The 110,388-nt window shown below is 48.1% G+C and overlaps 6 protein-coding genes across 9 annotated transcripts; 5 read left to right on the top strand and 1 right to left on the bottom strand.

Annotated features, from left to right (window-relative positions):
* The first annotated feature begins 6,600 nt into the window (after window positions 1–6,600).
* aoc2 (amine oxidase copper containing 2) lies at window positions 6,601–11,901 on the top strand. 2 transcript variants are annotated; one of them, XM_030090168.1, is made up of 5 exons: window positions 6,601–8,244; window positions 9,847–9,965; window positions 10,252–10,415; window positions 10,557–10,692; window positions 10,762–11,901. In XM_030090168.1, the coding sequence occupies exons 1-5, from the start codon at window positions 6,669–6,671 to the stop codon at window positions 11,050–11,052; spliced, it is 2,286 nt and encodes a 761-aa protein (XP_029946028.1). In that variant the 5' UTR covers window positions 6,601–6,668; the 3' UTR covers window positions 11,053–11,901. The 2 variants fall into 2 exon arrangements, with proteins under 2 accessions (XP_029946028.1, XP_029946027.1); XM_030090167.1 differs by having other exon boundaries at window positions 10,252–10,418; window positions 10,560–10,692.
* Window positions 11,902–28,907: 17,006 nt separating this feature from the next.
* LOC115387119 (TANK-binding kinase 1-binding protein 1-like) lies at window positions 28,908–34,540 on the top strand. The gene is made up of 12 exons (XM_030089692.1): window positions 28,908–29,147; window positions 29,379–29,510; window positions 30,356–30,460; window positions 30,823–30,973; window positions 31,090–31,283; window positions 31,566–31,633; window positions 31,712–31,818; window positions 32,456–32,646; window positions 32,731–33,015; window positions 33,634–33,714; window positions 33,795–34,022; window positions 34,395–34,540. Exons 1-12 carry the CDS (start codon window positions 28,908–28,910, stop codon window positions 34,521–34,523), a joined length of 1,911 nt encoding a protein of 636 aa, XP_029945552.1. The 3' UTR covers window positions 34,524–34,540.
* A 5,414-nt stretch (window positions 34,541–39,954) lies between these two features.
* Window positions 39,955–52,427, bottom strand: LOC115387118 (oxysterol-binding protein-related protein 7-like). Of its 2 annotated transcripts, XM_030089690.1 has the most exons (23): window positions 52,278–52,427; window positions 50,175–50,403; window positions 49,641–49,784; window positions 49,496–49,549; window positions 49,306–49,419; window positions 49,058–49,225; window positions 48,655–48,796; window positions 48,458–48,576; window positions 48,256–48,345; window positions 47,495–47,648; window positions 46,697–46,830; window positions 45,451–45,543; window positions 43,043–43,223; window positions 42,890–42,964; window positions 42,557–42,771; window positions 42,346–42,483; window positions 42,211–42,274; window positions 42,057–42,135; window positions 41,783–41,927; window positions 41,536–41,686; window positions 41,329–41,455; window positions 41,131–41,253; window positions 39,955–40,984 (listed from the first exon to the last, which is right to left on the bottom strand). In XM_030089690.1, exons 2-23 carry the CDS (start codon window positions 50,343–50,345, stop codon window positions 40,876–40,878), a joined length of 2,790 nt encoding a protein of 929 aa, XP_029945550.1. In that variant the 5' UTR covers window positions 50,346–50,403; window positions 52,278–52,427; the 3' UTR covers window positions 39,955–40,875. The 2 variants fall into 2 exon arrangements, with proteins under 2 accessions (XP_029945550.1, XP_029945551.1); XM_030089691.1 differs by lacking the exon at window positions 45,451–45,543.
* A 9,553-nt stretch (window positions 52,428–61,980) lies between these two features.
* Window positions 61,981–72,975, top strand: nbr1b (NBR1 autophagy cargo receptor b). Its single transcript, XM_030089777.1, is given in 24 exon segments — window positions 61,981–62,113; window positions 63,774–63,836; window positions 64,148–64,166; window positions 64,258–64,280; window positions 64,572–64,760; window positions 64,853–64,930; window positions 65,010–65,138; window positions 65,140–65,264; window positions 66,160–66,285; window positions 66,376–66,582; window positions 66,665–66,824; window positions 69,160–69,243; window positions 69,325–69,510; window positions 69,619–69,735; window positions 70,037–70,112; window positions 70,186–70,296; window positions 70,377–70,547; window positions 70,630–70,911; window positions 70,978–71,161; window positions 71,266–71,481; window positions 71,657–71,727; window positions 71,806–71,884; window positions 72,008–72,101; window positions 72,337–72,975. Coding segments are annotated over 24 exon segments (3,066 nt in total). The 5' UTR covers window positions 61,981–62,011; the 3' UTR covers window positions 72,511–72,975.
* A 2,550-nt stretch (window positions 72,976–75,525) lies between these two features.
* On the top strand, window positions 75,526–81,079 carry LOC115387173 (transmembrane protein 106B-like). 2 transcript variants are annotated; one of them, XM_030089779.1, is made up of 9 exons: window positions 75,526–75,707; window positions 76,384–76,478; window positions 76,784–76,933; window positions 77,028–77,091; window positions 77,163–77,316; window positions 77,386–77,526; window positions 78,569–78,612; window positions 78,989–79,042; window positions 79,901–81,079. In XM_030089779.1, exons 3-9 carry the CDS (start codon window positions 76,786–76,788, stop codon window positions 80,019–80,021), a joined length of 726 nt encoding a protein of 241 aa, XP_029945639.1. In that variant the 5' UTR covers window positions 75,526–75,707; window positions 76,384–76,478; window positions 76,784–76,785; the 3' UTR covers window positions 80,022–81,079. The 2 variants fall into 2 exon arrangements, with proteins under 2 accessions (XP_029945639.1, XP_029945638.1); XM_030089778.1 differs by lacking the exon at window positions 76,384–76,478 and having other exon boundaries at window positions 79,901–81,075.
* A 6,146-nt stretch (window positions 81,080–87,225) lies between these two features.
* arl4d (ADP-ribosylation factor-like 4D) lies at window positions 87,226–93,140 on the top strand. The gene is made up of 3 exons (XM_030090360.1): window positions 87,226–87,360; window positions 89,050–89,643; window positions 92,436–93,140. Exons 2-3 carry the CDS (start codon window positions 89,200–89,202, stop codon window positions 92,598–92,600), a joined length of 609 nt encoding a protein of 202 aa, XP_029946220.1. The 5' UTR covers window positions 87,226–87,360; window positions 89,050–89,199; the 3' UTR covers window positions 92,601–93,140.
* Window positions 93,141–110,388: the final 17,248 nt, after the last annotated feature.

Below are 110,388 nucleotides of genomic sequence, written 5' to 3'. Positions count from 1 at the left end.
AGTTAAGCTCTGGATCGTTAACACGGTAAATGTTTCGGTGTTTGCATCCCTCCCAGCTGCTCTCAGGACCTGCATTAAAGGGCAGATTGCTTCCAGAACGGCTCAGACGACCTGCAGACCCCCTGAGGGGGCGCCACTCCGATACAGGCCCATCTTGATCCCATTTGGAAAGAAAAAAAAGTGAAAGCTGTGAAAGCAATCTGAGAGTTCCCGTTGCGTAATGAGCTTCTGGAGGAAGCGGACGTCCAGGAGTTCTTCGTCAAGGGCTGCAGGAGAAACGGGAAACAACAAAGACCCATGTTTTTATGATATACGTGAAGGAAACAGAAACTTCTGCTGGTCTGAAACGAGCAGGCGAGAAAGAAGCAAGCTGGCAGTGAGAACTCAGACAAAGCGGTGACACCCGAAGCTCTTCTGCTGCCTTCAGTGTAACCGAAGCCGCAGACAGTCCGACCGGTTCAGTGTGAAGAGTGTAAATCACTGCGGTAACCCGCTGTCAACACCTGAACGGACAGGAAATCTCTCTCACCAGTAATTCAAAACTACAAGTAGTGACTGAACAGAAGAGAAGATCAAGCAAATGAGTGTTTGTTGAGTGAATGAAATACGGTTTGTACACGACCATCGTATCACTCTGACTTTATGGCTTCCTCTTTGTAAACCACACATATTCAGCTCATAGCTTCTGATGACTGCATAAAAATGTTTATGGTGCGTTTCTATTTTGGCTTGATGGCTCAGAATAACTTGAAGAGTAATTATTTTTAAGAGAAATTATTTTGCTTCTGTGTGCAAATAAAACTAGGAAATGTGGAAAAGCTGTGATAAAAAAAAATTAACTGATCTGTTTAACAGCACTTGGGAATTTTGGGGGTAAAAAAACCTAAAACTTTTTAGGGGTCTAATAATTTTAACCTCAACCATATTTAAAAAATACATCTTATTACAGCAGATCTCTGGGTGCATGGGTTCAAGCAGTTTCTCACAATTTTTTAAATTATTTTTCACATAAACAGATCAGTCAGGTGCAGATAATAAGTAAAAAGCATCAACAACAACAACTGACAAACAAAGTAGTGTCTCTGTTATAGGATTAGAACAAGCAGGACGACAAAAAACACCAGAATCTCAATTTTCTTCTTTATTTTCATGTTACTTAGAAGAAAAAAAACCAAAGGACTCTGAATGCAGCGTCTCCGGCTGTGTTCAGGACCTCCCTCCTGCTTTATTGTCACAGTTCGCAAAAGGTTCCACATGTAAACAGAAACTAACTCTGCATCTTCACAGCACGAGTCTGGTTTGTACCACCTGTTGTTCACAAACATTGTCAGAAAGTCATCGCAGCAACGCAAGAAGACGAGAGAGGAGCTGATTATTTCCAGAACCGCTCTGTCTGTCGCTGCTCTGCCACTTCACATCCTTATTTGTAGCCTTCTGGGGATTTAACATTTAGAGCGAGTGGAAACACCGGCATCATGGCCGAGAGCCACACCAACAATGTTCAAATAGTTCACAAATCACTGTGAGTCTCATCGGTTATAATGACCAGCATGAACTCTGGCGGGAAAATGGAGGAACGGGCACAGAAACAGTGGCTTTCCTGCTGAGGCGGTGTGAGTGCTGCTTCCAGCCTGACTCACATCAGGTCCTGCCAAGCAGCCGTTCACGGCCAATCAGGACGCCACTGCCGACAGAACGGCAGCAAGTGTGGGAGATGCAGCGTAGCCTCCCTGGGAGAACACAGCAGAGCAGCAGTTTGGTTATAAAGTCCAGGGAGAAACATGCAGCCCCACGACCCAGCATGCTGTGCTGTGAGGCTGCCTGTGGTACTGGAGCAGTGTGTAGCACCAGAAAATTTAGTTTAAGGTGGAAGTTTTGGGTCTGTGAGGAGCACAATGACTCATTTTAACATCAGTGATGAATGAACCAACTGACCACTGCCCAACCAACGATTCAACCAACCAGTCAATGGATGAACCAACCAACCAACCAACCAACCAACGAACCAGCCAACTGACCGACCAACTGGCCAACCAATGATTCACCCAACCAACCAACCAACCAACCGACCGACCAACCAACCAACCAACCGACCAACCATAAAACAAACAAATTAACCAACCAATGAACCAACTGACCAACCATTCAACCAATGATTCAACCAACCAATCAAAGGATGAATCAACCAACTAACTAACCAACCAACCATCCAACCAACCAACCAACCAACCAACCAACCGACCGACCAACCAACCAACCAACCAACCAACCAATTAACAAACTACCCAATAAAATAATTAACCAACCAACCACCCAACCAACCAACCACCCAACCCGCCAACTGACCAACTAATGATTGACCAACCAATTAATCAACCAACCAACCGATCGACCAACTGGTCAAACAGTGATTCACCCAACCAACCAACAAACAAATTAACCAACCAACCAACCAAACAACCGGCCAACCAAAAATTCATCATACCAACCGACTGACTGACCAACCACTTTGCCAACTAATGATTCACCCAACCAACCAACCAATTAATCAATTAACCAACTAACCCACCAACCCACTGACCGACCAACCGACCAACATCTTTTTCACATCCAGCAGTGCAAAGGAAAAGATTGAACGTTTCAAAGTGTTCAACACCTGTGACACCAAATCAACCACAGATCTTTGAAGAAATTCAACTTTTAAGACCTTGAATATATCACGCTGGAAAAGTTTACAGTAAACCTGTGACCCTAACTGGTAAATGTTATTTTAGAATGAGCATCATTTTGATTTGGAAACATTTCATTGTGTATCTTGTTAAATACAATCATCTGTCCCTGGAAGTTGTGATTCTGTGTTTGTAAATCAAGAGGCATCTGACGACATGCAGATCTCATCAACTTTTCTTTTGGATTTCTAAATAAAACAAACTATATATTAAACATTTGAGCAGAGATTCGACCATTTATATGAGCAATTATTTGGATTTAATTGCAGCAACAAATCTCAAAACACATTTTAATTTACATTTACCACTGCGTCCCATCTTTTGGAAATGGGGATTGTAGATGGATAGACGAAGATAGATGGACTCCTTGTTGATCCCTCATGGAAACTGGAGCAGCTACAGCAGGTGAAACACAGGAAGAGGTAAATGGCACCAAATTCGACATAAAGAATTCCAACAAAGTGTGAAAGAAACGGCATTTTGAAAATATCTACAACATGGAAACATAAGTTGTTCTGCTTGAGGGGAATGTCAAAGGAGTTTTGTTTGAGAAAGTGCAAAAAGCCAGAAACTAATGAAACATCAGGATCATGAAGGCAGAAGGCAGGAAGGTCGATGAAGATCTCAGTTAATTCTCTGCAGCATCAAACGTAGAACCGTGTAAATCCTGCTGCTGCTGCCTTAAGTTAACCCGTCGGAGGAAATCCCCAAACTTCTGCGGCCAAAACACACAACACACAACTTTAGAGAGTGTGCCTATCCCTGGAGAGAGGAAAACAAATTCCTAGGCAGCGACGGGAAGCCATCGGGTCCAAAGCTGGATAATTGAAGCAAACATCCTCTTCTGAGTGACCTGAGAAAACCTGGAACAAACAGGCGGGAGCCCTCCCACTGCCGCCCCGCACGTCCAGCCTCTGATAACAAAAGAGTAACTCAAGGTCCACATGATAACGGCCACACCACAACATGCTGCTCAAAATATCCACACGATAACGCAGAGCATGTTTGGAGGATGCAAAGAAAAAAACAGAAGCGCGTGTGTCAGAGTTCAGCACCCGATCGATCACACTCCGTTCTGGGAAGAGACCCGGGCCGATCGCTGAGTTTACAGGCTGAAACTTGTGTTTGATACCTTGAGTTAATCTCCTCGAGTGTGTATGACTGCCAGGCTCCTGCAGCGTGTGTGTTGTTGCTGGACGGACGCCAGTCTCAGACCAGCCAGGCAAACAGCTCCCTGTGTGTTATTTGTGTGTGTGTGTGTGTGTGTGTGTGTGTGTGTGTGTGTGTGTGTGTGTGTGTGTCCCTGGACTCCGCTGAAGGAGCTGCTGAAGCCATCAGGACCAAACATTCCAGTTGTTTCAGTCTTTATTCCGGTGGTTTCACTCATTTCAAGTTTTTTCAGTTTTCTTTCAGGGACAATGAGAATACGTACAGATCCGTTTAACATAAACCAAATACCTTTGGTCCTGGTAGAAACTATTTTGTCCATCCAAATTGTCCCACAGCTGCTCAGCCGTGGTTCTCTTTGTGACCCTGGATCCTCGTCTGAGTCTCAGCTTCATTTAAACGCCGTGAGGGCGGAGTCTGGTCACGTCGCCGCTCCTTCACTCACCTGCAGGCGTCTGCAGTCTCTAATTAACCAAACAGCAAGACTCCAGCTGACCGGTGGAGGCCAGCCGGCCCAGAGCACCACTGTCGGTCTCACAGGCTGCACGCCACGGTCAGCCCAGCCCGACGCAGACCCTGTTGAACCACATAGTTTTGAGTGAAGACGCCTTTTCCCAGGAGAACATGACCTGGCAGCCATGACACCCTGGAAGCCACCATGAATGGAATCGCTGAGACGGAGCCCAGACCTTTCCAGAAAGTGTCGTTTTGCTCCGTTCACACGAGGACAGAGTCAGAGCTCACACGGACTGAGGAAGAAAATTCAAAATCCTGTCCAGGCGCTCAGTGCTGCCCTCTACAGGGAGGTAGATGCACTGGCAGCTTCACTTCCTGTCAGGTCACACACACTTTAAGAATCACAGAATCTGGAGTCAAACATCTGATTTCAAAGTTTAAACTGGCCTCCATCAGCATTTTGTCATTTCAGAACAAGGGTTAATTTGATGGAAAGAAAGACTATTCTGTGTCCATAAAATAGTGTTTTGAGGTCATTTAATGGTAATAGTACTGGATGTTTTTTGTTTTTTTTCTGGGGGGGATACAAGACAGGACAGCTCTTCTCCGCACTGATGTAATGTACGGTCTCTTTGTGATCTTTAAAGGTGCATTAAGGAGTTTTACAACCTTAAAAATACATATTTTCCACCATAAATATGTTCCACATTTTTAATGATGTGTACAATGTGCCCTGAAATATTCATTACCAGTACCTCTAACAGCGCTAAATTGTCACTTGAAAGTTGCAGTGCCGGTCCGGCACCAGCATTTTTTTGGGGAGAATTTGAAAGGAATGACGTAATGCGCGCTCCGGCTGGTTAGGTTTCAGGTTTTGTCCGCCATTACTCGGCCAGATGCTTAGTGAGCAACAACTGAGCAGGATCTTCCAGAAAGTCAGAACAGACTGGCTTCTAGCACTGCCACAGCTCCACACAGACTCCACCAGGGAGAAGAAACTTAAATCTTACTTGAGCGCTTCTAAACGAGCGAAGACGGAGTTCCCCTCTTCCGTGCACGCGAGCCACAGGCACGAGTTTTTCACTAAGCTGCATTACGCCCAAGGCCTGCAGGGGGCGCTGTTTTGCATAAAACGTGCAAACTCCTTAATGCACCTTTTATTTTTAAAGAAAATTTTAATTACTTTCAGCATTCTTTTAAATGTGTAATCTTAAAGGTGCTGCAGGCAGGATTTTGCTAGTCAATGCTAATTTTTCTGTGTTTTCTTTGGATTAAATGTTAAAGTATCCATTGATAATCCTTTAGGAGTGTAGCATAACTGCACTACCAAGAGGGCGCAGCGTTTCCATCTGTCTCTGTTCTGAGCTGAAAAGGAATCTCGACAGCTCCAGGTATCTTTGACCAATCAGAAGAGCCCATGAGACTCTAACCGTGATTGGTTGAGGGGCGTTTGTCACACGTTCTTGTGGGAGGGGCTTAACTTGCGTAAGGGCGTGATGTCAGAGAAAACAGGAAAGGATTGGCTGTGCTGGGTTTCAAATCCTGCCTACAGCACCTTTAAGTTTATACTGTGTCTAGTTTATCATTGTTAATGTTTTTATTGATATTTTTAAGAATTTCAGATCACAAAATAGTCATTTGAGGTCACAATATACACAAAGTTTAATGTCGGGAGCGCCGTAATTATTAATATAAAGTGGGGATTCATACGAACAACCTCTTCAAACATTATTTTGATGATTTTGAGAAAACAAGATTCAAAGCAACCTGAGGTGAGGTTCTGTTTTCCACTGTCACAACTGGTGGGAATTGTGGAATTTATGGCACCTGTTTCATTTTATCTCCCATGTTGCTGCTGTTGGTTCTTTCCTGCTTGTGTTTTATCTGCTCTTTTCTCTCTATATGGAGTTTTATGTGTTCTTTTCAGGTTTACGCCCACATATATATAAAAAAGTAGCACATGAAAGTCAGGAAAGCGCTGCAGGTTTCATCCTATGAGTAACAGCATGCCCACTTTTCTCTTGAAAGTGTTTAACTGGTGTATTTATAAGGAAAATTACCCTTTGCTTTCGTGCGTAAAATACCAAAAACAACGTGCGTAAACTCGTCTGAGTGGTCAGTCAAGCTGAACCGAGGCACACCGAAACTCTTGTTCTCATTCCAAATGGGAGGAGGAGCAGGAGGGCTTTGTGAGAGCCGCGCGGAGAGGGAGGGGTGGGAAAGGGGAGACCGTAAAGTGCGCCTCTCCGCCCTACAGTGCCGCGCGGCCGCTCCCTCCTGCAGACCGTCTCCGTCCTCCCGCCGAGCCTGTGCGTAATGGTCGAGAAGAGGATGAACTCTCTGCTAAAATGGGCGCTGATCCTGTTTGTCCTTTTCTCCATCATCCTGAACTTCGTCCTGATCGGCCTGTACCACGGCAGAGCGTCCAAATGCTCCTCTCATCAGCGCAAGCACCCGTTGCGCGCCAAACACGACGAGCGCAGCCTGGTGTTCGCGGACCTGACGGCAGATGAGTACCTGCAGGTCCAGAAGTACGTGCTGAAGCAGAAAGACCTCCAGATCTCCACCAACCAGATCACCAAGCCGTCGGAGAACTTCCTGATGCTGATAGATTTATCTGTCCCGAAAAAAGCGGAGGTTTTGGCGTATTTGGATGGGAAAGGAAAGAAACCGACGAGAGAGGCGAGCGTGGTGGTCCACTTCGGCACCAAGGGCTACATCAGGGAGTATGTAGTGGGGCCACTGCCCAATCCTACATCCATGACAGATGTCACAGTGGAGAAGTACAAAGGGACTCTGCCCATCAAGTCGCGCCTGGTCACCATCGGGGAATACGCTCTGCTCTTCACCTTTCTGGAGCAGCAGGTCTTCTCCAAGCTGCCCAAGCTGATGAAGGAGAGTTTCGGAGTGGAGCCGGGCAAGACCCTGAACGCCTTCGAGCAGATGCCCCGCGGCGTGCGGGCCGGGGACAGGAAGACCTGGGTGGGGTTCTTCCGGGACATGAGCGGTATGTACATCCACCCGGTGGGCTTCGAGGTGCTGCTCAACCACGAGAGCCTGAACGCGTCCCAGTGGAGGGTGGAGAAAGTGTTCTACAACGGGGAGTACTTAAACAGCGTGGCCGAGCTGGAGAAAGCCTACAATAGCGGGAAGGTCAAAAAGATCGTGTACGAGGAGCCTCAGGATTACGGGTCCCTGAAGCCCCGGACCCGGCCGCTGCAGCTGGGCCCGCAGCAGTTTTACGCAGAGGGGAAGCGCTTCAGCGTGCAGGGGAACCACGTGCTGTACCTGGACTGGAGCTTCGCCTTCGGCCTCAGCTCGCTCACCGGCATGCGCGTGTTCGACGTGCGCTTCAAGGGGGAGAGGATCGTGTACGAGCTGAGCGTGCAGGAGGCCATGTCGGTGTACGGATCCGTCACTCCGGGCATGATGCTCACCAAGTTCCTGGACTCCAGCATCGGGATCGGGCGCTTTGCGCACGAGCTGGCGCGCGGCGTGGACTGCCCCTACGAGGCCACCTACATCGACTCGTACCGGTACATCGACGCGCCCGGTCCGGTCCGGTTCAGGAACTCCATCTGCGTCTTCGAGCACAACATGGGCCAGCCGCTGCGGAGGCACTTCTCCGACTTCTTCCACAACTCGTACGGCGGCATGGTGAACAGCGCGCTGGTGTTCCGCACCATCACGGCCATCGGGAACTACGACTACATGTGGGACTTCATCTTCTACCAGAGCGGCACGGTGGAGGCCAAAGTGCACGCGACCGGCTACATCTCCTCCTCCTACCTGGTGGACGGAAACCTCCGGCACGGACACCAGGTGGCGCGCAACGTGCTGGGCAACATGCACACGCACTTCGTCAACTTCAAGGTGGACCTGGACGTGGTGGGTGAGTATCAGCAGGGGCGGGTCTAGAGCGTCCTGGGCCCCCAGGGACGACATCTCCCAAGGGGGCCCCTCTGAGGAATCTAACGCATTCATAAACAATCTGATCGAAACTGAAATTTAAAATACATATTATTACTAAATAACTTGCAAAATGTCCTTCAAACGTGTGTTTCAGTGGTTATTTTAGGTCACAGCGTGTCAGCAGTATTTGAACACTGATCCTACAAACATTGCTCTGCTGCCTTGACTCGCGCAAATGGACCTGTGTCCTGCAGATGTAAAACCCTCATTAAGTGGTCAGTAGCTCTACTTCACACTGACTCTGTCACGTGTTAACTTTGTTAAAGTTGATGGAGTACAGCCCGCTCTCAGCTGGATGGGGCCTCTGCTGTCCGTGGTGCTGAACTGTGATGGCACGTCACACTTCATGACTGTCTGATTGATTTCAAAATGACGAGGCCGCTCTCCGTGGTGCTGAACGCTTCTGTCAAACGGTTTGAGCGGTGTGTCAAAAAGTTGTAGGCTAGTAATGCTAGCATCGAGGCTCAAACCTTTCAGAACAGCTTTTTCCTTTAATACGTTTGGTCCAGTTTCTTGTTGAACCTCATTAGCGTTATTGGGTTTAAACGTACCAAACATTACGGCAGAGTGAATTCACAGTTTGCCTAAAATCGGTGGTTATTTATTTATTTATTTATTTATTTATTCATTCATTCATTCATAATGAAAATGTGTGGTGGGCCCTGTCGGCCTCTGTTTGCCAGCTGCCACTCGTCTTTCTTCTCTTCCTCTTCATCCTGGTTATTCAACCAGGCCTGAAACAAAAATCCCTTCAAGCATGTTTCATTTTTAACAATCAGGATCAGGCTTAGAGTAACTTTTACTTAAATTACATCCATTACCAAAAAAGACTTCAGTTTCAAGGTTTGGTTGAAGCTCTGTCCTCACAGTGAGAAGGTCACGGGTTCAAATACCAGCCGGGACTTTACTGTGTGGAGTTTGTGGCAGTTTCATTGGCAGTATATTCTCACATCATGCTGATATCTCACCATGAAGTCATAAAAGTTGCGTTTTGCAGTTTTGAAAACCAGATAATTTGACAGTTTTGATCAGAAATGGGGCTGATTGAGCTTTTATATCAGATTATTGAAAACGGACTTCTTTATTTATTTTTGTTGTTGTCTTGAATAGTCACGTACCTGCACTTTTCTGTCATTTCTTCTTCTTTTTCCTTTCTTTTCATTTTAACCAGACAGCGATCGTCTGTCAGGGGCCCCATGAGGAGGATTTACAATGTGTCAATGCAAACTTAGGAGGATTTCAAGTTTCTTGTTGATTTTATTAATTGAAACCAAAGTTTTCTTGGAACCACCACACAGGTTGGAGTTTAAAAACGGGCTCCATGTTACTGTCATTCATACAGATATTTACAATTTAATTTAATTAACAATAAAAATGGTAAAAGTCTGTTTCCAGGATGGTTTCAGCATATTTTTCCAGCTCGTTGACCCCGCTGTGGACAGACATGATGGAGAAGTAAACGCAGTGTGGTCGGCAGCAGCAGCTCTGCAGACGGCAGTCTTTAATGCTGGTCTCCCTGCAGGCGTGCGGAATTTCTTCCAGACCAAAGACATGGAGTTCGTCGACACGCCGCTGCCGTGGATGCCCGACCACAAGGCCATGATCCCTCAGCTGGTGGAGAAGCAGCTCAAAACAGAGCAGGTGTGTTTTCCTCTCCACTCACTTTCTCTTCTTCTTCAGATCCAAACTCAAAAAGCTCCACGGGGTTTTTCAGCTCCACCTCTGATCTTCACCATGTTGGGCTGGAGATCGAATCTCTGATGATCGGATTGTTCATTTACATAGTGTGGAGCGAGCGGCAGCAATTTCTAAATGATTAGATCGATAAGACCTTTATTTTCCTACGTACAGTTAGCTAAAGGTTAGCAGTCCTTGTCGGTATGGGTTGACCCGCTCATGACCAACGGCCGCCGTGCTGCTTTCACAGGAGGCGGCGCTGCGTTACGGCACCAAGATGCCGCGCTACCTCCACATCGCCAGCAATCAGACCAACCGCTGGGGCCACCAGCGCTCCTACAGGCTGCAGGTCTTCAGCTTCACCGGGGACCACCTCCCCGAGAGCCAGGCCGAGGAGAGGTCCATGTCCTGGGCTCGGTACGTCCCACTGTCTGGAGCCACGCTTCGAGAAGCCACATATGATGGAGACTTCCGAGACTTTGATGGACTTGTGGGAGCTCAGACTCTTCTGGTTCTCACGTCTGACGCTCAGCCTGTCTGCCCTCTGACTGTCTGCAGGTACAAAGTGGCCATCACCAAGCACAAGGACTCGGAGCAGACCAGCAGCAGCCTCTACAACCAGAACGGGATCTGGACTCCGGCTGTGGACTTCAGCCAGTTCATCCAAGACAACGAGAGCATCGAGGACCAGGTGGGTCACGGCGGAAGCCGCACGTCCGGCTGATCGTCTCAGGCTCACTCAGCCACGCTGCGTCTGCAGGACCTGGTTGCCTGGGTGACCGCCGGCTTCCTCCACATCCCTCACGCCGAGGACATCCCCAACACCGTAACCGTGGGCAACGGGGGCGGGGTCCTGCTGCGGCCTCACAACTACTTCGACGAGGACCCGTCCATCCACTCGGCGGACAGCGTGTACATCGCCCCGGGCCGGGAGGTCAGCTGCGAGGACAACCGGATGGCCTGCCTGACCCGGGACGCCTGCAGCCCCGTCCTCCAGCCCTTCACCTACAACGGCTTCGAGGGCGTCATGAAGTTTGTGGACTCTGCCTGATCCAGCCGAGGCCGAAGACAAAAAGCCTGGAAAGATGAATGTTGGAGCAGTTTAGGCCTTTCCCAGTGGTTCACACCTTTTGGGAACCGCTGGGATATGCTACACCTGCTTTTATGCAATGAATTCTGGGAAATGTTTTGCTTTCTACTGAAGAAATGTGCTACCTGTCCTATTTTTGTATTTTAAGTTCAACTGAAATTCCCTCTGATCTATTTTTATATGTCTGTTTATGGGATTTTTCTACAAGCTGAGATGTTTTTTGCTAGCTGCTGATTGAAGTCCGTGTTCTTCCTACCTGAGCCGACTTTACTCTTTCAGCACAAACACGAGGGCTCCGGCTGCCGCTTCACTCCCTCACACCACACGTGCCTTTACTCACGCCACTTAAATGAACTCCCACTGGGGTCACGTTAATAACCTATACACTTATACACAAGGCAAATTATTCTGGGAATATTAAGATGTCCTCCCAGTTCTTTCCCACTCTCCTGCTCGTGTCCATGGCGTTGGTAACTCGCTCTCGAACCTTCGGGGTGAGTTATCTTTGTTGGTAGTTCTGTCTTGTCTGTTCTGAGTGAAGTTCTAACTTTTTTAAGACAGTTAAACGTGGAAGAAGACGTTTGTATTTGTTACCTTGATAATGTGAGTCGTCCAAGTGATTCTGGTGAAACTGATTGGGATTTTCTCGAGCTTTAAAGGTGTGCGTACCAAGCGGTTTCTGTGAACTGTGAAACAGGTTAATCCACCCTTCATGAATGTATGTGGCGGCATCTGTAAAGTTTGTTGTATTTTCATTTGAATGTTATGCAATTGTGAAAACTAAAGTTTGAAACACAATTCTTACATCGACTTGATGATTCTGGGTTGTGTTGTCTTGAATTTTCAGCATCAGATCCTCTGATTTCATGTTGGTACCTACAAGTCGTGGGACCCCTGAGGGACCCCTGAGGGACCCCAGACCGGACCACGGTGGCCCTGTTGCTGTGGATCAGCGGACGGACGGCCCAGCGCATTGATTTGCCCCGATCCTTATTTGGAGCTCTTGTGTTTTAGGCAGCAGGCAGACGCATGTGGTGTGGGGGCTAAATATAAACCCTACTCTGTGTGTGTGTGTGTGTGTGTGTGTGTGTGTGTGGGAGATGCTTCTGGGAAATTTTTTGTGCTCCGGCCCTTCGATAAGCGACTGCTGGGAAAATGATCAGCAGGGTCGGTGGAGGTTTTGTTTTCCAGAGAAGGATCCAGGAAGTTTTCCTTCAGGCACACATGATGCAGTTACGAAGTTTTACCTTTGAAAAGGTTTAGATTTCAATACAGTTTGAACTTTTTAAAATCATTTCTTATCTTTTGTAGTGATTTAATTTGTTTTTCCCAATGAAATGATTTTTAATATCTAAATAAATCTCTTCTCTAGCATCTAACTAGCTATTTAATCCTAGAAGTTTAATATAGATTTACTACTTTTTTAGATGAACCAATATCAATGCACAGATTTGAGTTTGTTGGAATTTTTACCTCCGCCAGGAGGTTATGTAATCATGTCCGTCTGTTGGTTGGTTGGTTTGTTAGCAACATTACGGAAAAAGTAATGGACGGATTGCAATGAAACTTTGTGTAAAGGTGGATCTTGGGCTAACTTAGAATCCATTCAATTTTGGTGATGATCCTGGATCACTGTCTGGATCCAGGATTTTTTTAAAGGATTCTTCATCATTGAGAGATAGGGAGTCTTTCACATAAGACCGCCGACAGGGGGGGACAAACGCCTGGTTCACAGGACGCGCCGCGCACCGACTGTCAGATCGGCGCCCCTGTTAACCTCTCTGACGGTTCATACAGGAGGCGTAGCGGCTCGCGCCGTGGACCGCGGCCGCTCCGCTCCTCTCTATTTTCTCCGCGAGCTGCTCGCCGCGCACCGCCAGGTGTAAAGCTGGACAGAGCGGATCGCACCACACAGGAAGTCGGGAACGGAAAATACGCGAGAATCCGGTCAATGCATTGAGGAGTTTGCACATTTTATGCGAAACAGCGCCCCCTTCAGGCCTTGGGCATAACGCAGCTTAGTGAAAAACTCGTCCCTGTGGCTGGCGTGCACGGAAGAGGGGAACTCCTTCCTCACTCGTTTAGTAGCGCTCAAGTAAGATGTAAGTTTCTTCTCCCTGGTGGAGTCTGTGTGGAGCTGTGGCAGTGCTAGAAGCCAGTCTGTTCTTACTTTCTGGAAGATCCTGCTCAGTTGTTGCTCACTAAGCATCTGGCAAGTTTAAGCGAAACTTATCCAGCCGGAGCGCGCATTACGTCATTCCTTTCAAATTCTCCCCAAAAAAACTCTGGAGCCGGACCGGCACTGTGACTTTCAGGTGACAATTTAGCGCTGTTAGCGGTACTTGTAATGAATATGTCAGGGCACATTGTACACATCATTAAAAATGTGTAACATATTTATGGTGGAAAATAAGTATTTTTAAGGTTGTAAAACTCCTTAAAGCTCGGGTTGGCGATTTGAATGAGATACATTTTTTTAATTACTGGTTAAAATGATCTTTATGACCCGATGGGAAGCAATTCATAGCGTGTTTTTAAAGTAGTTTGGAAAATATCCGCTACCTACAGCAGGAGTAAAACGGGAAAAACAGCAACCAATCGTCTTGACGGGACACCTTTTTTTAAACCAATCAAATCCCTTCGCCGTTCGATCTGCCCCCTGCGCGTACATGTACGCGCGCACCACTGACCCTGGTTCAGTGCGCGCGTAGAAGGACGGAGCGTCGTTGCAGAACAGCGGAGACGAATGTTTGGGGGTTCACTCACCGTTGAGTGCGCCATAACTTGGCGTTGTGCAAATAAAGAAAAACGAAGAAACGAAGCGCTGAGGACAGGTTACGCCAGGAACGCACTGGACGCGGAAGTGCCGCGCGCACCGCACGCGCCGCGAACGTCTCCGCGTCTCCGCTCCCAACGGGAGCTCCCCCAATGGGGTGGGAGCTGGGCGGAGCTAGCTAGGCGGAGCCTTGGGGAGATGCTACATGCTAACGCTAGTTTTCCAAGATCGCCAACCCTAGCTTTAATGCACCTTTAAATGGGCTGTAAGTAAAATGTTGCCTTTTTGCCTTTAATTACATTTCGCCCTTAATTGCATTTTGACAGCTATTTTTCCTGTTAATCAGTTGGTATCATCAGCAGCTGAAGCTTCCCACCAATCAGTCAAAGTGGTCGTTGGTTCGATGCTGGAGTTTCATCGTGACTCCAGCATGACTGAGCCTCCTGTTGTAGGAGTGAAGACAGACTTCAGGGCCATTTATTGTTAACAGAAATGTCGACATTATTGAAAAAGAGGCTGTGACGGCTGTCCGTCGGTACTGACGCCGTTATTCTGGATGCAGAATGGAGGCCGGAGTGAAGTCGGTGAACCCAGAGGACTGTCGCTCTCGCTCCTCTCTGACCTGCAGTCTGCGCTTCGGAGTCCTGGAAGTCCTTTCTCATGCAGCCCTGCAGTTTTTCTGGAGGGAGGAAATGAAAGCCAGACGAGCCCAGCTTGGAGGCGACCCTCCCCCACCCTGCGGCCTCATGGGAAAAGGCGAGTGCATGTGAGGTGAGGCGATTGTGTGAGTTGTTTTCCTCTGGCGGGGCGAGGTGTTTGTTGCGGCGTTTACTCCGCCGTGCGACTGGACGGCGTTTCAGCGACAGGAAGTGAGCAACAAAGAGGAGCAGGGCTCCTTCTGGGGATCGGGGGAAACGCCCGGCCGATAACGCAGGAGGGTGTTTGGCACGGGCGCAGCGGCACGCTCAGCTCTGCAGCTCATCCCACAAATGCATGTTTCTGCGACCCTCCAGCAGCGAGTGTGTCGCTGGCGGTCGAACCAGGCTCCTCTGCCGGGCGTTCCTTTGGAGCAGCCTCTGATTGACCCGGCTCCGCTGCTCGCGCTCCTCGTGTCAGGCGCTGCTTTTCACATATTTACACATCCACAGCGGCGCTGAAGCCGACGGAACATCTGGAAGCTGTCAGGGACGACTGAGCCGAGCCGGGGGAGGTTTTCCTCTCAGGGCTGCGTCTGCAGATGGTTACGGCATCACACAGCCGCGAGAATCTATCGTCATCATGAGTGAAACTCTGTTAGTGCTGAAGACGAAGAGAGGAACACATGGACACACTTTCTGAAACCTTCATCGGCTGAGCGAGCTTCTTGTGATGAAGAGTCTGTCTGAGGACGACTTGACTGATGTCCCAGGAGGACTTGGCTGACCCGGGTGTGTGAGACCCTGTGGAGCTGCCAGCACGGCTCCCAGCCTCGAATCCAGCCACACTTCCTAGTTTTCAGGACGGCTTCCTGCTAGATAATAGAGGACAAAGGTTCAGACCAGAAGGTCGACTCAAAAAACAAAACTCAACAGACGATTCTGCTCGACTTTAAAACTACTTTGGGGGGTCCAGGGTCTCTGGGATCAGGTTCCTTCAGAAAGGTTAAAGTCCAGACCCTGACTCAAGGACCTCCAGGACCTCCAGGACCTCCAGGACCTCCACAACATGTGCAATGAGTGTTTTGTTAAGGTCTGTTTGCCCCCCACCCCGCCGTAGACCTCAGTTTGGTAGGGACCCTCTCCTTAGTGACGCTGCAGGCCCGTTCCCCTTTGGAATGCTGGTCTGAAGAGCTCATCTGAGAACTTGGCTCAAGGTTTTCAATGGGAGGTGAAACGCAATCCGTACTTGGCGGGCGGGCGCTCTCCTCTCAGAACCGGCTGCTGAATATCATTAAGGTGATCCTGAAGTGATTATTGGACCAGATAAAGAGAGGGCCTTCAGCAGGGTGGAGGGAAGCCTCTCTTCAGGGAACGTGGTTCCAGCTCTGAGTTTAGATCAGGGATCAGTGTGGTTTATGGGTGTTACTCAGACTTTTTACTGTGTTTTGTATCAGTTTTTTAGCCTTTAAAAACTTTTTTTTGACTTTAAAAACGATCCATCCACATGTCTCCTGTGTTCCTTTGTCTAATTCAGGGTCTCGTCGTCGCGTCCATCAGGCTGGTCGCTGCTCATCTTTCTTGGAGCTTATCTCAGCCACATTCCTGCCTGACGTCAGGAAGGCAGCGTCTCTGTGTTTTTATCTCTGCTGGCCTTGGAGCTTCTCCTGTTGGGTTGTTGTGTCCGTTCGATCTTCCTGTCGGACCACAGGATGTATTTTTCACGTCCATTATCAGCGTCGGTGTCCACGGAGCCGTCGTCCCTCCAGGTCAGTCAAACTGCACACAGACGTCTGGTAGAGCGCCGTCTGAGCCGGAGAAGAGGAAGAACAACACGTTTACAGTGAACAAGTGAAAACTTCATTTGAGAGTCTCTGGCTGGAGACAGGATCTGAGGGGTTTCTGCTGATGGACATCCAAAACACAATCCAACGTCTGTCTTTTAATTTGGATCATTGTGTCATCAGGTCAGGGTCAGGTCAGGGACTGGGTTCCCGTCCAGAGCGTCCATCGGAGGCGTCCATCGGAGGCGTCCTCCGGCGCCGGGCCCTGGTCCGGCCACAGTCCAGAGTCTGGATGTGGATCTGCACCTGAACCCAAACAGGATGCGGCTGGCGGCGGCTGACATGGGAGAGCGTGCTGTGATGAGTCGGTGGTTTGAAAAGGAGCGGGAGGAGGATCCTCACGGTCTTGATGATGTTTGCTTCAGAGCACTTCAGCAGCAGCCTGACTTGACGCCGGTTATAAACAGTGAATGAGACGGTTTGCTGCTTTCTGGAGTCTCCACTCCTGTTTGTTTGATCTGAATGTTTGATTTGGCACAAGTCTGACCTCAGATGGTTCTAGTCCAGCGGTTTGGGGTTAAAGGTCACCACAGACTCCAGAATCTCTAAGTTCACTGAAGTTTTTTTGAACGTTGACGAGATTATGGAATCCGTCCAATTAATCTTAATGTTTACGTTCCATCCTACAGCTTTGAGAGGATACAGTTTACTCTCAGATACACACACACACACACACACACCGTGGCCTCCACACATTCCCGTTGTACACTGAGTCCTGCTCTCACGTCATCTTGAGCTGAGGAATGCTCGTCTGGGACGCTCCATCCTCTGGTGCATTTATTTATTTATACAGGCTCCGTTTAGATCTGCTTCAGCTCAACCTGCCACTGAAATCTCTTCTAATATACGAGCCAAGGCCCGAGACGGGCTTCCAGATGCTGAGGCTGAGGATCTGCAGTGAAACATCTCGGTGTTTTTGTGTGTGTGTGTGTGTGTGTTGGTGTCACGGTGTGTGTGATCCCTCCCTGCTGTTAGCTGCTGAGACTCGTGGATTTATGTTCGAATACAGTCAGCTGAGCAGAAAACATGTTGAAATGTTTCTGAACTGGAGATTCAGACACTAATCTCTGCTCTGCACTTTACATTTTGACACAAATCAAGAGAAATCTTTAAATTCCTGGATATATTGTAAAATTCTACATTTTATTAGAAGAAATTAAAAACATTCACTCAAACTTGCTAGTAGCACGAGCTCTATGTTGTTTAATATTCAAAGTTTTGGAAGAAACAGGAATTAGAATCACAATTGTCCAGCTGACAACTGCAGAATCAGGTAAATATTCAAAGGACCAGTGTGATACTGTGTACCGCAACGCAACGCAACGCAACGCAACGCAACGCAACGCAACGCAACGCAACGCAACGCAACGCAACCCGGTACTTTGTATCCAATGCATTTTATTCTTGAACTGAAAAATCTTTTCTTTTTTTTTTTTTTTAATCAAACCAACTAATTGCTTTATTGTAGATTTTAATTTGTTGAGGAACTGTGGTTTGGCTGAACACGATTCCTACATGTTATCCATAATGAATTAAATACAGTGAAATGAAAAAGAAGGAAAGTAAATGTATTTTCCATTCTTAATGTGGTACTCAATGAAATCCATGAAAACTAGCGTTTCCTCATTAAGGTGTGATAAAACCTCTTTCAATCTAATTTTGAGGGAATATTATAGAGCAGAGAAGACATGGCAAAGGCCTTTATTTGGTTGGTTGGAATGTTTTCAGATTCTCTCTTGGTTTCTCCCTCAATACATAAAAACACACCAGTGACCAAATGATCTGTTTCCAAGATAGTATTGATGAATGTCCTGGAGTGTGAAACACTGCTCCTCTGCTCATCACTCATCCTCCCTCAGCTTATCTCTGCAGCCCTCCCTGAAGCTTCTCCACACGCTTTACACAGAGTTCACACCCGCTCACGCCCTGGAACATGTGTCGGACGGAGATAGTAATGACCTGAGGAAAGGCTCTGAAATGATAATGATTTTGTATCAGGGCTGCTCCACGCTCCCTCCATCCATCCCTCCATCCATCCCTCCATCCATCCCTCCATCCCTCCATCCATCCATCTAATCTCAGAGTTTCCTTCCCTCTCTGACCGTCTCAGTCTGAGTCTCCAGTCAGGCCTTATATAGAGGCTGCAGCTTCTGCTCTTCCTCCACTAGACTCCATCATCCTCATCCTCACTCCGCTCCCTCTGCGAACACTTTTCAGCCGTTTACATTTCAGCCTCAGCGCTCGGCCATGTTGGGACAAGTGACTCGGAGGAGCAGCGGTTCGAATACTCATTTTCATTTCTATCCCTGAATTTTAAACCACAGTCTGGATCTACACTCTGATCAAGCATCGTTTTCCAACAATCTAACTTTAAAAATTCATAATGCAAACAGACACCAGACAAACACAGAAGAAAATTAAATGCATTTAGGCTTCAGAAAGAAGAAAATGAGTACATCTGTCAACTATTAAGAGGTTTTCTTTTAAAGATGACTGTAATGATTAATCACTTTTACATATTTTTAAAATTCAAGCAGCATTTTAAAAAGCGAAAGCCAATCGTTACATTTATGGAAATACTTAGAGAATTAAAAAAACATTGTAAACAACTGGAAGATAAAAGAAAAGCTGTGGGAACAATAAATTGGGAGAAACTCGTAACGATTCTACTTCACTAACATTTAAAACTAACTGCTCTGAAACAACAGAATGATCAGTGAAGTTCAGAAGGAAATGTCATCAAACATGCAGGATTCCTTCCCGTCTCGAACTTGCTGGTTTCATGTCATTCAGACTGATATTCACACAGCTGTGTATCCAAACAAGAGTAAATGTGCCAGAAATGATGATGAAACTTCACAGATTTCTCCAGAAATGTGATGTTATCTGGTCTGACTCACGGATATCGACGGAGACGAAGTGTTTTGAACCTGACACCACTCAAGCTGCTCAGATGAATCCTGTGAATCCTGGATTTAACAGCTTTTCAGTGTGTTTGGCCTGAATGATCTGAAGCATGTTGCTATGGCAGCTGCTCAGAATGAGGGTTTTGAACCTCGACAGCTGGATTCAGGTCTCTGGGGGTCTCTGGAGGTCACTGGGGGTCTCTGGAGGTCACTGGGGTCACTGCGTCGACCTGTGCTGCAGCAGCAGCGACCTGTTCGCCTCCCACACAGCTGGAGTTGAAGCTGAGGAGGAACTCCCCTCATCCTGCTCTCACAGCTGTCCTGAAACCAGCCCAGAGCCTTATTTGGCTTTCGGAGTGCAGGATGCAGGCAGGCGGCGAGGGCAGCTATGCTGGGAATGTATCCCACGGTTTACTGCAGGGGTCCTCGCCCCGCCGGCGCGCAGCACATGTGAACCAATAGGTTACCTCTGATGGCTCATGTGGGTCAAACCCTGAAGAAACCCTGGACTTTGCTGCTTATTGTCTGTACATTGTTCAGAGTGTCATTCAGACTAGAAAGAAAAAGGTCCTGACCTCTCAGGAGAAAAGGTCAGACCATGCAGTGTGTTGAAAGACCACCAGAGGGCGGCAGAGGCCCGCTGTACAGCAGCTCTGAGTCTGCTGCTGTACTGAGGAACATTGTGAGGATCAGGAGCCTGAAGCCAAGATCAGCTTCTCCTTCTTTTTCCAGGAGGTTCTTTAAACTGTCACTCACTTCCAAATGATAGAGCATCTTCCTCCTAACATCAGATTATAGAGCATCTTCCTCCTCTGACATCAGATTATAGAGCATCTTCCTCCTCTGACATCAGATAATAGAGCATCTTCCTCCTCTGACATCAGATTATAGAGCATCTTCCTCCTCTAACATCAGATTATAGAGCATCTTCCTCCTAACATCAGATTATAGAGCATCTTCCTCCTAACATGAGATTATAGAGCATCTTCCTCCTCTAACATCAGATTATAGAGCAGCTTCCTCCTAACATCAGATTATAGAGCATCTTCCTCCTCTAACATCAGATTATAGAGCATCTTCCTCCTCTGACATCAGATTATAGAGCATCTTCCTCCTCTAACATCAGATTATAGAGCATCTTCCTCCTAACATCAGATTATAGAGCATCTTCCTCCTAACATCAGATTATAGAGCATCTTCCTCCTCTAACATCAGATTATAGAGCATCTTCCTCCTCTGACATCAGATTATAGAGCAACTTCCTCCTCTAACATCAGATTATTGAGCATCTTCCTCCTAACATCAGATTATAGAGCATCTTCCTCCTCTAACATCAGATTATAGAGCATCTTCCTCCTCTGACATCAGATTATAGAGCAACTTCCTCCTAACATCAGATTATAGAGCATCTTCCTCCTCTAACATCAGATTATAGAGCAACTTCCTCCTCTAACATCAGATTATAGAGCATCTTCCTCCTAACATCAGATTAGAGAGCATCTTCCTCCTCTGACATCAGATTATAGAGCAACTTCCTCCTCTAACATCAGATTATAGAGCATCTTCCTCCTCTAACATCAGATTACAGAGCAACTTCTCCTAACATCAGATTATAGAGCATCTTCCTCCTCTAGCATCAGATTATAGAGCATCTTTGTCCACTAGCATCCAGACTATAGAGCATCTTCCTCCTCTAACATCAGATTATAGAGCATCTTCCTCCACTAACATCCAGATTATAGAGCATCTTCCTCCTAAAACCTGGCAGTACAGCCATGTAAACATTAATAACACATCCTGAGTCAGAGTTGATTTAAAACAAACAGTAAGCAAAATATCTTTCATTTTTGTTTGTCATTATTCAAGTTGTGATCAACAGATGGACCTGGTGTGATGTTGGACCTGGTGTGATGTTGGACCTGGTCTCGTGTTGGACCTGGTCTCGTGTTGGACCTGGTCTCCTGGTCTAATCCTGGACTCGGTCTCATGCCCTGCCCGCCCTGCCCGCCTTGCCTCCTCAGTTCTTCTCTCCCAGTCAGCTCTCTGGGCTCGTCCCTCTGGGTGGGTCTGGGTGGGTCTGGGTGGGTCTGGGTGGATGTGGGCCAGTCCCAGTGACTCATGGACCGAGCTGACGCACATCTCAGCAGACAGGCCGACAGATGCCCAGTTGCAAAACCTCAGAGGCAGAAACCCAACCCAACGCACCCGAACCCACCTGAACCCACCTGAACCCAACAGACCCGAGCTCACCTGAACCCCACACAACCCAACCCAACGGACCCGAACCCAAAGGACCTGAACCCACCCGAACCCACCCGAACTGAGCCCTGGACCTCTCCCACTGCCAGAAGCTCTTTCTCCAGAAGCCACACTGAGCTTCTCTGCGTCACTTCAGTTTGATAAAAATCAGCTGTTCTGCAGTTGTGTCTCTGATTTATGGAAGAGATGTTTCCACTTCCAGTTTATCTTAGATTAATAAAGCTGGATTGACTGAACTTGATTTATAAACCTAAAAGTTCACAGGAAAATGTGAAACATCGCTGGAGGAGCCGATCGGAGTAGCATCTGGAGGAACTCTGTGGTCCTCCATTGTTGTGGTGCTGGTTGTCATGGTTACCGCATTTCCGCGGCTCTACAGACACACCAGAACACTAGGTGGAGCTCCAACAAAGCTAATCCCAATAAAATGCAAATAAAACAAAACAGCAAGAGAGCCACTTCCACTGCCTTTAAAGATGACAGGATTTTTTTTGAGAAGGTGTCAACATTTTACATTTTCTTATATGAAGGACAACCAGAGAAGACATGAGAGAAAGTGGAGCTACGACATGTCTGGAGCCTCCACGAGACTATAGGTCATCGCTCTGCACCGCCCCCTACAGTGAGGCTGTGGTATCACAGCATTTCCACTGTGACAAGTCAGATCAGAAGCATGAAGAACTTATTCTGAAATTAAGAAAACATCCACATGAATAACATCTTGAAAGTGTAAAATAAAGGTTGTTTAAAGGGATACTTCAACATTTTGGCCCATTTAGCGCAATTCCTTAGTCATTTTGAACAGCAGACTTACTTTTTTTGTGAGGGCGAGCTGTTGTTTATTCCGCACATTCACTACGCTGTGGAACACCAACAAATAATATTGTAGCATTACGACACTGAAGCAAATACTGGGAACTACTTTTTCTTTTGAAATCACTACGCCCAGACGCCATGTTTAGTAAGTAGTTCCGTCTTAGCAATCTTCACATAAACAACTCAATCTGGTAATTTTGCATTAATATTTCACAGCGTAGTGAATGTGCGGATTATAACGTGTCCACCAAAGTGTTTTGGGGTTGTTGGATTGTGTATTTGATGAGTTTGACGAGGGGGAACAAAAATACCATCCACTTCCATTGTGTCCGTCCCGCAAACCTTCCCCGACTCACCTCTGGATAAACAACAGCTCGCCCTCACAAAAACAGTAAGTATGCTGTTCAAATGACTAAAGAATTGCGCTAAATGGGCCAATTTGCCAAAATGTTGAAGTATCGCTTTAAGGTTTTATTGCTCGCTCATGGCTCCATCAGTAAAACAACTGAAACGAATGAAAACAGATTCAGAGAAACAGTGACAGTTTTTATGGGACTGTGTAGGAAACACTCAGTTTAGGAGAAAAGTCTTGAGGATATAATTCAAGGTTTAAGATTTCAGAATTTTGTTTTTTCTACAGTGATTAATAGAAAGAAATGAGAGTATGTTTTATTTTTTTAGCCAAAATGTCAAAAAATTTAAAGAAATGTCATATTGTAAGAGCAGCCTGACAGAAAGGTTTATTTATAGGGTGAGTGGAGCAGAAACAGGAAATAGAAGGTGAAAGTCACGTGGTCCGCTGTTGTTGCTCTTCCTCACTCCTTCCTCCTCCTCTTCTTCGGGGGGAGCAGCATCCTCTCTGCCGCTGCTGCTGCTGATGCTGCTGCCTCCAGCAGCCATGTCGACCCTCCGCAGCGCCGCGCGCGCCTTCATCCTCCCGGCTCCTCTTCAGCATCACGCGCGTAAGTACACGCGTCCCGCGCGCTCTTTTGCGCAACTTGTGAGCCGCCATCGGACGGCTGCCGCTGCTGCTGGTGGAGGTGGTGGAGGTGGGGGGGGGGGGGGGGGGGGGGGGGGGGGGGGAACAGCTGACGGCTGCGGCTCTGCGGTGAGTGTCACCGGGCTGCGTTCACCTCACCTGCAGAGCCGGGGAGCGCGCGCCGAAGGACGGAGCCGCGCGGTGGGAATAATCCCCGCGCCGTGCGTGCTCCATTCGCCGCGTGCACGCTGCAGATCGGCGTGCGTGAGCCGCTCGCCGCGCGCCGGGAACATGTTGTAACAACCGGAGACGGTTCATCAGCCCCGGCCGTGCTGCGTTCACGTGGAGTGGGATTTCTGGGGCTCGGCGCCAGGGACCGGGTCAGAGCTGAAGTGGAGGACACTCATTTAGCTCCGGGAGGATACATTGAAACACGCTGTGGGAGGAAATTATGCTTGTCTCGACACCAAATTTTAAAAAAGGAAAAGAACAGGGAGAATGGGTCGATTTGAAATATCTTCTAAAATACTAAATATGTCTGGGGCTCCTCCTGAAATGCCACTTTTCTCTTCTTCCACCCAGTTTGAGGAATAAAATAGAAAACATGACCCTGGAAATAAATAATCAACCAGTCTCCAGCTGTCTGGGTGGAGAAAAGTTCTGTCTTCTCCTCAGTTTGTCATATTTTATAACACTGTCAGCCTTGAATGTCTCATTCTGACCTGTTACACAAGTTGATAGGTTGAAACAAATACATGTTGATTTATTATAATATTATGATAATATATTCAGTGATGAATGGATCAGAAAGGTCAACAGGAAAAGATATATTGTTTAATGATTATGAATTATTGCCATTACATGATCAATTTAGACGTACAATATATCAAAAATGTACCAATGCCACTGTATAAACAGGAAATGTGCGACGAATTAATGGATGGTTTTTATCCACAGAGACTGATTTGTTTCATATCTGGTGGCCACAGGGGATAAAACTGAAAATAAATGACCAAAAACAGTTATCTTAAAAAAAACAAAAAAACAAAAAAACATTATTGACTTCAGTGTTCTTGCTTAGAAAAAAATCATATAATTATCACAATATTCAACTACTGTACTGCAGATTTAAATTGTGTTTCCAATATAACTCAGTAATTATTCAATTAAAGACCATTTCTGTTACATTTCTTTTTGCTTTCTTTAGTTTATGAGAAGAATTTCCATAAAACATGTTATTAGTAATGAACACTTTCTAACTGCAAATAGTCACATTAAAACACAGATTTCTATCACAGAATTGGTTGTAGATGTTATACAGATTAATCAGAATCATAAAGTACGCTTAAAAATAATTTTAAAGACAACAGATATTTCAAAATAAACGCCTCTAATTACCATTAGAAAAGTTCTACCTTTATTGACTATGGCTCTCAACAGCCTTTAGTTACAGCGTATATCTCGTGTATGTGTGTGTGTGTGTGTGGGTGTGTGTGTGTGTGTGAATATTGATATGTCCAGGCCACAAACTCTGTGTTGTCCACTTCCTGGTCATAATGTTATGGCTGTTGGTGATGTTATGATCCTGAATGTTATCAGCAGCTCATCGCATGTTTAGCTTTCTGACCCCAGGTCAGCTGTCTGCGGTCCCAGAGGCGGCTCAGCAGCTCCTCAGCATGATGGTTCCTCCGCCGTGCCTCACACTCGTTTCTCTCTGGGTTTGTTTTTCACTTTGATATCTGGGAAACTGGAGAACAAACGATTAAAAGGTGGATTTCTGCCTCTTTCTGCGACGGTCCTCTGATCTGCTGGCCGTTCCTGCGTCGCCGCTCAGCTCCGGCCTGCTGCTGGCGTCCACGTGGGGAGCCCAGAGCAGGTGGAGGTGGGTGGTGGGCTCATTGATTCTGCTCACGGTGCAGCGGCTGGACGAATTCCAACAGGAGCCGGAGCAGCGGGGAGCTTTGAGTTAGCTTCACAAGGCGGCGAGAGAGAAAGCAGGGCTTCCAGAGAGCAGTTTGTGTTCCTGTTTGTGCGTCCATGTGTGGGAAGAGAGTCCGGGACATGGTCTGCTCGACTGCAGCGTTACAAAAACCCAAGAAGACAATCGAACAAACACTATGAGTGTTATTTTACTCCCGTTCCAATAAAGGAGAATCAGAACTTTTATCTAATTTGAGGAGTATGCTGGAAACCGTCTGCAGCTGCTTCGTTCTGCATGTCTCTGTCTCCTCTGAGGACAGACTGAGGCTGGAGGGACGGCAGGGACACGGAGTTCATGTGTTCAAACATGCATTTCCCTTCGTCAGAGAGACATTAAGCTCAGGACTGTGTGGTGACACGGCGGCGCTACGGCAGGGTCTGAAGACTCCGAGACGCCGACGCTTCAGACCGAACAACAAGGCGGCGTCTCCTCAGAGCCAGGCCACATGACCAGCCTGCCAGGGGGGGGCTCTCTGACCTCCTTTCTATTCCCGCACATCACCCCCTTCTCTGGTGTCCTCATCCCTCCTCCTCCTCCTCCTCCTCCTCCTCCCCCCTCCTCCTCCTCCTCCTCCTCCTCCTCCTCCTCCTCCACCCCTCCTCCTCCCTTTCTCTGTTTGTGGCAGTCTGTCATCCACAGTTAGAGTGACTTCATGTCTCATCCTCCTCTGTGTGTCTGTCACTCACACACACACACACACACACACACACACACACACACACACACACACACTGAATGGGCCCTCAGCTGTGCTTACAGATAAGGTGCCATGTCCTGGAAGACCCTCCCTCTCCTCTTTTTTCCTGCTCAGCGTGCTCTCTCTCTCTCCTTCTCTCTCTCTCTCTCTCTCTCTCTCTCTCTCTCTCTCTCTCTCTCTCTCTCTCTCGCCCCCCTCTCTCTCTTTCAGTGCAGAACAATCTGTTTCTCTTTACGTCTCCAAGGTCACACCTCCTGTCGGCTGCTGACTGAGTTGTTGTCAGAAAACAGAGCGACTCGTGTTAGTGCTGCTTTTCAAGCCGTGATGGATGGACCAGCGTCTACACACACTCACACACACTCACACACAGGTCACACTGCTGTCACCTGTGTTGTTGAATTATAAAGTCACGTGACTGGAGCAGTGGAGCAGTGGAGCAGTGGCTGGAGGTACCTGGTTGGAGCCTCATGGGGCCTCTCTGCTGGGAGTTTGCATGTTCCTCCTGTGTGTGGTTTCTGGAGGTGACCCGGCTTCTCTCCACAGTCCGGCCTTGTTCTGGTGATTACTGAAGCCATGAGGAAGACTCACTCTGGACACCAGAGCATCAGTCAGAGCGGACTCTGTGAGGTTCAGCCCGGAGTTTGGTGGAAGCAGCATCGCAGGACGAACTGATGAAGCGCGGCTCATCTCCAGGGTCTCGTGTTCCCCGCTGCTGAGAACCGTGCCGTCAGTGCTGGGATTCTGAAGCCCGGAGCCTGGACCACCGAACTCCACTCTTCTGTTTCCATCTTTAGACTCTCGCCGACTCCAGGCAGTGGTTTCATTACCACGTGTTAGCAAACCCCGGGACGGTGTGATCTCTGGCAGTGCTGCGGAGCGGCTGAGCTCCCTGGGAAACCCGGTGACGCCTCTCTAAACCCGGTCGTCTGAAAGGGTCTAGCTGATCCAGATCAGGCCCTGCACGCAGATCTGGGTCCTCACGGCTGACTGCAGGGGCTTGTGACGAACGCAGGCCGTTATAATAAATTTAAACATACCATGTGAGTAGACATATGGGCCCTTGGCTGACACTGTGTGTGTGTGTGTGTGTGTGTGTGTGTGTGTGTGTGTGTGTGTGTGTGCATTTCAGTTGTAGAGGCCAGGAGCTGTTTTCTCACATGTTTGAACTTCAGCCTTGTGGGAACAAAATGTCTATTTTCAGATTGAGCTACAGCGTCTACTTTACCCTTTAAGAGTTGAGATGTGGTTTTATGGCCAAGTCCTTAGTGGGTCCAGGTTTAGGTACGACCCCGTTTACACCGCAGCGTTTCAAGTGAAAACATCGTTTCTGCGTTTTTTGTCTCAGAAAAGCTTCGCCGTCATACGGCTTCTACCCGGCGGCAGCGTTTCCAAACATTTCCAGAAAGCTGCTCTTGAAATGTGACCGAGACATTAGTTGTGACAAGTGAGAGGGTGAATCAAGTCGCACAAACATGCTGGTGTGACACTTTGTGGAAACAAGGAAGATACTGAAGATGTGATGCTGAAGATTAGCGTTTAGAAGCTACTACGTCAGTATTTGCGGGTGTGTGAGAGTGTGGGTGTGTGTGGGCGTTTGTGCATGTGTGTTCATTTATCCGTTGGTCCTATTCTGTGTGTCTTTTGTTCATTCGTTTGCTCACGTGTTGGTTCACGTTTCACGCGCACGCACGTGCAAGTGTGCACTCAAAAACGCTCGATAAAGAGCGTCGAGTTGACTGAGTGGAACTGGGAAATGAGCTGGGATGTAGAGTAAGAACCGGATAGGTGGGCGAGCTGTGTGTGTGTGTGTGTGTGTGTGTGTGTGTGTGTGTGTGTGTGTGTGTGTGTGTATGTGTGTGTGTGTCTGGTGTGTGGGCTGACTGTGTGTGAGAGACACACCGTGGGCTGTGATGGTGGGAGTTATCTGTAGAGAGAAGCTTTGACCTCTCAGAGTGTGGAGTAATGGTGCACTGAGGTGGATGGATGGATGGATGGATGGATGGATGGATGGATGGATGGATGAAGGGATGGATGGATGGATGGATGGATGGATGGTGTTCACATGGGAAAATGAAGGGATAAATCTTCTGTAACTCTGGGGTGTGTGAAGCGTTCTGATTGGACGTGATGTAGTGACGTCTACCGGAAGTGAACGAACGGCGGTCCCGGTGGCGGCGTTCTTTCGTTCTCCATTAACCGCCGTCTCCCGGACTCCAGCAGCCTCATCGGAGCGTCACTGCCGCGCCCCGTCTGCAGAGCTCAGGTTATTTGAGAGCAGAGGTTCAACGGGGTGGAACATTTCCGGTTGATATCCAGAGGAAGTTAAACTGTGTAGTGTTGGAAATATGTGTCATGTGTAGAAATAACTGAATCGATGGATCAGGTCCAGGACTGGAATCATCAGGACTTGTGATGGAGGTGGAGGCATGGAACCAGGTTGTTTTAGTCTGGATTATTGTAAAAGTTCTTTAACAGGAGTCAAACTGTCTGTAAATTCCTGCTTCATTCATTCCCATAAATTCACATGAATCCCCATGGAAAGCTTCCAACTCTGAAAATTCCTGGAATCCTGCTGATGGGATGATGAGAGAAACGTTACCCCAGCTGATCAGTAAAGCTTTGATTCCCGATGAGTCTCATCAGAAATGGTCTGTCTTCAGTGTCCATGTGAGGCCGGAGAGGCGTGTGCAGGCGGGGAGCGCCGGACGTGGAGCCGGCGTGCTCCGCGGCGTCCTGGCCCGGTCTGGAGGCAGGCTTCCAGACGCTCTGTCTGGCTCGCGGCCGCCGGCTGCCAGGACGTGGCGGGCTTGGCGGCTCTCACTGGCGCCGGTGTGAGGCGGAGGGTGTGAAGTGGCCGTCCTCCCGTCTGTCCCGGCTGAAACTCTGGTCTCTGGATGTCTCTTCTCCCTCCAGCGCTCTGCTGATGGACCTGTTTGGCCGAGGAGAGCTGGGGCTGCTGGGAGGCGGGGGAGGCGGAGGAGGAGACGGGCTGAGAGACGACGTTCCCGGGATCAGCTGGTCGTCCCCCCGGCTGCCGGAGGACATGTACCCGGCGTCGGGTCTGGCCCTGGCTGCGGCCTACCACGACATCAAGACCCGGCTGGCCAGCCTGGAGCGGGAGAACAGCAGCATCAAGAGGAAGCTCAAGCACTACGAGGTCAAGGTGGAGCGACGGCCTGTCTCCATGACGACACAGCACCACGCAGGGACGAGGGGGACGAGGGGGACGAGGGGGACTGCACTGACCACTGAGACTACAGGGATTAAAGAGACTACAGGGACTTGTTTTCCCTGATAAAACCCTAAACTCGTATTGTTTTTCAATGTGTTCTCAGTGAGTGTTTCTCTGAGTGAATGCAGGGTTCCAGACTGCGTATGTTCTGCTCTGTTCCAGTTTCCTATGATCAGTGAGTTCGGTGAGGAGAGGATCCTGTGCTGCTCCTGTGAGCCCATCGTCAAGGACGCCAGCGTGATCCAGTCAGAAACCACCAACCTCCAGCAGAGGATCAACTCCCTCAGCCAGGAGGTACATGGCGGCACCGGCACCGAGGGTTCAGTGGAGGTACCAAGGCTCATGGAGACTGACTCCACCGAAGTCTGGACTGGAACCAGCCGGTTCGGGTGTCTTCTTCATGGGTTTTCAGGATGTGGTCACCCCAAAGACCAGTCTGCTGGTCTCAAACGACACACGAGGCCTCACAAGCTCTTCCAGTTAAGCCCTTCTGGTTTGAGTTGAGCGCCTGACTTCCTCCCCCTGACATTTCGACCTGCAGCGAAGCTGATCAGCTGACTCCTTCAGCTGTAAACGGGTCTGAATGCCAGCACGGAGAGCCCGGCGTCCGCCTCCCAAACCGGGAGGGGCTGCCGGGTCGACGCAGATGGGGAGACAGATGGGTTGCAAATGTAAAGTGGCAGGACGAAGGACGCGAACCATGAACTGTCCTTGTTTTCTGCATCAGCGGATCGCTTCGGAAATGTGATCTGACCTTCATGTGAGCCGCAGGAGTAGACAAACGCAGCGTGGTCGTATTACATCTGCCTACTGAACACAAACAGGAAGTCTGAACGAATCGAACCTTCAGTTCAAAACTTTAACCAACCATGGATATTGATCCATCATGCTAAGACAAACTCTCCACTCCTCTGTGTTTCCGGTGATGACACTGACAGTAAATATCTTCTCAAAGTCAGTTTCTACAGGATATGGTCCTCCTAAACACTTTGACAGCAGATAGTTTGAAGCACGACCTTCATTTTCTCTTCCTGTTAATTGACTTCCGCTCACGTCCGGGTCAGCTGAAAGGACCGATGAATGGAACCCCGGGCTTTGAAAGAAACGCTAACAAAGGCGCGTCTTCTTGTGTTTGTCAGCTGCAGAAAAGCAAAGAGAGAGAAGAGAGGCTGGAGGAAGTCATCCAGGCTTATGAAAAGATTCACCTGGAGAAAAGCAACGTGCAGAGAGACCTTGACAAGATGGTGAGTGTGGACATAAAACGTCTGACAACGTCATGATTTTAGACGGAGCCTATACAGCTCCGGCTTTATTCCACAGCCCAGCAGAACAAACCCTCTAACCTTGAACTGATTATAGATTATATAACTAAATGCAAAACTATTTCACTTGAGCACATTTGAACAGTTCTGAGATGTTTGAAGACTTGGTGAAAGGCGGCCAGTTGTTTGGTAAATGGGATGAAGAGGCTGGAGATGCTGCTTCCTGCTGTGCAGAGTAGAGTCCATCAGCGAACTAGTCCTGCGTCATGAAAGACGCGGGGTTGTCAGCCGTGGTGTGCGCTGACGTGTTTGCACCAGTGTTTGAAGCGGAGTGTGTTTGTCAGACAACGCTGGCGGAGCAGCACTTGGAGAGGATCCGCGGTTTGGAGTCGGCTCTCAGGCAGAGAGACAGCTCGCTCCAGAAACTCAGCCTGCAGATGAGGAGCAAAGACTCTCTCCAGTCTCAGCTCCACGCCAGCCTGGATGTTCCCAGAGGTGAGATCGGCCGGGATCAGCGTCAAGCTCACCCCGGGTGACGCAGAAACTCCACCCGCCTTTCAGTTCGGGGAGACATTCACACTCAGAGACAGCAATCCTTGTCGTTCCCTCAGAGGGCCGCGGGCCGACGCTGCAGAGCTCCCGCAGCCTGGACGCCCTGTCGGACCTGAAGCTGCAGCGGCTGGAGGCGGAGCTGGAGGGCGCCCGGCAGCAGGCGGAGGGCGCCTGCCAGAGGGAGAAGGAGCTGCGGGTGGAGCTGCAGAGGCTGCAGCGGGAGCTGGCCGAGCTGCAGGACGTGCACAGACAGGTAGGCGTGAGGAGGCCGGGCCGCTCAGGGTGACGCTCCCGATGCACTGATGCACTGCGTCTGAAGGTCGAGTGCAGGATCTTAGTAAATGAAGTCTAGAGAGACCAGTCTGTGGACTGCTGGAAGTGTTGCTGACCTGTAGAGGTGTAACTTCAGCTCCATCAGTAGATGGTGACTGAGGTTGGGAATGAGAGCATTTCTCCATAACGACATACAGAAAGCTTTCACGGTCAGAAACGAGGTGATGGAGTAACGTCCACTGTCTGTCTGTCCTCCTGTCAGTCGCAGGACATGTCTCCTCACTGCGAGCACTGCGACGTGGAGTGGATAAAGAAAGCTGGAGACGAACAGTAAGTCCGGCTCCTCGGGGGAAACGCCGGTGACGGTGGATTGCAGTGTTTGTCAGCCGTGGTGTTCGTGTGCCGCAGGGTGAATCTGGCGCTGGCCTACACCGAGCTCACGGAGGAGCTGGGTCGGGTTCGAGGGCTGGCCGGGAAGCAGAGCGACCTTCTGCGGCACATTTCACAGGAACCCGGTACGTCTGAACTCCTCCACGCTGTGAGCACACAGGAACATCTCCTTCAATTCACACATCTGAAACACTCATTTTGTGAAAGTGGAGTGCTGGAACCCATCCCAGGGAGCACTGAATGAAGGGCTTTGTTCCTCTTGGACAGACTGCAGGTCAAACACAGTGGAGTGATCATTTCACGTCAGCAGACAGATGTTTTTGGATTGTAGGAAGGAACCAAACTCACAAACATGCACAGGGGGAATATTCAAACTCCATCCAGAAAGACCTGGCCGGGACATGTGAGGAAATGAGATATTAAATGGGGTCATTTGCTGCAGGAAGTTCTGTAAAGGAACATTGCTATTTCCTCTTAACTTCAACAGTGAAGAGTCCTCTTCACAAACAGATGCACATCATCAGCATAAGAGCAGATCTTCCCTGTCATTTACATATTGTTTAATGACAAGGAGTAATGAAAATCAACGACACATAACAAGACATTCATTTTTTTTTCATAGTTGAAACAAAATAAGACTTCCTGTCATACAAATAGTGAAGGTGTTTTTCAGAATAGTGCCTCGATGATCCCTTTTCTGTGTCAGGAAAAATGAAAGGAGTGAAGAAGGTGAAGTTTGTCCCCTCTTTCTTCTGTTGGCAGTTCCCCGTTCTCCTACAACCCCTCAGCGTCTGTCCCCCACCTCCCCCCAGCACCCGTCGCTCTCGCCCGACAGGCTCCTCCCCTCTCCATCGCCTCCCCTCTCCCCGAACAACGGCCCCGCCTCTTACTCCCATCAGCCAACCAGCAGCCGTCTTCGAGCTAAATTCCAGGGTCGCCGCAGTTACTCCGAGGTCAGTGAAACACATTTCACGTTTGTACGGCTTTCTTCAGAAACAGACTCGATCACACCTCCTCCACCTCCTCCTTCCCCTCAGGTTTCTGACCCATCAGCCTTCCAGAGGCCCCCAAACTGCCTGATCAGGGACCCGGTGTCCACCCTCCCCAAACCCAGGTCCCTTCTGGGAGGAACTCCAGGCTACAGCCAAACCAAAGCCCAGCTCCGAACCTCGTTGGCGGGTCTGACCAGACCGGCGTCGGCCCACGGAGGGGTGGGGGATAGAGGGGGAGGCGGAGGTGGCGGAGAGAGGGGCGGAGGCAGCAGTCTGAGCAGCAGTCCTCACCACTGTGCTCTGGACCTTGGCTTCCCTTTGGCTGCAGAGGTGAGTCACTTCTGTGAGTCCTTACTCCTGAAACTCCGAACGAAACACAGGATAATGCTCCATGAATGAAGTGATAGCATTAACTACGCTTAATAAAGTGTATTTCCTTTAAAAGGCCGTAGTTTTCAGCACAATTGGGCAAAAGGACAGATGATCAGGGATGTAGCAGGTTCTAGTGATTCAAGTCGTTTGCTGTTACTCCAGGGTTTTTCTCTTCTGCACTGACCTTCAGTACAGCTTCACTGGGCGACCACTTCTGCTCAGAGTACTGAATCATCTCCTTCTGCACAATATTTGATTAATGCTGAATAACTGTGAAGATCTGAAGTCTTTGAAATGACCCAAGTATTCTCAACCAAAAATCTTTAAAAGTTCTACATCAGCAGGCGTTTCTTTTAAACACATAAATTCAAAATGGGTGTTTTTCAAGCCCAAGTTCAAGAGTTTCTCCACATTCTTTGTTTTATTCTAGGACTGTCGACTCCCAGCTTCAGTGAGGGTTTTCTTAATAACAGCTGGTCCACTTCCAGAACGTTGTACATATTGGGACTGACACACAGGAGCGGTTCTCCTCTCCAACAGTTGGTATTGCTGTGCTTGACTTCCCATTTGATGCAGGTCCATCACTTCTGCCGCCTTGACGACCCTCCGGAGCCCACCCCGCTGGTGACGCCGCCGCAGTCCTCCGATGATGAAGAGGTGATCTCGGTGTCGCTGACCTCCGTGGCCGCTTCCTGCCGTTTTTTCCTGCTAACATTGAGCGTTTCCTTCTTGTACAGGACGGATGCCCGTATCTGTCGCCGGCTGCCAGCCCACCTCGGACTCTGGGCGCCATCGGGATCAGCCCGCCGTCGCAGAGGGAACAGCCCCACCACCCCTCCTTCCCATCTCCTAGGAAACAGCCCCGGCATCCCTCCTTCTCGGCCCCCGAGGGCCCGGCCGCCCTCTCCTGCCATCTGCCTCCCTACATGAACACCGAGCATGCTCAGTCATGGCCGTCTATTAATGTGAGCACCGAACACTGAGTGGAGTCAGCGGACCGACAGTTCAAAGCAAACCGTCACACACCGTCACACAGCATCACACACCGTCACACAGCATCACACACCGTCACACAGCATCACACACCGTCACACAGCATCCCACAGCATAACACTACACACAAACATCCTGAAATATTTGATCATTTTACCTTTTTGATGCACCAGGGGACACAGTTTGGTTAAAATACAGACAAAGGTTTGAGGAGGTTGTATTCAGAGACTCTCTCTTCTGGAGAAGTATCTGTTCCAGTCTTCTTCCAGTAATTTATAATATTCCTGGAAGTATTTGTCTGGTAGATGTTGAGCATTTCTGTTGGTTTTGCCCTCTGTCTGTAGCTGTGGATGGAGTCGGAGGAGAACGCGTCCCGGAGCTGTCCTCTCTGCCAGCTGACCTTCCCCACTGGCTACCCAGATGATGCCCTCATCAAACACATCGACTCCCACCTGGAGAACAGCAAGATCTGACTCTTTCCCTCTTTTTTTACACAATATTTTTACATTCATTCCACCTGAGAGGGGCTCCGGGCCTGTTCTGACTCGGCTCGGTTCCCCAGGATGCGTGGACGAGCCTGCATGCGTCTTTCAGCGCTGCCTTCCTTTCTGCCTCATTGTCTTCTACACAGGGTCACATGTCTCCAAACACATCCACTGAATGACACTAAACATGGCGTAACATCTCCCACAATGCATTTGACCTCTCTCAGCGGGAAACACGGCTGACGGTCCCGATCTGACACATCCAACACCCGAGACACTGGACTGTTTTCAACAGTGGTTCTCGTGTTGAGGATAAAAAAAGAAAATGTGGAAAACATTTGTAAACTTGAGAACACTTAATTATTCCAAATGAAATGTGATTAAAAATCCTGATTGGGTGTGATGATATTAATAATAACATTAATGTATTGTAACTGTTGCTACATATGTGATATAAATATTCCACCAGGACAGAGAAGAAGAAATAGGTCAAGACAACAGTGGCAGAACATAAGACTTAACTGAAGAAATGTGAGATTTTGAAATGTGATAGAGATGGAAAAACAGTGTCGAACCTGATATCACAGAAATTATTCCAGTATGTCATGTCTGTATTGAACACAACCACATTCACAGTGCTGCCGGAAAAACATGAACCCCAGTTTAAAGAACAGCTTCAGGAGCCTCATCCAGCCTTGGTCCATCAGTCGGTTGGTCGATCAGTTGGTTGGTCGAACAGTCGGTTGGAGATGGGTCGTTTGTTCAGGTGGTCAGTTGGTTTGTTGGTTTGAAAGCTGTACAGATGGGTCTAGTTGGCTACTTAGTTGATTAGTTGATCACTAGGGTGGGTTGGTAGATGTGCACCTCAGTTGTTTGGTCAGTTAGTTGATTGGCTGATCTTGTGGGTTAGAAGGTGGGAGCGTCTGGTTGTCCAGCTCGTCGATTGGTTACTTGGTGGGTGCGTCAGTTGATTTGCCAGTTTAGGAACTGGGTGGGTGGGTTTAGTTAGTTCATTGGATGACAGTCAGATGAGTGGGTGGGCGGTTGGATGCCTTGATTGGTTGGTTGGTTGGTTGGTTGGCTAAGTGAGTAAGTGGTTGGGGGCCTTGGTTTTTTTGGTGGTTAGCTTTGGTCGCTCAGTTGGTTGATGGATGGTTCTCTTGGTTGTTATATTTTTCAGTCTGATAGATGGCAGGGTAGGTTTGTTTGGTTGGTTGGTTGTTGGTTGTAGAATTTGGTTTCTGGATGTCCTTAAGTGAAATGAGCATTGTTGATTTGCCACTAGAAATTTGGTACACAGAATTTACAAAAATGAAAGACTTCTGTGGAACATTTTTTGTTTGGTAGATTCGTGAACAGAGACGTTAACCTGTTGCAGTAGTTCTTCTGTGGACGGCTTGTTCTACAGTGTTTTGGTAGATTCCTAAAATCTCTAAACTCTTCTTGATGGAAGCTCTTCACAGCAGATGCTTCTCCTGAATATCAAACTCTCAAAGGTTTTCTGACTTCTTTTGGCGTCACTGGTTTCACCCCAGGTTCTCTAACCCATACAGCAGGCTGTACTCTGAATCCATTCACCTGAAGGTTCATTTCCTGTGTCACTGTGAATTATTGAAGTATGTGTTCAGAAACGTCACGAACTGTAAGAACAATTTGTGTGATATTAGCCGACATCCATTGTTCTGATCTGTAAATGTGACTGAAACGTAGATCAGGTCACATTTCCGACCAATTCATGGAAATCCATCTTCTTGTGTGGTCATTAAAGTGCCTTCCTCAAACCACGTCATCGATATAAAAAACATAGTTATCGATAGACTTGTATTTGTTCTACTAAAAAACTGTATTTTATTGAGGATTAAATATTTAGCATCTCATAACTATAAGCACATTGTGAATAATTAAAGGAAATGAAATTAACTAATTCCAACCATTTTTGAAATCATCCATATTTCATTATTTGCTTTCTTTTATAATTTCATTACGAGGAATTAGATCTTTGGTTATTCTATGATGAATTGTGTGATAACCTCTTAAGATGTATCTTGGAGGCACCTTTACTTACAGTTATGAGTTCGTATGTCACTATTTAATTTGCTCTTGTACAGTACAGCGTCGTTCTTTCTTATCCACAGGACTTTTCATTCTTGACTCTCAGATGAATCTTTCACCTAAAATATGAGTTATTGAAGCAACTCTCAATCAGTTCATCAGTTAATGGATCCTTCTGCTCCTCTGAGAGAGAAAACGAGAAACGTCTCACGGTTTTCAGGTGAAATGTGTCAGAATGTGACGATGGGAGAAGTTCTGTCTTCTGTAGAGTAAAAGATGTTCCATAGCTTTGTTACCACGACAGTGAAATCACAGTTTTCAACAATAATCTTAATGTGATAAAATATTCCAGCTCAGACTGTTCTGCACTAACAGGGTTAGTTGATTTATTTTGAATTAAGATTTTGAATTAGAAAGAAAAGCATTCATTTTCTTTCAGCTGGGTCATTTAGCATGAACTTAACTAGTTGGCAAGCTAGTTGTGATTTGTAATGGCATGGTGAGTTTGAAAGCAGTAGGAACACCTTTAATTGTAGCTGCTATGAAATATTTCTTTGATGTTACCTGGTTATTTATCGAGTTACCTCAGATTTCTAGTCTAATCAGGTGTTATTAACGGCTACTAATGAGATCAAAAGCCTGAGAAAAACTTAACTTTTGGTTGCTTTAGATTTACCTAGTCAGCATTTAGTTAGCTACTTCGCTAGTTTGTTACTAAAGAACTTCTAATTTGTAATTGAATTCAGGCGGTGTTGATGGCTAAACGTGGCTAATGGCGTCTTGGTGCTAGCAAGGCTAACCTTTGTTAGTGTTTGTTTGTTGCTAGCTAAAACCTCCCTGTCGAAGCGTACGGTTAAAATGACCACTTGGGATCAGATCAGGTTTTATATTTAATCCTTGTTGGTGCATCACAGCCTCAGTGTTTTAAATTAGAATCTATACTGGCATGCCAAGTTGTAACTCTTTGTGTCTTTTATGAGATTAACCTTTCAGTCAGACTGGGAAATGAATAATTGGAAAGTTTATGAAATGTTGTTTTTCCCAAGAATGTGTTTTTACGACATGGACCGAGAGTGTCAGCGTGTTGAAATAAGACACCTGGCAGTCACCTGGAGACACATCTGTCCTCATGTCAGCATGTCAGCCTCGTCCCAAACGTCTCCACCGCGTCGGAGCTTCAGCGCTGAAAAGACGGACTCCTGCTGAAGAGCGACTTCAGCTCGGAGCTGTTACACTGTTTTACGGATAAAAGCCAAACTTCTCAAGCAAAAAAAAAAAAAAAAGAAAAGAAAGGCAGACTGGAGATGGACAGCAGTGGACGGTTTGCTGCCTTGCTCATGGGCCGGCGTGTCTGTGGCTGGACGCACGCCGACTGACCGTTTGGTTGCAGTGCTTCAGGAACACTGTGGAGAGCCAAGCTACCATCAGATCCACCCACCCGTGTCCGTCGACGATGTAGTCTGTGAAGTTACACCTGTGGTTAGATAATAACTAGCTTAGCATGAACTGGGACACACACACACACACACACACACACACACACACACACACACACACTGTTTTCAGGTTGTTCTACGGCTTCCAACCATTTCTCTTGGTGTTTCAGTCAATTCAGCAGAGTGACGACGACTTTGTGACCACATGCAGACGAGCTAGTTAGTTTTAATTTAGTCTTTCATTTTGAATTTTTGTAATTAAACCACAATTTCTGGGGGAAACCTTTATTTTGAAAGAGGTCTGTGTATTGCCATGTGGCACAAGGAAGATAATTAAGTTTTTTGCATTTCGTTTTTCTTTTATTGAGCCAACTGGACAAGGTGGAGATATCTGGTTATTCAGAGGAAATCTGCATCGGTTGTGATTTCAGCTATGACCTTCAGAATAAAAGTGTGGGTGTCTTAGATAGAATGAGGTATTGTCTTCTGTTAATGCTATAATTTTAAAGTAAAGTCAGTGTTTTAAAAACTGAAAAAATAAGGAGGAACATCTTTAGCGAATTGATGCTAACCATGTTAGCATGAAGATAAACTACTATAAACTACGTCTTCGGTCCTTTTCTGTCCAGAGTCCAGAGGGCGAGTGTGATCTCTTCCAGCTTCTTGGTGTGTGTTTGGATTCTGGATCAGCTCAAGCACTTTAAAGTGGTTTTATTCTTGCAGTTTTAATATTATGGGAGGATCATTCACCATCTGCAGCTGTACAACGAAACACATTCTCAAAAAGTGTTGTGGGCGGAGGATTGTAACAGAAAACTGACATTTCTCCAAGGTCCCTTTTTAATTCCTATTTATACGTGGACTCTTATGCATCAAACCCATAAAGACCAGAACTGTTCAGGATGATCAGAAGTTTTTAGCACTTCCATCTTTGAGATGATCAACATTTACCTGAGGAAGACCTGACATTTTAAAGCTAAATTTGACACGTTAAAGGAACTGTCCTTGCAGGTTTGGGGACAGACTGAATCTTTTCCAGCTGTTATGCTGTTATTCCTGGTCCAGGAACCATCCTGGTAAATAGTCTCCACCTGGTGGAGGGATGAGGAACAGGAAACCTCTTCAAGAAGGACCTGCTCCATGACCTCTTCAGTTTGGTAATTCATAGGTCAATGTAGTCCACTGAACCTGCATGTTAAATGTTGTTAATGATAAAATACCTTGTTTAAAGCAGATGAGATTAAAACTGCTAAATTGCTGGAAAAAAAGATTTAAAAAAATTACGTAATTCTACAGCAACAACTTTAAAAAATGTCAAAAAAAGAGTAATTCATTAAAACAACAAAAATCAACAAAGCAAAGTGGTAAAATGGCTGGAATAGCTGAAAACAGATATTTAATATCGGTAAAACTGCCGAGATATATATTAATGGCAAAATGACAATGGGGGAAAAAAATGCAGTTTAAAACAGTTAAATTTGCTGAAAATTGATCAAAATAGGAAAAATGAATTTAACATTAATAGAAAAAAAAAATACAAAAATGGCTAAAATGCTACAAACTGTTGAAAAACAATTGCTGAAAGATGTAAAATGTCAAAAATCGGTCTGAAAAGATTAAAACTGTTGGAACGATAAAATACCTAAAACTACTTAAAATTGCTGAGAAAACAATTTAAAATGTTTAAAACCAGTTAAAGTCAAAATGATGGACATGAAAACAGCTAAAAACAGTGGAAGACACCTAAAGGGCAAAATAGTTCCAACATTTGAGTTAAAGTGAGCCTGAAATACCAAAACAAGCGTAAATTTGTACTAATCTCAATTGAAAATCCAGAACTGATGCTAAGTTCAAAAGCGACGTTTCCCTCATACTGGGACTTTCATAACACCTTGTGGATTTGTGTTTGCAAAAAATGTTGGAGCAGAGAATGCTGATTAAGGGACCTTTTTATTTGAAACTAAACCACAAAGAAAAAAAAAAACAAATCTCACAGGGATTCAACAGAAGTCTCTTTTCCACATTAAAATCCATTGTTGAAACATCAATTTAAAAAAGTATTTCATCGTATCAACAGAGCGTAAACGCCCGAGATGCAGTCTTCCTCCGTCAGCTCATGTTTGACCAATCACACAGCGAGGAAGAAATGAGGGGAGGAGTAATCCTGCAGACACCCACTGTACCAAACCGGAGGGAATCGAACCAGAAGACCCGCTGAGGAAGAGAGCAGGACAACACCCGTTCACCCGTAATACACCCAGCAGACCTCAGATCACCGTTTCCTCCGTTTCTCAGTTCATCTCAGCCGTCAGGAGATGAAAACACTCACACTGATGTGTTACAGCAACAAAAGAAAGACGTCACATGACATTTATCCCACAGTTCAGATTTCAGACACTTTACATATCAACACAGGCGTCAGAGAGAACATTAAACCTGATTAACACCCAACATTTTCTAAAGAACCACAGAAAAGAAGAAAGGCAGGCTTCAAAAAGTGGAATTCAAGTAGAATACAGTTTCGTATGCAGAGGTAGGCGAGTAACGGGAGAGACGCCATCAGTCTTCATGAGTTCCACGGAGGCACGTCACCCCCACATGGCACCAGGAAGCACCAGAAGAGGTTCATGTGTGCTTCCAGAGTCCTCGCTGCTCCACGCCTCCGTGGCTACCGCGGCATGCTAATGTCCGAGTAACCCATCAACCATCCACCGTCCGGTACGAGAGGCGGGTGAGTCCTCAGGACCTGCTGGTTGGAGACTGCCGACGGTCCATCAAAGGTCTACCAGAGATCCGGACGGCCTGCCCCAAATGGCCGACTGGACGGACGACCAGCTGGACGGACGGACGTCCTACCACAGGTCCAGGTTTTCCAGCTTGGAGAAGCCGGGGTCTTTGCGGAGCTTCCAGTACGTTCCGTTGTAGAGCCACACCTCTCTTCCAGCATTGTCCACAGATTTTCTGTCAAACCAATCAGATGATCAGTGACCTGCAGTCGTCTCAATGAACACCAACACCTCTGTAGATTGATGTTCATCCAGAAAACAACGGACCATTTCCATAATATTGATCTGGACTCAGGCTGAATGAAAGCTTTAAGGTCTCACCTGAAGAACCTGGGTACGTGCTCCTCCCCTCTCTTTGCCATCTCCTTCCTCCTCTCTCTCTGCTTCTCCTCCACCTCGTCCTTCCTCTTATCGGCCTCGAGGACTTTGCCCTCCTCCAGGAGCCTGACGGGGGGCGGAGGCACGGTGAGCAGGTGTTTGAATTCAGACCATCGGGCGGAGACAGGAAGGCGTTCGTACCTCTGATCTGGTCTGAAGCGAGTGTCTGTGGGAGGCAGGACGGCCTTCAGGTCTGGCGTCAGCTCGTTCAGTTCCCGGGCGTAGCGGGAGAAACCGTAGAAGTCGAAGTGGTCATCCGGCTGCACGTCTAGAAGGACAGCGACATGTTCCAGTTAAAGATCTGGATAAGATTCTACAGACTCTTCAGTGTGGTGACTCGTGACTCACTGGGCTTCCAGATGCACTTCGGCGTTGGCAGGGTGTCACAGAAGATGCCTTCGTGCCACAGGCCTCCGAAGCGGTGGACCACCTGTCCGGCCCGGTCCAGAACGACGCCCTGCACCTCGTTCTTACTGCTGTCTGAGCTCCAGTAGCGGGACTGATGAGGGAATGAGGGAGGGGGACAGTGGTGGTGGTTAAACCGAGGACACGGACAAGCTAGTCTCCTGACGGACACTCGAGAGTCTGTTCTGACCTTGACGAAGGTGATCTTGCAGGTGCAGACGTCGCTGTTCTTGTTGGTGATGAGCACCTCGCCGTAGTGCTCCAGCCAGCGCTGCTGACTCAGCACGTTGTGGATGCACGTCACGGCCTTGTTCCACTCGTAGTGATCTCCATACCTGCACCACCAAGCTCCATTACTCCCACGGAACTTTACTTTTCTTAAAAACCTTTGGACTAATAATGTCCCACCTGAGTCATAATGTTACGACTGATCTGTGGCGGTACGATCCACAGCCCAGACTCACCTGGGGAGGGAAACGTTGACCTGCCCGCTGGAGATGATCTCCACCGACTTCCCCCAGAACTTGTTCTTCCATCTCTGATCTGAGAAGAGAGCGAAGCGGTGCTTGACTCCACCCAGAGTGCCGCTGGACTCGGCTCTGCTCAGTCAACTCTTACCTTGCCAGAAGGTGAAGTTTTCGGATTCTGCATGGCAGGCGGAGATGGGTGGGTGGTGGCTGACCTGAAAGGGCACGCCGCAGGGTCACGGTGTGTTTGGAGCTGGACGTCGACGGCGGGTTGACATGAGCTTACCTGCTCACTGACGTAGTGGAAACCTCGGTCGTCCCTGTGACTCTCGTACGTCTCTCCCAGCACGGGGTTGAAGGGTTTGTAGCGATACCTCCAGGTCGCCCAGGCATAGCCGGAGATGGAGAACGCAGCCACGTAAACCTGAAGACAGACGTGCGGTCAGACGTGCACACTGCTCAGACCTCGGGATCGTCCGGCTGGAACTGAAGCCCACCATCCTCTCGAAGGGGTTGTCGATGTGGTTGGCGGTGTCCAGCAGCTCCGTGTACTCCAGCTCCTCGCTGAGCCTCTGCAGCAGACACACCGGCTCGTTGAGGGCCACCGGCATGGACACTCTGGACAGGTCTTTACCGATGTTGTTGTACAGGATGGTCATGATGCCGATGTGGCTGTTGTCCGTTGAGTGAGCCGGAAGGACGGTGCGACGACCTGAAACACGAGGTTTACGTATAGTTTCACTGGTTTCACTGTTTGTGGGTTATTCCTGTAAGGGGTCCATTAATGTTTGCACAAGCCTTGACGGTGATATGGAGACCCGTGGCATTACCTGTATCGGTGGGCACCGGGCTGGGTTTACCGGGCTCGTTGCTGAGACTGGCTCTGTAGTTCAGGGTGGCGGTGGCTGAGGACGGAGGGAAGCGGTCAGTACTGCTGCTGTTGGAGGCGCTGCCGTGTCGGCGGGATGACGGTGAAAACTCACAGTGGCCCTCCTCAGGCTCCGAGTTGCTGGTGGTGGTGATGTCGCTCAGGCCCGACTCGTCCGACGCCTCGGCCTCCGACGAAGTCTCGCACACGATCACCTCGCTGGCGTCAAAGTACTCCGCCATGGAGTCGGCCACCGAGGGCGCGCGGTGGCTGTGACGGCTCAAGGACGGCGTCCGCTGTGAGGGAGGTGAAACAGTTAGGACCCCGCTTTCCACTGCAATGCAGTGAAATTTCCACCTGCAGAAAGCTCAGACCATCAGCCGCAGGTTAACTGGAGTGACACGAAACCCATGAGAGAAAACTGGCACCAGAAACCACCCACACAGACATTAGTTACCACAAAACAACACGTTCCTGTTAGATTCATGGCTGAGTGTGAACCAACAGTAAGGAAACAAATTGTTTGGTCTAAAACGTGCCTGATGTGACTTTTTTTTTTTTTTTTTTAAATATACAGTGACAAAAACGTGTGGACTCATTGATGGTTTAAACTTCCAAGTCTGACATTAAACATTCACAGTGCTGCTGGATTCAAGGATTCAACTTTCAGGTGGCTGACTACAAAATGAGATTGACTGATCAATTCAAATTTAGAGCTGCTTTGACTTATGAAATAACTGAGTGACAGTTTTCAAACTCTGGTTCAGCATGAGCTGATGGGAACCACGCCTCAAAGCAAAAGATCTCTGAAGTGCTTCCATTAAAACTAGTAGAGTGTCATCAGCATAGAGGGGTTTTCACAGTCATCTAATGGCTCATTCACACCGTCAGTGTGACGTTGCTAAATCCAGATTTTTTGTGGTGTTGTGATTCACAGATCAGATCTGATTTTTTCAGTGGAAACAGAAGAAAGACAAGCATTTTCAAACAGGATACAGGCCTCATTCATATGTGGAAATAAATCTGATCTATACTGGATATGTGCCAATGCCACCACTGTGGAACCAGACTGATCAGATTTCCTTAACATCATGGCTCTAGAGTCATCAAATCTGAGAACATCAGTCACTTAGTGAACACACAGATTGAACGATAGGCATGGAGGTATTTCTGTTATCGTTTGATCACCATTATTATTCTGCTCAGTACAGCTTATAAGTGTGTAACACCCTGACAAAAAAAAAAAAATCCATATTCTTGGTTTCTATATGAAAGCTCAGTGATACAATATGAACAAAATGTAATTATGTTCCTTTTCCTCCTCCTCTACCTAAAAATCCGGGTAAACATTCCGCGAACATTAGCACCATCATCCACAGCTTCACAGTTCAGTAGCCTGAGGTTTGTAAACATAAGAACATGTGCGCAGTGTTCCTGACATTCTCAGCAAGCGTAATCGTGACAATCAGATGTAGGTCACTTGATAAAATGCATGGTGTAAAAAAAAAAAAAAAAAAAAAAAAAACCATCAAATTTAGGCAGCAAATCAGATCTCAGCATGAAGATGGTTCAATATCCACGTCTATGGAGAGTGGACGAGGAGCAGAGTTCAACAGGTGTGTTTCCATGGTGCTTTCTAAACATTACTGGACAGGGAAATGCCGGGGTGTGTGTTCACCAGCAGGAGCTGAACGTGGAAGTAAATCTGCTGCAGAAAACATACGATGAAATTCTCCTGGATGACTAATTTGTTCTTTTCTACATGGAAAATGAAAATGAAGCACTGGCATCTCCATCAACCTGACGACAGCTGTGCTGGCACGTAGTGGATCGTTCACACATTTCTTGGAAATGTCAAAAACAAGTCTGAAAATACAGAAGCATGGAGACTGAACAACGTTTCTGTGTGTATTTAATTATCTCTCGGTTGGCACATTAAAATGTTGATTTCTTAATAAAGATTTAAACAGAAAAAAATAGATTAAAACAAAAAAATCCACTTTTTGGAGTGACTCAAGAGTCCAGACCTGAATCCACCGGAGATGGTATGAAATCATCTGAGACATCCAAAATGAACATCCTGCCCCTTCAGCCCCTACCTGAAAATGGCTTTGAATCGCTCCACTCAATCTGTCTGTCAGTTCTTTTCTCTCTCTGTTCCTGAACCTCAACCAGAACCCAGAAAGTCCCAGTAAGAAATAAACCTGAGTTAAGTCTCGATGTGAAACAGCTTCACACAGAAAAGACCTGAAACGATGTGCAGCTTCAGCTCAAGCCACCAATAAATCCCTTTTCCCAGCAGCACTGTGACCTTTCACCCTCAGCGTTCATCAAAGACCTGAAATACTGGAACAGTTTGTGTTTGATCAGAATAAAGTCATCACACTTCATGGCTCAGACACTTCCATCCCACTGGATTTCTCCGAGAGATGAGATTGATTTTGGAAGCATTACCATGAATAAACACCACGAGAAAACACACACACTCCCCAAAACTCACAGGCTTGCAGAAGCAGTACACACCTGGTCCGGCCGGACGGTGCAGAAGGATTCCTCAGTAGAGTCAGAGGACAGGGAAAGCGAGTGGACTTTGGTCAGATGGGACTGTATGTCAAGCTACACACACACAGCCATGCAGGAGAGAGGCGGGAAACAGAGAAGGGTCAGACATGAGAAGAAGACCACAGGCAGACTCCAAAACACACTTCTGAATGCAAACGCAAGCCAGACGGCAGCAGGGACGAGGCAAGAGCAGCGAGCTGGAAAGACTCAAAGGCCAGATTTCATATCTGACACTTCTAGTCTGGAATTTAAATGATCTTTTGAGTTTTCAAACATTAGAAATGAGCAATCAGGGGTCAAATCATTGGGGGAAACCAAAAGTTCTTCTGCTCTGATGTAGAAATGTTGGTTTATCTCTGGAACAGAACCTGGAAATGACTCTGCTGCATTTGGTTCTAGAGAAACACAGCTGGTTTTGTTTTCTACTTTGAAGTCACGTCCGCTCCAGAATTCAGCTCTCAGGCTGTCAGAGTCTGTTTCTTCACATGACGGATGATTCTGCAGATCCCGGCATGTTTCAACTGAATCGCCATCAGATCGCTGCAGCAGGAACAAACTGCACCGACGGCTTTAAACTGCGCCGCGGTTTCTGGTTCCCCGGGATGCAGAACAGAGCCGCTGAAGGACTGAACTCAATCAGAGCGCTTGGGGGCGGGGTTAAAAGAGCTCGCTAAACAGGTAACTTATTCTGCTTTAAGAGATGAAACTTTAAAGCTCTGACTGATACAAGTTGGATTTATTTTCTAAAAATCCTCAGAAAGAGGAATGATTTCATAATATTCAGTTAAATATAACAAATTAACCGAGCAATTGTTGATTATATTTCAAAATAAAATACTTTTCAACTCAGAGTTTAGTACCAATGTCTCGGGTGTGGCCTGAACCTTCACATCGCACCACTTTCCCTTCTGGTCTGACAGCAGCGACAGTTTGTTTCCAGGCGAAGCCAAAAGCCGGGACATGAAGCGACAGGCGGGACGAAGCGAGCGGCTCGGGAGAGAAGCTGAAGCAGACGGGCTCAGAAGCGACAGAAGAGGGAGGAGGGTGAAGGCGTGTTCCTGTGATCGCTGCTCTCTGCTCTGGAACAGCCCAAACCTGCTCAGCAGTTTCACACAGGCAGCAGGGCTGGGCCGCTTTGTTCCAGGCAGGCCGATACCGAGCAGAGTGTGTGTGTGTGTGTGTGTGTGTGTGTGTGTGTGTGTGTCACCTCGGACAGCGTGCTGCACAGCGTGGCGAGCTGCTGCGAGGTGTTCTGCCTCATGTCCGGCCCGGTCCAGGCCTGTCGCAGGCGCTCCCTCTCCAGGGTCAGGACCTCGTGCACGGACTTCAGCGAGGCGTGCACTGCAACACACAAACACACACTTTGATTTGTGGATCATGTGACGTGCAGAAAGTGACCAGGATAACTCTGAACCTAGATAACAAACAGGAAACGGGACGAGGAGGAAGTGATTCCAGTTTCATGATCATGATCTGTGAAGTATGATGATGAGAAACACCTCTATGCAGATGATGTTGAGGTTTTCTAAAGAACAGTGCTCTTTCTCTTGCCTCGCAGTGACACCAGCTGTGGCTTTTTAAGCCATCGTTTCTTGGTTTTCATGCTTCAAACTGCTGCTCTGTAGCTATTTTGATTTACTCTATCCTATTTTAGAACTTGCTGTAGCTTCTGCCAATCACAGCCTCATCTGACCTGAACGCCGAACACTGATGGAAACACCAGCGTTTCCTAGAAAGATGTTAACCACTTCATCGTGACTCATCAAAACCACACCCGGTGGTGTTTCACTCTGAAATCCTCCTCTGTTGTTGTGATCTGTTCGCTCACACACCAGCAGAAAAACTGGGACTTCATGTGGTGAAAAACGACTGATTTCCCTCTTCGCATGGAGGAGGAGCTCAAGTGTTGCATTCTGGGAGCTGTTTCAGGCTAAAACACTGGAGTCCCCTGTGACGTGCATGTTGATATTGAGGTGAGGATAAGTCAGGACTTGGGTGTTCCTACCCCTCTGGGACACGGTGCAGATGTCCTGGTGGAGCTTCTTGGCCTCGGGCGAGGTGACCTGAGGGTTGGACAGCTGAGAGTACACGAAGTCCGGGATGGACTGGACAGACGCTCCCAGGCCGGAGCTGTTGGTGCTCAGGTGGCTGGAGGTGAACTGAGAGACAAGACGTGAGAATCAGGAGGTTTACACTGAAAAACCCAGACGTCACCTGGCCGGACAATCACATATCAACATTTCAGAGTGGAGATGTAGATAAATTACGTCCGACATTAAGTTTGGGGTTTACTTTACCTCCTGTATTTAAACTTTTTTAAGCAAAGTGGGTACATTTAGTAACTTTTCAGTATAATTATTGTTATTGTTGGTTTTATCGTTACCAACCACTGAATGCATGATGCATAAAATAGTTTGATTTTTCTCCGAGTCCAGTTTGGGCGACGTTTAGAGCGTTCGTGACAAATTTCTAAATTAAACATCACATAATGAAATGCACTCGGCTGTGTTTGCTTTTAAACTGCATTGGAACAACGGTGATAGTTATGCTCTTTAGCAACTCGTCACTGACAAATCTGAAATAAGTGTGTTATTGGTTTGACCCTTCAAATCTGATTTCCTCTATAAATATTACCTCAAATTGTTCACTTTTCAAATTTCTGATTGTTGAAAGTTGGATTAAATTGAAAATTCAGTTGTAAGAAATAATTTAAAAAAAAACCCCTCTTGTTTTCAAAGTGAACAGATGAATCCTGAAGGTTCTCACCATTCCTCCCATGGCCTCGACACGGGACATGGTCCTGGCGTGACCCAGCACTCTCCCCGTCTTCTTCTTGGGCTTTTCCAAAGAGAGATTCTACACAAAAACACACACGCCGTTACAGCTTACCAACAGTATTTTCTAGTTTTCGAAGGTTAAAAGACTGCCTGGCCGGGGGAATGAACCCTGACGGCTCTGGACGACTCACCTGCATGCTGATGCGCATCTCTAGGTCGGTGTCTGTGATTGGCAGGCCTCCCTCCAGCCAATGGAGGCGCTGGATGAGCTGCGCCAGCTCCGTCAGCTCCGCCTGGCAGCGAGCCAGGTCTGACAGGCAGAGGTCAAAGGTCAGGCTGGGCGTGCGTGCGTGCGTGCGTGCGTGCGTGCGTGGACCTGAGGCCTCACCGTTGGACGTGGCGTCGATGTCGTGGGTCTGCTGCAGCCAGGCCGACACCTTGCTGGTCACGCCGGGATTGGCGTTCACGGCGGGGGCGGGGCTCGCCATCTCCGGGATGTACACCGACGCTGAGCTGGCGTAGTGAGGAGGCTGCGGGAACACACACACACACCTCAAGTCGTCATACTTTAACATCACGACTTCTAAAAAGTAGACACAGATTCAGAATTCATTTAAAAAGTCTGTTGAAGTTGGTTTCATGTTGGAGAGCCCTGCCCAATGGCCTCAAACTGCACCTGCCAGTCTTTAACTACCTTCACTCTATCACAGCCCCGGAACCTGAATAACATCAGGCCGATGGGGGTGCTGGGTTTGAAGGAAAGGTGTAGAGCTTGTTGGACCTGGACTGACCGTGGCTCTGTTGGGCGGGGCCAGGGACGACATGGCGGGCAGCGTGCTCTGGCCCAGGGAGAGCGCGTGCAGCACGCCGCGGTGGACGCTCATGGCCTCGTTCTTCCTGTAGACGCGGTGGGCGCACAGCTTGGTCAGCCAGATGTAGAAGATGTCGTGGCTCTTGGCCTAACGCGACAGAGAGACGGCTGGTTATAGCCCCGTCCGGCGGCAGGCGAGCGGCGCGCCGCGTCGTCTCGGCTCGTCACCTTCAGGTGGTAGAGGTTGTCCCCGGCGTCCAGGTCGATGCCTTTGGACTTCTTGTTCACGGACATGACGGCCAGGCTGACGTCCAGAGAGCCGTGAAGCTTCCCTCTCTGAATCTACGACACAAAGACAAGGCTGAACGTCTTCCTTCACCGAGTCCCGGGACGGCAGCGCGACAGACGAGCTACGTACGTCCTGCTGGGTCTTGGAGTACTTCAGAATCCCTTTCTCCAGCAGGAAGTATCTCTGAAAGGACACAAGACATTTTCTCACTGTTTCACAAAAGGGTCTGATGGGGTCTGGGGGGGTCTGAGGGGGTCTGGGGAGCCGTGCCCACCTTGTGCCAGCCCTTGAGCGGGTACTTCCTCTTCTTCATCAGGTAGCCTTCACAGATTCCAGGGATGCTGAGGTCCAGAGAGGATCCGGGAACCGAGCACATCTCAGCGGTCTGCAGGTCGTCCAGCACCTCCCAGTTACCAGTCTGTCCGGAAACAGGACGGACACGTCTCAGGAGTCCCTCCGTCAGACTCCCGTCAACATTTCAAACATTCTGATCACGTTCATGGAGGATTTCACCAAGAATCTCTGCTCACAGTAAAACTCAGAGAAAGTCCTTCAAAGAGGCCTCAGAGGAAACCTTGAGGGGTTTAAACCAGCGTGACGTTCTCCCAGAAGAACGAAGGTACGCCCAACATCTAAGACATTCCTGAGAGGAATCTGCTGCAGCTCTGTTTGGAACAAGTGGGCCGAGGGGCTGATCTGGAGGCATCAACTAGAACCGGACGAACCCATGAAACGACTCATTCATGTCTCAAACAGAGCGGGTGTCCGGGTCTTGGGAGGGGAGGGGGCACGGCGCCGCCGGTTCTACCTGTTTCAGGTGTTTGGAGGAGCCCGAGCTGCTGTTCCGGGAGTGGGCCGGTTTGAAGGTGCTGGCCGCCGGGGACTTGTCCAGGAAGCTGTTGAGCGACTGGCTGCTGTTCAGAGGCGGCGGGCACACCTGGGGGTCCATGGGGGCCACGAAGTGAGAATAGCGCTGCATGTGGAGACGGGGGGGGGGGCCTCACAGGGGGGCCAGTCTCATGGCAAAGCACACGGCACTGCAGAGCAAAGCAACAACACTCACTAATCTGATCAGTCTGCAGCAAGAAAACTGCATTTTTACTCCTGAAACTAGAATTCCTGAGACTTCTGTCTGCAGCCTAAGAATGTTCTTATCCTACATCTCGAACATAATGTTCCTACATGGCATTTTCACTCTCTGATCCTAGTAAAGATCACGTGTTTCACCAAACAATATCTCAAACATCCTTTAGTACATTCAAAATATGATTATTACTATAATCCCAAAGTATGTTTGAATTAAAAATATTGTAAATGTATTGTTACTGTGGTGCCATTATGCTGAAGACTGAAACCAATCATGTTACCATAACTGTGTATTTAAAAGACTGAGAAAAAAGGAGAATAAACACCACTAATTCACACTAATAATGACTAGAAAACAGCTGTTAGTCACAACAGATCTCAAGTCACAGAATCAGCCTTCTATTCACAGCGGAGGTTTCACTGAAATATTTCTCCTTTCTACAGCTCACATGTCAAGAAGAGCGTCCAAAGTGTCTTTTTGTGATAAAAGGATTTTCACAATTCAACATAAAAATATCACTCCTTTCATTTCTTCAACTGTTTGTTGCATAAGTGGCTTCTTGAAACTTTGATAAAAATGTACTGAGCCGGTAAAGCGACAGGAGGAAAACTTATTTAGACTGATTCACCATACTGTGAATACACACTGTGATACATACCACTGGTATATACTTTTTTAATCTAAAAATTGCTCAATATATCAGATTTTGATCTTTTTGAAACCATTAAGATCAAATTCTTTGTAAATGCCAGAAAAGCTTTAATCAGACACCCAGATATTTTCATATATATAAGAATTATGACAAATTGTGACAGTTTGCTTTATTTTTCATAAAAGCCTTTTTTCAGCTTTGAATTCATTAAGATTTCTGACTTTAAGTCCCTTTATTTGATGCTGAAATCAGCACTGAGGCGACATACAGGTACGACTGGCTACATGTTTTTCCAATACTGAGTCCAGATTTCAAGTCACTCTAGATTCCAGGAGAACCAGAAAACGCGAAAGTTTTACTGGAGGAATCAAGAAGATTTAATGAAAGCAGAATTGAGCAGAATTATCTGATCCTTAAAAACTCAGCAGGAAATGTGACTTTCTCTCAACAGAACCTGTAATTAGTGGAAAGTGAAGCAGTGTTTCCACCGCTCAGCAGGCGGAGCGTCAGAGTTTCGTAACCGTTTGTCTTCATGGTGTTTGACTTGATTTTCTGTTGTTTAAAACGAGGCAGAGCTTCATCCCTGCAGCAGGACGGAGACTGACAGGCGTCTCCGGCCGGGATTCAGGCCGAACGTCTGCCTTCAGGCTGAACTGGTTCACTCCAGAAAGCCCAGTCTGGATGGAGGAAACCGCTCCACGTTCCTGGTCTGAGTTACATAAACGGGTCCGGCAGACGATCAGGAACCTGAACCGTCCATCGCCGGTGACTCTTCCTGCTCAACTGCCCCCCCACTCCCCCACTTCATTGTTCGGATTCCACATCCGAGACACAAGAGGCTCGACCAGATTCCTCGGCGGCCATGATGGCAGTGAGATCATGGTGATGCTGAGGACTTCCTGTTTGTGTTGCACCTCTAACTGCTGTCCAATCAAACACCGACTCGCATAAAACACCTCAAACTCATCCAGCGATCATCCACATTAACTCCTTTACAAAGGAAAATTACAGAAAATCTTAAACTTGACAAGTTCAACACATCAGATTCCTTTAAGACCAGAAGAAAGTGCATAAAGATCAACCACATCATACTGACGACAGCTACACGCCTGTGACACCGACAGCAATAATCCTCCGTACCAGGACGAGCGGCGCTAACGGACGACATTCACCTGAGCGGCGAGACGTCCGAGAGGCCGATCCAGCACAGATCCACGGAGAACCGAGACGAGGACGGAGTCCAGCAGAGCCTCCGGCTCGCCGCACCAGCCTGTTTCCTGCTCCACAGCGGAGTGAAGAGCGCTGCACCGGCCGCCGCATATCAAGGCCGGCGGGTATCTGGGTGGGGCGAGAGTCAGAAGCCTCGCCAAACAGGCCCGCCCGCTCCGTCATCCCACTAACGCCTCGCAAACACCGAGCCCCGGCCGCGAGGCGGCGGCCGATCGTCACAGTGGAGGAGTGGGGACGAGGCGAAGGACAAAAGACGGCGGCCGATTCCGTCTCCTCACCGCTCAGGAATTTGGTTTTGCAGCAGACTTCAGATAAAACCAAAGTCAAAACAGTCCAGAACATCTCGGTCAGAAACACCGAAGCAGCAGCTGCAGGAGGCGGCTGGCGGAATGTTTATCCCCCAAACAGCTGAATCATGGGAGATTTGAGATGTCATTCAAAATGGCCGCCTCCATGTGTCTGGGGCGAATCGCAGCTCAACCCGGTTATTTTTCATTTTAACTGACTTTCAGACACGACTCATCCAGACATGTTGTTATGGTTTTTTCAGCTTTGAGAATTTTCGAGTGAACTGTGTTTAGTGGACAGACGGGCGTCAGGAAAGCTTCTTTAAACTCAGTCCACACTTCTTTAAAAACTCGGGTTACATAATATAACCAGTCCAGGCTCTATCCTGGAATCCGGACCGGTTCACTCTCACTTCCTGTTTCCTGAAAGAACATCTCCTCCTGATGTTCAGTCACAACCGGCTGCCGCTCCAACCGTTCGCCGTCCGGAGGACAGTGTGAGAAAAGCTCCGCCGTCGCCTCGGCTCGGCGAGTCGGGACAGGCAGACGAGCCGACAAGTCGCTACTGGCTCCAGCTCTCCCAGAACGCACTGCTCAGAGCGAACCGGAGCGCCGACCGTTACAGCCGCACCGATCAGACCAGCAGAATCCAGGAACAACGCCAATCCACGGTCCGGCGTTTCCTCTGCTTCCTTTCAAATTAATGATCATCATGAACATGAAACATGTTTTATTTTGAAGCCGATCAGTAAGATCTGTGATTTCTGATCGTTTATCTTCAGTCAGTTCACCTGAAAGCCTAAAGGCAGAAATAGTTCAAGTTTCCGTTTCCTGTATGTATGAACAAAGTGACATTTAAATATTGAGAGGCAGGGGTCGAAGGTCAAAACCACCCATCACCCGTTAGTGGGTCAGGAAGCTACTGAACAGTTTACCTTCTGATTTGAATTGTTAGAACTGGGATGTCAAACATAAGGTCCGTGGGCCAAAACCAGGCCACAAAAGGCTCTGATTTGGCCAAACCACCAAGAAAACTAATTTCAAATAGAACCGCGGACTAGGGCTGGACAGAATTTCGATATCAATACATACCGCGGTATATTTTTATTCAATGAAGGTGATATGAGTTTTAAACAAAATTTCGATATAGTGCATTACATTATAGTGCATTACATTATGCATCTCACTATCACTAATTGCTGTTCACGGCGCCGCTGATTCAAGCCAAACAGAAAGCGCCGCAAGAGAGCGATCAGTGCTCTGCACGCACGCCACAGCTGGCCGCCCTCAGCTCAGGCTACAAGCTAAGCTCCACCGCGGTAAGTTTGAGCTCCAAAATGAGAACTCGTGATGTAAACGCCACTGAACAAGCTTCCACAAGCCAATTTGTGGCCGCGAAATAATAAATCGTGCGCTCGAAATATTAATTTGTGGCCACGAATCAGGAATATCATTCACTGAACAGTCCAGTAAAGTTAGCAGCGTGTTGACAGATGCGGACTTTCGGTCTCAATAACTAACAAAATGTCAGTAACTTACAAAGGGCGCCTCCATCCCATCGCTGAGAGGTGGACTACATGCTACAAGCCCATTTTGATTAGAAGTATCTGTCTCCTCAAGCGTCACAAGCAATATTGTTTTCGATTACCAGCCGGTGGTGCTGCGGGGGTTAAGGGAACGTCTACGCTGCAACAGTGAAGACATGGACCACAACAACAAAAAAAACAGAACAGAGATTTACTGCAGATTTACTCACCATAATCACTACAATCTTAAGTAATTCTGTACTTAACCTTAGTAATTCTGAGCACTTTTATTTTCCTTCCTGGTTGAAGCACCTTTCTTTAAATCTATAAGAAAAACTGTGTTGTATTTTAAAAGTTAAATATCGAAAAGGTGAGTGTATGGCAGTGATTTCAATCCCCTGTCCCAGTAATATTTGTTTGTTGTTGCTCACTCTTTTTCCTGTTTATTGCAGTAATTCTGAGCACTTTTATTTTTCTTCCTGGTTAATGCGCCTTTGTTTGAATCTATAACAATAATATAACTGTATTTAAGTGTAAAGTTAAAGCTATTTATATTGAAACAGGTGAAAGTTACGTTTATTTGACAGTGATTTCATATTTCTGAAATAAAAGGTAAACATTTAATTTATTGTAGTTTTTATTTCTGGATAAATAATTTTATTTATCTAGAAATTAGATAAATAGTTTGTAGTTTTACAGGTCGTACATTATGTGCATGATTCCTCAAAGTTTTTCTGAGGCTTTTGTATTATTTATATCGATAACGGAATTATATCGTATCGACCGAAATTAAGACCTTTATCGTGATAACATTTTTGGCCATATCGTCCAGCCCTGCCGCAGACAAAACAACCCCGATCAGCCAAGCTGCCCTGAACGCTAGCTAACTAGCATTAGCCTCGAAGCCACGCTGTCAGGCGGGGGTTGGAAAAAAAACCCACAATGCAACAGCTGCAGGAGAAATATCTGGAACAGTTTGCTCCAGAAGGCTTCATGGTCTGAATGTTGTGAGATCTGATCACATGATGATGGACTGACACACACACACACACACACACACACACACACACACACACCAAGCATTCCTGCCTGCTGTCGTCACACACCTGGAATGACGGTCGTGTGTCAGACAGCAGGACAGGAAGTGTCTCCGGCGCCGCCGTGTGAGGCATGCGGTGGAACCAGTACCCCGGAGAGGAGGCGCAGGCCCAGCCGGAGCTCAGGGCTCGCAGCAAAAAACACTCCAGCAGCCAACCGGAGAGAACCGACGACCGCCGCTCGGCCTGCAGCCAAGACCCAGGGCTCCGACCGCAACCTGTTTACGAGAGCAACACGTGCTCACACAACACACACCACACACACACCACACACTAGAGTTGTTCCGATTCCGATACAAGTATCGGAAATTGCGCCGATACTGCCGAAAATGCTGCATCGGTATCGGCGAGTCCTGGAGTCCAGGCCCCGATCCGAGACCACGTCACTGATTAAATTAGTAATCCATTTACTGGTCAGCTCCGTTAGCTCTGTTAGCACCGACACTTCTTCTTCTTCTGTAAGAAAGCAGCAGCTTGGTTGCTCTACCGCCATCTGCTGGTCGTTAGCTGACACAGTTCTTTGCCGCTCCGCTCCGCTGCAGCTGCTGTTCTTGAGAAGAAGAAGAATGGATCAGGCGACTGACGAACAGCGCCGTTAAAGAAGCCCGTTGTTTTGTTTAGAGAGCAGCTTCTGCTCTTTGGATTTTTATTTTTTGAATGTGACTTCATAAGTTGGTTTTGGATGATAACATTTTGCAAAGTAATCTTTTAAGTTGCTGTTGAACTATTTTTTTGCTGTTCTATTTAAACGCCCTGTTCATTTTACTATGTTATGTTTGCAGCCTAATAAAAATAAATATTTCTAGATTTGTTTAAGTTACTGTTGCACTGCTGTTATTTATACTGTTTTATCTAAATGACTTCATTTTACAATATTGTGTCTGCACTTTAAAGGTGCATTAAGGAGTTTTTCAACCTTAAAAATACTTATTTTCCATTATTAATATGTTACACATTTTTAATGATGTGTACAACGTGCCCTGACATATTCATTACAAGTACCTCTAACAGCGCTAAATTGTCACTTGAAAGTCACAGTGCCGGTCCAGAACCAGAGTTTTTTTGGGGGAGAATTTGAAAGGAATGACGTAATGCGCGCTCCGGCTGGTTAGGTTTCATTATGTCCGCCATTACTCGGCCAGATGCTTAGTGAGCAACAACTGAGCAGGATCTTCCAGGAAGTAAGAACAGACTGGCTTCTAGCACTGCCACAGCTCCACACAGACTCCACCAGGGAGAAGAAACTTAAATCTTACTCGAGCGCTACTAAACGAACGAGGAACACCGTACACGCGAGCCACAGGGGCGAGTTTTTCACTAAGCTGCATTACGCCCAAGGCCTGCAGGGGGCGCTGTTTCGCATAAAACATACAAACTCCTTAATGCACCTTTAATTTAAAAATCAACAACATATATTCCTTGATTTATTTAAGTTGTCGTTCCCTTTTAATTTAAAAATATTGGGGCTGCACTTTAAAGGTGCTGTAGGCAGGATTCCGCATCTCCGCCATCTTGCTTAGGGTTACCTAAGCAAGATGGCGATTTGACCCATCTAAGGTGGCGATTTGAAACCCAGCACAGCCAATCCTGGCCTGTTTTCTCTGACATCACGCCCTTACGCAAGTTAAGCCCCTCCCACAAGAACGTGCGACAAACGCCCCTCGACCAATCACTGTTAGAGCCTCAGGGGCTCTTCTGATTGGTCAAAGATACCTGGAGCTGTCGAGATTCCTTTTCAGCTCAGAACAGAGACAGATGGAAACGCTGCGTCCTCGCGGTAGTGCAATTATGCTACACTCCTAAAGGATTATCAATGGATACTCTGACATTTAATCCAAAGAAAACACAGAAAAATTAGCACCGACTAGCAAAATCCTGCCTGCAGCACCTTTAAGTTATTGAAAATAATTATTCCTAGATTGATTTAGTTCAACTGCATTTGCACTAGAAAGTTTTTATACTGTTCTATTTAAAAATAATTGCCTTGAATTTGGTGTAGTGATTCATGTTTTAGGGGGTTTAACCTGAGCCAGGCCTCACCACCGTGATGATCATGTGACAGTCCTGCAGGCGAGGCATGGGATTATTCTATAATATACTGGTAGCGGATCGGTACTCCGTATCGGCCGATACCAACTGCAAAAGTATCGGAATCGGTATCAGGAGGCAAAAAATGGTATCCGAACATCTCTAACACACACACACACACACACACACACACACACACACACACACACACACACACACACACACACTGATCCTGTCCCAGATACTGGTTACCATGGTTACCGGTTGTTAAACACTCGCTAAAAGACACTGACTGTCTTTTGAAGATGGAAATGTTTTCACACCTTTTCCTCTCCAGCTCCAGAATAATAATAATAATAATAATAACAACTAGATCTGTTTGTGCTGCAGAACCGAGGAGGAACCAGAACCAGAGACGCCAAGTCCTCCAGCGTTCCAGAACCGGCCCTCACACCCCTCCTGCCAGCGGCGGGGGTCGAACATCCAGAGACTGAGACACTGAGAACGTCTGGTTCTCAGAGAGCAGCGGGTTCAGAACGAAGCTATCAGAGCTTCACATCCATCTGACAGAGCCAGGAGGAGCCAGGAGGAGCCAGGAGGAGCCAGGAGGAGCCAGGAGGAGCCAGGAGGAGCCAGGAGGAGCCAGGAGGAGCCGGTCTGATCCGGACCGATGCGCTTCAGTCCGCCAGGAGATTCATGGACTTCATGAAGCAACAGCAACAACAACAACAACAACAGCAGCAGCTTCAGCTGACTGGTCACTTCAGATCAATGCAGAGGAAAAGCCGTGCGGCCGCTCTGCTGGTTTGTCCAGGGCTAAAAAGAAACGGATGTGGCAACCGAGCTAACAGAGCAGACGCAGGGGGTCTGCCTGGCTGTGTCACAACTGGTTAACATTAAATACTGACAAAACAGTCGTTATGTACTTTACAAAGGTAAACACCTAAATATTCCAAATATTTTTATTGATGGTAAAAAAAAAAACCAAACATGTAGATGAATTTACATATTTAGGTGTGACCTTGGACCAAACTAACTTTTATAAAACATACAATGAAACTTCGAAATACTCTAAAGTTCAGCTTGTCAAACTTTAGGTCCATACGTGGATCTCTGACCTCTGAGGCTTCCCATCTCTACCTAAACTCCAGGATCTTGTCGCGTTTTCTGTATTGCATATCGAGGTACTGCTCCGAGACCTCTTGAATCAATGTATAAATATGCGCATCAGATCCAGGATAGAAAACCCAGGCGTTACCATCATTGCTCTATTCTAACTAAATATCAAATATTCTACTCAAATGCGTGCCTTCTTTTCAAAATAATTAAAGGTCTCGCAGCACCTCCACAGAGAACATTTGTAGCCCTGTGTTCTGAAACAATGAGCCGAACAACTGGATCTCCAGCCAGAGGAGAACGCAGCGTTCCTAAGTGTGAAACTGCGTTTGCTCGATCGGCCTTCTCTACAAGTTCAATGAATCGGTGGAACTCACTACCAACTGAGATTCTTGCGTGTACCAGTTTAAAAACAACAACAACAAACAGAATGGCTGATAAAAAATCAGGTTTGTAGCCACTTTTAAACTGTGGTGTGACGAGTGAGTGAAAGAGCTTGTGTGTAGAAATGGGTTAAGATGTGTTTTTAAGGTAAATGTCTCTTAAATTAAATGTTGTGAAATGATGTTAGGACACCAGTTTTGTAAGACATGGTCATCATGTTCCATCCACACTTAGAATCAGTTTTTACAGCCTGTAGCATCAACCTGCCCCGGGACTACTGGTGGAAATTAGCATTTTTTGCTATAACCTGGTGCAAAGAATCTCTCCTTTGTGGTTAATGTTATTTTGTACACTGTCCCTGTATAAATAAAACCATACCATACCATCTGGCTCTGGTGTTTGAGGTTCAGGATCGCTGATCTAAACCCCCGACCGGACCGGGGATTCAAACCCCCAACCTCCAGAAGCCGTGGAGACAAAAGCAGCTGCAGCAGGCTGGGTTTTAACCCTCAGGACATTTAGGATTTTAGTCTGTACGATTATCAATAAATAAAAGTAAACTGAATCAATACATCAAAGTGTACCACTTTCTGTTTTTCACTCTTTATTTGAACAAAAACTAAACAGTAATATTCAGTATTTCTTTAACTATTCATAGGAATACTTTTATAAAAAAAAAATAAAACAAGCTGATTTTAACTCAAGAAGAGGGAAAATTTATGACTTTAATCTCTTAAAATAAAGAAGAATGGGATGTTTTTATGTGAATTTGATGCAGTTCTTGTCTTCATTTAACTTCCATTAAAAAAAACAAAAAAAAAAACAGCCATAACTTTTAAATTGAAAATGTGACTTTTATTTTGTCACAAACTCTTAAACCCACAGAAAGCAGAGGTATTTTTAAAAAGACACCTCGTGTTCTAGTTTCTTAACTTTGTTTGCTGCTGTTGGGGTGACTGGTTAGCTGCTTATGTTGGGTCATGATAACTAATAAACCTGCAGACAGGCTGAAGCTAACACCTGGGTGTCAAACCTGAGGCCTGCAGGCCAAAACTGGTCAGTTGAAAACAGCTCAGCATAAAAACACCAAATGATTTCTCAATGAACCCTGATGAGAGAAGCTCTGTGGCTGGTTTTCATAGTTTATTTATTATTATTTATATATTTCTTCATTTATTTTAAGTTTGTCAGGACGATCACTCTTGAAATTGATTGCCATGAAATAAAATGTTTTACATGATTGGGTTCTCCTTTTGACAGAAACAGTGATCACTGACAAGCAGAATTAATTCAGCTCAGAACTCAGGATATCAAAAGTCTGTCAAATTCAGCACAAAAAAAAAAAAAGATGAACAAAATTGATCTTCTCTAACCAACACACACATGAACTCATCAGGTTCATCTACATGCTGCTGCCACATGATACACTTTAAATGAAACGTTCTGCATTTTTCCTTTACAGTCATGGGAAACTTCACACGTTTCCAGTTAATGACTGAGAATTTACTCCAAGGAGGAGCAGCTGGGATCCAGCAGCTTCATTCAAGGTGATTCTGATAACAGAGGCTGATTTATGTACAGATTAACAAAAAATAAATGAATTAATAAATCCTGGAAAATATAATTTTACTGAGGAAAAAAATAAATATACAGCAAGAAAGGCTAAGGTTTTCTTATTTACTTATTCATTTTTTGGACATTCTTAACCAAAAATAGTCTGATAAATCAGTAAAACAGGAATAAAAGCGTTTGAGCCTGGTGAACCGGGTCAGTGAGAGTTCAGTCTAATTAAGCTCATCATTAAAGGAGTTAACGAGGAGTTTCATCAGTTTCTTCACATCGATTCATCAAACATCCACAAAATGAAGCTTTTAACAAACTGAAACACGGAGGAGGAGCAGTTCTTAAAACTCACCCGGAGAAGTTTTCACCTGTAAAGTTCGGTTCCTCCGCCTGAACCGCCCCGCTCTGGTGTGTGTGAGAGTGTGTGTGTGATCACACACGCCAACCTGCTCCTGCACGAGGTTCAGGTGGTTCAGGACCTGCAGGTCTGGTGCATCATGGGAAAACAGGAAGCAACTTTATTAATTCTGTCTTCAAATTTGCAATTGGAAGAATTAAAACAACAGCAAAAAGTCCCTGAAATAATCTATTTAAAATAGTGTGAGTGTTTTGACTGATCTTTTTAATTAAACAGTAAAATGCTTTACTGTAAATTTGTTTGAAGAATTATTTATATTAATATTTTGATATTTATGATTCTTCAAAATTCTCTGTGATGTCCAGATTCCTCCATGTGGGACAAATAAAGTCTCAGGAACAGATATTACTCCTGTCTTGAGTTAGTTAGTTAGTTAGCTAGTTAGTTAGTTAAAGGAGTTAAATTATCCATTAGAACTGTAACACTTTTAATTGTGAGTATATAATGTGTTAAATCAGCCTTTAACGCAGTTTATTTAAATTATTCTTTATCATTTTTTGAGAATAGTCATGTACTTGAACTTGTTCTTGTTGCCGCAGGTTCTCAGCCGACACATCTGACCTCAAAACATAGCAGAAAAACACAATTCCTCATTTCAGTCATCAAGAATTTAACAAACAGCTGAAAGACTCTGAAGTATTTTCTTCAAAACATTGTGAAGGTCCCATCGTCCAGGTTCTCCTCCCATCAGTCTGCCCTTCAGATGACCTTCTGCGTGCATATTTTGACATCTTTGAGGAAACTCGGTTCACTTTAGCTTTCATATAGTCTTAGAAAGAGTAATAAACTTTCAGTTTAACTGATTTGCCTCCAACACTTCCATTTTAATACACAGGTTTTCTTCATGTTTCAGTGATGTTTCAGCGATATCAAAGGAGTTTAAACATCATTTATTGCTGGCTTTTTATGTATTTTATTCATAGATTCCATGTTTCTTAAGAAAGAAAGCACAAAAAGTTACACAGGGGAAAAATAACGACATAAAAGAAAAATGAATTGACTCATGAAGAATCTGGTTTCCTGATGTGAAGCCTGTTGCAGTACCGCTGGCGGCCGCTGGGCGGCAGCAGCTGCTCCGGTGAGCAGAATGCGGAAACACGTGATATGGAGTGGGCGTGGCTTCGGCGCTGATGTAAACACAGAATCCGCCTCATCCCGTCGGATTAAAGTCACGGAATCGGTCAGATTGACCCGAATATCCGTCCCGAGCGTCGAGTTTAACACGCGCCGAGGCGCGGCGGGGTCACGCGGGACGCCATGGACTTCTACATCAACCTGAAGGTCAATTTCAGGGGAAATTCCAAGAATTTCCTCCTGTCGGGATCCGAGACGAAGAGCTGGGAGTCGATGGAGGCCATGGTAAGACCGAGGAGCAGCGGGCCCGACCGCACCGGGCACCGGGCACCGGGGACCGGGGGAACCGGCGACCGGGGGCATTACACCGGGGGCAGAACACAGGCGCCGGGGACGGGGGGCGTTACACCGGGGACAGGGTTCCGCGTTGGCCGCTAGAGGAGCGCTGTGTGAGGGGGGAGGACTCGGTTCCGGTCCGGTCCGGTCCGGGCCGGTCCGGGCCGGGCCGTCCAGGATGTGGTGTAGAGCTGATCAGACGGACTGAGGGTTCTGTGGCCTGGCTTCACCTCGATGTGTCAGAAACACTCCTCAGTCAAGCTGACAGTTTCGGTGTGTGTGTGTGTGTGTGTGTGTGTGTGTGTGTGTGTGTGTGTGTGTGTGTGTGTGTGTGTGTGTGTGTGTGTGTGTCAGGCCCAGTCTTGTTTCGGCCGTCCGGTCACCACACCTGCTATTCAGACTCACATTCTGACTAATAGCTCCATCCTCTGAAGGGAACAGCAGCCAGTGTTTTGAATCTGATCTGTTTCTAGGACGCATTAAGTGTTTTAACACACACACACACACACACACACACACGCACACGCACACACACCTCCAGTCCTTCTGTCAGAATGTATTGATCGCTATCAGACTGAATGGGATCTCTGAAATCTAGACTAGACTAACAGACCTTCCATCCTGTGAGGTTGGATCCCTCCTCCAGGTTCTTCACTCTGGGTTTTCTTCACCCTCAGTTGGGGCTGCAGGCCCACTTCCTGCTGGACTGAGGGATGCTCGTGTTGAGGTGGTATACCCTGACGCTCGTCTCGTGGCGGCTCAGCCGAGTCCAGCAGCACTGCTCCTAATCTGAACACAAAGGTCCAGAACTCGGTGCTGAGCTCATTTCAGTTCAGCGGTCAGAGACCGACGACTTTTACATCCAAGCTTCAAACTTTTCCGCTGTTGTTGCGTCTTGTGGAAGCTTAGAAAAAGTGTGTTTCTGGAAAATGTTTCACAATTCGTACCTAAAATGACGACACATTAATAGAACATATGATTTCTGGAGTTCTGCTTTCTCTACTGTGAGAAGGTTCCCATCGTCTGATCTGCAATGCATTGTGGGAAGGTTTGAGATCCAGTCAAACATGATGAGGGAGATCGGAACAAAATTTGGTCAGATTCAGAACTGAAGCCAGACGTGTGTGTGTGTGTGTGTGTGTGTGTGTGTGTGTGTGTGTGTGTGTGTGTGTGTGTGTGTGTGTGTGTGTGTGTGTGTGTGTGTGTGTGTTCAGTGAACGCCTCACAGAGGGAACCCTAATGACTTCCTAACAGATATACGACAGCAGACTGTCGGCGCTCTTTATGGGTTCTGTGGGCTGATGGGAAATGAGCTCCGCTTGGCGTAGGTCTCGCTCCGTGACGGTGAGGTTTGTAGCGTGGGACTCCGGCGGTGGATTTATAGCTCCGCCTCTTCGTCCGCCGGGTCCTGGTTCATTTCCCTGAGTGCTGCTGGTTCTGGGCCGGGGCGTCCGTCCGATGGGACTGATGAATAATGCAGAGAGCTCCGGAACGCCGCCGGCCCGCTCGCTCTCTCTGAGGCGTGTTTAATCGGAGGTCACCTTCCCCGCCGCCCATCGATCGGCGGGTTCCGGATCGCTCACCGCCCTCCTCTGGCTTCTCTCCGCAGGTGAAGCGGGCCTTCAGCCTCTGCAGCCTTCAGCTCACCTACTTCGACGAGGAGAACGAGGAGGTGAGAGAACCGGCGTCCGGCCGCCCTCCTTCCACAACCACACAGACGGTTCTCTTTAGAACCCGTCCAGCTGAGGCTGGGCAGGCGTAGAGAGAGGAAACCCAAGAGGACCCAGGACAGAACCCTGAGGGACGCCGCGCAGACTTACCTGCAGCAGAAGAGCCGTGTTTGAGTTAATCATTCATCTCTGAAGTATTTTTATGGCTTCTGTTAGTCACACCCGAACGAGAAATGAAGGAAGGACGTTCCCGTTAAATAAGATTAACCACGATTGGTCCACGTTTTAACGTCCTGTCATTTCTGTCTCGCAGGTCTCCATCAACAGTCAAGGTAAGCCAACATCCGAATGTCAAACTCGGCCGTTTAGATGTCAGTTCGATCGCGAGGCTGAAAGTAAAGGCTGCTCCTGCTTCTCTTCCAGTGGAATACGAGGAGGCGCTGAAGGTGAGCATTTCAACCCCCTCTGTTTTAGCTGAGCCCGCGGTGAGCGGGTGACCGATGCATGATGGGAATTCTGCTGTTTTCAGACGTTGTTGTGTAGAATTACAGTGTATAAACAACAGTCCATCATTCTGTGACGTGCTGCAGCTCAACCCAAAACGTCGCAGACAAAATGTTTGAACTCATTGTTTGTGAACCTGAGAGTCTTGACCTGTGTCGATGTGAGTTTGCGCCGCAGCGCTTTGGGAAGGTGTCTGCTGTGTTTGTCATGACTCGACTGGCCTGGTTTCCCAGAGTGCCGCTCGGCAGGGCAACCGGCTGCACATGAACGTGTACGAGACCCGGGGGCAGCCGGCGAGGGTCAACACCACCAAGGCCAGCGGGGCGGAGCCCAAGAGGGGCTTCCGGCCGCCGCAGCACTGCCCCGCCCTGGCCCAGGTGGTCAGCCGGAAGGTGCAGGCGGCGGTGCCGGAGCAAGGCATGGTGGGACTCGGACCTTCTAACTCTGAGTTGTAAGTTAATCTTTCGCTGATAACCGCTTGATGCAGTCAGCGCTCTGCTCCTCTGCTGATCAGGTGATCATGAAGGAAGTGAAGGGGACGAAAGAAGAAGACAAGACTCCTCCGGCCTGGTTCACGTCCTACATGGAGAAGGTGAGCGGACCCACCGGGTCCCCCCTCGTCCTCGTCCCCCCCCCCCCCCGCTGACGGCGCTCCTCCCCCTCCCTCTCAGTTCAAGGACCAGGTGGTGCGCGAGGCGGTGGAGAAGATCTGCAGGGAGTTCTCCGGACAGTGCTGCATCCACAAGCCGGCGGGGGCGGGAGGGGCGGGGGGCGCGGGGGCAGGTAGAGGGGAGGCGGCGGGGGGGGGGCGAGACCCAGCAGGTGCCTGAGGTGTCCTCCTCCACGCTGCCCGGGGCTCCATCCTCCTCCACCCCGCCCTGCTCCTCCTGCAGGGGCCAGACCACCGGCGGGGGCTACCAGTGCAGGTGAGGGCCGGGGTCCGGGGGGGGTCCGGGGGATCTGGGGGGGTCCGGGGGATCCGGGGGAAAAAAATCTAAGATTCAGGAAAAATATGATTTATATATTTAGTTATTTATTTAAAAACTAGTGCTGGGCAACGATTCCATTTCTTAATCGCGGTTATTCGCATAATTTTTCTGCAATTAATCGCGATTAATCGCATTATGTGCAAAATACAACAATGAATTCAAAAGTACTCTGTAATGATCATCCTGCTTCCAGCCACCCTGACCCCCCCAACACACGCACACACACACATACACACACACACGCACACCAGTAAGAGCAGAGCAGATGAAAAACAAAGTTTGTTAGGAGGCACACTTCCTCAGACTTCATTCTCTCTCTGACCCTCAGACAGAGAAGACAGGATGAATTCAGTCAAACCGAATCGTGCCTCATTAAGACAGATTGTGTGTTGAAGGGAAATTTGCTTTATTTTGCGTGTTTTCAGCTCCTCGAACCGTCGAGCCGGCAAAAGACGCGATTTAAGTTTCACTTTCATTTTTGTCATATCTGCGCTCCTCATTTCAGTTTGAGCCTCATAGCAGCCTTTTCCTCCTGATTTTTCTGATAATTCGGCCGAGTTCATCATGACAAACAATGAGGAATGGACCGTGTGTCACTGCAGAAAGCACTGCAGCCATGTGTGCTTCTTTGATGCTCAGCTCTGTGTGTGTGTGGGGAGGGCGTTGGGGGGGTGGGAGGGGGTGGGGGGCGTTAACGCCTGATGAAAATATTTGTCGGCTTTAAGGAAGCAGTAGGTTAACGTGCCCAGCCCTAATATTCACTCATTTATTATATTATTAAAACATGTTTTACTAATTAGAGTTATTATGTGCGTGCGTGTGTGTGTGTCAGTGTGTGCACCTCCTGCACGCTGTGTGAGCCCTGCAGCTTCTCTCATGACCCCAGTCACAACCTGGTGCGAGCCAGAACCCCCCTGTCCATCCCGGAGCACGGCTCCCCGGCCCCGGACCACAGCAGGTACCACCGGCGCGCCGCCTCCACGTGTTCTCCGCCTCCCGGCGGGTGAGGTGTGTGTGTGTGTGTGTGTGACCCGCTGTGTCCGCTCAGGTTCTACCGGCGGGGCGACCGGAGCTTCCGGAAGGCGGAGAAGCAGCGGCTGAAGGCGGAGAAGCGCCTCCTGAAGGCCGAGGTCAAAGAGATCCGCAAGCAGCTGCGGATGGAGAGGCGGGGCATCCAGTGGAGCTCCTCCCACCGGGACGGGAGCTCCTCCCCCGTGCTGCTGCAGCCGCGGGCCACGCAGCACAGCAGCCCCGAGTACGGCGCTCCACCGCCGCCGCCGCCGCCACCGTGCCGTGCGACCCGCCGCCGCTCTAACGGCCGCCCTCTCTCCCCGCAGGCGTCCCAAGCGGCCCTGCCCCCTGGTGGTCCCCGCCATGACGGCGGTCTTCCTGGACGAGAACCTTCCCGACGGCACCCGCCTGCGGCCCGGGACCAAGTTCATCAAGTACTGGAAGATGAGGAACACCGGAACCATCGGCTGGAGCGCCGACACCAAGGTGGAGAGGCGTGGCCCCGACCGCCCAATCAGACGCTGCAGTGCTTATTTAAATAGAATATCTTTACTAAAAGGGCCTTTAAAGAAAAACAGTTACATTCCTTTATCGTTACTGCCGAAAGGCGAGTTTTCCTTCAGTGTTTATGTGGAGAGAAATCCAGGAAAGGCTGTGATAAGAGTAACAGGAGCTCAAACAGCTGCTTATAGAGCCTCTAAAATATCTAAGTGTAGATTTTTAACAAAGCTTTGTGATTTAAAATGTGAAAAAACTGATAAAAGACTGAAAACAATGAGGTTTGCTCAGGGCTAGAATGGTTAAAACTGTGCAGATGAACAAATGGATCTGCCTACATGGTATAGAGCAGCATCTGAAAGCTCTCAAAACAGTTGAAACAGACCTCTAAAGGTTTAAACACAGCCGCTTCAAACATCTCAAACTGTTAAAATTAGAGGCGTCCCCGACTAAGAATTTACAGAGTCGAATCTGATTCGTCCGATCCTGCTGATCGTCGACTGGTAATCGAATCTGTCGTCTTTTTTTTTTTTTTAAGAATCATTTGAATATAGGCTACAGCAAAATGTTGCAGTAATAATAATAATAATAATAATAAAAAACAGCTCAGCCAGGTAAAACAACACTTATTTTTTTCCTACACACTGAAACACAGACTGGAACAAAGTGTCGTAACTTTAAACATCAAACAAATGAAGTTCAAATGACCAGAACCAAACCCACCTCTAACAAAAGGGCTAAAGCATGTTATTTATTTATATCTATAATCTCTGCAGACAAGCTCAGTTTTTTTGGCTTAACAATTTCTCACATTATCTGCTCAAATTAAATGAAATAGGCTTAATTGCGCTGTGTCGGTCTGTTTCGCAGGGCAACATCCATGCAAAAAAAAAAAAAAACCCACTAAATTAAATAGAAAAAATTTAGATAAATTTTAAAAAAATAATATAATAACCTAAAATATTACAATTAAACAAAATAAAAGTCAGCATTAAAATTGAAAAGTGAGTGACAGAAACATCTTTCATACACCCAATTATCTGGCTACTGACCTGTTTAAGGTGGAAAGCTGTTAGTTGTTGTGGAGCGATAAGAAAGGAGCTGCTGACACAACTTGCATTTGGCTTTTTTTGGATCATCTTTGACTTTTTCTGGTGTTTTTTTTCCCAGACGTTGTGAGCCTTTTAAAGTTAAAGGTGCTGTAGGCAGGATTCAGCATCTCCGCCATCTTGCTTAGGGTTACCTAAGCAAGATGGCGATTTGAAACCCAGCACAGCCAATCCTGTCCTGTTTTCTCTGACATCACACCCTTAAGCCCAAGTTAAGCTCCTCCCACAAGAACGTGCGACGAATGCCCCTCGACCAATCACGGTTAGAGCCTCAGGGGCTCTTCTGATTGGTCAAAGATACCTGGAGCTGTCAAGATTCCTTTTCAGCTCAGAACAGAGACAGATGGAAATGCTGCGTCCTCGCGGTAGTGCAGTTATGCTACACTCCTAAAGGATTATCAGTGGATACTCTAACATTTAATCCAAAGAAAACACAGAAAAATTAGCATTGACTAGCAAAATCCTGCCTACAGCAGCTTTAAGCCAAATCACCACCGAGATGCTGCTCTGTGATGGAGCTCTGCGCAAAATGGGACTGTGCCATTCACCATGGTGGTTCATTCACAAACTCTAAATAGATAGAATATTGAATAAAACTACAAGTTAAGTAAATTTTTCCACAGTACATCTGGTAGGCTAACATGTATATCAAATAGGCTTTATATCACGTTTATTTGGAAAAAAACAAGCAATTCTATGTAAAACCAGTCATTCAGCACCCCCATACAGCTGGAATGGAATGGTCCTCGTTTAATAACCACATTTTGCGATGCTTCGACTGTATGATTGGCGGTCGAATCAGGCCCCTTCCAACAAATCGTCGAATATCTGAGGACACCCCTAGTTAAAATAGTTCAAACAAACATTTAAAACAGCTAAGTTTAGATAGAAGGAACATTTAAAACTGTTGATACAGTTCACACGAGCATTAAAAACTGCTAAAACAGAATAAATGAACATTTAAAAATGCTAAAACACACAAAAAGAGCATTTCAAATAGTAAAAACAACCATCTTAATCTTGTAAAAAGGTTGAATCGAACATCTAAAAGTGTTAAAACCGTCAAAACAGCAAAACCAAACACTTTAAACTGTTAAAACAGATAAAATGGCCGTCCTCCAGTGGGTGTGTAGTGGTGTGGTCTCCTCTCCCAGCTCTCCTCAGTAGCCTGGTTCCTCAGAGTTTCACGCTAACTGGCGGTTTGGTCCCTGCAGCTGAAGTTCATGTGGGGGAACCTGGCGGTGGGGTCCGGGGACCGCTGGAGAGAGGTGTCAGTGCCCTTCCTGCAGCCCGGCCAGGTGAGCTGCCGGACCCTTTGTTGGATCTGGTCTTTATTCGCTGGTTGAACCGCGGTGCGCCGTCCTGCCGCGTCCCTCCAGGTGGGCATCGTGAGCGTGGCGCTGTGCGCCCCGTCCGTGGAGGGCTCCTACACCTCCCACTGGCGGCTGGCGCACGCCGGCGAGCAGTTCGGCCCCCGGGTGTGGTGCAGCATCGTGGTCGACCCTCTGGCTCCGGCCCCCATGATGGCCGACGGGATCCTGGTGTCGCCGTGCGTCACGCCGCAGGTACGAGACGCCAGCAGCCGGCGCGGCGTGAAGTACTGTATCAATACAGTTAAATTCGTCCCGATTCCTTCCTTCGTGGACGTATTGCTGACGTTCTGGACTCTGCAGGGGAAGAACCCGGTGGGGAAGGACAGGAAAACCTGCCCGGCCTCCCAGGAGCAGCCTCTCATGTCGGTGGACCAGGAAGAGTACTACATCCCCTCTGTGGACCTGCTCACGGCACAGGTAGGCCTTCAGAATAAAACTCACTGCAGACTCAGAAATGTAATATTTAAAATGAAACATTTTGAACCTTGATAACGTGTGTTTGAAAAGGAAGTTTCAATCAGCAGATGTTAAGGAGACACATCTCCAGCTGGCCCGCCATGACTTTTATTGGTTATATTTGATATTTCTTCTTCTTTTGTTTGTTTTTCTGCAGTTTTGACTGATTATTTCCTACACTGCATGTTTTTTCCTCTTTGACAGGATCTTATTAAATCGGCGTTCATCCAGTTCTGTCCCTGTCTGCTTGTTGTCTCTTCAGGACCTCCTGTCCTTCGAGCTGCTGGACATCAACATCGTCCAGGAGCTGGAGAGCGTCCCCAACAACACTCCTGCCGGTAGGACGAGTTCCAGCAAAGCTTTCGGCGCATTTCTCACCCCAGACGAGTCACTTCCTGTGTCCGTCCTCAGACATGACCCCCTGCATGTCCCCCCTGCCTCAAGACGGCCCGGCGCTGGACAAGAGCAGCCCGTCTCTGGGCCTGATCCAGGAGGAGACGGAGGCCATCACCAGCATCATGGGTAACCGGCGCTCCGCTCCCGGCACGCTTCAGCCTCACGTCCAGCCGGAGACGTTAACCCGGCTCCTCTCTGGTCCTCAGACGTCCCCCATGGGGCGGGGCCTGCTGCTGAAGGGGGCGGAGTCCCGGCTCAGGAAGAGGGCGACGACGACATCAACGGCACGCAGTTTGTGTGCGAGACGGTGATCCGGTCCATGACCCTGGAGGAGGCCCCTGACCACGCCCCCCTGCGGGGGCCCCGGCCGGGCGCAGGTAAGGACCGCCCAGCTGTGAGCTCTGCTTCGGGGCACGTGGGCGGAGTTCTCCATCTAGCCCCTTGTTTGAATGTTCGCAGTGGTGCGTGCGGCGGCCCCGGGCGGCTCCTCCCCCTCCCCGTCCCCCTCGTCCTCCTCGTCCTCGTCCTCGTCCTCCAGTGTGAAGAGTAAGACCCTGAAGGCGGAGGACGGCTCGTCCAGCCCCCTGAAGCCGCCGGCCGCCCTCAAGGCCTCGCTGCCGTCCCCCCTGAAGGCCTCGCTGCCCGCCCCTCTCTCCGTGGCCGTGGCCCCGGGGCCCGGCCCCAGCTCCGCCCCCAGCTCCGCCCCCACCCTGCTGCCCGCCGCCTCCAGGGGCGCCACAGGTAACTCCAGGACCGGGGCGTCCACACGCTGAGACCCGGGGACGGTACTGACCGATCCGTCCACAGGGGAGGCGGAGGACACTCGCATGAAGAGCATCTGCGTGGAGGCGGGGCTTACGGAGTCGGCGGAGGGCGGCGACAAGGCGGAGGCGGCGAGGAGCCGCTCCTCCTCCACCTCCTCCGAGGACTACATCATCATCCTGCCGGACTGCTTCGACACCACCCGCCCGCTGGGCGAGTCCATGTACAGGTGGGAGGGGCTTCCTGCCTCGGCTCGCCGCCGTCCCGCCGCCGTCCCGCCTCGGCTCACCGCCGTCCCGCCTCCTCCCCTCACGCTGTGCTCCTGTCCTCCAGCTCTGCCCTGTCCCAGCCCGGAGACGTCCCGGCCAAGACCCCCACAGACCCCGAGCCCCCCTCCTCCCCCGCCGCCGCCGAGGGCGATCCGGCGCCGGGCGCCGAGCTGTCGGAAGCCAGCAGCGCCAACGACATGCTGTGCACGTCTCAGACGCTGGACGACGAGCCGCTGACGCCCGAGGTGGTGGCCCCGCCCCAAATCGTCCTCACCAACAGGTGCTGTCACTTTCACTACTGCCTGATGAATCCAGCATGGCCATCGAACTGAGGGGCATTCTGGGAGTTTATTCATCCTCTCATGTGTCGCTGGCTGTTTGTGATCCTTGAGTTTTATAAACTCCAGTTTTAGTCTGTAGATTTAAAGTAAAATGAGTCTTTCTTGTTGTTGCAGCCTGGAAAGCAGCAGAGAAACGGAAGCTGAAGACGGAGCAGAGAACTCTGAGCTCTACCAGACCCAGGAGGGTAAGAGAGAGAGTGTGTGAGTGTGCGAGTGTGTATGTGTGTGTGAGTGTGAGATGATTTATTGTTGTCTTCATTCAGAATCTGGAGCTGAGCAGACTCAGACAGACGAGGCCGAAGTGACCGAGGATACAGAGGAGGGCAACCCCGAGGACCCCAGGTCTCTCTCTCACACACACACACACACACACACACACACACACACACAATTCCCATCTGTTTTCTCTGTAATCATGAGGGAATTGACCCTGAGCGTGCTGTTGCCCCCCCTCGCCCCCCCCAGGCACCCCGGGATCACCAGCGGTCTGGTGAAAGGAGCTCTGTCTGTGGCCGCCTCCGCCTACAAGGCTCTGTTCACGGGACAAGGCCCCACCCAGGTCAGCCGCTGCTCCACCCGGCCTGCACCTCGTCTCACACACACACACACACACACACACACACACACACACACACACACACACACACACACACACACACACACACACACACACACACACACGACTGGTCAGCTCGTACACCTGGCCATGTCTCAGTGAAGCGTGCAGGTCGGGTGACGGTGTTTCCTCGGTGGTGTGTGTTTTCCTGATGGTGTGTGTGGCCCCCCCCCCGCAGCCCCCGGTGGACGCCTCCACCCAGGACACCATGATGGCGGTGCTGGTGGAGATGGGCTTCGGCGACCGGCCGCTGAACCAGCGGCTCCTCAAGAAACACAACTACAACCTGCTGGACGTGGTCAACGAGCTGGTGCAGATGACCGACAACGACTGGTACTCCACCCGCTACTGAGCGGGGCCGGAGTCCCCCCCACCCCACCCACCCCCACCCTCCTCACCCTCCTCCAGCGCCGTCTCCTCGCCGCCGTGCAGCAGACTTCCTCACAAACCAGCCTGAGCCGGATCAGCTCTGATGATCGATCGGCTTGACGGCGACATAAAAACTCTCCTGTTCGTTCTGCGCTCTGATGGAAGCGAGTTAGACGGGATCCGATCCGATCCGATCCGATCCGATCCGATATGATAGCTCATGATAGCTTGTCTGCTCATAGATTATAGCTGGAAGTCGGGGAGTGTCTCCGCCCTAAACCTCCCCCAACATGAAGATGCCCGGTCTGATTTCCCTCCGGGGAGGGTTTTTCCTCCAGGCAGTGAACTCTAGCTGCTCCCAAACGTTGAAAAAGAAGACGTCGTTAATGTCAAATTCATATTGTGATGAACTGAGACGATAATGATTCCAGACTTTGCAGCCAGCTTAGAAAAAAAATGACTGAAAATTCCAAATCTTGGCCGTCAGCTGACTGTAGTTCTACTAAGTTGGGTTTTTTCAGATTTGAAGCGGAGCTGGTCGGGTTCTCGGGCTGGTTTGTGAGATCTGCCACTCCTCTGGTTCTGAAGGTTCCGCTGCTGCAGAGAACCGTGAGCGTGGCGCACTGCGCTCGACGCCGTGCGGCGGCCTCCACTTGTGTTTTGTTGTTGTTTTCCTGTCTTAGTTGGAGTCACTGGAGCTGAAGCTGCTGCAGGAGCGTCCCCCTCCGCAGCTTCCGGGACCATGTACGGGACCTGGACCCCTCCTGCTGCTGGCCGTCTTAAATTCACGTCACTCCTGTGTTTTTCCGAACGCGCTAGCCCGTTAGCTCGCTAGCCCGTTAGCTTCTCCTCGGAGTGTTTCCAGCTGCTGATTCTCCTTCCGGCTGCACACGACGAGGTTCAACGCCGCGTCACGTTGAAGTCTGGCTGCAGATCTGAACCCGAGTCCCTTTAAGAGCCTCCAGCGCGGCGCGTGTTCGCTAAGCAGCAGTGAAAGCGACAGCAGGAGGTGGACGGCCAGGTCCAGGTGAACGCCGTCATTCCAGAGGCGCCGTTTGTGGTGAAACACTGAAAATAAAGATAAACGTTCAGTCTTCAAGTCTGAAAGGAAGAAGTTAGGATGTGTGAAAAAAGAGAACGGATGGATTTTATTCGATGTTTAGTTGTTTTATTGAATCTCTCCTTTGCTCGTGTTAATTCTTACTGGCGTTGACACCTACAGCACCGTCACCGTGACCCCGCCGTGACCCCACCATAACACACTCTCACCAACACAAATGTCTTATTTGACTGACTCTTGTTGTGTTTTCAGTAAATTGCGATTCGCTAGCTCAACGTGTGATTTTAGCCGGTTCGCGCTTCAAGCTGACGTGTTTCCCTGAAGCCAGCGAGACCAAAACGATCCTGAAACAGCCGCTGAAGCCACGTCGGCCTGAAACGACCAAAGACGTTGCACTTTACACCCGAGACGAAGACGTGGCGGATGGGCGGGGCGGGGGCGGGGTGGGGGCGGAGCCTCAAGCTAATCATTCAAACTCTGCTGAATTCGTAGCAGCTGAAGTCTTCATTTCCTTTTTTTTTTATTATTATTTTTAATCCACTCGTATTTATTCCAGGGAGTCTTAAGGAGTGAACGAACGCGAACGTCGTCACGGTGAAGAATGTGAATGAGCGACGGGAACGTCGCCGTCGACCAAACCGCAACTGTAAAGAGACGCCGCCGTTTTAAATGTACAGAAAAGCTTTTCGGTGTGTGAAACAGGAGGTGAACGCTTCATTTCTTCCCCTTTATCAGAGCACAGTAGAAGTGTGTACAGTGTGAAATGTGTCGGATCCTTTCAGGTGTTGTTTTGTTTTGTTTTTTTTTTCCTTGAATCGTTTGAAGGATGTTCAGAAAAGAAGAAGAAAAAACCAGGATGTGTTGATGTTCTCGTATCTTCTGGCTTCTCTCTCGTGTGGTGCTTGGACTCGCTCTGCTGTGTTCGTGTCGATGTTTTCCTTTAACAGAAACGCTCCGGGTTGATTTCCCAGTCGGGTTTTTGGTTTGAACTCTGAAGGTCCAACAAATGATCGAATAAAGCAGCAACTGGTTGTTGGTTTGTCATTTCATTCTCTTTTACTGTATCCAACTCTCGTAGTTCTTCGTTTCCGGTCAGAAAAAGCATAAGATCACATTAAGGGGAACACTAGAAAAACTGTTTTGATCATTTTTTTTCTTTCTCTTCATCTCCATTTAGCTGCTTCAGTTCACAACTTTAATAGTTTTAATTTTCATCTGCTCTTCAAAATTGAATTAGCTCAGTTTTCCTTCCAAAAACATCCAGATATTCTGTATTTTTCAGGCTTTTTACTACTCAGACGTGGACGATTACTTGAAGTTACTTATTCCCAAGAATAAACACAAAAATTAATTTATAGAAGGTTTTGACAAATTCAAGACTGATTTAATTTTTTTTTAAAAATGAAGAAGTCACTGATCCAGACCAAAATTTTCTTAAATAACACATCAAGCATGGAAAATAGAATTTAAAGGATTAAAATCCTCAAACACTGAACTGAAAGTGAGGCAGGGAGCGCGTGACTGCGGCTTGTGACAGGAAGTCTTCCTCTGCTGGGTTGCCAGGTCGGTCGGTTTTCCGCACACGCCGCCGTGGTTTTATCAAAGTTAGTTTGTTTTCTCCCAGAGGAAAAGAAAAGAGCAAAACTTACCACGATGACAGGATTATATCTTGTTAGATTAACTCGAGGTGTGGCGGTTTTCTCTGTTTCTTTTACAAATCAAAGAAAAATAGTAATGGAGACAATGAAAGTTACTTGGAAATCTAATATGAGGTTTCTGTAATAAAAAACCAAGTAAAAATAGTTGACACGATTTCTTTAAAGTAGCAAAAGTTCTTATAAAAAAATAATAATAATAAAAAGGAAGTTCTTTTAACATTTGAAGAAGAGGAGGCTGGGCTTTGAGCAGCTGTTTATGCTTGAAAGCGGCCCGGACCTGGCGCCCCGGTCTGGCCAGACCCGTGGACAGGAGGACCGGGTCCTGGACTCTGACCTGGCCGCAGCACAGCGTCTCTGAGGCGGCTGGAGCGACACGGTGCTCCCCGGAGAGACCACAAAACCCGGAGTCCGGCTCGAAACCGCCCGGAGCCCCCGGAGCCCCGGAGCGGCTCCCCGCAGCGAGTGAGTTCGAATCAGGATTAAACTTTGAAATAATCCGGAAAACAAGCGAAGTGTGCGCGGGAGTCAGCTGTTCGTCAAAAACGTGTTTAATAAAAACATGAAAGTGTTTGTTTCTCGAATCTACCGTGAAACAGGGTGAGGTGTGTGAGAATAATGCTGTAAAGGAATGTATTGTTCATCTGATGAGAGATAAAAATAAGACGACGTGACTTTTAATCTGAGTCAGGAAGTCATCAAACTGACCCGCAGTAATCAGATTACTTTCGTACAGCTTCACATTAATCAAAAACTCCAGGAGAATTAAAAAAAAAAGAGAAAGATCTCAGAGGAAAGTGAACTGCTCCTTCTTCCCATGGTGAAGCACGGTGGAGGCAGCATCATGGGCTCCGGCTGCCCTGCTCTCAGGACCTGGACTCAGTGGAGTCTCCAGGCAGAGTTAGCATTTAGCTGTTAGCATGGCTGTTTTCAGAAACCTATCATTGGTCTGAGCGTGGCTAGCTAGCAGCTAGCAGCTAGCAGCTAGCTAGTTTGATGGTGTTTAAATCCATTAAACGCTCCAGTGGAAGCAGGACGGCTCAGTCAGTCGGTAGAATGTGTGTGTGTGTGTGTTTGTGCTTTCTGCTCAGAGTCTCTGTTAATTTGGATTTAATCTGAGGCCGTTTTCACTTCACCGCAGTTCGTTTCCTGTCATCTGCTCGTCTTCCTCTTTGGGTTCATTCGGCTAGTTTTCATCAGTCACGTGAATAAAGGATCGACAGGACAATTCAGGAAGTATTTCTAATTAAATGACACACTTCTCATTTTAACCCATGTTAAAAATGCTTTTAACCATTTTTAGTAGTTCTAACTTGTAGCGTTTTGTACTTTCTTTTCATTTCTTCACTGTTTTGGCCAGTTTTCTTTCTTTAGAGTCGTTTTCGTTCTTTTTGAGGTTCAGGTTTTCATTAACCTTATTAATGACATGACTGATGACCTGAATGGTGTCTAGTTTGGTTTCGCAGGATAATATGTTGAATTTCGGTTTGAACAAACTGACGCGTGGCTCCTGTTATTGTGCACCTGGCTCCTCCCTCCAGGTATGGGAACGGCGCCCAGCCAGAGCGACGGCGGCGAAGCCGACGGCGACGACAGGCAGCCGATCGTGAGCCGGCGGTGCAGCCGGAGGCGCAGCACCGCCGAGACGGTGCACTGCCCCACCTGCCAGGGCATCGGCCGGATCCCCCGAGGTACCCCCCACCCCCCCGCCGCGGTCAGTTCGCTCTCTCTGGAGCTCGGTCTCATGATGCTGCCGCCGCCGTGCCCCCACCCCGTCTCTTCCAGGTCAGGAGAGCAAGCTGGTGGCGGTGATCCCCTGCAGCGACCAGAGGCTCCGCCCCCGACGCACGTATGGAGCTCCCGGAGCCGGACGCGTCCGTCTGGACTGGCGCCGCCCCTGACCGTCTCCTCCCCCCACAGGAAGCTGTACGTGGCGCTGTCGGTGGCGGTGTGCGTCCTGGTCAGCGCCCTGGTGCTCTTCTTCCTCTTCCCCCGCTCCGTGCTGCTGTCCCCCGTCTCCGTCCAGTCCTCCTACGTCTTCTTCATGTCCAGCTCTGTGGAGATGAACATCACGGTGAGTCCTCGGAGGACGCCTGGCTGCTCTGACCTCTGACCCCTGACCTGCGTCCTCTGCCCCTCGCAGAACGTGCTGAACATCACCAACCAGAACTTTGCGGAGGTGCGGGTCTACAACCTGACGGTGCAGGCGCTGAACTACCAGACGGTGGTGGGAACGCTGCACGTCAAGGACGTGACCTCGGTGCGGCCGCTGTCCGCCCAGCTGGTGAGAGGCGGGGCTAACCGCCACTTCCTGTCAGAGCGCTTCTCCACACTAGGCATGGGCCGGTTACCGGTTTTAAGGTATACCACGGTATGAAAAAGTCAAGGTTTCAAAACCACTAAAATTTTCCGTCATACTGTTCCTGCGGTATGAGCGTTTTTTTTAATGTGACGTCTAATCAGGGAGAAAGTAGAGGTCCCTCACGCTGTCTGAAGCTGCAGCCTAAAGCTGTGTGATGGCTGGAGGAGGCGAGCCCCCGGAACTTTTTCCGCCGTCCAAGCGGACTAAGTCGGCTGTTTGGGAATACTTCGGCTACCGTGAACGGCCACGGCTTGCAGGAAGAAGGTCGCCCGACGTGCAAAACGTGCTTGAGGACAGCGGCAGCCCGAGGAGGCAATACATGGAATATGATAGCGCATCTACGGGAGCAACACCCATCGCTGTATGCTACATTTGAGGAAAAGTTAATGCCGTCTTGAAATGAACGAGCGTATTGGCGTCTGACATTAGTGAAATGAGCTTGTTACCGAGGCAGATATGGTAACTACCATATCTTATCTCTTCTTCATCTCTATCTTTTAGTAACTTTTTTTATATTTTAACTGAGGCAGATATGGTAACTAGCTTGCTAAGGATTTATCTTAGCATGCCAGTTACCATATCTGCCTCAGTAAAAAATAAGTTATCTACAACTTTTTTCTTTCATCAGTCTTTATTGCTAAGATGGATAACTGATTACTCGCTAACATGACGTGAGGAAGAGAGACGCACGTGTCATGTTTTATTTTGTATGTCTTATTTTTATTTTTAGGACAGAAAAAACAGAAAAACAAAAAATAAAAGACTGTTCAATTTAAACGTTTTTCCTTTTTTTTTAAAAAAAAAAAATACAGACATTCAAAGTACACATTTTAGAGCTGCAATCATAATACCGTGAAAGCGTGATACCGTGATATTTTTGCCTAAGGTTATCATACCGTCAGAATCTCATACCGGCCCATGCCTACTCCACTCCCTGACAGTCCCTCCTTCTCCTCCTCCACAGTTCTCCTTCGTGATGCCCGTCAATCTGACGGACGTCGGCATGAGGTGAGCCTCGCTGTCCATCTGAATCCTTTTCTGATAATCCAGTGGGTTTTCGTCGTAGTTTACCTTAAAAGAAATGGTCACGAATTCATTAAATGTACTATATGAAGTATTTTTCATTTAAATGAGGATAATCTGAAATGACAGCAGTTGTCTTGAAGGTTCAGCAGTGAAAATCGACTGTAACAGAAGTCCCTCCTCCATGTTCTGACCGTGCAGTTAGAGATTTCATCAAGTGACCCAGATCTGACTCCCACAGTAGAAACATTGTTCTTGTAGCGTTTTCAGACTGTGAAGATAAAACCTGTTTGGTGACAGATGTTTGATGTTAATGAGCCAAACACTGGAAACGGGAGTGTGTTTTCCTGTTTCTTCACAGGGAGTACTGTCAGAACCCTGCGCTGACCGTCCACATCGTGTACCTCCACCTCCAGTAAGTCCCCCCGCAACATTTACAACAGTTTTTATTCAACGTCTGAGAGGAAACCGCAGAAACCTTCAGGACTCTGACAGAATTAACACTAATCCAGGGTGTTGACCTTCGTTTGAAGCCTTTAATGATCGTCTGTTTTCTTCTCAGACCTTCAAACTAACCCCGAACGCGTTGAGCTGGCAGTTTCACTTTACTGGAGTTCTGCTCTGCAGCTCCGACTAGTGGTGGGAGGGTGAACACCGGCTGAAGAGGACATGAATAAAACACAAACGGCTTATATTTCCAACTTTTATACGTCGCTGATTAAACCAGAACAGAAGAACAACGGCAAGAAACAAAAAGAGATGTGAAAACAAGGAAAGGAGAAAGATGGAAAAGAAAAAAAGCAACAAACCAGAAAATGATCTTAAAAAGAAGGAAAAAGGGAAAAGATGGGGAAAAGAGGCACAAGAAAAGAAAATGAGACAAAAAAACAAAAAAATAAAATGAATAAAGGAGGGCAAAGTCAGAAATGAGAATAAGAAGAAAAAACGGGAAAAATTAAAAAATAATACAATTAAGAAGAATATGAAAAAGAAACAAATAGGCACAGAAACGAAGAAGAAAAATTGAAAGTTAAGGAAAAGAAGACTAAAAGAAAAAAAATTGAACAAAGGAGTAAAAACATTAACAGGAGAAAAAGAGGCACATAAACAAGAAAATGAAGATAAATTTACCGAAAAGGAATCTGGCAGTGAGTCTCAGTCTGCTGGAGGAAACGGTCGTCACACGAGACTGAGCGAAGGAACGAAGGAAGACTCGAGAAGTTTCCGTCATGTCGGATTAGAAAACTATGTGTGTGTGTGTGTGTGTACACAGGATCTCGGTGACGGTGTACTACCTGGCCCACTACGAGCAGCTCTCCCTGGACGCCTACGAGTTCCTGGACTGCGGCGCCAACGCCACCGTCCCCCACCGGCTGCTGCCTCCGCCCACCTGACGGCGGCGGCGGCGCCGCCAGCCGTCCTGGGCAGCGGCTGTCTGCTGCTTCTCTGTCTCGATTGAAAGGGCCGGCGTGGCGTTGTGGTGCGATCAGACTCATTTTGGGAATCTTCTTGATCCCCCTCAGTGTTTTCCAGGCTCCTGATGAGCCTCTGCTTGGATTTGGTGAAACTCTGGAGGGAAACCGGGTCAGACAGGACGGTTCAGGACCAGGAACTGAGCCGCCGCTGTCGCTTTCACTACTGCTTCAAAGCGTCGCGCTCCGAAATTCTTAAAACTCACTGAAAGAAAAGAAAATGTGCTTAAAGAGACTGATGGAGGCGACGCAGTGCGTCATCTGCAGAAACCAGGAGTCCACCGGCCCGCCGAAGGAGGACCGCTCCACCGGCTGCTCCTCGCGGTCCAGACCTCCTGGCCTCCTGCGTCATGTGACTCGTCTGTGAGAGAAAACACCCGGGACCAGAATAAAATCACATCCATCCACTTCCTGGTTATGGTTTGTTCTTGTTGACAGGAGCCATCAGGGTGAAGCGAACTGAAAGGTAACGTTAAAGAAAGTGATTGGTCTGACTGATCGGGGGACGCCGCTGAGTGAGGACTCCGTCCTTCGTCTCTAACCTGGCTTTTTCCATTTGTTGATGGGAGTTTGGCTTCAGCAGTAAATAAAGCTCCAAGCACTGCAGATGTCTGTTCTTGTTCAGATTCACAGTGAGAACTGAAAATCTGTCCAGGAAATGAAGATAATTTAGAAGCTTTCATGTTTCTGCTGTTCCTCTCTGAGCTGTAATAAATGACACTAAACCACAGAAACGTGCTTTTTTCTTTCTTTAGCTGTTTCTGTTCTGTTTCTCTGTTTCCTGTCACAACAGGACTGAGGCAGACGCTCCTGGTCCTCAGAGGACACCGTCTTTCACGTCATTGATTCAAACACGTTAGATCCAACAGAGCTTCATTTGGAAAACAGTGACGACCAAATTAACCTCCTCGTTTTGTCCTTGATTTTAAAACAAGAAAAAAGCTGATATGAAAAGTCTGAGGATAAAGTTCAGAAATGTGTCTGAACTCTGTGTTTACATGGGACTTTTTATTCCTCTATAAATCCGAATAAAGCCTGATTCCGTTGTAAAATGACGAGGTAAACGCCTGAAAACTTTATTCAGAATGAAGTTGAAATCTTAATAACCCAGCGGGTAATCCTCAGCTAATGAGGCGACTTCATTCTGGTCGTTCTGCGCATGCTCCGTCGTGATGATGCAATTTTTCCAAGACGGCGACCCGCGGTCCGCGTTTCGACTCGTACGGAGACGATTTATTTAACGGCAGTTTTAGAAGAATTGGATATAATGAAACGAGTGGATCGACTGGCGCTTAACAATGCGGACACTTTCAAGGCTGCAGCGCCAGCGTCAAATTTAATCCAGAGTGAATGACGAGAGAAACGCTATTTACTTCCGGGAGACGTCCCTACGTCATGGCCGCCTCGTCCAATCAGAACGCTTCTTAGACCTCACCGTGAGACAGGATTTTTAACTTTCATTTTTCCCACGTAAACACGACGCTCGTGAATATAATTCTGAATTACTTAATTCAGAATAAACCAATTCTGAATTAAAATAATGTAACCACACTCAATATCTTTACATTCCGCCATTGAACCTTCCAGATTACAAAAGAATGTTTGTTTTCAGATAAGACTTTTTTTTTTTTTTGGTACTCTGTCTGAATGTGTCAAAACTCAGCTTTTAAAACCCTTCTTGAAGGAAGAAAGCAAAACGCTGCATCTTTACTTGACTTTATTTAATATTGGAGTAAAATCCCATGTTGAGTGAATCCTGATCAGTCACAGTCCGGATCCTGTCGCTGGTCCAGTACCGAGCTGCAGGCTGAAGGTCTGCCTCCTCTTCCTCACCACTGCTGGGTGTACTGCAGAGACTGACACACACACACACACACACACACACACACACACACACACACACACACACACACACACACACACACACACACACACACACACACACACACACACAGCTGGACCTTGTACACTGTAGTTAGCATGTCAGGCCACTGGGTGGTGCTGTGTTCACCAACAGAAACCTTCATTCTTTGAGCCGGGTTCGGGTTGGTTCGTTTAACGGTCTAAAGAAATGGTCCAGAGTCAGGGTTTGGGGATCGGGTTCTCAGTTAGTAAAATAAGGATTAGTACTGTCAGACTGAAACACTCCGGACGCCGCTGTTATTGATCTGTTTGGATAAAAGTAGTGTTTCTTCAGAAGGGATGAAGTGCTGGAACCTACCGAGTATCTGTTGGGGATCTTGGCGCCGGGCTGGGCCGCCGTGGTCAGCTCGCCGTGGCAGTGTGGACACTGAGCAGCAGCTGAGGACCGAACACAGCTCAGTCACTTTAGTCCGTTCAGGGTACAGAGGCAGCTGGAACTCTGGGAACAAGAGAGTTAACACTGAAACCACGGCCTGTGAACTGTAATCCACCAGGATCTGGACCCGGTCCAGGACCAGGAGAATCTGGACTGGGAGTCAGGACACCGTGGAGAACCACACTGTCCTTGTTGTGCGTCTACTGAGCGTGAGCAGAACATCTCCTTGCTGCCGCCGTGGCGTTCAGGAGCAACTCTCCACCCCCTCAGGGTGGCTTCAGGAAGTTGTGTTTTCGTCTGTTTACACGACAGTGGAGCCAGAGCGTTTTCAAAAAGTTCCACTTTGGGAGCCGTTCTCTCAGGAAGCTGCGTCGTCCGTGGCTCCCAGCTCTACTGTCATGTAGAGGATTCCTCCAGATGTCTGCTGGGGGTGAGAACGAGCCTCGTTCAGGACTCCACGCCGCTCACCCTGGACCCCGACCTGTGGAGGAGGCCGGACCTCCTCTGCCCCCGGGGGGTCTTTGTCTTTTCTTACTGACTGATATTGGATCAGCGCCCATTGTTCTGGATGCGGCGAGGCTGGAGGTTACCTGGCGGCTCCGGGGCGGCGCTGCGCTCAGCCGTGCTGCCGATGGAGCCAGAGGCAGCAGGCAGCCGCTGTGGAGACAAACAGGAAGCCGTCATGGATTGGACTCTGAGGGAATTTGAGTCGGGTCGTCTGGATTTGGTCACGTCAGGCGGTTAATCCCCCTGAAGGCTGGAGCGCAGGTATTTAAGTTCTCTGTTTGCTGATGGCCTCGGGTTTCTATGTTAATGGTTTCTATGCTAATGGTTTCTATGCTAACGGCCCACAGTGTGACTCTTCACACTCTATTGTGTTCTCTAAAGACTTTCATCCTGGACCCTGGAGCCACTCAAGGTTCAGAGGCGTTCCAGAGCAGGAAGTCCTGCCCTCCTCTCAGATCTGCGTTGCGGTCACGTCTGGGCAGATCCAGAGGAAACGGAGCATCGTGCCGCCTCTGACGCTGGACGTGTTGTGGAAATCAGCAACACGATCCCAGCTGTCAGATTCAAACAGGAAACAGGTCCGGCCTCCCGCCGGGGTGTCCCGTGTCCGTCTCAGTTTCTCACCGGGTTTCCATTCACCGGGTCAGACTCCCAGCCTCTGGTTGATCTGCGGCCGGACTCACCTGCTGCTGGTCCCGGGCCAGCCTGCGGTCCAGAGCGCTCCGGCGCCTCCGGGCCTCCCAGTGCATCGCCGACATCCTGCGGTCACACTTTAAATCCCGGTGCAGCCTGACCGGGGCCGGAGCCGCTGGACGGCAGCAGGGGGGGACAGAGATACGGACCGGTCCCGGTTCTAGAGCCCGGAAAACCTGGACCTTCCAGAAAAGCAGCTGCAGTACAAAAGTTAAGTTAGTTTATGAGTTAGTTACTAGTTAAGTCTTTCAAAACAGCAAAAAAACACACACTAAGTATTCCTGTAATGACCCACATTCGGTCCACAGGCCGTATGTTTAACACCTCACACTCAAAGAGGCCATGCATTTGAAAAAACAAAAAATGAAACTGATAAAACTATTAGGAATGGGAGAAAATGTAATTTATTAGCTAAAACAGTTAAATCTGCTAACAATCCCTAAAAAGAAATAATGAGAATTTTGTCTAAATGTTGGAAAAAGGGAAACACCGGAAATATTTACATGTACTGAAAATGTTTTTTTTTTTTTTTTAAAGCAAACAAACTGATAAAACACCAAAAATATGTTGAATCTGCTGAGAAATAAATCACTTGTAGAGTAAAACTGCTTGTTCAACCTGTTAAAAATGATTAAAAGCAAGTTTTTCATGAAAGAAAACGGGATAACATACTCAAATATGCTCAAAATGCAAGTTAAAAACACTAAAAGCAAATTAAATGTGTTTAAAATGACAATAAAAAGGAAGGAAAAAATGCAATTGTTGGAAACAAAAGTTAGAAAGGTAGAAAAGTATAAACCCGTTAAGGATTACTAAAAACAAGCTTAAAAAAGTAAAAATGAATAAAATTTGTCAAATATGTATCTTATCTAAACTGGCAGAAACACGTTAAATCTGCTCAAAAATCCCCCCCCAAAAACAGAGAGAAGATCATCAGTTAAAAACCCCAGAAGCAGATAAGAGAGGGAAGATGAGCTGGTAAATGAGCAGAATGCCTGCAGGCTGAGATAAATGAACTGTGGACCATCTGATCTGCGCTGCGCCACCCGATCCCCACAACACACAACCACTGCTGTACTCTGATTACTTCCCGTGTCCCTGGCTGCGTGCCGTGGAACACAGTGAACAGCGATCACAGCTCGCCGGTAACACAATGACCACGGTCAGTCCTCACCGGGCCTCAGAGGAGCTCAGGGCCGCCGGCGGGGGTCACAGGTCATGCATTATTACAGGCACAGACGCAAATCCAAGATCTACAAGCCAAGGTGTGTCTTTCAACAGATCCATTATTTTTCATCTTCTTGTTGGCTTTGGAACAATGTTTTAAAAGGATCAATTTACTAAAGTCTGTCTGGTTCACTGAAGTTCGTTTTCACATGGTACAGTCTAACATCACTGCCTGGGCTGAACATCAACAGGAGGGTTGCTAACCAATGGCAAACCAACTTCAAGGAAGGACCTGGCTGAAAACAGGTCAGATAAAAACTGCACTCTGTGTGTGTGTGTGTGTGTGTGTGTGTGTGTGTGTAAAGTATATATGATATTTATGAATATTATAAAGTTATCACAATTGATGTAATCTATATATGATAAAAATCCTCACCTGAGTTGTGTGTGAAGCTGCTGCCGCCTCAGAGGACAGGTGAGATCCTCAGGTGTAACGCTTCCACCTGTCACCGTGTTAAGGAGTGTTCAGCTAACACAGTGCTCACCTGAGTCAGAGAGAGAGAGAGAGAGAATGAAAGAGAGAGAGAGGGAGAGAGAGAGAGGGATATGTGGAGAGAGAATCGTTGCTCTCCACCTCTTCTGGCTTCACATGCTAGAATGATTTTATTGAAAAGCCAAAAAAAAAAAAAAAAGTAAGAAAAACGACCCAATCTGCCAAAAGTATACGACAGGTAAGATAACTAAATGTGTTAGTCTGTCTGTCCATGCGACCACAGTCCCTTAACTTTACTGTTTCCATCATACCATCGAGTGGATGTTGCAGAATGTTCTGCAGTTCAGTCCAGACAGACTGAAGTGATAAATGAAATTTCAGATTATCACAGAATTATATTGAGGATGGATAAGTCCCATTCAAGTTCCAGCATTTGCTTTTTACAGTGAAAAACAGAGAAATATAAAATAAAAACCACGAGACTGGTTTTTATTTTATGTCCCTTTGGCTCACTTCTTTCAGTTTGATTTTAGTGTTGTGAGTTTTTGTCAAACAGCAAATTGTTTCACACAGTTTTGATTTACACTCATTTAATCCCTTCACGATGTGAGATTTGATGGAATTCATCTTTAGAAAAACCTTCATTCAGTTCCTCGTGCAGACAGCAGAGGGCGCTGCGACTCTGATGATGATGATGATGATGATGATGATGATGATGATGATGATGATGATGAGGCGAGGAGATTTTTTTTAACACATCAAACAGTAGCTAAAGATGACCAGTGAGACATTGGTGAATGGTTTACAGAAGAGGGAGAGAAAAAAACAGTAAATATGACTGTAAAATGTGAAAATTGCTGAGATCATGAGAGGAAACGACAAAAGGGATCATCAGCAGCAAACGGCTGTTTCCTGGTCAAACTACTTTAAAAAAGGACTGAATCAACTAAAATGTCAAAATGGACAAAATTTCAAATAACTTGGAGAAGTGGATAAAAAACATACATACAAAAAACTGCTCAAATACACAAGACTACAGAACGTCATGCGGCCTAAAAAAGAAGAGTGCTGAAAAAGGTGAAATTAACATCAAAACAGCTCAGAATAACCCGAAGAAGTACAAAAAAAAAAACAAACAAAAAAAACCGGGTAAAATGGCTAAAACAGTTTAAAGTAGACAAAAGTACAAAAAGGTCAAAGGCGGAAAAAAACTGTCAAAATGATGAGAAAGAATTAAGATAATTAAAACCGCCGAAGAAAAAACAGATCAGAAAGCAAAACAGTAGAAATATCCAAAAAAAGAAAAAGGCAAAACAGCTAAAATTACTGAAGATGGCAAAAAAAAAAAAAAAAAAAAAAAAAATCCCCAAAACAAACAAACAAAAGGCATTAAAAAACACCAACAACTCAAACAGGAACATCTGCTAAACTAAAGAAAAATAAAGAGCTGAAACAGTAGAAATGAAATAGCTTAAGCAGCTTAAATTTTTAGAATAACTAAAAAAACAGAGCAAAAGCGGTGATATTTTAGTGTGTCGGGGCCTTTTGTGTTGTCAAAGCAGTGTTTCTGCAGAAACACAGTTTGCATGTGGAGTAACGTGATGGCAGGCCGAGGCTTCTCCAGTTTGGCTGCTGGGATGGAAACACTGCTTGGTTTTACATGAGAGCAAATACTTTTAGCTGGTTTGTATTTAAACAAATGCTCTGTTCTGTCGAACCGCCCCAGCGCCGCTGCAGCAGCAGGAGGTAGTCTGAGACACTTCTCTCTGTGTTTTTGTGTGAATTAACTTCTTTCTGTAAAGATATCCAGTTGTTTCTTCCCTCTTCTTGAATCCCTGTAAACGTGGCGTGAGATTCGATGATTGTCTTCTCCTCCTCGGCCCCGCCCCCAGTGCTCTTCAAGCCCCGCCCCGCCGACGTCACAGCGCTCGCGGGGCGGCCGCCTCTTTTCCAGAGCTGCTTCTCTCCGGTTCTCAGTGCTCGTATTTTTGTCGGAGCTCCGCGCGCTGCAGCTGCGTCGGGATTACTTTGCGCCCTGAAACTCGGATTTAATCGCAGAAAAAGAAGCATGCGGACCGCTTCACGCGCCACGGAGGCTCCAGGTGAGCTTTATTCACCTTCTCATCCTCGAAACTCTCCGCCAGGCTCTTTTAGTTCGGGGTCGCGCGGATCGGAAGGCTTTGAAGTGTCTGCCGCGGCCACGCGCACGGACACAGGGATCAGCGCACGCGGAGGGATAAGGTTTTAGATTTCATTTGCAAAGAAAATGTTTCACTGTGCGTGTTTTTTCTCTTTTTTGTTGCGTTTTTGACTCGTGTGTCTTCGAAAAACCCACTAAACTTGTGTGACATGTAAATAAGAAACATTTTTAAAAGTGTAAAAATAAGAAAATTTTCGAATTATTATTTAAACACCTTGCTTGAAATCGAAAACATTTTGTTTTTGCGTTTTTTATTTCGGTCATTTTTGTGAATATGCTTTTGAAATGTCAGCATTTTTGCATTAATTCAATAAAATTACATTTGTAGTGTTTAAAGAACCAAGCAAATAACCAATCCAAATGCGATGACTAGGTGTGAACTATTTCAGAGTCTTAAAGAAAAAAATGTTTATTGAATGATTATTTTTCATTCATTGGAACAAGCTGTTGTTTTTTAGAGCTAGAAAACAATGAGATGACTGAGAATTTAGCTTCTCACGTGCTCTTTATTTTTAGACATATAAATAAATTAATTAATTTGACCTGTCATTGGTGTCAGGATCTTATCTCAGAAAGCCAGCAGATGTGTGAGAAATGTTTTCAGGATTCTTCCATGCTGGAGTTTTCCTGTGCTGCAGGCTGGGTCAGCTTCTGGACTCTTCTGGCCTGAAGCCGGCAGGTTGACATTGTCCTGCTGGAAACGGGCCTTCTGTGTGGGAAACACTCTGAATCAACACCTCATACAGCAGAGGACATGTTGACACTGGAGCTTTAGATTCCCAGAAGACGGACTGAGGGTTAGGATCTGTTGCTGTGCAGCTTTGCTTCAGAATCATGTCTGCTGAATGGAAATGACCCGAATCCATCATTTCATGTTTATTCAAACAGTTCTGTGTACACAGGCCTTCAAAATGTTCATGGTTTTAAGCACTTGATCCAAAATGCTGTTAAATCCACCCAGTTATATTCACATTTTTTTGATTGACTTTCAATATTAGGTTGAATTTATTCAAATTGCTGGAATGAGTGACGATGAGACCAAAGTGACAGGATGATTCATTCATTAACGCAGAATGTGAAAAGATGCCGCTACAGAAGCAGCGGCATCGGTTCAGTGCTCTGCCTGAACTCCACCTGCCTTTGTATTTTTCTGTCCGTCTATTTTTAAGCTCCGAGGTCGATGAACTCGGCGGGATCCCTCCTCTCCCTGCTCGTCGTTTGATCTCTGTTTTTCCAGCTGTGTGCTGGATTCAGACAAACCGCCGGAGCGTTAGGCCCCGCCCCCGTTTACGTGCCGATGCAACGCTTTTGTGTTTTCATCACAGAGAAGTTTTGTACATGGTGATGTTCTGAAAATGACGTCTGTTTCCATGGTAACAGAATAAACACTGGAAACGATGCGCTGTGAAAAAGTTCAGCGTTTTCACTTCAGAACATTGTAGAAATCCTCGATTGTAGAATCCTTTCTCCAGGTCTGAACTGAAGGTTTGTTGGTTTGTTGAGAAGCTGCTGTGGAGCCAGAGCTACGTCTGGAGCTACGTCTGGCCTCGCTGCTCTTGCTAACTGTACCGACTCGTGTTCTCCTCTGCAGGGCGTCAGTGAACCCGGCGGTCGTCTCCCGGTGACCTTCTACATCCAGACTCCAACCCTTCGCCGCCTCTCCTGATTCTCACTGTGAGCACACAGTAAAACAAAGTTCAGGCTCAGTCATCCGTGGACGGGACCCAGACCTGAGCTGAAGATGGGGAACCAGCTGACCGAGATCGCCCCCAGCACGCCGTTCCTGCCCGCCTTCCAGTCCATGCACGTGGTGGTGATCGGCCTGGACTCGGCGGGGAAGACCTCGCTCCTCTACAGACTGAAGCTGCGCGAGTTCGTGGAGACCATCCCCACCAAGGGCTTCAACATGGAGCGCATCAAGGTGCCCATGGGCAACTCCAAGACCAGCATGACCAGCTTCCAGGTGTGGGACGTGGGCGGCCAGGAGAAGCTGCGGCCGCTGTGGAAGTCGTACACCCGGCGGACCGACGGCCTGGTGTTCGTGGTGGACGCCGCCGAGAGCGAGCGCATGGAGGAGGCCAAGGTGGAGCTGCACCGCATCGCCCGGTCCGCGGAGAACCAAGGCGTGCCCGTGCTGGTTCTGGCCAACAAGCAGGATCTGGAGGGAGCCATGTCGGCCGCGGAGGTAAATACAGCGGCGCTGCATGACACGCCGCAATGTCAGGACCATGTTTCCATCCACCGCACGCTCTGCACATTCAGTCTAGAGATGACTGGTACAAGACCGTTTCCACAGGTCCCGGTAGCTTAGTGCTTTAAGGCCTTTGTTCTGATGACGGACCTGCAGCGTGTCTCGGTCTCCCTGCAGATCGTCTCTACGTGTCCGAACACGTCCGTCCTTCGTCCACGGTTTCCCCTAAAGTGTTACAGCGTAGCAGCCCCGCTACCATTTAATTTTTGCCCGCTACGCTTAAAAAATGTAGACAAATGCCGTTACGCTATATTTTTACAGAGCCACTAGCAAGTGTTATCCGCGAGCTCCCAGGGAAGCCCCGCCTCAGTGTGTGTGTGTCCTGCGTGGATTGGTCGTGCATCTGCGTCGTTTCTGTGTGTTTTGACAGCCGTTAGAGTCTTTTGAGGGTCTAAATGTCAGGAGTGTCCGGACGGAGAAGCGACAGACGTGGGTCATCAGGCTAGCCTGGCGTTAGCTTAGCTGCTAACGAGGCGGGGCATGCAGCAGAGCAGCCCCGCTAAGACAACTCCAGTACTGCTATAAACGCCAGAGGTAACGTATGATTAAAGATAATTAAAAGGCGTGAGTTGGTATTAGTGAGTTATTAAAAGGTAATTAAATGTGCTAAAAGGCCGAAGCTAGCAGTTCACCTGCGCTCTATCAGAGGTAGCAGCAGCTCCGAGCCAGCCGCTATAAAACATGTTTTCATACTTATGTCTGACTATTGCTCCACAATATGTGTTGTATCCCAAGTAAAATACATATTTTCCAAAAGTTAATTTCGTAAAAACACTCTAAATACCATGCCTTATATTACACAATTTTGCAGGGGGGCGGCGGCGGGTGGGGGTAGCGTCCACATGGCTGCTACGCTTTGATTTTTTCCTGGGGGAAGCCCTGACAGTCATGCTACCTGCTGCGAGCTGCAGTGGCGTTCTGTCTCAGCCGGTACTTTAAATAGTTTCACAATCCTGGAAGAACCTCGGTCAGTGTTCATACGCCCTTACAACCTGGACCGTGTTGGAGGAACGCCACAGCTGTGTTTAACGTGTGCTTTGATTAAATACGCCGCCGCCATTCTTCATCTGCAAGAAACGGACAGGTATTTAGGTCAGACGTGACAAACGGAGAAAGAGTCAGTTGGCCTCGCTAGCGGTGACCTCCTGTACCCGGTGGACTTAATGGACTGCTAAATGTACTCAGAAACTTGAGATTTAGTGGATTCAGAGCTACAGAGCAGGTTTCGTCCATCTAGGAGGCCACGTTACAGATAGTTTCCTGATTTTTCCTTTTAATGGCTTTAAAAATCAGATAAAATGTTCCACATTTCACTGGAACCCAGTAAAGGTTCATATCATCCAGTCTTGCATCAGATTTGCCCGAGCAGGACGGGTGATTCAATATGGCCGCTCCGTTTTTCCAGCTGAATTGTCTTGACGTAGAAATCCAGCTGCAGCTCTTCCAACATGCGGTCACATCCTGCCCCTGCAGGTGGAAGTCGCCAAATATGGCTCCCTGCTGGGCGTTGCAGCGGGTTATGCCTGGTCTGCTCTCCATGCCGGTACTTTAAACTCTTTCACAATCCTGGAGGATCTGGGGATGAGGTTTTATACGCGGCCATAAACTGGGCAGTTCTCATACGGCGTTGGTGGAACGTCACGGGCCGTGATCACACCGCAGGTTTATCTCCGGGGTTCACCTGCCGTCAGTCGGAAAACTGAGACGCTCAGCCGATAGGGCACAAAGGTCAGCTCCTTTTAAGTTCACACGCATTTCACCTGAAGCGAAGCGGCGTGCGAATGACACACATTTCTAACTGGTTCTGGCAGGTTATCAGATCTCATTCATTCTCAGCCGGTGTTGCCAAACAGGCTCTTCGGTCTGTTCCTTCCAGAAGTTACTCCTTCAGAACGGGAGTCTCCTCTTCGAAATGCCAACGCCCTGCTAGAGAGATCGCTTCGTTCTTATCCTGCTCAGTTTGAGGGACTGACTGTAGACTGAAGTCGGGAGGCTGAAGCCTTCAGGAGGCTCCTGACCTTCACCCATCAGGTTTCCAGCTCCTGCAGTATTAATATTAGTTTTTAGGCTGGCCTTGATTCATTCTGCCTGACTAGCGGCTCTGAATGTGCTGACGGCTGAACGGGACACCCCGGAGTGAACTGGACCGCATGAGAACCGGCTTTGTGCTGCAGGTTATTCAGGGCAGTCAGTGAAGCCTATTAGCTGAAGCTATCTTGGTAACACACTCTGGGCCTCTCCAGCGTTCCCAACATCGTATGATCAGAAACTGAAAGAAAGGGTTTGGAATCCTGCCTGAAACCAGGGAAACTGATTTTATCACCAGAAAGCAGTCATTAGTCATTTCCTGCTCGTGTTTTTCCTCCAGAGGAGTCGAAGATAAAGGCTGAGAGTTCATTCTGGGCACCGCTGTCTCTAAATGTCCTCATTTGCCATCTCAAACTTTTTCAAGGCCCGCCTTGTTTTTAGGGACCGTAAGAAACAGTTTTTAGAGGATTCAAAGGGATTTCACAGCATGACCTGCTGTCGGGTTTTTACCTGCTCTGTCCTCGTGGAGGTGAAATATGAGAGCCAAGAAAACAACATTTACACTTCTAATGCCTCAGAAACATGGAGCTGTGAGCCATCGGTCTGTCTGTGGATGTGAGGTGTGTGTGAGGTGTGTGTTGCCGTGCTCTCGGGTGTGTGTGAGGCTGTGACTGATCTCCTCGCTGCTCTGGTTCCAGGTGGAGAAGGCCCTGGCCCTCCATGAGATGAGCTCGTCCACGCTGCACCACACTCAGGCCTGCTCGGCGCTGGACGGCCAGGGCCTGCAGCCCGGCCTGGAGAAGCTGTACGAGATGGTCCTGAAGAGGAAGAAGATGCTGCGACACAGCAAGAAGAAGAGATGAAGAGGAGGAGGAGGACTGAGTCTGCCGCCGGCCTCAGTCCGGTCTGGCGCTTTAGGAACTTGCGGAGGGTGAGCCGGAGGGAAGCCGGTCGGTCCTGCTGAGCAGCTCCACGGGTGGCTGGCCCTCCCCGGAGAGCCCCGCCCTCCCCGGGCCTGTTCCCCTTCACACCCCGGAGAGCCGCAGAGACCAGAACACTCACTCTCCAACAATGAAGGATATTTGGTTCCCTGCCTGTGCCGTCGGGAGCCTGCAGGCCTGGCCCGAGCACACCCTTCCCTTTTCACTGTTACACTTCCCTGTAGATCTTTCTGTTGCATGAGGAGCATTGAGCCGGTCCGGCCTCGGCCCGGAACGCGGGGCCACGCTTTGTCCCACCTGAGAAAGACTTGTGTGTTTCTGCTAGTTTAGACGGGGCGTCGCCGCTCTGCACCACGGTGTCGTTAGTCTCACAGTCGGTCGGTGAAAACACAGAGAACGTTTTTACACTGTGTAAATACTGTTTTGTAAAATGTCAACAAATGAATAAATTATTGAGCATCGTTTGTCATCGTTTTGTGGGAGTTTGTGTGTTTGGGTTTACTCACGATCACAGTAACTCGGTGGATGCTGTTGCACGTAGTTTGTGCGCAGATTAACCCAGGGATGGGTACTTTCATACGTACCTACCAAATTCTGTCGGTCCTACCGAGTACTGATTCATGTAGAATCAAATGGTTCCATGTTTTGGGACCTGAATGCATCGTTTGAGACTGAGGGAGGAAGAGTTGGTGATTTTCTGACCCGGACGTGAACATCACTGCAGGAACACGAGCGTTCAGTAAATAGAGCATCATGGCTGATAGAACGACTCGCTGTGGTGGGAATACTCCGAATCGGGAAGCTCCTGGTGTAGAACCAGATTTTTCTCAAGGCTGATTAGAGCAGTGTGTTATACAGCTTCAGAGGCTACGGCTCCTGCATTCTGCAGCGTTAGCATGCTAGCATAGCATCGGCTAGCGACTCGTCTGCTGCTAGCAACAAACAAACATTTATTTTTAATAGAACTACAGTTCAGTACAGTTGAATAGCGGAACGGATTCTCAGTTACCGGGAGTTGGTTGAATTCATTCTGGAGTCCTTGTCCTCAGGCCGGGGCTTCATCTGGAGGTATTCTCATCATGTCCCTGTTGTTCCTCCTCTCCCTCCCACTGCTGTACAATAACAGTATCCGGTTCCTGCTGGTTTCGCTGACCCGTTTGAGGAGCCTGAAGCCCTGCAGGGTTCCTTCAGTCTCGCTGTCCTGCCACAGCAGCGGCTGCTGGTGTCGTCGGACACCATAGACGACATAGTTTAGTTTCGATGGCACAGTGGTGTCAGGTTTATTACCAAGACTCTGAGGCCCCCCCATCCCCGCCCTGCACCCAATCTGGCCTTCAGCCTTAGCAGTGCTGGAGGGTTAGTTCCAGATGTTACAGCTGTGCCACTTGTAGTTGTTTTGTCATGCGATTTTGTTTCAGAAATGTTTTTATACTTCAGCGTTCTAAGAGCGACGTCCGTTCGGTGCCCGGAGCGATGTGCCGTCTCTCAGACCGGTTCGCCGGGTCCGGCCACATTCCGCAGCTCTGCTGCAGAGCGGCTGAGGCTCAGAGCGCCGTGGCAGCGGCGTGGGTGGCCTGCAGCCACTGAGGGTCACATGTGTGAGATGGTCTGACTGTGATCACAGCCCAGACCGCTCGACGGTCATGTGTTCACATTCCTGAGACTGAGCCGGTGGGCCTGAGCCGGGACCACCGCCGACTGTCTGCTGGTTACCATTCCTGCTCCCAGAACAAAGCGCTGATGGAGAATGTTGTCAAGTGAGTCCCTGTAAAGGATCAAAACACTTCTATTGTGTTCTATTCTAGACAGGAGATTATGGATCAAAGGAACTTTCTCTGAAAGTTCATGTTAGGAGTTCATGTTCCCAGAAAATGTACGAGTACGTTGTTTCTGAACATCTGATTGTGCTTCAGATGATCCTGTCACACGGTGTAATTCTGAACACAACCTCTAAGACATGGAGTCCAGCGAGTGTGTTGTGTTTGTTCTGGTTTCCTCACAGTCTGAAACAACAACGACAAAACGACACGCATGTGAGGCTAACTGCTGATCAGCCGGGCAAATGGTGGGTTCAGCCACTTGTGGCTGCTCAGACTTCAGAGAGCACCAGGCCTGGAGGGACGTCTGTCCCATCCCCCCCCCCCCAGGTCTTTAAATCACTGCTCAAACCCTGCCCCAGTCAATCCAATTAGCCAGATTGGAGACTCCCCCCTGCTGTGCCTCGGCTGTCGGCGCGATCGGTAAGCAGGGGGATTAGTGAGTCAGCAGAAAGACAGGGCAGCCCTGAGCACGAGGGCTCGACCTCTGTTTACTAAACCCTGATTAAACGCTGGGCTCTGCTCGCTCCTCGCTGCTTCCTTCCAGTTCCGTAGCGCTGATCCACTGACTTTGCTTCTTGGAGTTTTCCCCTCTGCAGAGGCGCTCTGCGGGTTTTGATGAGTATCTGGGACTGTCGGTCCGCCCAGGCCTGCTGGGCCGAGGGAGGCTCCAGCTTCACGCACAATTTCACATGAAGCACGGCTCTCAGAATAGACGCTCTGAAACTGGCTGCTGCCGTGGTCTGGAGGGTGGACGGGCTTCTGTCGGCTCCTGACTGATTCCTGCAGCGCTGGAATGGACGGAGCAGGGTCGGAGGATAATTAACACGTGACTGAAGCTTCATTTAGCTTCTCGCTCGTTGCATTTGTTGTCTGTGAAGCTTTAGTGAAACGTCTCTCTCTTCCAATTATCTTCACATCAGACAAAGCTCTGCTGTTGCAGTTTTTTTCTCATTTTGCACGTGATTAATCCTTTAAAGAGACTCAAAGCATTCATACTGAATGAGTTTGTTCCTCTTTGGTGTCTCTGGTTGGTTTCGTCAAATTGCAGGTTTTGGTTCACGTGCATTTAAGAGTTGAGAGTTATATAATTATCTCCAAACATACATAATCACCATTTAAATATGGTTTTCTGACTACAAATCAGAGTCATCTGGGTTCAGAATCCACATAAAGTTTCAATTGCTCTCCGCTGAGTTGTGATGAAAACATTCTTATTTTTACAGTTAAATTTCCTCTCAAAAAAGATAGACTAAATCAGAACAAACTGAAAACACAGAGGAATTATTATCATCTAATGGAGTCCAAAGTGAATAAAGTAAAAAAATTCAGACCTGATAGGAAAATGTTTTCAGCTGAAATGTGGTTTTAACACTAAATCTAACCTAATCAACACATTATTTCATCCTTAGTTCCTCAGAATTTCCTCTGTAGGGAGTCATTAGTGCAGGTTTAACACTTGCAACAGATATTTTCAAGCTGACAGTGACTCACCCCAACAAATATTCAGCCTAATGAAGATTAGGAAACGTGATGTTCAAACAGCCAGGGAGTGTGAGGAGAAGTGTGTGTGTGAGCAGGAGGACAGCATGCCTGAAATTCTTCAGTAAAATGAATCATTCATTTCTCTCCTGTGTTCCTTGGTAAATTAATCAGCTTTTATTTGCCGTCATGAAGGTTAATCCGCCTCAGCGTGCTTCACTGATGACTGACAGGGAAAACGAGGCAAAGCGATAAGCATTAAAACAAACCAAGGACAGAAATCAATAGAGAACATACAGAAATGGAATATTACATGCTTATGAAACGTGTTTGAGAAGATAAATAGCTCAAATTCATCATTATTATGATAAAAGAATAATAAAATATGTAAGAATCTTCATTAAGAAAGAACAAATGATTGAAAATGAGGTTGAAAAGGCGCGTTTGAAGCTTCCCCTTCCCTGTTGGCCTCCTGGCTCCAGACAGGATGCATGTCCACTAAATGTGTTACTTCAGGTTTCATTTACAGGAAAATGAATGCAAATCAAGTGGAAATAGAATCCTCTGCTCCCTGACTGAAACCTTTGTGAAGCACGGTGCCCTGCTCATGAGCACTTTGCTCAGAGGGGATGATGCGCTCACAGTGAACGTTCACCAACATTCACCACACCATCGTCTGCATACATGGAGAACCAGCAGACGGTTCACTGGAGCTGGAGTGTTTCACATCATACGGTTTGATGCTGGCAGGTGTTGGTGGTTGTTTTGAGAAAACACGGCGCCAACCAGTGGCCCCAGTTGGAAATACTGGTGTGTTTGCCATCGTGTTCAAATCACGTACACCTGAGGAGGAGAGCTGTGTTTTGACGGCTGTCACGTGGCGACAGGCTGCTGCTGGGAATGTGAAGCATGTGGAGGATGCCGGCTATGCGCCGCTCTCCGTCTTATCGCTCCTCGTTGTTCCAGGGACTCGGCTCTATCTGGCGCGACGCTCGCTCAGGGCCTGTGGCTCGCACGTGAGCTTGAGATGAAAGGACCTGAAGGTCGGCCCTGCTGCTCCGGCTTCTGCTTCTGCCTCCCCTCCCAGGTCATCGGGGCTCCATCGCACTGATTCATGGTTCTGAGATCCATCCAGAGGATCCAGTGGAGGAAAAAATCCATTTCCATTCAAATACCCAGACGATTCAGGCAGGATAGAAGATATGTGTGCAATATAATACAGAAACAGAAAATTCAGAGAGCTCAGAAATCCTTGTTTTGTCTATTCTTGATCACAAATAAAATGATATGTGAGATAACAGTGGTGACAGCTGTGCTCCTCACGCTGTTCTGACAAATCCAAAAGACCTTTCAGATCACAAGATTTCCTTCAAATTATAGAAACTTATATACCTGATTCATTTGTTCTTTTAACAGAAAGAAACAGTTTCTCGACTCCCGATGCAGAATCCAGACCGACAGAGTCTCATATCTTTCAAAAGCCGTTTAAAGCCTCAAACACAGATTATATTGCATCAATTATTGAGACAGGATGTAGTTTTGGACACAGAAGTCCAAAACTTCTGTTTCCCCCAGAAACAGTCAAACCGTCCTCTGTTAACGTGGGAGCAGCAGGATGTCATGATTTTATTTGACCTGATAGAAGTTCAATCGCTCATCTTCTATATTTGATGCCAACCAGTGATGTTCACATTTGTTCTTCCAGTCATCCTGAGCAGAAGTGGAAACAAAACCATTTCCCAGCAAACCCCGACAGGGATCAGTCCCACACACACACACACACACACACACACACACACACACACACACACACACACACATACACACACACACACACACCCTCTGCCCCTGGCTGCTGCGGCCGTGTGAACCTCGGCGGTGGTTTGGCGGCGCTCCCTGCTCTGCAGCGGCGGCACGTTGCGGCAGGCGGCTGACGTCAGAGCGCCGCTGCACCCTCGTACCTGAGCACAGGTGTGAGGAACAGGCCGGGCGGGATGTTCCCGCCGTCAGCGCCGTGGCCCCGGGGAAACGCTCCGGACCACCACTGGATCCCGGCGCCGTGACGAGCCGCGCTGGAATTCCTAACAAAACTCCTTTATTGAGAAACATCCTGAGGAATGAAACCAGGATTTCTGTGAGTTTGCATCAGACTGCAGGGCTGCAGGGTGCATGAGCCAATCTGACAGAGTGGCCAAGAAACACGCCTTCACACACACACACACACACACACACACACACACACACACACACACACACACCCCTCTGGAGCTGTTCAGAAGCCGTTACCTTTACGTTGGTCCTTCCAGGGACGGAGCTCCGTCTGAACTCGGCCCAACACGCTAACTGCAGCATTCTGAGTGTTTCTGCCAGTAAACTCTAAATGTTTCTGAAACAAAACGGAAAAGCTGATGAGTTTTCACTTGAATCACTGAGACTCCATCCACACACAAACTGAAGGCCTTCGTTAGATGGTTTTATTTTGAAAGAGGAAACCAAGAAGGGTCTTTTGTAATGAACTGAAACTGTCACGCTTGTTCATTTTTATTATTTTCATTATATTTACATTACAGTCCTTTCTGAAAAATGTCTTTTTAGAGAATAGATCATTTTAATGAGTTATCGGTTGAGTCTGCTGGGACCTCCCCCGCTCCTCCGCCCTGGAGGATGAAGATAATCAGCTTCCAGCAGATTAAACCTCTGAAACCCCGTCATGGGGGGAAACGGCGCTGACTTAATAACTCTGAGGTGGTTCAGGAGGACCTGAGCTGCTCCTGGTTCACCACCCGAAATTCCTCTGATAGCATTTTAACAAGAATTCACCAGGTCACATGACCTTGACCTCTGACCTCTCAGACGTGTGTGTGACATGGTGTTATCATGGTGAGGCGACTGGACCTCCCTCATGCTGTGAAACAGGTCTGCCTGTTGATGAGTTTAAAGGGATACTTCAACATTTTGACAAATTGGCCCATTTAGCGCAATTCTTTAGTCATTTTAAACAGCGTACTTACTTTTTTTGTGAGGACGAGCTGTTGTTTATCCAGAGGTGAGTCGGGGAAGGTTTTCGGGACGGACACAATGGAAGTGGATGGTATTTTTGTTCCCCCTCGTCAAACTGATCAAATACACAATCCAACAACCCCAAAACACTTTGGTCGACACGTTATATGGCAGCACGGTGGCTGAGTGGTTAGCGCTCTTGCCTCACAGCAAGAAGGTCCCGGGTTCAATCCCCGGACCGTGCGGGCCTTTCTGTGTGGAGTTTGCATGTTCCTCCCCGTGTCTGGATGGGTTTCCTCCGGGATTTCCGGTTTCCCCCGTCAACCGATAACATGCACCATAGGTCAATCCTCCAGTCAGGTGATTCTGACCATTAACCTGACCCCACATCTGGAGATGGGTCCCCGGGCGCTGCCCACTGCTCCATACGGAATGCCTCAGTGGCATCGATGGATGGGTTAAATGCAGAGAAACAAATTTCGTTGTACATTCACTGTATAATGACCAATAAAAGTACCTTAAACCTTAAACCTTAAATGACTAAGGAATTGCGCTAAATGGGCCAATTTGCCAAAATGTTGAAGTATCGCTTTAAAGTGGGACAGAGGCCTGGGCTGAGAGCCAATCAGAGCGGAGCTGCAGTCCAGACCGTCTGGACCGTCTGGACTGGAGAACACAGCAGAACGGGACAGATTTTAATATGGAGAGGAATTCACACCGCGCCACCCGAACCCCCTCCGCCCCCTCGCCCTCCGGGAGAAAACACACTGGCATGCTGGGATTACCTAACAGAGCAGAGAGTGCCAGGATGGAGAGCAGGGTGGGACGCTCTGCATCAGAACCCTGAAAACACGGGCTGTCGGGGAAAGAGCGGCTGTCCTGAGCTGCAGTTTTAATCCTAAATCTGATCAGAAGGTCGTCGGTATGTCAACATGGAGGGAATCCGCCGTGTGCCTTCAGGTCAAACAGCTTCTTCTATTTAGGAAACTCATAACCGGATAAAATTACATTCTGTGACCAACAACTCCAGAAAATGAGGGGATTTCAAGGAGCCTGTGTTCCGGGTCGACCCTGAGGCCGTTTGCACCGGGACCGGACTGAGCGTTCCCGCCGACACTCTGCCTGGTTCCCCACAACAAGACATTTCCCCTTCATCCAGGAGGAGCAGAGCCTTCGAGGTCTGCGCTAAACGTGGAGCCGGCGGCAGACTGTGACTCAGATCGATTCACGTCCACCAGCTCGGCGCTCGGCACTCTGTCCTCGCTGCCGGTCTGCAGGGAGCTTCCCCTTTAGAGCCGAGGACGGCTCCACGCAGACCCTCACACAACCAGCGGCGAGGAACACCACGTCTGCTCTCCAGCTGGCTGGAAAAACACACTCACACACACACTCACACACTCACACACACACTGATGGGATCTCATGTGGGAAACAGCTGTTGAGGCCTGGAGGTGGTGACGCAACGACCAGAGCTGAGGAATCAAATGTGAAGTTTTATTGTGTGTGTGTGTGTGTGTGTGTGTGTGTGTGTGTGTGTGTGTGTGTGTGTGTGTGTGTGTGTGTGTGTGTTTGCCAGGTAGACAGATGACTTGTTTTGCTGGTGCTGAGGCCCTTCGGCAGTGTGTTTAATGTGATGTGTGGAGATACATGTGTGTGTTTGGGTTGAGCTGACTGTGTCTGTGTGTGTGTGTGCGTGTGTGTGTGTGTGTTTGTCCTGCTGAAGGCTGCAGTGTGTGTGTGTGTTTTTTGGGGGGATGGGTTCAGAGGAAGAACAAAACAAACAGCTCCAGCTTCACAGAGGAAGCACGGAGATGAAATAAAAAGTGTGTGTTCACACGATTCCAGGATCAATCTGAAAACGTCAACACGAGCAGAAAGTGTTTCTTTGCAAGCGGACGTCAATTCACAAACCAGAAAGATGTGAATTTACAGAGTTTAGATCCTCACACCGGGCGAAGCTTCTTCTGTCTCCAGACAGAAGTTTGCTCTCCAGAAAGCTGCGACCTGACTGGAATCCGGTCGGATCTGATAATGATCTGTAATTAATCCTGTTCGTCATCCTGCTGGCGTGATCCGGCTCCTCCACGGAGCTGTTGTTCTGACGTGAAGACGAGCTCGTACGATGATGTGAAAACAAACACGTCCTCCATGTTTGCTCAACAGACAGAGGCACGGGTGAAGTGTGAGCTCATGTGTGTAGCGTGTACACAAGAAACTCCTCAAAATGTATTTGTTTGGAATATTGAATGACATGCAGGTCAGACGGGCTCATGGCGTTCAGCGCCAGCTGGAGGTTCAGATCAGAAACGCTTTCAAACGTCCAGAAATGTCAGTTTTCTACTCGTCTCTTATGAAATGCATCTTTTTTTCCACGGGCGTGTTAAAGCTGCCCTGTTTCCGTCTCGGGGGTTGAGTGGAAGTGTGAGAGCGATGCAGAATCCTGAGAGAGAGAGGTGTGATGGATCGCTGGAGATGAAAGACGAGGACGAGCCTCCGCTCGCGTCTCCGTCAGCAGCCTCGCTGCTCTTTATCTTCTCTCTCTGACCTGCTTTCTCTGCTTCTGCAGCGCTCTCTTTCATCTCCTCGTCAGCTCGCTGAGGCTTTCTCCTGGCTGTTTCTGCCCCACATGCACAGTGTGAGGATCGACTGGATCTCCTGGATCTCCTGGACCTCCTGGACCTGCTGGACCTGCTGGACCTCCTGGACCCATGTCTACATGAAGACTTGAATTAAAATCTCTTTTTCATTGACTGTCCAGAATGAAGACTGATTTGTAATAAAATATTTGACATTTTCAGCAATGATTTCAAACAATAAACTGAATCTGAGCCTCGTCTCATTGTCAGTGGAACCTAAAGCCGTCAGTCCAGAATGAGGTCTGGTCCTCAGAGCAGGACTGTCAGACGGGTTTTAGTTCAGGTCCACCTGCTGGAACAGGAGCTTCGTAACCTCCAGGTTTAAACGCTACAGCTGGTCTGTGGTTTGGTGCAGAGTCCAGAGCAAGAACTAAGAAAAGATCAGGGCTTTATGGAGTCAAGACTGAGTCAAGACCAAGACCAGGGCAAGACCAAGACCAAAACCAAGAACAAAGACCAAACGCCAAGTCAAGAATAAGACTATATTGGATAAAGATTGAGTCAAGATCAAGACCAGAGCATTCCAAGACCAAGACCAAGATGTTAAAGGAACCGAAACCAAGTAAAGACCGAGACCAACACTAGAGCATCCCAAGACCGTGATCAAGACCTTAAAGGGCCAGGACTGAGGGCCAGGACTGAGGGCCAGGACTGAGGGCCAGGACAGGTCTTGGTCTTGGTCAAGACCAAGACCAAGATTTTAAAGGAGACAAGACTGAGTGAAGATCAAGACCAAGACCAGGACAAAACCAAGACCAGAGAATCCCAAGACTCTGATCAAGCTTTTAAGAGGAGAGGACCAAATCAAGACCAAGAAATTATAGAAGACAAGACTAAGTGAAGGCCAAGGCCAAGACCAAGACCAGAGCAACCCAAGACGAGACCAAGACCTAGACTTTAAGGGGCCAAGACCTTGAAACTGTTGTCTTAAAACTAAACACCAGAGATTTCTTCTTCTCTTTTAAATGCAGTGAAGATTCATCCATAAACAAGCATCCGCTTCAGCTGAACCTTAATCCTAAAATCCAGCTCACGCTCGATATTCCATATTTATTTATATACTTTTTTATGATATTTTGTGCATCTCGACTCTGCAGGATGACGTTTTTATTCCTGGAAGCCATTATTGGATCAGGCCCTGCGTCTCTACGGTATTCTGTGATTGTGTTAAGCTGAGATTCATCCAGCGAGCCTCAGAGTGCTGTGACCATTTTTCACTTCAGGGACTCACCGCTCAGTGAACGGTTTATTTCTGCCCTTCAGTTTGGGTCTGTTCGGGGAACTCCCCACTGGAGCCCAACGTCTCAATCACTCAGCAGGCCGGCGACCACAGAGACGACCCACAATCCCACAGCCTGCTGGAACCCCAGAGCCGGACTGGAACCCTGAACCTGGACCGGAGGTCTGAGAGTCCAGGAGACTTGACAGGAGATGGGTTCAGCTGGAGTGGCGTGGTCGAACACAGCCTGCTGGAGCTGGGAGTGGACTGGAGTTTCCAGGGACAGCGAGGGGGGTGGGGGTGGGGGTGGGGGGGTGGAGGAGGGGTGGAGGAGCTCCCTGCATGGGACCGCTCAGCTAATTATACAGTCAGTGGGCCTTCATTTAGAAAGAGCAACATGTCAGCTGGCTCCAGCTCCTGGCTAAAGCTCAGACGCTGACAGACGAGAAGAGCTTAATTAGAACCGGGTTTCTAACTAGTAAGTACCACATTACCAGCAGTTGACCTCAGATCGTGTTTTTTTTTTGGTGGAACAGCCCATCTTTCTTCTCCCTGAACTGTAGAGATTAAAAGTTTTCTGTTGGATTTTGTTCTGTCGACTGCTCTAACTTTGATAATTCAGTCTGTCTCACAGAGAAAAGCCTTGATTGAGGACATCTTGACGCCACATTTCAGTGAAAACAGGCTGTCGTCAGGGTCACTAGGGCCTCATGGAGGACCCAGCAGATACACAGAGATAACTTCTGAAGACGAATGGTGGATCAGTCAAGGAGAACCAACAGTCATGATAGTCTCATCATGTAATTTCAACACTTTGTATTTTGATTCATCTGTATTTTTTGGCACTACTAAATGTTTGCTGAGAATATACAGCATCTTCGTCTCACTGTTATAGAATAGTATCTTCTAACATGAGATTATAGAGCATCTTCCTCCTCTAGCATGACATTATAGAGCATCTTCCTCCTCTAACATCAGATTATAGAGCATCTTCTTCCTCTAGCATGACATTATAGAGCATCTTCCTCCTCTAACATCAGATTATAGAGCATCTTCTTCCTCTAACATGAGATTATAGAGCATCTTCCTCCTCTAACATCAGATTATAAAGCATCTTACTCTAACATCAGATTATAGAGCATCTTCCTCCTCTAGCATGAGATTATAGAGCATCTTCCTCCTCTAGCATCAGATTAAAGAGCATCTTCCTCCTCTAACATGAGATTATAGAGCATCTTCCTCCTCTAACATGAGATTATAGAGCATCTTCCTCATCTAACATGAGATTATAGAGCATCTTCTTCCTCTAACATGAGATTATAGAGCATCTTCTTCCTCTAACATCAGATTATAGAGCATCTTCCTCCTCTAGCATGACATTATAGAGCATCTTCCTCCTCTAACATCAGATTATAGAGCATCTTCCTCCTCTAACATCAGATTATAGAGCATCTTCCTCTAACATCAGATTATAGAGCATCTTCCTCCTCTAACATGAGATTATAGAGCATCTTCCTCCTCTAACATGAGATTATAGAGCATCTTCCTCCTCTAACATGAGATTATAGAGCATCTTCCTCCTCTAACATGAGATTATAGAGCATCTTCCTCCTCTAACATCAGATTATAGAGCATCTTCCTCCTGTCCGTGCATCATGTTGGTGATTTTTGTGGCTGATGTTCGATTGAGTCCACCTGCTCTCCAGTGTGACTGGTGCTGAGCAGGATTTCCCCGGTGTGTTCTGAGGGTCTGTCCGAGGCGCGTCCCGACCAAAGGCCTCCTGAAAGCCTTGTTTCCTCTGAGCGGCGACGCGGGAGACATCCTGTCTCCAGTGGAAATCATTAGCAGACAAAAGGCTGCGTCCTCATGCGATGTCCCTGTGACCTCTAATAAACCCTGGCGGCTCAGGTCTCACCACCCCCCGGCAGGCCCGGCCCCGGCCCACCACTTTACGACCACTCAGGAAGAATTAACACCTCCTCTGTCCTCTTTGTCCCGAGCCTCTTAAATTTAACGGGCGGCTCGATGGCGTTTGACTCTGGTTGTGGAGACCACAGAGACGCTTTATCGGCTTTGTTCATCCTGCATTCTGGGAGACAGGAGAACCGTGGAGGAGACTTTAGGAGAACAGTGTTTTCTTCTCACAGCTGTTTGCTCCTTTGGTCCAGATGAGTTCTAAACTCCTCGCTGCTGCAGTGAAATCAGATCGGCTCAGAGAGAGCAGATGGGAGTGAAGAAAAACACGAATATCACTGTTTGCATCGCTGCGGTGGAGAAATCTGAATAAAGCCCAAACCTGTAATCACCGCGCCGACACAGAAAGAGGAGCAACCGGCACAAAGACGGCTCTGTGCTTTGTGATTTTACAGATCGTCGTATGTCAGGGCCTAACTGCCGGCTGTCTGCTGCAGAAAATGACAGAGCGGAGCGGCGTGACACACAACCACAGTCCGGGTCTGGTCCCCGTCCAGCAGGACGCCTGCAGCTGCAGATCAGAGAAGGAAACCAGGAAGAATCCGCAGCGAGCCAGCTGCAGTCAACCAATCAGAGTACTGCGCAGGTTCCAGTCGGATACAAATCTGCAGCTGGAAGTAAAGAAACCCTCCTCCTGTCGCAGAGGAAGGTTTTGGAAACGCAGACCAAACGGTCCTGAAAGGGAAATCTCATTTGTAACGTGTTGACATTCCTTTCAGGTTCGGGTTTTGTTTCCGCTGTAACTCAGCCCTTCCCGCCGCCCGGCGATACGGGTCCGTCCTGCATGGCGGCACATCAGAGGGCGTCTGCAGCACAATGCGAGCCGCCGTGTTCATCAGCCGGGTGTCAGAGAGCAGCTCCGGTTTCTCCTGACGGGCTGCCGGCTCCGTCAGCGCTGCCGGACCAGCTGGCTCGTCCGGGACGGCGAAGAGCAGAAAACACTCACCTCTGGGAGAAAACTGGACGCCACGGAGCGTAGGTCAGGCAGGGTGAAGGAAAGGAAATGTATTTCATGCTGACATGAGGGAACTCACAACAGTTTACAAGGAGATAATAGACCCTGGTTCAGCAGGATCCTTCATACAGGATCTTCATCAGTCGGCCTCCAACCAAACATCCAACGAACCCAAACAGATTAGAAGAAGCTCCTCTGAGCAGGGGTGACCTGAAGCCACCGTCGCTTCATTTGAGGATGAAATGAACATCAGTCTGCTCTGATTTCCTCCCTGAAGCTGGTGGCTCCAGTCCCCCAATCCCCGGAGGAACCCAGAGATCCCTGGATTACCGACACCGAGGCCAACTTTCCAACGAGCTCTGCAATTACCACAGATCAGCGTCCTCCCAGGTAAGAGCCAAAGCCTGTAAATACAGCAACACACACACACACACACACACACACACACACACACACACACACACACACACACACACACACACACACACACACACAAACACACACCCCTCAGTCGTCCTGATGCCACGTTATAATCTCTGCTTCCTTCCTCTGCAGCCTCCCACCACCAGGAGACCACCTCCAGCACACACAGCCAGCACACACACACACACACACACACACACACACACACACACACACACACACACAGACGTGGTGTGAATGGGTGGATGAGGAGACGCCACGGGTGGAGGCAGTCACGGGGAACGGGGCTCCATGTGCCGCCGCCTCACTCGGCGCTGCAGAGCGCGGCGAGGCCAGAGGTCTGATGGAGACGAGCGTGAACAGCCGGGAGAGCGGCGGCGGCAGCAGCTCCATGAATACTGCAGCGCCGAGTCCGGGCTCGTGAAAACACACCGGGGAGGCGTAGAGAGAGCGGTGGGCGTCGTTACCACAAACGCACCTCGACCTGGGATGACAACGCAGAGAGCAAAACTCTAAAGCAATCCAGAGCAGCCTCGGAAATGACAGGCTTTTCCACATCAACTGATGCACATGTATTTCTGCGAGCTGCCTCCTAATGTGAGCGATCAGAGAAGAGAATTTCTCCAGCTGTTTGCAGCACGCATGACTTTCTGTTGGCCATAATGCAGCGAGACGTGATGGCTTTGGTGATCAATCATTCATGACCGTTAGAGGAGCACCAGAATAGTACCGAGGAGGAATCTGCTCGGCAACAGTCAACAACTTCTCAGATTCCCCCTTTTTTCTCCTCCGCCGTTCAATTTAAAGCTTCACGATGAGCTAAAATCTGAGAATGCGGAGTAAAACTGACGGAATGACAGAACGTGGCCTTTTAATCTGCTCAGAATCGATCCGTGTTTTAAACAACAGATCAGATCCTTCAGGATCCTTCAGACCGTTGCCCCTCTGGCCGATGCTTCCTCCTCTTCTGTCTTCCTCTTGCAGAGATTAAAGCTCCTCTGAATGCAGACTGGATGAAGCATCTGGGGTTTCCACCACTTCTGGTGTGAAGAAAACACTCTCAGGCCACTTTCACACCACAGCGCGACCGAGGGAAACACCGGGTGTCTGTTCACTTGACTGCGGCAGGGATCTCCATGACAGCTAGCTAGCTAGCTACACTGTTCTCAACATTTCCCTAGAAATCCAAAACGTTGGCAGATAATTGTGAAAATGTTCTGAAACAGATGCACAAAAACGACGATTTTTCACTTGAAATGGTTGTAAAAGTTGGTTACAAATGGAGGAAAATCAGCAGTAAGACAGTTATAGGGTCAGAAAAACTAAACATCACTTTGTTCAGTTCTGATCATTAGTTTTAAAATCTTGTGAGTTCACTGCAACACTGTGACTCTTCGTCTTCATCCTGAATCCCGGTGATATTGTGCCAGCTCGTCTCTGTTATCGTAACAGCAGTAGTTCTCTGGCTGGAACAGCTGACAGGATGCAGCTTGTTGTCCGGACTGGAGCTGGAGCTACTGTGGAAGAGAACAGCAGAACAGAGCTTTCTGCTGGAGAACTCTTCATCCTGGCTCATCCTGCTGGATTACGGGTCAGTCTGCTTTCTCCATCAGCGCAGTGGAAACCCAGCGTCTAGACAGGACGTATTTGTTCTTGATCTAAGGAGCAAATGAGACACAGGAGTCCTCACCAACACAAAGCCTTTCCCTTTACAAATGTCTGATTCTGATGCCTCTGCTACAGCATGGCCTTGGTTCTTAGAAAGTTGACTTGCGGTTGATTGATGCTGCGTTCTGAAGTGGTGTTTCTTGCCTGGAGGCGTCGGAGACCAAAGGCCGGGAGGTGGAGGAGTGTTTCCACCGGACGGCTCACACGGCGCCTCCGGCCACGCTTCACCGGGAGCTTCACCTCCTCTGATCTCCTCAGCTTTGAAATCCCGCCGTACAGAGCAGATCATGTTCCCAGTCTCCTCGGACCGTCGCTCTGCGAACGCCGCTGCTCTCAGTTTCTGCAAGAGACGGAATGAAGTCCTTCTGCAGGCGCGTTGGTATTTAAATCGTCATTTCTAGTGACGGCAACGTCTTTAAGATCAAACGAACAAAATTCGAGCGATAATGAATGAGGCGAGATATTAATCATGTGAACCTGATCACCTGTTACCATGGCAACTGCAGACAAAGATGGACGCTGCAGAGGGAGAACTGGGTCACGTTAGCGCTGAAAGTGTTGCAGCTCTGTCGGCTGCAGCTGGAGGGACGCTGTTCACACTCAGGTGTTTGATGGTGACGCCGTTTCTCCACCGCAGTGAAACGAAAGTGTGTGAAAACCACATGAGAGGCCGCGAAGCCCGGAGGAGGCGTGAGCGCCGCCGTGACAGGCGACCTGAAGGACGAGAGCCGCCGTGTGATTGGTGGCGAAGACTCTGCCGGGAGCCCCGGAGGACAACGGGCCTTATGTTGACGGGATTAGACGGCGATGATCAGCAGTGTGGTTTCCCTCGACAGGTGTGCTGAACAAAGGGCGCTGTGTGTTCAGCCTCTGGAGCAGATCCAGAGCAGAGGCAGAGCGAGACGGTGAGTCAGGACGGACGGCGGCGTCTCCTGGTGGACTCGTTCAGACAGAGGCGTCCATGGCGTCTCAGGAGAGGTGCTGGTCTTCTGGGTAAAGGATGACCAGGATACAGCTTCTGGACCAGGTGGGTCTTTTCTCAATTTACCTATTTATAGACAAAGTAGTGTCCCTGGTGTAAACAAGCTTTGTGTCTCTGTCTTCTTTCAGACCAGTCCTTCAGCTCTACATGTTCTCCATCTTTCACTCTCCCTCTGAAGTGTGTGAAGACAGAACCCCACACACAATTACCGATTGACGGTATCGACCAGCCCCGCCCCTTTATTGACGAGCCTCTCGCATTTCAGGCCATAACAAATATTGATTGGCTCAGGAAGGAAGACAATAGTGTGGCGGAGGTGAGTCCAGCGGCTGGAAAGAAGAAGAGAGGGCAAATCCAGACTTTTTCAGAGGTGAAGAGAATACAATTAAACCAAACAACACAGTTTCTCTGTTTGGTTTCCCCCGAACTAGTCTGGTAGTGCACTTAAACAACCCAAAAATACTTAATTAGGCATAATATGGACTCTGCTCCTCTTCTTCTGACTCTCAGGATTCAGTGAACACACTGGAGAGCAGCAGGAGGATGGTACAACGTGTTTCAGTCTGAAGCTCATCGGTTCCTTCAGTTTGGTTTTCTGCAGCCCTCGGACCAGGAGGGCTGTGATTGGCCCGCTGCTGCGTCATGAAGCCTGTTCAGAAGCTCCACATGTGATCCAGATGAGGGTGCAGGAAAACCGTTAAATTCAGAGTGAGAGGAGCGTGGTGGTTCTGGTGCCGTCCTCCGACAGCCTGGCGGACGCCGTGCAGGAAGTCGGCCTGTAGCTCGCCACAGCGGTGCCAAATCGCTCATTATGGCCTGAAAATAAACATGATTGCTGGTTTTCATCTCCACCCCCTGGAATTATGTTGAACTGCTTTCTGCTTATAAACTGAACCTCCAGGATGACGCTTGTTGAGTCTGAGTCCTGCAGACTCAGGATCTGAACCTGTGTGGTTTCGCCCCACATCCGAGCTGCTGGAGCTGAAACGGTCTGTTTTTAATGGACTGCGAGACGAAACCTGGAACCAGGTCTGGGACGCTGAAACACTGGACTTCTGCTTTTACGCCTTTGTTTCTCGAACTGATTGCAGTTTCTGTCTTTGATTTTCCCTCCAGTCTTCTCCCAGCTCCTGTTTCGTGTGTGTGTGTGTGTGTGTGTGTGTGTGTGTGTGTGTGTGTGTGTGTGTGTGTGTGTGTGGTGCTGCCGTGCCTTCCTGTCCTCCCCCACCCAGCAGCCTGCAGGAGACACACTCTGTGTAAATGAACTCCTGTGATCCTGCCGTACCAAAACACCGACTTCTCCATGTGTGCAAACACAGCCTCCGGTCGGCTCTGTGCTGATTATCTGCCACGGTGTGTAGTTCGAACCCTGCGAGGCAGAACGCCGCCGAGCCCGTGAATCAAAGAGAGGAAGAGCCGAGGCGGCTTCGCTCCGGGCGGCGGCACGCCGATCCTGAAGATTTATGGAGAGCGCCTTTATTCCAAGTTCCTCTGTCTGTGGGGGAATATTAGAGTGGGGGGTGGGGGGTGGGGGGGTGGGGGGGTGGAGGAGG

This window comes from Salarias fasciatus, chromosome 4, assembly GCF_902148845.1.
Source record: "Salarias fasciatus chromosome 4, fSalaFa1.1, whole genome shotgun sequence".
NCBI lineage: Eukaryota > Metazoa > Chordata > Actinopteri > Blenniiformes > Blenniidae > Salarias > Salarias fasciatus.
This window is presented reverse-complemented; position numbering and strand designations above follow the sequence as displayed.

Excerpts from the sequence above, each read along its gene's own strand:
- aoc2 (XM_030090168.1), top strand. The coding sequence starts at position 6,669 with ATGGTCGAGAAGAGGATGAACTCTCTGCTAAAATGGGCGCTGATCCTG. Across the intron at positions 8,245-9,846 it reads GGTGGACCTGGACGTGGTGG|GCGTGCGGAATTTCTTCCAG; the intron begins GTGAGTATCAGC and ends GTCTCCCTGCAG. Across the intron at positions 9,966-10,251 it reads AGCAGCTCAAAACAGAGCAG|GAGGCGGCGCTGCGTTACGG; the intron begins GTGTGTTTTCCT and ends CTGCTTTCACAG.
- LOC115387119 (XM_030089692.1), top strand. The coding sequence starts at position 28,908 with ATGGACCTGTTTGGCCGAGGAGAGCTGGGGCTGCTGGGAGGCGGGGGA. Across the intron at positions 31,284-31,565 it reads TGCAGGACGTGCACAGACAG|TCGCAGGACATGTCTCCTCA; the intron begins GTAGGCGTGAGG and ends TCCTCCTGTCAG. Across the intron at positions 31,634-31,711 it reads AAGAAAGCTGGAGACGAACA|GGTGAATCTGGCGCTGGCCT; the intron begins GTAAGTCCGGCT and ends CGTGTGCCGCAG.
- LOC115387118 (XM_030089690.1), bottom strand. The coding sequence starts at position 50,345 with ATGCAGCGCTATTCTCACTTCGTGGCCCCCATGGACCCCCAGGTGTGC. Across the intron at positions 47,649-48,255 it reads TCGAGGCCATGGGAGGAATG|TTCACCTCCAGCCACCTGAG; the intron begins GTGAGAACCTTC and ends CTTGTCTCTCAG. Across the intron at positions 42,965-43,042 it reads GGAGCCTGAGGAGGGCCACT|CCACCGCCACCCTGAACTAC; the intron begins GTGAGTTTTCAC and ends CTCCGTCCTCAG.
- LOC115387173 (XM_030089779.1), top strand. The coding sequence starts at position 76,786 with ATGGGAACGGCGCCCAGCCAGAGCGACGGCGGCGAAGCCGACGGCGAC. Across the intron at positions 76,934-77,027 it reads CATCGGCCGGATCCCCCGAG|GTCAGGAGAGCAAGCTGGTG; the intron begins GTACCCCCCACC and ends CGTCTCTTCCAG. Across the intron at positions 79,043-79,900 it reads ATCGTGTACCTCCACCTCCA|GATCTCGGTGACGGTGTACT; the intron begins GTAAGTCCCCCC and ends GTGTGTACACAG.
- arl4d (XM_030090360.1), top strand. The coding sequence starts at position 89,200 with ATGGGGAACCAGCTGACCGAGATCGCCCCCAGCACGCCGTTCCTGCCC. Across the intron at positions 89,644-92,435 it reads GAGCCATGTCGGCCGCGGAG|GTGGAGAAGGCCCTGGCCCT; the intron begins GTAAATACAGCG and ends CTCTGGTTCCAG.